Source organism: Vipera berus (genome assembly GCF_964194415.1).
Source record: "Vipera berus genome assembly, chromosome: 2".
In the NCBI taxonomy this organism is placed as follows: domain Eukaryota; kingdom Metazoa; phylum Chordata; class Lepidosauria; order Squamata; family Viperidae; genus Vipera; species Vipera berus.
This window is the reverse complement of record NC_138203.1, coordinates 101,182,787-101,304,163: the sequence shown is the minus strand read 5'-3', so window position 1 is coordinate 101,304,163 and position 121,377 is coordinate 101,182,787. Positions and strand designations below refer to the sequence as shown.

Genomic DNA, 121,377 nt, shown 5'->3' with positions numbered 1-121,377 from the left:
TTTCTCTTTTTTAATTCTAGAAAAAGTCACTTGTAACATGTTGCGAGCGGGGTGGGGGGAGTAAAGGCAGGTTGTCATGACCATCTATACTCCTTCAGACGTGTATTACTTGTTAATAATGCCGCTGTAGACTTGAGAAAAAAAAAATCAGCATTATCATCAATATTCCGTCGTTGACTTAAAATGTTCGCCAAACCCAGACTGAATAATATTGATTTTTTAAAAAACATTTTTACATCTCAAATTGAAAAAATCTTCAGTCGAAACGCCCCCCGCCCCCCCCCCCTGGCTCGGAAACAGAAGAAACTTCTTTTTTGCTATTACTTGACAGATATACTGTTGTGTAATGACATCTGTCGCATGTTTTTCTCCCTGGGTGTTTTTCCCGCTTCTCCTCTAAGCCTAAAGCCTCAAAACACTCCTTTTTCCACCTGGCTGACCTGGACTGACAGGCATTTTAATTATGTTTACAATTTTTAATTTATTTTTAATTTTTAATTTTAATTTATTGCACAGAGGACTTTAATTTTAATTTTATCTTAATTTCTGTACTTATTATATGTTATTGTTGTTAGCCGCCCTGAGTCCTTCGGGAGATAGGGCGGGATATAAGTCCCATTAATAAAATAAATAAAGAAAGAAAGAAGAGAGAGAGAGAGAGAGAGAGAGAGGGAAAAAAAGTGGTCAAAGGAGCCCGGAAGTGAAAAGCCATCGAGGCTTGCTTTTATGTGGTGTATCTATGATACAAAAGGAGGAGTTGACCCGGAAGTGAATGAGCGTCGGGTGGTGCTGGCGTTGTGTTTCGATGTCCGAGGTGGCGGGTCTACTTAGTTCACCATGTCGATAGAAATCGAGTCCTCGGAGTGAGTGCGCTGGTCGGCCAAGGGGCCGGGCGGGTTTTGCGTTTCGGTGCCAGCTTCCTTTGACCTGTCCCAGGCCTGGTTCCTTCTCACCCGCCTCCCTGCTGCTTTTCCCGTTGGCGCGTCCTCGGGACGCTCCGCTTGCCTATAACTGCAAGCCAGCAGCTGTGCGGAGCACCGGGTTGCTCTAAATTCATTCCGGGAATTTCCGAAGGCGGCCGAAGTTTTGCGCTTGTATATTTACTGGTTGTTCGTATGGAAGGCAAAAACATATGGGGTGGAGTGGGTGGGTGGGTGGGCGAATGGGGTGTCGGGGGAGGGGTGAGAGAAAGAAATGCATTTGGCAGCGTCAGTACAGGTAGTCCTCAACGTAAGACCGCAACGAAGCCCAAAACTGATGTCGCTAAGTGGGAAATTTGTTAAGCGAGCTTTGCTGCATTTTACGACATTGTTGCCTTAATCGCTGCGGTTATGAAATGAATAACACCGTTGTCAAGTGAATCTGGTTTCCCCCTTTGACGTTGCTTGGGTCGGAAGGTCGCAAAAGGTGATCACATGAACCTGGGACACTGCAACCGTCATAAATGTGAGTCAGTTGTCAAGCATCCAGATATAAGTCACGTGACCGTGGGGATGCTTGCAACGGTTGTAAGAGGGGGAAAATGGTCAGAAGTTATTTTTTCAGGGCTTGTTGTAACTTTGAATGGTCACTACGCGAACTGTTGTAAGTCGAGGACTACCTGTAGAATCAAAAAGGAGCAAAAGCATCTGTTAGTTCACTACACTACTGTGTAGCTACTAAGCTGTGATTGAATTTCTTTCCTCTTTGAAACAGAAATGAATATCGGAAAATTGCTTCTAATAAGATAGTATGTTATTTGTGTGGGAGAAAGGGACTGACAAAATGGAGTAAATATCAGTAATTTATTGTATTAATTGTTTTGTTCAGTGTCATCCGTTTAATCATGCAATATCTGAAGGAGAACAGCCTTCATCGTGCCCTGGCTACATTGCAAGAGGAAACAACAGTGTCTCTGAACACGGTGGACAGCATTGAGAGCTTTGTGGCGGATATTAACAGTGGCCATTGGGATACAGTACTGCAAGCAATACAGTCCCTAAAGTTGCCAGACAAAACACTCATTGATCTGTATGAACAGGTCAGCAAGCTTTGTGCAATAATATTTTGAGTTGTATTTGTTGGCATATATTTTGAATTGCTAGAAAATAAATTGGCATTTTGTATCTTTGTAGAATATTCATCTTTCATTTTTGAACATAGAGGCAAATGATGATACATGCATGATGTATCATATGTATGATCATGCAGATAACATAACTTAATATTTGTGCCAAATGTCATGGCATCATCACATAACTGCATTATTTATGTCACACTGTCATGCACATGCCATTTGATATATCTTGACATTTATGGTTGCTGCTGTCTCTGAAAATTAAATCATTCCTATTTAGTATAAAATCATATTAGCTCTATATGCAATCTGATTTTCCCCCAGTTTTTACACTCTGTTGATTAATTTTTTAAAGATTTTTTTCCAAGAATATAAGCTTTGTATTGTACCATGCTTCTGTAATATAATATTGGTACCACATAACAGTTTTAAAGTTGTTAGTGCATTTTAAACACAGCCCTGTTCATAAATGAGTTATTTTTTTTCATTAAAAAATAAGAATTTTCAAGACTTATGCTCTACACTCTTTTTCAGTTTTGAAACTTGAATCAAATTTTGCTAACATTTACCATCAACTGTATAATTCCATTTAAATTTACAAGTCACATAAGTGTAATAGTTTGGTGCATTAGCACATGTTTGTATGACTAATAATGCTTTTCTGTTGATGTTTCAGGTTGTTCTGGAACTGATAGAACTTCGTGAATTGGGTGCTGCTAGATCTCTTCTGAGACAAACTGACCCAATGATCATGTTAAAGCAAACCCAACCAGAGCGATATATTCATCTTGAGAACCTTTTGGCTAGGTCCTATTTTGACCCACGTGAGGTAAAAACTGTGTTGGCTCATAGTTGTTTATGTGTATTATGCTAAATAATATATGAAGGACCCACTAGGCCAGGGGTAGGCAACCTTGGCTCTTTTATGACTCGTGGACTTCAACTCCCAGAATTCCTGAGCTAGCATGGCTGGCTCAGGAATTCTGGGAGTTGAAGTCCACGAGTCATAAAAGAGCCAAGGTTGCCTACCCCTGCACTAGGCTAAGCTGGTTCTTAAACAACATTATATTGCTGTTTGTTTGGCCTAACTAGGTTTACTTTATTATTTTTCTCATTTACAGTTTGCAATATACACCTCATGTAATCATTTCTGCATAATGGAAGATTTAGCTTGTTTTCCAATTTCTGCATTTTGCAATGATATAATTAGAATGTAAATTTAATTAATAAATGGTAGACAGATGCTACCTGTCTTCTAAGAGATTTAGGACCGGTAAAAGAAGGAAGTTATTAGATGTATTTCTAATATTTTTGGGATGGGTTCAGATACCTCTGTGGAATTAGTTTTAAGAATTTAAAATTCTCTGTTGGTTTGCGCATACATTCTTTCCGTTTGCCCCACATATTCTTTACATTTGTTTGACTAATTTTACCTAAAGTGACATGCTTTTTCTTTGAAAAATCTGATTAAACCTGGCCTGTCTAAACAAGTCGAGGTATATACAAAGATAAAACATTAAAGAGAAATATGACTATACAGAGGAAAGAGGCTGAGAACCCATGATCTTATGCCTTATCTAAAATTTAAAATTGTTTCCTTTTAGACATTTTGTTTCAATGTGTCATAAATAAGAATGCTTTTTATTTCTTGGTTACATTTCATTTTGAGATCTGACCTAGTTTGGGATAGAATCAACATGGTAGCTCTGTTCTTCTTTATGTGAGAGAGTAGATGGGTGCAATTTTGTTGCTCTTGCTTGTTTTTGAGATAGTATTTGATATAATTAACAATCTTCTCTTCTTGGATTGTCTTTGTGAGTTGGAGGTCCTGTACATGGAAGTTATCTCTCCTATTTGCAGGATGGTTTTACGTAACAGAGTGTGCTTTTAGATCTGGCAGTGGTATTGTTGGGTACCAAAAGGCACTGCTTTGCCCAAAGTTCTATTTAACATTTATATAAAGTCACTGGGACAGTCGTAGAGAAATTTGGGGGGGCGGAGGAGAATGAGGGGGTTTCCAGTATAGTGACAACAGTTTAATTTCTTTATAATTTTTTTAACGTTGGTTGTGCATTTATTTAATTAATTTATAAAACCACCCATCTACTAAAAGGAGCTTTCCTTTTATAAGAATAAAACACAAAAGAAGGCAATGATGAAACGCCAATAATAGGGCATGTATGGTCTGAACGAGTTGTTGGACAGTCATAGTGATGGATTAGAACGGGGCCAATCAGTTAAGATTGAATCTTCACAAAGAGAAATCTTGTGGGTTCATGATTTTTCGATAATAGGAAGTGAGAATCTTTGCTGTCTTTCCTCAAAAAGAACAGGTCTACAGTTACAATTGTCATTAAAGGCTAAGAAATCACCATGACTGGGAGTATCTGGTATCAGCTTTGGTCTATGTATAAACTTTGCCCTTTCCTGGACCAAGTTTAGTGGGATGCTTCATTGTGCACATGTGATAATCTTTGTAGGTCAGGCTAGCTGACAAACTGCTGTGAGTGCCTAAAGTTGTAGAAAATCTCATCTAGTATTTGCTCACAGCTTTCTCAGTTATGGCACCTACTGTTCATTTACCTACTATTATATCTTTGAAGCCGTCTTCATCCAGATCTTGTTTTGATAAATGACAGAAAAATGCTTTTTGTTCCTTCCTGTATATTTGCATTCCCTGTTACTGGACATTGTGTGTATATTTTGTTTTGTTGTGTATTTTTATTTTATAAGCCAGAATAAATTTCTTCTGTTCAGAAAACATATGATACTAACTTTCTTCTCAAAGTTGGAAATTGCCTTTCCAGAACTTAACTCTTTTGATTTCCAGAATTTGTTTTGTTTTCTATTTGCCTTTAGATCAGTGTAATTTATACAAATAAGCAATCAGTGTTGCTTAGCTGGCTGGATTCAATTCTGCCCCACAGTACGCTTTGAGGAACAAAAATTAATATTTCTATATTGGGTATGCTCTTCAAAAAAATATTATTTGTCACATTACATTGCTCAATTTCTCTGTATGTGAGAAAGATTTGTTGATACCAGTTGGAAAGACAGTTAGCATGAAGTCTGGTCATTTGTGAGAATATAGTAATTGTAAGTCTAAGTGATGGTTGGGTTTTATTATGTATTGACATAAAACATTGCCATTTTGAAGGTAAGTAACATTTGAACTGTGAGGACTGTTTTCCTTTCTTTGCTGGCACGTATCTTGATATGTCTTCCACTTTCTCTGGCTGAAGCTACCATGAAGCAGAAGTAATGTGCATTTTAACAATAAGTAGAAGGTTGGATTAAGGTCTTGTTCTGATTCAAACTAAATAGAGTTGGCCTTTCCCAATACAGTTATTTCCACCAAATTTATCCCAACACTCAAAACTGTTGTGGATTTAGAAGTGTGTGTGTGTGTGTGTGTGTGTGTGTGTGTCTGTGTGTGTGAATTTTTAATAAAACATCCAGTTGACAATCCAGACAAGTTGCTCGTTAAAGTGGCAGATTTCTCAAAAGGAAGTTAATGCTCTGTATGTCTGTGGATCTGAATGAATTTGGCAACATGCAAGTCCAATGAAGGGATGTGGTGGGTTAGGATGCTGAGCTTGTTGATCAGAAGGTCGGCAGTTTGGTGGGTCGAATCCCGAGTGCCGCGTAACAGAGTGAGTGCCTGTTACTCGTCCCAGCTTCTGCCAACCTAGCAGTTCGAAAGCACGTAAAAAATGCAAGTAGAAAAATAGGGACCACTACGGTGGGAAGGTAACAGTGTTCCGTGCGCCTTTGGCTTCTAGTCATGCCGGCCACATGACCACGGAGATGTCCTTGGACAAGCGCTGGCTCTTCGGCTTTGAAACGGAGATGAGCACTGGCCCCTAGAGTTGGAAACGACTAGCACGCATGTGCGGGGGAACCTTTACCTTTACCTTAAGTCCAATGACTCCTGTTGCGTTTCAGGCATACCCAGATGGAAGCAGCAAAGAGAAGCGGAGAGCTGCCATTGCCCAGGCCTTGGCTGGTGAAGTTAGTGTGGTACCTCCATCTCGTCTTATGGCATTATTAGGACAGGTATTTTTTCCCCCTTAAGCTTAATGGATGAGTATGAAATGGAAGACTGATCGTTCTTTAAAGCCTAAGATTATGAGTCTTTGATATGGTGCTTAGAAGATTTTTTTAAAAAATGTCTGAGTGCCCTTTTGTATTAAGTTTCAAAAGTGTTACGATCTGTGTCTGTAATCCTCTCTGGTATCTTAGGCCCTGAAATGGCAGCAGCATCAGGGGCTACTTCCCCCTGGTATGACTATTGACTTGTTCAGAGGAAAAGCAGCCGTCAAAGATGTGGAAGAGGAAAAATTCCCCACGCAGCTGAGTAGGCATATCAAGGTGGGTTTATCCTTCACCGTGATTTCAGCAACAGGTCTCAAGTCCTTCTGGGATGTGGGAATTTCAGTTTGGATTAAATGAGGAACACACTTAAGGCTTAGAATATCTCACTGGCTGGGTTCAGTATTGTATCCAATTATCATGTGGCTTATTTGATTTACCTTGTTGTGAGAACCCTACTGTGATTCATTGACCAACCTAATATACTTTAGAATTCTGTTTTTTTAAATAGTGCATGTACAGGTCATTTTATATTCTTGTACTTTTAAAAAGAAAAGAAAAGTTGATTTTAGTAAAGAATTGGGTGAGAGCCAAGTTGGTACAGTGGTTAAGACCCTAGGCTAGAAATCGGGAGTTTCAGCTTAGGCACAAAGCCAGCTGGGTGGACTTGGACCAATCCTCCTCTCTCTGCAGTAGGTACTAGTAATCCTCAGTTAACGATGGTAATTGGGACCAGAATTTCTGACGCTAAGTGACACAGTTGTAAAGCGTGACATCACATGACCACATTGCTTAAGAGTGATAATCCCAGTGGTCCCTCCCTGTTGCTATTTGATAAGTAAGGACTTTCTGGCAACTTCGTCACAACTTCCAACGAAAGCAGAGCGGAAGCCCACAGGAAATGGCAGATCCCAGGTGGCTTGCAAGCAGGCTGGTAGGTAGGTAAGTGACTGCTGCCGGCGGAAGGCACAAGTTGCACAGTGTTTCAGGTACACCATCAAGAAAATGGTTTCTTGGATCCAAGAGTAAAATAAGATCAAGTTCCAACCAGTGAGCGATCACCAGGGTATCATTTCCAGGGTTGTAGAGAGGAAAGGCAATGCAAGCTACTTTTGTACAGATGCCAAGAGAACTCCATCAGTGTATCCATGTATCCAGCACGAATTAAGTTTAATTTGAGGATGTCTTTACCTTTCCAGTCTAGATTAGTATATATTATTTATTATATGCTACTTCTTTATCCCCATAAAATAGTTTGGTCAAAAGTCTCACGTGGAATGTGCTCGATTTTCTCCGGATGGTCAATATCTGGTCACTGGTTCTGTGGATGGATTTATTGAAGTCTGGAACTTTACTACTGGGAAAATCAGGAAGGTAATTCTATGACTCCTCTTAACTGCCGTGTGAATTACTCAACACACGTCATCAATTCTTTGGGCACAATAAATGAAGATGAGTAATATGAACTCTTCTGGAATTCCAGATGAAATTGGAATGGAATTTTAAATTAGAGTATACAGTGCCAAACCAAATGTTCTATTTGCTTTTTGTTTTTTTAAAGCAGTGCAGTGCAGTGCACTCATTACAGTCCTTTTCAAAATGGAAGTCAGTAGAAGATGTTATGAGGTGCAAGATCCATGAGCCATATTGAACATTTTCTTCTTTGCTTTATCTTTGCTGTTGGTGGAATGGGTAGAAAACTTTGGAAGATTAAAAAGAAAAATAGAAATGGGTGCTTAATTCTTGCTGGTTACTTTTATATTTCAAAATTGGAAATAAATATGAGTGGAGAAAAATGGGCTTTGGAGAAGCTTTGCAAAGAGACAGTAATGTTGTTTTTGTATAAATGATAAGTACAATGTTGGCAATCCCAAATTTATGGAGTAACAATTAACATCTGAGGTGCACACTTTGGGTATAGAAGAGCTTAGCTTCAATCCTTGACTTATTCTATTTCAAAGAATCTCATGATTTAGATCTAAAATTGCCCTCTAAATTGGAGAGCCACCACCAGTCTGGGTTTTAATAGTATGATTTGGGATAGTGTGGCTCCTGAAATGAATTTTGTATACATTGTTCCTCCTGATGCTTGTTCTTTTCCTTGTTCATTGCTTTGTTTAGGACCTGAAATACCAGGCACAGGATAATTTTATGATGATGGATGATGCAGTGCTGTGTATGTGCTTCAGCAGAGACACTGAAATGTTAGCAACTGGAGCACAAGATGGAAAAATTAAGGTATGCTGGAGGCCCAATGTGGAACCCAAGAACTGCCTTATAAGCCATGTTTCTTGAACTTCTAAGACCTGACAGACACACCGTATGGAGAGTTTTGTCAGGGCTCAAGAGTATGAATTAATCATCTTCTGAGAATTTGTTCTTTGTCCTTTCTCCATGAATTTCTGTATTGCTTTCTAAGCATTGATTCATGGGTAGAGGTTACAAGTATTTTCCCGAAGGAAAGTAGTTCTACTCTTTCTTAGCATCAGGAACAGTTTGCACAATCCCCAATCATGCTGTATAAAGAAACAGAGACAAGTCAACTGTTCCTCTCTATGTCCAAGACTGCATAGAAGGAAACAGTGTTTATGGCAGTGAATCATGCAGAAATATGGGCAGGCAAGAGCAGTTTTCTCTGGGTGCATATTTGGGGTTCAGATTGTTCTGGTTTTTCTTTTATGGGTTTTTTTTGTAGCACACATCATGGACTGGCAGTTTAGTGCTATTCACTAATTTCAGATACTCAGTTAATAAAAGGGCCCCGTTTGAGTATAAGAACATCTTATACATAGAATGAAGGCTACTGCTAAGCTTGTAAGCCGCCCTGAGTCTTCGGAGAAGGGCGGGATATAAATGGAATTAAAATTAAATTAAATTAAAAATCTTGTTCAACATTCTGTCCCAACAATGGCCAATCAGCTGCCGTGGAGAAATCTATTTTATTCGTAAGAACAGAAGCCCTATACAGTATGTGTTGGGTCTACCTGAGCGAGCAAGGCAATTTGGCAGGAAATGTTACTGTCGGGTGATGGTAACCGTCAGTTCCTTGGTTTCTCTGAAGGTGTGGAAGATTCAGAGTGGGCAGTGTCTGAGGCGATTTGAAAGAGGCCACAGCAAAGGTGTCACCTGCCTGAGTTTCTCGAAGGATAGCAGCCAGATTCTGAGCGCCTCTTTTGATCAGACAATCCGGTAGGTCTCGTTTTGCCACTCATTTGGCTGTTCCGTCTGACTCGGGACACATAACACTAAATGTAGTTTTTATGCCATAACAGGATTCATGGCCTGAAATCAGGAAAGACTCTCAAAGAATTTCGTGGTCATTCCTCATTCGTTAACGAAGCTACATTTACACAAGATGGACATTATGTTATTAGTGCATCCTCTGATGGCACTGTGAAGGTACGCTCCAAGGTCCTGCTCGCTAGGTGTAATTTGTGTGATTAGTTGAAATTTTGGCTCCTTGTTTTTTGAAACACACTCTTAATAGCACAGGTAGTCCTTGACTTACAATTGAGCCCAACATTTCTGTTGCTCAGCGAGACCGTTGTTAAGTAGGTTTTGTCCCATTTTGCCACCTGTCTTGCCCCATTTTTATGAGCTTTCCTGTTAAGTGAATCACTGCAGTCGTTAAGTTAGTAACACGGTTGTTAAGTGAATCTGGTTTTTCCCATTGACTTTGCTCGTCAGAAGGTCACAGAAGCTGATCACATGACTCCAAGGCACTGCAAACCTCGTAAATATGAGTCAGTTGCCAGGCGTCTGAATTTCGATCATGCGGCCATGGGGATACGGCAACAGTTGTAAGTTATGAAAAATAGTGCCGTTGTAACTTTGAACAGTGACTTAAAGGAACTGTTGTAAGTCGAGGACTACCTCTACTGAACACAAGAAATATTTACAAATGCTGTGCAGTGCCTGGTCCAGGTAAAATTGAACTAAACGCAACTTCAGTCTCACAAATGATTTCTGCTAGCTGCAGCTCTTTCAGACATATCGATTTTTTTTTGTTTGAGTTGAACTAGCTTCTGGTCAATCTCTTTTAAGTGACTGATTAGTAGGGTTTTTTTTCCTTCGTTTTTAATATTGGCACAGAGCGGGTTGACTTTTTGATTGCACTTTTTAATGAAATGTTTGTATTAGTGCCCCTCGTAAGAGGCAAGTGTATACAGATGGAGAAAGGGCCTATGTATTATGGCAGACATGTCACACACAAGGCCCGGGGGCCGGATCCGGCCCGCGAAGTGGTTTCATGCGGCCCGCGAAGCCATCCTGGAAACAGTGAGGGAACGGCCCCCACTGCCTTGGCCCTGGCCCAGAGACCCTCCTTCTGCCAGAGACCCTCAGATCTGTCCCACTCCTGCCCAGGCCCCCATAGGCACCCTTGATGCAAACGATGTAGAGCTGGCCACACCCACCCAGTAGGCCACGCCCACTCTAGCCACGCCCACCCAGTAGGCCACGCCCACCCTGGCCATACCCACCCGGCCCCCTGAGGGCAACCACAATGCTGATGCGGCCCTCAATGAAATTGAGTTTGACACCCCTGTATTATGGGAAACAGTGCTATGGTTAGGGCCATTATATACCCTGCATGAAGACACACATGGGGTAGCTTGGGTTTCATTCTAATATGGAATTTGCCTATTTTCCTTTCCTCTTCATTTGTTAGGTTTGGAATATGAAGACTACAGAATGCTGTAACACTTTCAAATCTCTGGGTAGCACAGCTGGAACAGACATTACTGTGAACAGTGTGATTCTCCTGCCTAAAAATCCAGAGCACTTTGTTGTTTGTAACAGATCAAACACAGTTGTCATCATGAACATGCAGGGGCAAGTACGTGATTGGATTGTATTTTAAAGTCCGAGAGGACACAATCGGTGTTCCTTTTGGACTCAATAGCTAGAGTTGACCGTGGGAAGCCATTGTTCCACTCTTTCTGATTTGTAAGACTTTCCATAGTCCTAATTAAGTGTTGCATTGATTGGTTGAGGTTGCTGAATTAATACTTAGGATTCCCAAATAATCTGAAAGACCCTATTTTAGCTTACATTTGTAGCTAGTTTTAGCTATTTTCTTTTATACACAGTTTTAAATTGGTTCGGAAGGTTCTTGGAATTTGCTTCAGTGAACTTAGTCATTTAACAAATGCTAAAGAGATCTCAGGAACTTGTACTGAGAGAAAAATCCTCTTTTCCCCATATATTAGCCCGTAATATTGATACTACTTTTAATTTTTAATTTTTATTATTACATTTTTATGCTGCCCATCTCTCCTATAAGGCGACTCTAGGCAGCTTACAGATTATATTTTTTTATAAAGGTTTATACATGTCTCTAATAACATTGTTATAGCACATCTCATATATACTGTAAGGTTAGCTGATATTTCCCTGCTGTGTATTTAACATATTTCCAAAGGCAAAAGGAAAGGAGCTAGTGAGGTTTGAAATATGCACACCATAATACTTGTACTAAGTACTGAATCAAAACTACAGTGAAGATTTAATACATACATTTCAGCTCACCCACCCCCTTGGAGAGATAAAACTCAAGTCTCTTTCTCCATCAGCGTCCTTTAACCTCTGAGGATCTGCTTGCTACTTGTGCTGTTGCTAATACTTTGCATTAGAGATTGCAATTCCCTAACGTTTTACTCTGTCCTTTGGAAGGGCATTGTCATGAGAAATGAATACTATATCTTGAACTATAATACGGCTGCTGATTTCTTTTTTCTTGATAATATTTCAACTTGGTAGATTGTGAGAAGTTTCAGCTCTGGTAAGAGAGAAGGTGGTGACTTTGTCTGCTGCGCCCTTTCTCCTCGAGGCGAGTGGATCTACTGTGTGGGTGAAGATTTTGTCCTCTACTGTTTCAGCACAGTGACTGGGAAGCTGGAGAGAACACTGACGGTGGGTAGCAGATGGTGTCTTGGTAGCAACCTAGCAGCAGTTCTGTATGCCAAGGGTCCCCAACCTCCGGTCCGTGGATCAGCACCGGTCCGCAGCATGCCAGCAAGTGGGCCACACAAACAAGCAAAGCTCCATCCTCGGGATGCAGGCAGTATTCAAAACCACACCCCCTCTGGTCCGCAGAAAAACCTTTCTCCATGGCACCGGTCCCTGGTGCCCAAAAGGTTGGGGATCTCTGCTGTATGCAGTAGAGGCTAGATTTGGCTCCCGTGTCCTATAGGCTTTTCCACCAAATCTAATATTTCCCCAGTTTACACTTACAGAATTCCTGGCAGAGCAGATTTCCTTCTCAAAAAATCACTAGCGAAGATTACAAAACTCTGCTTCCTGTTTTCTGACCGCCACATCACTTTTTCCCCACCCAAATATCCACCAGATGTGTAGACCAACTTCAGAATCCCTTGTCCGGCTAACATTGCTGAACAGATATGGGGAGTGTCTGGAAGCCTGCTTTGTGGTGTCTTTTCAGGACTTATTTAGGACTTAGGCCTATAGTTTAACTTTAATCTCACGTGCAATAACCTATTGACTGTAAGTAAACCATAACCATGTATTTAACAATCCACTATGTTTCTTTAATCAAATCAGATGTAATCCGCAATCACAAAGTCAAAATTTAATTTTTCTGCTTTTCCTGTAGGAAAACTAATAGGAATATCCAAGCCACAAGAAACAAGTAGTCAGATTGTTTATCATTAAAACAGTAAATTTTGCTGTCTAAGCTAGTTCTATTAGTTCCAGAATCCATTCTTCCAGAAAACACTTTTTTTTCTTGATTATTTTCTAAGTTTTTTTCTTTTATGATATGTATAGAAAATATCTCATGTTATGTTCTGGAGATAATCTTGTTTCTTCTTCCTTTCTGATGTTAAGGTTCATGAAAAGGATGTCATTGGTATTGCTCACCATCCCCACCAAAATTTGATTGCTACCTATAGTGAAGATGGGTTGTTGAAGCTGTGGAAACCATAGAACTGCATCAATTCCTTCAGTGTGTTGCTTTTGAATCCCTTAGAAGTGTGTACCATGTGCAGGGGTTTATGTTTCCTAAAAGATTTTAAAAAGGCTTTGTTTTAACTTATATTGAATTTCATGTGCAGCTGTCCCAAGAGAAATCTTTAGCTATATCTAACGCTAGTTGTATATGCAAATTGCAAAATCAGTTCAATTTCTACAAATGTTCTTTTCATACATTTCATTTCTGCTTCTTATGTGAATGACATTACTTCTACATATTTTGGGTTGTTTTTTTTAAAAAAATGAATTCTTTTGGTTAAGGCAAAAATGAAGAACAAATACACATATGTTAAAAATTCTGGCAGTATTCATGGAAATGTAAAACACATATTTAAACATTGCCAGTTGAAAGTTATGATCTTGCAGACTATGTAATTTGGCTGAGTGATACCCCTTGTTATTAAGGTAAACGTGCTACTTACATGCCAAATTAAATTTATAGCCACACTGGGCGGGGGGGGGGGGAGTTCTGCTTTGGTTAGATGTTAATTTCCCTCTCCTATTTAGAATATATATAGTGTCTTGAATAGTATAGAAACTAATTGCTATTGTTTTGTAGACAATTTGATGTTTTGAAATATACTGAGTTTATGTTACAAGCTTCATCTTATTTTCAGAAAATAAGAAATAAAATATTTTGTTTCCTGAAGAATTATAATTTTGCTGTTCAAAATGGACATTTTATGGTTTCTAAATTTGTGCAGATTTTTTTGTAGCTCCTTTTTCTAAAAAAACACTTCTCTGTTCTACAATAAAATATTACTTAAAGAGGCATCTGGCTTAGAACTTTTCTAACTCTCCCTTTAAAATAAGATCAAACTTGAAATTCATGTTTATGAAGAAAGCATGCTACTTTCTGCACTGGTGAAAAAACAAGTTACTTATTGAGTTGCATCTGCAAATTAGTACTATTAAATGTATCCATCTTTCCTATAAGTATTCATGGGCATCAAGAGGGAATCTCATCTTTTTTAATGTTCTGGAGTAGGCTGCATTGAGAGATTGACTCTGATGTCTAATTCCTTAATTATTACTATACACTAAAAGTCATTCTCTTTGCAAGTTACATTAATTCAACCAGCCAATCAGCAACAATTCTGATGTTTAAGAAACTTGGATAGATTCGTGTGTGTGTGTGTGTGTGTGTGTGTGTGTATGCGCACACGCACGCACAAAGCCAAAAAACTATAGTTTGTATTGTACTTGGTGGCATGATCTAGGACAGCTTTTCAGGTGGCTGGCTGGTTTAAGGAATGGTAACACTAGGTGCCCCAGTCTCTTCTCATTTTCTAATCGCTTTTACAAAAGATCAGTTTGGGGATGTATTTCTGAGTTTTGAGGGGATTAATTATAGGAATGTGTCAGGACCCACCCCAATCCACATCTTAGGAAAGAAAGAACTCTTGAACCAGGAATTGTCAAAAGCAGCTTTTACTAAAACATGATTGGCAATGGAAATACTAGACAGGATCTGAAACTGTGTTACACTTTGGTACTTTTAAAGCAGGGGTGTCAAACTTAATTTCATTGAGGGCCGCATCAGCGTTGTGGTTGCCCTCGGGGCCGGGTGGGTATGGCCAGGGGGGCATGGCCTACTGGGTGGGCGTGGCTAGAGTGCGTATGGCCTACTGGGTGGGCGTGGCCAGCTCTACATTGTTCGCATCAAGGGTGCCTATGGGGGCCTGAGCAGGAGTGGAACAGATCTGAGGGTCTCTGGCAGAAGGAGGATCTCTGGGCCAGGGCCAAGGCAGTGGGGGCCATTCCCTCACTGTTTCCAGGATGGCTTCGTGGGCCACATGAAACCACTTCGTGGGCCAGATCTGGTCCCCGGGCCTTGTGTTTGACATTTATTTATTTTATTTTTATTTTAATTCCATTTATATTCCGCCCTTCTCCGAAGACTCAGGGCGGCTTACAAGCTTAGCAGTAGCCTTCATTCTATGTATATGCCTGCTTATTAGGGCTTTCACACACACACTCCAAGCGGCATTATTACAAAGTCAGCTTAATTGCCCCCAACAATCTGGGTCCTCATTTTACCTACCTCGGAAGGATGGAAGGCTGAGTCAACCTTGAGCCTGGTGGGATGCTGCACTAATTGCAGGCAGCTGGTGTTACTTAAGGAGGCATTAGCCCACTGCTCCACCAAGGCTCTTGTCTGTTTTAAAGAGTCCCCGAGTCAAAACCCCTCCCCTCAAACCATCTGGTCAGCCCTAGATCAATGAAAATTCAGGTGTCAAACCCTTCCACGGGAAAAAGGGATCTTCCCATGCCTTTACGACAATTACCTCCTTCCTTTCAGATTCTAATCGGAGATACAAACCAGATCTCTTCCGACCCACTTCCTTTGTTGTTCTCAGTTCAAAGGTTCTTCCCCTGGTCTTTGAAGACAGCCTCCCGGCAGGCTGAATAAACAATCCTTGCACCTATTAACATCTCTTCTCCTCCTCGGAAAAATGGCAGAATCCAGGGAGACGTATAAGATTTTAGAACGTACATATATAGTTTTATGAATGGGATATAAATATGATAAAAAGTTTGCTCCTGGAGCCTCCTTTTCCCAATTCCATTCTCCTCAAACATTGACCCTCTCTTAACTGGAAACACCCTATATGACCTTCATCACTTAAAATGTCCACCATGTGCCTAAGATGTTAGGCTATTAAACCACAGCTGGTTGAACGTATGCATTCTTATTCTGTAATTGCAGCATTGTGCCCAAATGTGCAAGAAGCCTCCATAGACTTCTCATTAGCAGGTCATTCGCCATTATACATAGAAAATGGTCCATAGTGGTAAAGAAGACACCATACCTTTTACCAAGTATCAGCAATCTTTGCTTTTAAAAAATAGAAATTTGATTTTTAAAACAAATTCTGCTATATGCAGTGGAAACTCTTAGCAAAACTGAATTACAAACATATTGAAGTTGTCTAACATTTCTAAGATTACTTTCTTCATTTCACCTGAAATAGCTTGGTATGTTGAGTTCAGTGTTTATTGGCATTAGACAAGCTTTTGAAACCTAGAGGCAAACAAAGTCATAACCAAAAGCCAAGATGGGTTTGTCAAAAACAGATCATGCCAGACAAATCTTATTGCATTCTTTGGAGCAAAGTGACAAAATTAGTCGACCAGAGGAATGCTGTGGATATAATTTACTTGAACTTCAGTAAGACATTTGATAAAAGTAGATCATAACCTACTACTTGATAAGATAGAAAAATGTGGGTTAAACAGCATCACCACCAGATGGATTCATAACTGGCTGATCAACCGCACTCAATGTGTAGTCCTCAATGGAACTACATTTACACAGAGGGAAGTATGCAGTGGGGTACCCCAGGCTCTGTTTTAGGCCTAGTACTCTTCAACATCATCAACAGTTTGGATGAGGGGATAGATGGGGAATTCATCGAATTTGCAGATGACAAAGCTGGCAGGAATAGCTTAAGAAATCTTGACAGACTCGAACACTGGGCACTATCTAACAAAATGAAATTCAATGGTGAAAAAAGTAAGGTTCTACATTTAGGCAAGAAAAACCAAATGCAAAGATATAGTATAGTAGTAACAGAGGGATCTTGGAGTCCTAGTAGACCAGGCGTGTCAAACTGCCGGCCTGTGGGCTGGTTGCATCATGCGGATGCCGCACCCACCCCAGCTCCAACAGTGCAAAAAAAAAGTCGCAATACGTCACATCATGTGATGTGGTGAGTTTCACATCCGTGTAGTAGACAAGCATTTAATATGAGCCAGCAGCGTGCTGCAGCTGCCCCAAACCTCAACACTTCTAGGCTGAATTAAGAGGGATAGAATCACAATCACATCAAGTGTTAATACCACTTTATAACGCCTTGGTAAGGCCACACTTGGAATACTGCATCCAGTTCTGATCACCACAATCTAAAAGACTCTAGAAAACAGTGCAGAGAAGAGCAACAAAGATGATTAGGGGACATATAAAGAACAGTTGCTGGAATTCAGTTATGTCTAGTTTAGTGAAGAGAAGGGTGAGGGGTGACAGGATAGCAGTGTTCCAATATCTCAGGGGCTGCCACAAAGAAGAGAGAGTCAAGCTATTCTCCAAAGCACCTGAAGGCAGGACAAGAAGCAATGGATGGAAGCTATTAAAAGAGAAGCAACCTAGAACTAAGGAGAAACTTCCTGACAGTGTTGCACTAGAAGACTTCCAAGGTCCCTTCCAACTGTTGTTCTGTTCTATTCTAAACCAGGCTTCAGCTCATGTATTATTTTCCTCATGCAACTCAGGAGTTAGATGTGTGCTTTTCTGCTTCTAAGTAATCAGTTTAACTAGACATCTATGCATATTTGCCAAACTTCTTTCTTGTAACTGGCTTCAATGGGATAAAGATGCCAAAGTGTATGAGCCTCAGGATCATCCCATTTAGCAACATGTCAATCTACACCAAGGGACTTTCCAGGACAATTTCTTGACAAATGTATATTTGGAATGGATGGTTATATAGGCCAAAAAGGAAGAAGAGATGAAACTGTTAGAAGGATAGTTTTATTTCCCCCTACAGGTACAAACTTGAGTGTATAGTACAATAATCAAGCATTTTAAAGACACATAATTCCACTGTAATTCATTCATCCTTATCACAAGGACTAAAATAATTTGCTTGTACAACTGAAATCCCTGCCAAGGATTCAAGCTAGTCAAAAAATTTGCCAATTTAAGATTCCAATGGTGAGAGATTTGTTTTGAAATTACATATGGAACTGAAATGCCATTTTCTGTTACTCTATTTGCCCATGTACAGATATATACATATAGCAGATATGTAAGTTTAGGGCTTATTATAAGTAGCAATGTTAGCAACTCAGTTTTTAGAAATAGCAGTCTTAGGATATTTAAAGGATGTACTTGAATCTTTGCTAACGCTTCCCCCAGTCATGATGCAATGCCTAATTATTATTTTGGATGAATCTATACTAGGTTACTTATACTGATATTTTGAAATAGCCATTAAAAGGTAGTCTTTTTCAGAAACTACACACAAAAACCTTATGGACTGTGAACAGTTCATTAAGGAGTCGTTTAGCATCGATGGTTTTTTTTTGCTAGTATTCATGCAGCATGGTATTTGAATGTTAGCGACATAAAACTCAATGCTCAAGGATGTAGTTTTGTACCATTGTTCTTAAGCATATTATTTTTCAGTTATATGATTACCTCTACAGAAATTAGGTATTTACTATTCAGAATCCTTTTTAAGATTTAAGCTTTTGTCCCATTTCCACTTAGATGTTTGTTGAATTTTTTACTTCTACCCAAGAACCATGGTCAGGATCCTGTCTAACATCAATGAGTTTTATACAGCATTTTAACTAAAGCTCAGAATAGAATGAGGGGTGTTCAACATTCCAGAGTGGAAAATAAGTAGAGTTCCATACAGGTGCTGTGCAAAGTCTCCACCAGACATAGCACACCCAAAACACATCAATTTATCTAGATGAATACAAAACTTTAATTTCACATCTTTTAACATGAATCATAAATACAGATGCATACGTAAGAGAGGGAATATAATTTATAATACTAAACAGAAATCACTGAATACTAAGCCAGTGCATTTGCACACAATACACTTATGATGCACAAAATAAAATAAGCCAGAGTAAAGTGGCTTCAGGTTTCCTTAGGAGGCCTTATAGAAATATGAACATTCCAACTTGATCCAAGTAGTTTTACCAATTTCAATTTGTTAACTTGATTTAAAAACAACTAAATTTAAATATTACAGAGACAATAGCAATTCTGAATATAGCAATTTCAGTCCTTCACTCATCCACAACTGACATACAGGACAAGCAGCACAAGTGTAACTGTGAGACCACTTTAGGAAGTCTGGCACTGGACACCACCTCTAGGGTGGTGCTCATCATCGTCATATGCTTCACCATTGTAATGCTGTCTTCTTTCCTGAGATGGGTCAAAGTCCATCAACTCTACTTGATCCATGTCTTCAGCTTCTTCCACTTCTTGCCTTGGTGGCAACAGTTTTTCCAACAGACATAGCTTATCTGAGCAAAGGAAACCACTTTCTGGAAATATCACCTGAAAATTAGAAAAAAATATGAATGCTTCTCATACATGTACTTGATGTGTGAAATACAGTGTATCTGAATTTTAATGTAGAAGATAAATTTGCTTAATTTGTATAACACCATTTTTTTAAAGAAACTAACATTGTAAGGCAGCATTGCCTAAAATATATTGAAGAAGTTTTCCACGAGATATTAGTAGTTCACCCAACTGTGCCTTACCTTAAATTCAATTATAAGACGGCCCTTTTCATATGGCCTGCGGTAGATTGGCATTCCTTCATTTAGTACACATTTGACGTCACCATGTTTGACAATCTGACCTAGAAATTAAAAAGATATAACTTGTGTTTAATAAACCTTATATAAAATTAAAGTTACAAGTACTTGTAATTGCTGAAGCAGAAACTCATCTACACAGCAAACTAAAGACATGTATGTGAACAAGGCATCCACAGAGGGTAATAACCTGATTCTGGGAAAAGATCCAAGTGCTAGAAATGTTTTGTAATCAAATCCAAACATGGCATATTCCTAAAGTGCAATATCATGATTAAAAAAAGGTTTTCCAAGGCATGTTTAGAAGATTTCTAATTTACCAGTTACAACTGATTGTTCTATTCCTGTCAATTCAAGGCAACAGAAGTTTGATGAATGTTAAATTCTATGGAGATATTTAATTACAGTACTAATTTAAGACAGTTATAGCTCCTTAGGAACTTTATTGGTTTTCACTTGATTCTCCAAAACGATAACATTTATTTTATGGTGGGTTCCAATAGTGACTCCAGGATTAATTGCAAACCTTTAATTTAACAGACTAATAGTAGGCAGCAGATGTCAGTTAAAGTAAAATGTCCATTTAACTGAAGGGGAATTTTACAGGCCATAAAAAGATAAATAAGACTTTATGCACACAAAGTAATATGGAGAGGTTTACATCCAAGGTCGATTAAACCATGGTCCTTTAAATGTATTGTACCCAAGTTCTTTTTTCAGAGCAAAACAGACTTACCAGGATGAGAAGTAATCATTATAGTTCGATTATCAAGCATTGCAATTGGTTTTTGAAAGCCACAGAGTGCTTCCACTAATTGTAAATCCATAGACATGACCAGGTCTTCACCTCGCCTACAGAGAAAAAGTTATTTGCCTTAGAATTGCAGGGCTACAACCATATTGTATAGGATATCAATTTCAAAAAGACAAGGAAAAAAACCAACTGCTTAAAATGATAAATTATACTATTAAATAAATGTACAGGGAGAATATAGAGAGATCTGCACTCTTATAGAATTAAAAGGATTTGTTAGTGAAATAAGACTATTCTGGCACCAGATCTGATCACATGGGAAAACAAAAAATTAAGATTCTATCTTAATATCTAATGTTTAAATATTATAATGGTATAATATAGCAGACCAGTGGTCCCTAGCATGCCACCAAAGAGTGTCACAGAACACACAGGCATCTAGGGTGGTGGTTCCTCACTAATCCTTTATGCTTCTTAAAATTGTAAAAGTGCAAAGTGATACCTTTCAGCATTATCTTTATTTGTAATAATGCACCTAAATCCTAAATTGACTCTATAATTTTTATTGAAAAATAAAATGCTTTGGCTGTAGGCAAATACTTTTAGGAGTGAGGGAATTTCTGTTTGTTTGTTCCTAAAGGAGGCAGTGGTGAGACCCCTCCTCAAGAAGCCTGCCCTGGACCCAGCTGTTTTAAATAACTATCCTCCGGTCTCCAACCTCCGCTTTCTGGCGAAGGTTGTTGAGAGTGTGGTGGCTCATCAGCTCCCTCTGTTCCTGGATGAAACTGATTATCTGGACCCGTACCAATCAGGTTTCAGGCCTGGGCACAGCACGGAGACGGCATTGGTTGCGCTGGTGAATGATCTCTGGCGGGCTCGGGACAGGGGTTGTTCCTCTGTCCTAGTCCTATTAGATCTCTCAGCGGCTTTCGATACCATCGACCATGGTATCCTACTGCGGCGGCTCAGGGGGTTGGGAGTGGGAGGCACTGTTTTGCAGTGGTTCTCCTATCTCCTGGGCCGCTCGCAGCTGGTGTTGACGGGAGGGCAGAGGTCCGCCCCGAGGCCTCTCGTTTGTGGAGTTCCTCAGGGGTCGGTTCTCTCGCCCTTCCTGTTCAACATCTATATGAAGCCGCTGGGCGAGATCATTCGTGGTTTCGGGGTGGGGTATTTATTCGGGGTGTTTATTCCGTCATCCTGACAAAGCAAGTGACCTCGATATATATATATATATATAGCCTTGGTGGAGCAGTGGGCTAATGCCTCCTTAAGTAACACCAGCTGCCTGCAATTAGTGCAGGTTCGCATCCCACCAGGCTCAAGGTTGACTCAGCCTTCCACCCTTCCGAGGTAGGTAAAATGAGGACCCAGATTGTTGGGGGCAATAAGCTGACTTTGTAATAATGCCGCTTGGTGTGTGTGTGTGTGTGTGTGTGTGTGTGTGTGTGAAAGCCCTAATAATAAGCAGGCATATACATAGAATGAAGGCTACTGCTAAGTTTGTAAGCCGCCCTGAGTCTTCGGAGAAGGGCGGGATATAAATGGAATTAAAATAATAAAAAAAAAAATCATCAGTACGCTGATGATACCCAACTTTTTTTCTCCACCACAAACCAACCCAGCGATGCCCTCGCCGTGATGTCCCGTTGCCTGGAAGCGGTCCGGGTCTGGATGGGGAGAAACAGGCTTCGTCTCAATCCTGCCAAGACTGAGTGGCTGTGCATACCGGCATCTCGGGTCAACCAGACTATTCCATCTCTAACAATGGGGGGTGAGGTGTTACCCCCCCGTTGATAGGGCTCGCAACTTGGGCGTCCTCCTGGATTCGCGGCTCAATTTTGAAGATCATATAGGAGCCGTGACCAGGGGGGCTTTTGCCCAGGTTCGCCTGGTGTGCCAGTTGCGACCCTACCTGGACCGAGATGCCCTACGCACAGTCACTCATGCACTTGTGATCTCCCGTTTAGACTACTGCAACGCTCTCTACATGGGGCTGCCCTTGAGGACCACCCGGAGGCTTCAGCTGGTGCAGAATGCGGCCGCGCGAGTCGTGATGGGGTCTCCCGATACTCCCATGTAACACCTCTACTCCGCAAGCTGCATTGGCTTCCGGTTGCCCTTCGGGTGAGATTCAAGGTGCTGGTGATGACCTATAAAGCCCTAAATGGCGAGGGTCCGGGATATTTGCGCTCCCACAGGGAGGGTCTTCTCAGGGTGCTGCCGGTTAAAGATTGCCGGCGGGTAACACCCAGGGGTAGGGTCTTCTCAGTGGGCGCGCCTGCCCTTTGGAACCAGCTGCCCCCAACCTCCGTTCATTCCGCCGGGACCTGAAGACCTGGCTCTTTGAGCTCTCTGGCCCAGGCTGAGAATTTTTTAATTTTTAATTTTAACTGGGTTTTTATTTTTTCTCAGGGTTTCATTTAATCTTTTTAAATTTGTTTTAACTTTTGTATTGATTTTCTTTTAAATACCCTGTAAACCGCCCTGAGTCCTTCGGGAAAGGGCGGTATATAAATCTAAATAAATAAATAAATAAATAAATAAATAAATAAATAAAAATCCCCCAAGATAAGCACGATTGCAGGCAACATCCTACAGGAAGTATTTAAACAGAACAGATAGTATTCTGATAAACCGGCTCTATGTAACTTTCTCATGGCAGCCATTTTGTGAATAGGCAATTTTCCCCAAGCAGCAGCCACAGCGCTCCTATCATGTTTTCAAAAGTTCTCCTGCTCAAAAAGGATGAGGATCTGTATAGATCAAGGAATATCTTGAAACTCAATCACATTCTATGTTTAATTTTTTAAGTTAAAAAAAAAGCCACAATCTCATGGAAAAAACCTAAACTGATTTTCCCTGCTACTTTACAGTAATCAATTACACGCTATTTACATCCATACACAAAAAATAGTTTCAGCAGTTGAGCTGGAGAAAAGATGACTTTCAAGCCTTAAAATCAATGTAACATTTTACTTAACAACTGAAGTTTAACTTCCAGAGAAGGAAAACCAGTTTACTGACTTTGAATCATCATTAGACTGAACAAACTTCTTAAAACTAAGAGAACATTATACACTTTCCTAAACAAAGAATCAGGAATTAGAATTAAACTGTTGTTGTGCCAGGCTTCATACCTTGACATAACTAGTGAAGGGCTAGAGGACTATGACAAAATCAGTTTGTCATCTGTACTATTGCACATTAATATGCATTTATAAATGCAGTAGGTGTCCACGTTACAATGTAGTGATTTATATTAGTTTAGTAGTAGTAGTTTAGTAGGTTAGAACAAATTGGAAGAGGTAAGGTACTGCAGAAATAATTAACCCTTGTAGAGAGAAAGTTAAAGAGAAACTGTGTACACAATTGTTACCCTGACCATTGTTTTGACTATAAACTTTAAAAGCTGCTCCAGTGTCTGCCAAACATAAGGCCTAATGCCTGACAACCTATGTTCCCAAACTGTTATACATACTACCGAAATAAGATTACCACAGTATTATTAAAACTTGCCTTGTAAACAAAGAATGATCTTTTTGATCCAAGACAATGATAATGTCTCCTGGCTCCAACCCTGGTTCTTGATCACCTTCACCATGAAAGGTTATTTTCTGACCATCTTTCATTCCTATTTCAAAAGGAACACATCACACTTAAAATCGACACAATGTATTTTAAATTATAGTACTAATAAATTTAGCATTCATTACTCTGGAAATAATTTGGTGAAGCATAAGTAGAAGCATGAAACAGGAGCAGAAAACATATTCCTTAGCTGCAAGTAAAAGCCAGATAGTCTCAATAAGTTATTCGTTCCTTAGTTTCTTTTGCCAAAATTCCTAGTTCTGCATTATGGAATGTGTAAGTGGTATATATTTTTTTAGATATTGTGAAACTGAGGTGTTGATGTACATTAGTTGTAATAATTTAATTCGAACATATTTTAATAGTTTTCATTTTGTTTACTTTATTTCAGCCCTTAGTGAAAATTATTTTTAACCCAATACTATAGTTTTCCAGAGACATCTGATGTCAAGTGTTCAAGCAGTCATTATGTCACCCATACAGCACCCCTCAATCCTTATTGGGAGCCATTTTAAACACCCACAATTAATATAAAAGTTGTGGAAGTTGTACTATCTTATGAAAGCACCACCTCTTGACAGAGATATAGAGGTTTAATGCCCAGCAAGCGGAAAGTCAGAACTATATTCTTTATCAAACAAGGCAATTCTGATGAAGGAAAATTAGTGAAAGACACAACAGACAACCAAAACAGATTTATTATCCTTTTTAAAATTAATATGTAAAACTTTCCTAGGACTTTTAATATTCTCTAACTCCTAATTATTCCTTTAGTATACCTTTATCAATGTGGACTTCCAGAATTTTCTTTTCTCTAACAATTTTCCTTCCATTGCAGCTTTTACACCTGTCCTTGGGACTGATGCGCTCCCCATGGCCTTGACATTCCATGCACACTGACTGGATTTGCTGAACCATTCCAGGTCCTATCTGATGAATTCTTATTTGCATGCCTGTTCCTCTGCAATTAAGGCAGCATTCTACTGCACCTTTCTTGCCCCCTCGGCCTAGAAAACAAATATAAAAAAATTAAAATTAAGTAGACTACATTTTTTTCACATTAAAATTTCTCTGGAACTCTGTAAAGATTAAAGAAATGTTTTAGCATACCTTCACATTTGTCACAAATCACATTTTTCTGTAGAGCAAGTTTCCGAGTTGCTCCATTGTATAAATCTTCTAGAGTTACCGATAACTGATGTACAACGTTTTTACCTGAAATGAAAAGCGTGTTAATTTATAGCTGAGAACTTTCTGGAAAAAATCACATTACAATGGAAATTAAACTTGATTGAACTCAATGGGGCATTTCTAAGTAAAGAGTTATAAGGGCCATTTCATGTGCAGTTTAAACCGTGTTGAAAATACTTGGGACTAATTGTATAATTTATACAGCTAACAGTAATAACAGCAAATAGACTTTGAGGAACTGTTCAATTAATACTAACAGATGTTTTAATGGATATTAATCCATTATATGACAGCTCCCAAAGCAACCATTACAAAGGAACAAATGAATGGTTTTACATTAAATAAAAATTCTGAAATTAAAACAGATATCTTCACCTGTTTACCTTGAAACCACATCACCTTTATCTTTATAATGTGTGCAGGGAACCACCCCTGTAGTAATAAAGTTAACCACTACAATTTCCATTAGATCAAAGAAAAGTTGTACATTACCTCTCCTCTCTCTTTGCATTCTTCCACCTCCTCCAAAGAACATATCAAATATATCCATTGGTGATCCAAAACCGCTTCCACTACCACCTTCTTTTATTGCTTGTTCACCACCTTTATCGTACAACTCTCTTTTCTTGGAATCAGACAGGACTTCATAGGCTTGGGAAATTTGTTTGAACTACAACATTTTAAAAAAATTAAAAGGCTTATGTAAAGTCTATCTAATTGCCACCGGACAAATGATCATTTATTATTTATACCATGATCACTCTATTACTAGATCATTTATGTATTAGTAACATACAATAATTACTGATGACTGGTCTACCTTATGGATCGAATTTTCTTGTTTATCGAAGAGTAATAATGTTTTATTTCAGCAAAAGAATTCAAATCTAAATTTTAACCTTCCTAATTGTAAACCTTTAAGTCCTGGTCCACAGAATGACTGATAGTTTTTTTTAATATAGTGATAAAAGTGATTTGTTACTCTTTTCTGCTGAATATTTTTCTTCTATATCCACATCTAGTTCATAGGTTCAATTGTGCTTTAGCTTTTTCAAAAACAGCTAACAATGACTAGATGGTGCCTCAAGAGCTAGGCTGCAAGCTTTCCAAAGGGCAGTGATTTGCATGGATATGTCCACATAAGTCACCAGGAGTCAAGCTCATCATGGAAATTTTTATTCAAGGTCACACTTGAAAATGACATGGAGAGAAGTTTTTATGTAGGTTTTTCCAACCTCAAAAAGAAACTTTACTGTAAACCAAATTATATTTTCAATAAGAGACATCTGCAGGACAAGAGTTTCAAGGGCAAGCAATAGTCAAGTAGAACAAACAGAGCATGGAAATATTGAAGACCTAAAGCAGGCATGTCAAACTCGTGCCCCCGCGCGACGTATCGTGACTTTCCCCCCATTGCTGGCAATGGGGTGGGCGCGGTTTCAGGATGACGCGTCCGGCCTGTGGGCCAGCAGTTTGACATGCCTGACCTAAAGAAATAGTATGTTCTGAAGATAAGCATGCATATGGGCTCAACAGCCAGAATCCAACACATTCACACCAAGAAGTAAAATGAAAATGGGTACACAGTACCTTTCCACCTAGTTAATTAGCAGACAATGGGAGAAGGAACATTAAAACAACAAACAAACCATTAACTCACCTTTTCGCCTTCATTGGGATTCTTATCTGGGTGATACTTCAGTGCTAATTTCCGATAAGCCTTTTTCAACTCCTCCTGAGAGGCATTAGGTTTTACCCCAAGCACATCGTAGTATGTGGTCTCCTTCACCATGATGCAACCGTACCTGCGCGAGACCATGGTGTGGGGAAGAAAACAAGAGTAAGAAGACGCCGGTTAAATCAAGCAAGTAAAACAGCTGTTGAGACTCTCCCCCACTTTCCTATTTCCCTCCCCTTATCCCAGGGGTAGGCAACCTCGGCTCTTTTATGACTCATGGACTTCAACTCCCAGAATTCCTGAGCCAGCCAAGCTGGCTCAGGAATTCTGGGAGTTGAAGTCCATGAGTCATAAAAGAGCCGAGGTTGCCTACCCCTGCCTTATCCCCTCCAGAGCTCCCACATTCGACTCTCAAGGGAAACAACCCTCCATCTTTCATCCACTTGCCCGCACTGGCCTCCCACACAGCCTAACGGCTAACACAAGCAGGTACTAAACCTGTCACAAAAGCACCTTTTTCTTGTTCCTCCCGCTCGACTCGGCCACCACCTTCGCTTAAATTGCCTCCTTCAGTCAGTCGCACCTCCCTGTTTCCGAGCAGACGGGAGAAGGTAGGTGGTCACTCACCTGAAAAAAAGGTCTTACTCCTCTCCCTCCCCCCGCCGGGGGGGGCCTCTAGCCCTTCCCCCACCCCCACCCCCACCTCAGCTTCTCCCCTACAGGACACCCCGAAAGGAGGCTTCTTCATGGTCACCCCCTCCTCGTGTCACGGACAACGGGCACCAGCTGCTCCTGCTCCGTTCCCCCAAGGCTCCTTCTTCTTCTTCTCTCCAGTTTCCCTCACCGACCTACCACCCCCCACCCCGCCCCCATCCTCCCCTTCTGCCCTCGTGCCGCCTTTTTCCCCCACCTCGTATCGGTTGCTTCCCCCTCCCCCTCCGCAAGATTTCAGCTCGCGCTCTGTTCCCCACGGCGCCTCCCGACCCCCTCCCCCCCCCCCCACACACACACGCAAACCGCCACCGCGCGCGCGCGCCTCGGCTTCAGGCGCGCGGACGAAGCTGCCCGGGCCGTCGTTGCACGCGGAACGAGGAGAGGAGCCAGGGAGGGAGGGGAGGAAGCTGGGGGGGGGGAGAAAAGAAGGCGCGGCCAACAGCTTTCTCTTTGTCTTCCAGCCTACCTTGCGCTTTCGGCCGAAGCAAAGGCAGCCTGATGTCTTCCCGGTAAGCCTCCCCACTCCTGCCGCCGAGTCCCCGCTTCGTCTGCCTCTTTCTCTCCCGCAGACAAAACGACCGCGACTTTTCTGGAAAGTTCCGAGCCGGTCTCAGGCTAGGCAGCATCCGGGGAGTTTTCTTTTTTCAAGGAAGCCCCACCCAATCCCGGAAACACCGCCTTCTCTGCTGGTCCCTTCGATGGCCGGCATTCGCCGGCTTTCCAGAAGCGATGACGTAAAAACAGCCGTCTTCCAATCGCTTGTCGAAGGATATTACGTTACCGCCGGGAACTACAAGTCCCATCGTGCCAGCGAGGCAACGTGCTCGGCGCGTGCGCCATTTTGCGACGCGGCGGAGCAAGGCCAAACTACAAGGGCCAGAATGCAAAGCGGTGGAGATGGGCGCCTTCGAGCTTTCGGAAGGGCTGTAGAACCGAATAGGGAGCTGGAGGCCAGGTTTTCCTCAAGTGTGAGAAGTGCGTTAAGCAAACGAAAATGTAGTATCCCGCTCTTTTAACACGACGACGAAAAGGGTTATTTTATTTATTTATTAAATTTACATGCCCCACCACCTCACCAATAAAACGATTCTGGGTGGCTTACAAATAGAATAAATTAATAATTAAACCAAAGAAGCGAAGAGAAAAACTGAAATCCTACAGCCACCTATCTCACGCCCGCAGAAACCCACAAACCTACTGTATGGAAGGAAAACAATTCGGAAAACTCTTTAAATCTTGGGACTTTTGCACCCATTTTGGCAGCTCTAGCTCTCCTGAACCTTTTTTTCCAATTAAATTTTGAATTCCGGTATTAATATTCAGCGTAGGATTATTTTTTTGAAAAAATAATACATATTGGCTGCATTTCATTTTTATGTCGCTAAGACGCATCCTAATGGACTGCCCCCCCCCCGACCTTCGTTCAGGGACCTAAAAACCTGGCTCTTTGAGCTATCTGGTCTGGACTGAGGGGTTTAATGTTTTTAAATTGTGATTTAATTTTTGTGGCTAGACTTAATTTAATTTATTTTAATTTATTTTAATTTTATATTGGATTGTTTTTAAATTTTGCTTTGTAAACCGCCCTGAGTCCTTTGGGAATAGGGCGGTATATAAACCGAATAAATAAATAAATAAATAAATAATGGGAATCTCAAAGCAGCTTCTCCCTTTTCTGCTTTAATTAACATCCAGTCCGATCAAAAGTGGAGAATTCAAGAGCTCGCTAAATATCAGGGTGACATTTTGAGTAGCCTTAATAGTATTTATTAATTGGCAAATATTTTGGTTTTAATGGATCAGCATAGCCTTTTTTATTGGTTAAATAAATAAGACAAAATCCGATTAAAGGGGAGTTAAAGCACACTATGAAATTGGTTAATTTTATATTATGGATAATCTTTAGTTGGAATATGATTATTATAACTATAACCCTGTATTTAGCTCTGGGAAGTGGGGGGGAAAGGGGGGTGGTTTGGGGTGGGTGGGTTTTGGGGATGTATTGTAAAATCTTTTTTTGTAAAACTCTTTAATAATTTTTTTAAAAAAGAATCCTTCTTAAACGTACAACTCACGACCAAAGACTTTTTCCCTAATTTTCACTGCGGGAAAGGTCGAGAAACTCGCTGTGTATTTACTTCCTTCCTCTTAGGGGTGGGTGGGAGTAAGGGCTTAGAAACCTGTATTTGATTGGCCTCGAAGCAGTCCAGAAGGATGCTATTGGCTAGGAAATGTAGAAAAGGTTCAGAGATGGCAACGTGGAGGTGAGCGGAAATGCGAGGGAGTATTGATGAAAGGAGGAGGTTCTCGTGAGAAGCTTCTGGTATTTATGGTGTGTTTGGGGGGGGGCAATGAATAACCCACCGAAAATTATTGGGAGGGAAGAAATCGGATGGGGTCCGTGGTCTTTAGATGGTCGTTAAAAAAGCAAGCACAAAATTGTACTGTGAGATGGCGCAAGAGAGATTGTCTGGAAGAAATGTTTCTTTGTTATAACATTTTCCTCAGACGAACTCGTGTATATTCAAACAGTCATTGATTCTAAAATTGTCAGGAGCCAAACTCCAGCTGCCCTAAATGCTCAATGGATTGTGCCAGGTGTTTTGTCTTATTTCAGTCGCAGTCCTTGGCATGCTGAACTCAGTTAATTGGATTTTTGATAATAAATCTGGATGTTAGCGATGTGCATCATAGCCTGTGTAAAATACAGTGCAGAGCCAAACTTTGGATACACGTATCCATGAACAGCTGCTTCCTGTAAGTAAGCAGTTGTCCACTTCAAAATCTCATTTCTCGTGTCATATTTGCAATGTCATGATGAAAGAAGAGAGTGAACCGGTTCCATTTCTCTTGCAAAGTAGTTTCTACATCCTAAGAGTGCCGGACACTCCTCCTGCTGGATACAGAATCCATTCAGAAACCATCTTCTGAAGCAATAAAGAAACGGGGAATTCAAAGTAAAACTTAATTTAACTGCACCCTTTTCTTGGTTTCTCTGTTGCAGTGGTAGTAAGAAGTACAAAGTAAATAGTTCTTTTATGGAGTAAAAAGAAGGGCAGTGAATTTTCTGTTTATAATTGTTCAAAAGCTAAGGCTCTGCAAACTTTCCCCAAACAAATTTAAAATTGTTTTCTGAATTTTTCATGAAACATAATACAGTTAGCTCTATATTTTCAATTTAGAAATTAAATAAACAGTATTCTTGGTGCTAAAAATAGAGCAGACATCCCCAACCCAGATTGTTGGGGGCAATTAAGCTGACTTTGTAATAATGCCGCTTGGGGTGTGTGTGAAAGCCCTAATAAGCAGGCATATACATAGAATGAAGGCTACTGCTAAGCTTGTAAGCCGCCCTGAGTCTTCGGAGAAGGGCGGGATATAAATGGAATTTAAAAAAACAAAAAAAACTTAAATAGGATTGTTTCCCTTGTTTTGCTCTGCAAAAATAATTCAGTTGCTTGGATTCTACCACAGACACACTCAAGAACAACTCCGAATAAAGAAAACGTTCATTTCATAGGCACGATGCTTTCAGCTAACTCACACATCATTACTTAATTTTGCCCTTTGGCCAACACTAAAAGCTTTATCACTGCATTCCATCAACTGAAAAAGTCTGATGTACTGGAATATTTATTCCAAATAAGTACATTCTATTTTTTTCTCCTGGAAGAAGGAAAAAGCTATGCCTAGTATGAATTGGTGATCTTGGTCTATATTAATTTATAAATTGTTAGTAAAAAACTACTGGCAGACTTGAAACATACTTTATAAATGAGTAAATGAAATTATTATGACATAGATTGCATCAGGGTCAGAACAATTTAATTGGAATGCTTTATAATTTAGTTAAATGTACTGTAGGCATTAGAATTATAAATATGCATAAATATAATGGAAGCATAATGTAACTGTCTATAATCAGTTATTTTCTCAAATCTTATCTGTATGAATTTTATAATAAAGTAGATGAAAATCTATTTGGTATCTCAACATTTTAGGTCATAAACTATTTGAAGTCTTGTAAATTTTTGTGCTGTTCCAATTGTAAATGGGGAGAGTACATTTTATAAAGTAGATAAAAACCTCTAGTGAATGTTCTGGAATAAAATACTTTTATAGCACCTGTAGATCATTCTCTCTACAGGAACCTTATTTGATAAAACTGAGTATTTCTTTTTTTTCCCTCCCTTCCCTGAGTACAATGCGTGTATGCTGGCTAGTGAGCAAAGATAGAAGCTGTCAGCGAATTAAACTACCGCATTTAGAAATGGTGGTGATAGGGCGTGGGCCTGACACGGAGATAACAGACAAGAAATGTTCACGAAGACAAGGTAGTACATCTTAGTAAACTGAGTAGTTTTTACTTTAATTCATTTCTGCCTCTTTTTCCCCCTAATGGTATAAGTACCTGGTGTCAGCTAAAGGGTCAAAATGGGTGGCATGGTGAGTAATAATTAGTAGCTAAGAGGTTGAACTAAGGATTAGGAAAACTGGTTTGAATTTAATTTCTACTCTCAATAGTAGATGGCTAGATTCAGTTTCCCAGGTTATTTTTATTAATTAGATTTATTATGGCTATCTACAAAAGACTCCAAAAATAAACTACATAGGAAAGTAATAAAAATAGATATCTGTAATAGGATTACAAGATAATATATATGATATATTTTCAGTAATTTAACATTTTATAACTAAGTAATGTTTTGTTGTACAGATGGTCCTCATTTAGTGACCACAATTGTCACCTTGGTCGTTAAACAAAGTGGTTGCTAAGGGAAACTACAACTGTGCTTATGATCTTACTTCAGCTTTTCTTTGCTTTACAGACCTGGTAAATGTGAGGACTGGTTGCAAAGTTACTTTTTCATCACTGTCGTTAATGCTAACAATAGCTAAATGAGAACTGCCTGTACTTCCCAATATTTTATAGATGAAAGTAAGATTATGCTTTTATTTTTGCAGTTGGCCAGTTGGTGGGTAGAAGTAGCCATAGTAGATGAATAAATATAAGAAAGTTTAATAGAATATTAAAATCCTGTAATGAATCTGCCCTTGTTAAAGAATAATAGTGACTCCAGGAAAACTCAGCCATGTGTACTGCTTAGATAGTTCTGGAATGGACTGAATGAAGAGTATCCAGATATTTTCTGTCCATGTATAGAACCTCATCTACAGTGTGGCGTGTGGGCATATGGAGAACTCTAGTGCAAATGTGTACACAAACTTAATCCGAAAAAGAAAAAAAAGAGGTTTATTTTCCTTGGCTCTAGTCTAGGCACTGAAACTCAGAGATAGGGAGATCGTATGAGACTGAAGTAAAGTATTATTAAACTATTACAGCTTTTAATTGTAGCAATAATTTTAATCTACATGACCATAGCTCATCATTTTCTGGCTGGATTCATTTCCAAAAGGACAAAAGAAATAAGAATAAATTGGGTGTCTCCTAGCACCTCCTTTTTAATTTAAATTGTATCACTGTTAAAGCATTTGCTTTTCTGAATTTCACCCCATTTTTCTCCCTTCCCCAACACTGCCATAAAATTCACAGCCTAATATCTATCATTCTTTGTCAATTTTTTTTCAGTACAACTAAAAGCAGATTACAACAAAGGGTATGTCAAGGTTAAACAGGTATGCTTTTTCTTGTCATACAGCATTGTGGAATAAATTCTTAAAACAAAAATGAAGAAAACATAGGTATGCACATTATTTAAAACATACATAACAAGTGCTGGAAAAATCAGTGAAAAAAATACAACAGAAAAAATACACGGTGTAATATGTCATTACAACAGTAAACTGACAATTTTGTATATAATTATCTAATGCAAACATGCATGTGTGTGTGTATACACACACACATACATACATATACACACTAATACACTTATAAAACTATCATGCTTTTTAACCTATTGTATATTGTATAAATGAATCCCATATTTCATTGTATTTATACAAAGTCTATGGTTTTATGCAATCTGCTCATAAGTGGTAAATATAATCCATTCAATCCATTGAGTAAATGGGGTTATTTATCATTCCAATGCTGCAATATCCATCTTTTAGTTATAGTAAGGGAATGGAGAATCCATTTATATGTCTAGTTGCCAAATTCCATGTATTTGGTAAGTTATAAGAGAATATTCTGAAATTTTTTTACTTTTGTCACACCGTCACATTTATAACACAGTACAGGTTATAGGACATTGTTAAAAATCATATTTACAAGAATTGTTCTTATTATATCTTAAACAAAAGGCTGTCCTCAATCTTCTGCTGTTTAGCAATATCGGAACCTCTAATTCTTTATTCCAATAATCTCTTGGCAGCTGCATATCAAATTGATTTATTGATTACAAAAATCTAGAAAAATTAATAGGGTTTTTTAGTTTTAAAAGATTAACCAGCTGTTCTAGTATCTCAAGTGTCTCAGAAGCTGAAAATCCTGCTAGTCCAAACAATGTTAACAACTGTTTTGCCCGTAAATATTGCCACTGAGTCACATCTGATAAATGATATTTATCTATTAGCATAGCATATGTGAAAAATTCATCTTCATCATCTGTTAATTGATCCAAAGTTAATATCCCTGCTTTCATCCAATTTTTCCACGTCACTAGTTTTTTTCCTGATTTTGAATGTTGACTTTCGCCATGAAAGTCAATTTAGCATGAGAAAAAGGACTGAATCTATTACATTTCATAGCTTTCAAACTGATATAACTGCTTCCAGAGATAGTAGAGTTCTATTGTATTTAGATCTTGATACCGCCCAATGAAAAATAATTGCAAAATTATTTACAGGTAGTCCTCAACTTACAGCCATTTGTTCGGTGACTGCGAAGTTATGGCAGGATTGAACAAAGGGACTTAAGAGCTGTGCCTGAAGTTATAGCCATTGTGCCCCGCAGTCATGTGATCAAAATTGTAAGGGCACTTCAATTCCCTCCACCCACCTATCTCCTCCCATCTATAACCTTTTAGCCTCTGCCACCTCCGCTGACCTTTCCTGCTCCCACTGCTGACCAGACAGGCCCAGAAGCTCTTTGGAAAGGGGTTGTTTTTTGTTTGTTCCTTGGATGAAGTTCAACCCAGCCCAGCTCAGCTTCCAGAGTACGCATGCCTGGTTAGCAGTGAGAGGAAAAAGACACCAAAGGTCAGCTGGGGTGTCAGCAGAGTGCCAGGGCAATCAGAGTGCAGGATGGCAAGGCAATCGGGACTGGGCTGGGATGGTTGGGCTGAGGTGGGTGCTATTCCCCAGGGCCTGGCAAGTAACCCCAGAGCCATGCACTCCTGCATGCTACCGCCAAAAACAGGGTGCAGGAAAGCAAAAGAGCAGAGGAGGGGAAGGTAGATAGGTGGGGGGGGGGTTGGAGACAGTCCCTTATCTTACTGAGGCTCGGGGCTGGGAGCAACGAACCTGGGATGCCTTGGACTGGGCTGGGTACTTGTTTAACGGCCTGTGGTTTTTGGTTAACAATGTCAACCAGGACTGATGGGATTGTGATTGCTAAGTGATATCGTCATGTGACATCTTGCTTTAAGATTGCATTGTTTAGCAGGAAATTTTGGTCTTAACTGTAGTCATACGTTGAGAACTACCTTCTAAGAATTAACTTTTGCTACGCTATGGATCTTTACACCTTATGCTAAGCTATGAGTTAAGAAAGACTTATTGACTCGGTATAGTTCACTCAGTTTATAAAACATGATAAACTATAAAATGCATTTTACAAACCATTAATGGTTAAGTTTACATATTAAATCCAAGGAATTGAAATGGTTGGGTGTTTTATAAGTGTAATAAATAAATGCTTTTAAAAATAACCCACAATGTGCAAACCATAGTGACCGGGTTTATAAACCTTGCTAAGCCCAAACAAAACAATCCTCAGTTTGTCTTATTGCAAAGCAGCCTTATTAGGAAAAGGATTCTATGTACTCTACACCTCTTCAAAATTTATTTGCTTTTGGACTTCAGTGTCATATCAGATTGAAACAAAATACTGAAATCCTTCAAGTTGTTAAAAATGGGAGGGATAAGTGACTTTCAGGGAAAGCAAATATTAGTACGATGAATAATTTTGCCTTTTTCTTTTTTCAAGATAGGAGTCAATCCAACCAGTATTGATCTAGTGGATGTTGGCAAAGATCAAGAAACCAAACTGAAGCCAGGACAGGTTCTCCATATTGTCAATAAATTGTATCCATACACTGTACAATTCTCAGAGGAAATGGGCACATGTGTTGGTCGGGAAAGCAAGAAACTCCAAAGTGAAAAAAGGCCACACGATGATCCTGAGAAAAAAAATGTGGAAAGCTTATCTGGAAAACAAATAAAAACAGACCAAGGGGAGTTGCAAAGCTACAATTTGTACAACAATGTGGCAGACGGTGGCTCTGTTTCTTCACTTGAAAGCTCTTCTGCCAAAATGGTAAGACAAGAAATAAAAGTAGCTGGTATTGCAGCAAGGTAGGCAAGGAGAGCCTTTTAGCCTATGGGACCTCAAACAAGGCCTCTTTCCCCGCAAAAGTCTCGGCTTTTTTTCATAGACAGGGCAAGCTACTGTATAGAGAATCTGTATGCTCTATAGCAGCGGTGTCAAACTCAATTTCACTGAGGGCCGCATCAGCATTGCAGTTGCCCTCAGGGGGCCAGGTGGATATGGCCTGGGTGGGCGTGGCCTACTGGGTGGGCGTGGCTAGAGTGCGTATGGCCTACTGGGTGGGCGTGGCCAGCTCTACATCGTTCGCATCAAGGGTGCCTATGGGGGCCTGGGCAGGAGTGGGACAGATCTGAGGGTCTCTGGCAGAAGGAGGGTCTCTGGGCCAGGGCCAAGGCAGTGGGGGCCGTTCCCTCACTGTTTCCAGGATGGCTTCGCGGGCCACATGAAATCACGGGCCAGATCTGGCCCCCGGGCCTTGTGTTTGACATGTCTGCTCTATAGAGAACAAACCACACTCCCTTCTAGCACTGAAGATATTACCTGGTCTGGTAATGAAATGTGTGCAAGCAAACAAATCTTCCTTCCTCTCTTCAAAGTTATTCCTTCTTCCTGTTACATGAGACTTGGAGTTCCCAATACGCCTGCTAATAAGATTTTTTTTTTTTTTGAGGGGAGCCGTAACATTTGAACGAAAAGAGACTGGAATAGCCCTGACATTGCCTCCCTGACACTGCCCCCTTCCCAATTTATTCTAGGCCCCTTTAAAGGAAATTATGAGAAAATACTAGAACAGACATGTCAAACTCGCGACGTCATGTGACATCACGAGATGTATCGGGACTATTTTGCCATGGCTGGCAACGGGGTGAACATGGCTTCCGGATGACACATCTGGCCCGTGGGCCGGCAGTTTGACACCCCTGTACTAGAACCTTTCCTTCTTGTTCTGCTAATAAAAGCCATTCCATCAAGACTGATAATTATCGAGGGAGCAGGAAAAAAAATACTGAGAATGCTTTTGAAGCTTAGTGTGTGTGAATGACTGGCATTTTGAACTAGGTCACCACCTGGGGGCAGGCACTATCTGAATTGCTCTTACGTAGTTTTGAGTGAGGTACAGTCTCTATATTTGTTTCTCTTAGGAGCAGTTTCAAAACGGTAAGTGTTTCAGCACTAGCTATAATCTAAAAAGTATTTAAGTGTCTCTTAAAGTTATTTTAGCTATTCTGATAGCACAGTTAAGCTGAAGACTGCAATCTGAAGCTTGCTTACCTACGTAGTAGGAAGTCTTTCCTACTGGATTCTTCAAGGTGCATTTTGTAGTTTTAATATATATCTCTCTCCATGTATTTAGATTCTTCTGTCTGTTCTTTAGGAATGTATGCCATACTGGGCTCAAGGACTGAAGGTTTCTATGCAAAACCCAGAGGTGCAGGTAAGGGTTTCATGTTGCTTTCCTTCAAGCCTGATAAGCATGAGGATATTAACATCACTGTAACTCTGATGCATTTTCTTGCCTGTTAGGTCTACAAGGACGAGCAACTTGTAGTTATAAAGGATAAGTATCCAAAAGCTCGCTATCACTGGTTAGTGCTGCCCTGGAAGTCCATTTCCACTTTATTTGCAGTAACTCATGAGCATCTTGAACTGTTGGAACACATGCACAGAGTTGGAGAAATGATAATCCAGCAGTGCCCAGAGAAAGACAGCCTGCGCTTCAGACTAGGCTACCATGCCATTCCCAGCATGAGGTAAGGCAGAACTAAGGTGTGCTAACCTTCTATCAAACATGGAATAGAAGAAACGCTGCCTTCTGGGCTGTATCTTTTGTTAGTGAAAATGCTGTTTTAACACTTTTTTTTGTTGTTGTTCTAGTGATATTAATCCTGGTTATCATTTTTGTTTCATTTTCTTAGCCAGCTGCATCTTCACATCATTAGCCAAGACTTTGATTCTAAGTGGTTTAAAACCAAGAAGCATTGGAATTCTTTCACAACCAATTACTTCTTGGACTCTACAGGTAATAACTTAGGCTATTTTAATTTCTATTCAAACTTGGGTTTCTTCCTGTAATTTAACAGCTACTGCCCTGTTGGTTTAATAAAGTTCCTGCACCGGTCCATAGAAAGCAAGTGGATAGGTAAAGTGCATTTAGTTTAACCCAAAAGAATTGTGACAAGGCAGGAGTTCATCTGCAAAAGATTCTCCCAGTATGAGAGAAAAGGTCCACGGAAAGTAAAAACATGGGAGAAATCAGCTTCCCTCCCTTGTAAGGACAAATTTCTTCCCTATATATATATATATTTGACAAGCCGAGACACAGTTAACAAGTGTGGCCACTGCCTGGTTTGACTGGATTATAAGATTCTTTCAAAGCAAATTTTTGGACAACGCATTCATACCAAACACTGTAGGAATTGCTCCAGAAATACAGCCATTCTGTGGATGCTAATTTTGGCATTAATATAAAGAACCCTGGGACTGTGAGCTTGTTAACGTTGCTGAAAATTATGTCAGGTGCCACGAATTCTCTCCCAGTTTCTAAGGTTTGATCTAAACCTTGGAAAAAGTATTGGTAGCTAAAACCATTCATGTGGGGTTTGGAGAGGGGTGGGTATGGCTGAAGCTCTAATCCTAGATCCATTATGCCTCTCCCTCTTTTCCCTCTTCAGATGTGATAGCAATGGTAACGAAGAAAGGAAAAGTAACTGTCGATAAGAACGCTGTCCAGCTTCTAACACTGCCTCTGAAGTGCCACGTGTGCAAAAAGCAACTACCGACTATTCCTCAGTTAAAAGAACATCTTAAAGAACATTGGCCCAAATGACTCTAGGACTCGTTTCATTTATGCACCAGAGTTTCCCGAGTATTGGGTAAATTCAGTTCCAATATTCATATGCAAATACTAATGCTATTGCCTTATGAAGTGTGCCAAAATCTTGTCTACCTTAATGTGACCATGGCTATTTGTGGAGGGAAGTGGCAGCTATGGATAGAAGGGATGTGGAAATGTAAAAGGGTTATACAATGATGTTGTACTTGTGCTTTTGCAGTGGAACCCTCATCCATGACATCTCTATGCCCTTCTTCACGCTAAAGAATTCATTGCAATTCATGGGCCAACTAAAGTGAGCCCTGCTGTTGAATCTGTTATGTGGAAACTGTTTTTTAACTTTGACATGATGGAAGATAACTTTGCACTCACATTCAGGATACTATTCTACATTTCAAGCTGAACCTTGGCATTCATTTTCAAACCTGGCATGGGTAAGAGGAGAAAAACCAAAAATGTACTGTAGTGAGATTTGACTTGGAGCCTGAGCTATCAGGATAATGTTCCATCCTACGTTGGAGACATTTCTCTGCTTTCCCAATTTGATTTTCAGCTTTTATCACTATACTGTTTCTAAGTGGACTGCTGTGTAATGCTGCAGGCATTACAGTGTGAAATCTGAGATCTTTTTTTTTTAGTAAAAGAATATCACTTGAACTCCTATATTTATTTCATTAAGTGTATGTGTATACAAGCAAAGCAATGCCTATTAAATTCTACTCCTGCCTACATCCTGCATTTTTTCAAATGATTTCAAGGAGACACTATTTCTCTTCCACATACACCTGCCATTATAGCTTTGCAATTAAATAGCTCAGGTTGAAAGGGTCTAAGAAACCACTTCATCCAGCTAAATAAGAGTTTTTTGGTTTTTTTTAAAGATTACTGTCTATTTTAATAATCTGTTTTGTTTGCAATCCTATGTGAAGTGATCTAGCAATCTCCCTAACCTCAGTTATTGAATTTATGTCTGAGTAGGTATAAATGAGATTTTACATTTAGGTATAATTCTGGAATTCATGCTTCTATTCAGTTCTGGGGTACCAGTCCGAGAAAATGTTTGAATTCATGAGCAAAAGAAAAATTCTGTTGAGATGGTTCCATGCGGCAAGCAAAACATATTTAAATATTACAAATAAACAGAATATTGAAGTAGATCCAACAATTCACCCTTTGAACAGGATCTACATATTAACTGAAATAGTTCTTAACCTTAGCAGATTGATATCCAAGCAATTCCATAACCTCATTGCTATTGTAGAAGCCTTTGTGAAACCCAGCTGAAAGTAAATCGAAACTACATTATGTGTAAAGCAGGGTGTCAACCCTTCGAGGTAGGACTCCACAAGCAGGTGAGCTAGAGATGAAGACTGCGAAAACCCTTGCTGTGCCATTTTTTGTGCCTTATCTCTTCCAAATGGCCATCTATTAACACATAATGTTGGGACAGCTCTTCCAAATTCTTTGGTGTGCCTTGCTTCACCAATTCATCTCAGCTCATCAGCAAGTTCTTCTCAAAATTGTTTAATCAGAGCAAAACATTCCACCCAACCTCTCTGGTAATTAACTGAAAATTTGATGTGGATGCAGCTTGTTAACTTGCTCTCTTAGCAGAATCATCAAAAGAAGCTCTAAGTCTTTGTGTGAAATTCTGGTAATTGTCCAATACTGGACCATTACTTTCAATAATGGGCATATCCCATTTGGCTGTCTCTTTCCGCAAACTCAGAACAAAAGTCATCTTGATGAGGAAGTTTTGTCATCCAACTCACTATAAATCATCTCAACATGAACCTATGAAAGTTAGAATTGAGCTTTTTCCAAAACTTTTCTGGTAAGCTCTCATGTCACTGTTGGTTGAAGTGCCAGCCACTATATCCTTGGTTGAGGCGAGCCTTGTTGCGAATGCTGTGTTAGATGCAGCATGGGATTTTGCTTTGTAAATCCACTTGTTGGTATTACAACAATGCTGCAGCACGATTCTTAGCAGATGGTTGGGTGCCCTAAAGATTGGATGACATCTCTTTGATCAAAGACAAGTCTGCTTCTAATAGGAGGTTTTCAAGACTGATGTCAATCCTTCGATGTAGACCAGGGCAGGAAAGAGATTCCTCAAGATACTGGATCTCTAATCTAAAGGTAAAGGTAAAGGTTCCCCCGCACATGCGTGCTAGTCATTTCCAACTCTAGGGGCTGATGCTCATCTCCGTTTCAAAGCTGAAGAGCCAGCGCTTGTCCAAGGACATCTCCGTGGTCATGTGGCCGGCATGACTAGAAGCCAAAGGCGCACGGAACGCTGTTACCTTCCCACCGTACTGGTCCCTATTTTTCTACTTGCATTTTTACGTGCTTTCGAACTGCTAGGTTGGCAGAAGCTAGGACGAGTAACAGGCGCTCACTCTGTTATGCGGCACTCAGGATTCGACCCGCCAAACTGCCGACCTTCTGATCAACAAGCTCAGCGTCCTAACCCACTGAGCCACCGCGTCCCATTGTGGATCTCTAATCTACATTATAGTAATAGAATTTTGGAAAGCTAACAGCATTTTCCCTTCCTCATATTGAAGTGAGCCAGTTTAAATTTCTTTCTAGAATTATCTTCTTTCCTGGGCTTATATTGTATTTGGCTAACTGCTGCATTCCTTCTTCAAGATCATATTTCTGCTTTGGTATGCCGGACTTGTATAATTACTGAACCACAAAATTGAAATCATGTTTAGAATGTTGGGGATGTATGTACGGTTTGGTATATGGTAAAAAGGTAACCTAAATAATCCTCTTTCTGGATCTTAAGAGTAGGTAAAATTGAACGTAGATAACCTATCCATGAGGACAATCTTCTCTAAACTAATGCTCCCAGTTGTGCTGGAAATACTGCTCAAAGAATTCCCATTATGATGTCACAATGCTTGCTGTTGGTATCATCAGCACTCCACATCCTGTCCATTCCTGCCATTTGAAATGGTGGTCAGTACATGGAGAGCAGGCATATATGACCATCAGGAAATAAAATGTCAAGCAGAGGAAGTGCAAGCTCTGGCTCTCTGCCACCAAAGAAAGGACCAGCAGTCAAGCCGAGCACCAAATTTAGAGAAGAGGGAGAGTCAACTCCAAGGAGAATAGTAAAGGAGACAAGAGCTGTTGTCATAGATATTGGTACTGGCTCCTGCAAATGTGGATTTGCTGGAGAACAAAAGCCAAGCCATGTGATTTCATCTACTGTAGGCAAGCATATCCAGGAGACAGCAAAAACTGGAGATAACAGGAAGGAAACTTTTGTTGGAAGAGAACTTCAGGAAGCTACAGTACCCTTAAAACTTGTCAATCCTTTAAGACATGGAATAATAGTGGACTGGGATTCTGTTCAAGATATGTGGGAATATCTTTTCCTTAGGGAGATGAGGATTCGACCTGAAGAGCATGCTGTCCTAGTATCAGATCCTCCTCTAAGCCCTACAACCAACAGAGAAAAATATGCAGAAATGATCTTTGAAACGTTTTCCACTCCTGCTATGCACATTGCTTACCAATCAAGACTGTCAATGTATTCCTATGGAAAGACCTCAAGTCTTGTTGTAGAGAGCGGTCATGGTGTCTCCTATGTAGTTCCCATTTACGAAGGATACACCATGCCAAACATTACTGAGAGAGTAGACTATGCTGGATCCGATGTCACTCAGTATCTAATGAATTTAATAAATGAGAATATAAAATTGTTCACAGAGAAAGACAGGAGTATCTTAGAGGACATCAAAGAGAACTATTGTTTCACTTCACTGGATTATCAACATGATGCAGCCGCAGCTCCCAGGAAACATGAGATTGAATACCAGCTGCCTGACGGGCAAATTATCATTATTGGCAAAGAGAGATTCTTATGTGCTGAAATGCTCTTTAAGCCATCCTTGATAAATTCACAGCAATTGGGACTGCCTCTCCTGACAATGACTTCCCTCAACAAGTGTGATGTCACCCTAAAAAAGAACCTGATGGGCAACATCTTGTTGTGTGGGGGCTGCACCATGCTAAAGGGCTTTGCTGACCGCTTCCAGAGAGAGCTGATTAGAATGTGCCCAAATGATAATCCCATTTCATCAGCTTCTCCAGAAAGAAACACATCTGTCTGGACCGGAGGATCCATTCTTGCATCTCTCAAGGCTTTCCAACAGCTCTGGGTTCATAGAAGAGAATATGAAGAAAAGGGTCCTTTTTACATCTACCGGAAATGTTTCTAAATCCCTGAACGTGAATCTTTTCACCTAGAACAATTGGATGAGGCTTGGTTGAAGAAACGGACACACTTTCCCTGCTACCCCTGTAATGTCAATCTGAATGTTATATAATTCCTTTTGTTCTCTTGTATATTAAAGACTCATTGTTGTAACAGCAAAAGATAGTATTCCTTTTTTTTGGTGCAAGTAAAGCAGAGAAGATTAGTGCATCAAGGAAACCTTCCAATTAGAATTCAGGGGTGTCAAACTCAATTTCATTGAGGGCCGCTCCAGCATTGCGGTTGCCCTCAAGGGGCCAGGTGGGTATGGCCAGGGTGGGCGTGGTCTACTGGGTGGGCGTGGCTAGAGTGTGTATGGCCTGGGTGGGCATGGCCAGCTCTACCTTGTTCGCATCAAGGGTGCCTATGGGGGCCTGGGCAGGAGTGGGACAGATCTGAGGGTCTCTGGCAGAAGGAGGGTCTCTGGGCCAGGGCCAAGGCAGTGGGGGCCGTTCCCTCACTGTTTTCTGGATGGCTTTCGCGGGCCACATGAAACCATTTCGCGGGCCGGATCCGGCCCCCGGGCCTTGTGTTTGACATGTCTGAATTAGATGATCTAGCCCAGGGGTCGGCAACCCGAAAAAGGAAAAGAGCCACTGGGAACCGGTTCCATCACACATAAAAAAAGTGGGAGCCGCGTGTGTGTGTCCATGCACGCGCATGCGCAAAAATGTTTCTTGCGGACGCGCGCGGTTGCCTTTTTTTTTAATGTGTGATGGAACCGGTTCCCGGTTGCGTGACGGCGACGGCCCGTCTGCAAAGCTGCCGAAAGCGGCAGCTTTGCAGACGGGCCGTGGCAGCTTTTGCAACAAGCGGGGCCGCTACCCATTCCGAGAGGTGCGCGCGCACCTCCCCAAACGTCGGCAGGTCTCCGTACCTCCACGCGAACGGGCAGCGGCCCCGCTTGTTGCGAAAGCTGCTGCGGCCCGTCTGCAAAGCTGCCGCGGTCCCGTCCGGAGACCTGCCGCGTTCACGGCAGCTGTGCAAACGGGATGGCGGCGGTTTGGAGAGTGCGCGCGCACCTCTCCCAAGCCGCCGCCATCCGGAGACCTGCCGACATTTGGGGAGGTTTTGGGGGTGCACGTGCACCTCCCCAAACGTCGGCAGGTCTCCGTACCTCCGCGCGAATGGGCAACGGCCCGTCTGCAAAGCTGCCGAAAGCGGCAGCTTTGCAGATGGGCCGCGGCCCGTTCGCGCGGAGGTACGGAGACCTGCCGACGTTTGGGGAGGTTTGGGGAGGTGCGCGCGCACCTCTCGGAATGGGTAGCGGCCCCACTTGTTGCGAAAGCTGCCGCGGCCCATCTACAAAGCTGCCGCTTTCGGCAGCTTTGCAGATGGGCCGCGGCATCTTTCCGAACAAGCGGGGCCGCTGCCCGTTCGCACGGAGGTACGGAGACCTGCCAACGTTTGGGGAGGTTTGAGGAGGTGCGCGCGCACCTCCCCAAACCTCCCCAAACGTCGGCAGGTCTCCGGACGGCGGCGGCTTGGGAGAGGTGCGCGCGCACTCTCCAAACCGCCGCCATCCCGTTTGCACAGCTGCCGTGTTCGTCAATGTTTGACGAACGCGGCAGGTCTCCGGACGGGATGGCGGCGGTTTGGCGAGTGCGCGCGCACTCTCCAAACCGCCGCCATCCCGTTTGCACAGCTGCCGTGAACGCGGCAGGTCTCCGGACGGGACGGCGGCGGCTTGGAGAGGTGCGTGCGCACCTCCGCCCTTCGGAAAGGTGCGCGCGCACCTCTCAGAACGGGCGGTGCCACTCTCCATTTGGAGAGGTGCACGCGCACCACTGCCCGTTCGAAGAGGTGTGTGCGCACCGGGCGGCTAGGAGCCACAGGAGCCGCGGGTTGCCAACCCGTGATCTAGCCGGAGAGCCAGCAACTGCACTTCATCGTTCATTCACCCCAGAGTAAGCTTCACTGAACTCAACTGGACTGTCTTGAATAAATTAGGATTGTATAATTGTATTCCTGAAAATCGGTGTCTATCTTACCAAAGGGAGGGGGGGAAGAGTGGAATAGACAACTGGAGTTTTACTTCCCAGAGGGATTGCTCTAAGTCAGGGGTGTCAAACTCAATTTCATTGAGGTCCGCATCAGCATTGCGGTTGCCCTCAAGGGGCCGGGTGGGTATGGCCAGGGTGGGCGTGGTCTACTGGGTGGGCATGGCTAAAGTGTGTATGGTCTACTGGGTGGGCATGGCCAGCTCTACATCGTTCGCATCAAGGGTGCCTATGGGGGCCTGGGCAGGAGTGGGACAGATCTGAGGGTCTCTGGGCCAAGGCCAAGGCAGTGGGGGCCGTTCCCTCACTGTTTCCAGGATGGCTTCACGGGCCACATGAAACCACTTCGCAGGCCGGATCTGGCCCCCAGGCCTTGTGTTTGGCATGTCTGCTCTAAGTAGTCATAATCATAATCATAATAATAAAATGATGTTGTAGCACCTTAAAATACCAATATATGTCATGAATTTCAGTAGGGTGGTTTCTGCAGCATTGTTAAGCCTCACCTGTTCAGGTAGGCAGTGCTACCCATGTGCTAGCTGTATGCTTTTAAGTATATCCCAGCAACTTTAGCAGCTGTGAGATTTCTTTTAAAAATAAAGTCAGATTTTCAATGGCAAACTTACACGTTGGCCATGCATAAATCATCTTTAGAGGTTGCACAAAGTTATGAAATTGCAATCCACAATATTTGTAATACGCACCCTTTATTAAAAATACAAATAGGCATTGATTATTATTCCCACACAAACATGAATGCTCATATATCTGATTCAGTCACTGGAAACTATTTCCAGAAAAGGACCGTGTACTCAGTAAATGTTCCAATATTTTATGAGAGTCTCACTATGTAGAAAATCAAAGGTGAGAGATTCAAAGAAAAAAGTTACAACAAAACTTTATTAACCCCTGTCTTTCTCCTTTGTTCTCAGAAAAAGAATGTTCCATCAATATTCAATTTGTCACAACAGGGTGTAATATATTAATAAAAATCTTATAGTGAGTTGTATATCTTTAAAAAAAACCCTAAAAAATTAAAGTGCTACTGATAGCCCTGCTTTAAAATTTCCAAAGATCAGATATTAAACTGCAAAAAAGAGTTTGGAGAGTTCAAAGCAACATATTAAAAATAATTTACAATACTAGAAGCTGAGTGGTTGCTATCTGGTTATAAAGACTATGTTGGGAGAAAAAAAGTGGGAGGAAGGCCATGATCAGACATACATAGGGGCAAGGTGAATTTGCGTTGCTTTGTAAGCCAATTCATCCTTCACTTAAAGGATACATGATGAGAAACAGTACTTAAATGCAGGTAGCCCTCACTCAATAACCACTTGTTTAGCGGTGCTGAACGAGGACTTATGACTAGTCCTCATGGTTATGGTCATCACAGCATCCTTGTGGTCACATGATTACAATTTGGGTGCTTAGCAACCAACTCGCAGTTATGACGTTGTAGGGTCCTACAGAATTTGCAACATTCTCTGCCAGCAAAGTCAATGCAGGAGGTTACGAATAGTGATAACATGACCACAGGATGCTGTGACAATGCAGGATTCACCTAATGGATGGCAACTGGGACCGTTGGAACTGCTGTTGTAAGTTGGCATGGTCAACTGACATCACACCCTGTGACTGCATCTCTTAGTGATGGAGTTCCTGGTCCCAATTGTTGGTAAGCGAGGACTACCTGTATAGAGATCTTCATCCCGACAATAGCTGTGGAACTGAGTTTATTGGAGAAGAGTAAGCTTCCACTGAGTGTTTTTGTTGAGTTTGGGAGCAATAAAGATCTCTGGATCTGAGAGAAAGAAAAAGCAAGAGATAATCCTACAAATAAGATAAGCAAACAAACAAGCAAAAGTAACAGGTATTACAGAAAAACGTATGTAAACATTCTGACAAAAATAATTAACAAAACCTCACAAATGAGATAAAAAGAAATGTACCACTGTGAAAATAGTCCTATGCTTTGTCTGCTACTTGAAATCACTGAAGAATAAGCTAAAATTTTATTCATTTGCTACCTAAAACCGCAAGCTCAATTCTGAGCTTTCCTAAATGGCATGCTTCATGGTAACTACACCTAGGGACTGGGTTCAAAACTCCTATGTTAGACCCTGGCCGAGGCGCATAAGTAAGCAAGGAAGGGGTTTGCTCAATTTCTAAATTTCACAATCTCCCTCCACACTGCATGAAGTAATCTTTCTTGCAACTGGGGGAAAAGTTATTTTTTGATCAGCTTTTGACAGTTGAGAATTACAAAAAGCCAGAACGATCAGCCCACAAGTGAGCAGTATTTGAAGAGCTGATGATAATATTTCATTTGTATGCTGCTCAGTCACTGCTGTGAAATAGAAAATTCAATAAATAATTTAAATAAATTTGGTTTGCTATTCCATTTCACATTGTAAATGGGCAAAATCAACTTTTTTTCATGGTACATTAATATACTATTAGGACAGTAACAAGGTTCCGTGCAAAACACACGTGTGCACGTATACACACACACACACACACTCTTAAATTGTAATTAATTTGTAAACTACATGATCTGTCTTACCGTGTACTATAGGAGCCATCACTTTCTGTTGCGTATAGGCAGCACTTATGCTATTAGCAGTTGAATTGGGACCCAGGATCTAAAATTGCAAGGAATTAGTAACATGTTGATTTATTTAGAATAACAATACCAGAAAATCCTTATTTACCCTATGGTACAAACAGGAGAATTATAACCTGATTTTGTTTCCCAACCCACGCTTGCACCTGCTTTGAATTTACAAGTAGTCCTTGATTCATGACGGCAATTGGGACTGTGTTGTTAGTAACAAAAAACCCTGTGTCCCAGGAGCTGTCATTAATTAAATCCCATTGTTGTTAGGTGAGGCAACTTCCTGTTGACTTTCCACAACCAAAGTCAGTGGGGAAGCTGACAGGAAGTTGTAAGTCCCAGGTCGGGGGGGGGGGGAGTGGGGGAAGAAGCGAGAGGGTGTAGGGGAAGATCAATGAGGGTGCACAAGGGTTCAAGGGAAGTGCAAGAGGTGTGGCATACATGGATGAGGGGTGTGCAAAGTACCCAGACTGTGATCATATGACATAGAGATGCTGGGACAGGCAGAACTTCAAGAATCATTTGTTCAGCACCATCATATTTTTGAACGGTTGCTGAACAAATGGTCATAGTTCAAGGACTATCTGCCCTCATATATACATCATCTTCCTGGCAGTAACAGATTTCTTGACACAAACCTGTGAAATGGCATTCTCTTAAAAGAAATTAGCTAAATAAAATTGCTATATACTACGCTGTATGGCACATTATTGACAGCTGGGTCTTATCCTTAATAAATTTAACTCCCACCAACAACCCATTATCGGGTACAGCTGTGATTTTTTAAAAAAATAAAATGCAATGAGAGTGAGAACCTAAACCGCTACCATATATTCCCCAGGCCAAAGTAGCGGCATGCAGTTGCATCCTATGCTCTTCCCATCTTGTACATGCATGCAACATCACAGTGCGTATCAAGAATAAAGCGGGTAACTTGAGGCTGTTTTTTGTCGTTTGCCTCCTCCTGACCTTCCCTCCCCCCCTCATGGATACACTCGTTTGTGAATACCTTCGCTGCAACTGATTTTTCTTCAAATAAAGTGATCTCCTTAAGAATGCTTTTTTCAAAATGAAACAAGTGTAAGACAGCGTGCCAGTTAAGAGTACCAAGGGGGCACACACTGGAATTAATGTCTTACTGGGTTGGCTGGGATATGCTGCAAGTCTGGGCTCCAGATTTCAAGCAGGGAGCTCTCCATCGAGTGAAGGGTATCTTCAAAGGCCTGTTGCAATTCCTGGGCTTGCTCATCATAGCTATACAGGACTAGGTGCCTTAAAATGCTGTGTATCTCACCTTGGGGAGAAAAAAAGATCTCACTCTAGTAAGTTTAAAATGCATTTTAAAAAAGGGCACACAGAGAAGATCAACCTCTTTCTTCCATGCCCTCTAGGTTGAAAATAATGACACCCCCCCCCCTTTTCAGAGATATAGGTGTAAGCTGCATCTATCAGGTCAAACTCACAGATTTCAGAGCAGCAGCCCTGGAGATTGCTGTAGAGCTTCGTTCCTCTAGGGACATTCTGGAAAGCGTATTTAGAAATGTCCTACATTCTAAAAATAACACTATCGGCTGACAGGGCTAATAAGTTAGAAAGTTCCAGCATTCTATCCAATGGTTCCAGAGTTCTTGAGATGAATGGAAAGCAAACTATATATGAGCATGGCGCTCATCTCCAGCATTATCTGAAGACATTGTCCATGGTCATGTGGCCAGCATGTCTATATGCCAAAGGCGCATGGAATGCTGTTACCTTCCAACGCAAGTGGTATCTATTTATCTACTCGCATTTAGTTGCTTTTGAATTGCTAGGTGGGCAGGAGCTGGGACAATGAATGGGAACTCACCCTGTTGTGCAGCGTTCAGGTCTTGAAAAACAGGCTGTCAAGTTTTCCAGCTGACAAGCTCAGTGTCTTTTAAATGCTAAGCCAACACACCCGTGTGCACCATTTCTCTTATGCTATTCTGCTATCAAAGTAGTGATTACAGGCCTGATTATATTTAGGAACGAGGACAAGTAAAAGAGAACCAAAGTGCAATAAAAGACAAGACAGTGAGAACGATCACTGTGTTTTATCTCCTCAGCACTGTTTTTTTGGTTTTGGTTTTTTAAAAAAAACTAGCTCATTTGCAGCCATTTTTAAAAGATTAATCTGATTTATTTAAGACTACTATCATATCAGAAGATTCTAAAAGTGAGAAGAAAATAAGAGCCAATGGTGAAGAATTGATAGCAGACTGTACATTCTAGTCCCACCTTAAGTGTGAAAGCCATCTGGGTTGTTGTGGGGAACATAGGAGGAGGAAGGAATAGTAGGTATGTTCACCACCTTGAGTTACTTATAAAGTAATAAGGTGGTATAAAAGTCTAATAAACAAATAAGTAAATAAATTAGCATGAACAGTTAAGTATTCACAAATTGTTATCCCATCTACAAACTTGGTTTGGATGTGTGGATTTGGTAATTAGGCTCATCCGATAAGGAAGTAAGGCTTTTATGCAACTCCCTATTACTCCAAGACTGGTAAAGATCAACGTTTGGAATCTCTCTAGACATGACCATGAGGCCCTGATTTTGGACATCTCCATCAGTTCTTTGCCTGATCTCCTTTAGGGCTGTTTTTCTGAGCCAGGTCCAAAATCTGAAGAACCAGCCTTTGCAACTAACCTTTCAAATTGTCAATATTTCGAACGATTTCCCCTAAAGCCTCCAAAAGTGCAACATCTTCTAAGGGACTCCCTTCCTTCAGACTGTGTTTCTTGCGTTCTGCCTTGCGACGGTTCTTTGAGGAACGTCTACAAGAGAACAAACAGCATCTGCAAAATGAGCTGGCCAGGTAGTAGTGGAGAAATGTAGAGACAGGCTAAAGGGATTGGTGGGGGGTGGGGGGTGGAGGACAGCTTATAAACATTTGATCTGGTAAGTATTTTTGCACTTGCACACGGGTTACATTGGATGATGGAAGTCTCATCCTAAAATGGTAAGCCTGGTTTGTGTAACTTCAGACTGCAGATGGAATTTATAGGACAAGATGACCGCCTTAAGCTAGCTCTGCTCCCTCCAAATGCAAACCCTTTCCTTTCCTGAAAATGGAAAAGTTGCACATCAAGAGAAGGAGAAAACCTTTTCTCCTAGTATGCTTGTTTTCTATGTGCAGCAAGTTTTCTATGTGCATCTGGATTTTTATAAAGGGGAAAATAAAGGAGTTTCAAACTGAATACATATGTAGTCACAAAGAAGCAGATTTACACTGTGCAGATAAGCAAAACATTCAAAAAAATAGCTACCGTATTTTCCGGCGTATAAGACGGCTTTTTAACTCATGAAAATCATCTCAAAAGTTGGGGGGTCGTCTTATACGCCCAGTCATCTTATACGCCAGAAAATAGTACATAAATCAATCGAGCGCCCCCGTTCTTGCAAAGCAACTTCAAGCCTCCTTAGTCCAGTCCCCCCTCCAACGTGACTCTCCCTTCCCACCCCCAAGAGCCTCTCAGCCCCTTCCCCTCCCCCTTGCAAACGTCAGACCCCGGGAGCTCTTGCGTCTATTCCAAAGGGTGGGTGGAAGGAAAGGCCCCTTTTGGCTCTGGCTTGGCTGCAGGTCAGCGAGCCCGGGAAGGCACGCCCTCCCCTCTCACTGTGGAGGAAGCAGGGCAGGCTGGCGTCTGGCGGGAGCCGGCAGGGCAGTCCTGCACAGGACTGCCCTGCCGGCTCCCGCCCGACGCCGGACGGCTCCGCCGATGCTGCTTCAAGAGGGAAGAGTGTGAGGCGCCTGCCATGGCTCCCCGAGGACTCCTTAGGAGCCGGGGAGCGCGTGCGCAGGACTGGCCTGCTGGCTCCCGCCAGACGCCAGCCTGCCCTGCTGGCTCCCGCCGGACGCCAGCCTGCCCTGCTTCCTCCACAGTGAGAGGGGAGGGCGTGCCTTCCCGGGCTCGCTGATTTTCCGGCGTATAAGACGAAAAATCTTGAAAATCATCTCAAAAGTTGGGGGGTCGTCTTATACGCCCAGTCGTCTTATACGCTGGAAAATACGGTACTTTAATGAACTGAAGGAATGCCTGCTCACATTCTCATCTATATGAATCACCTCGTTCAAAGAGCCTTGTTTACAATGTCAAGAACAATCAGCTCTGAGTGTAAAGTTTGGAATGAAATTTATCCATTTTCCTTCTTTTTTCACTATTAACTGTGATTATTGCCAGAGACTGAAGCATTTTTATGTCCTTGTCTTTTGGGGAAATGTAATCTCTGGTTCCAATTAATACCAACAGAATCAACAAAGGAATTATTTTTATTCCTATGCCTTCGTTATCTCTCTGTACACCCATGATCTGAGAACTGGAATCATGTCATTAGCCATACACTTCAACGCCTCATCATATATGGCCAACCTTTATAATAGATTATACTGAATTCCTAAAGGAGATTACTTTTAAAAGGTGAAATTTTCTCTCTCCAACTCTTACAAACTCAAAATTCTAAAATTATTTTTCTTACAGGCGAAAATGTTTAATGTTAATGATTAATGTTGCAGGCCTCTCAGGAGCCAAGAGAAGTTGCTTTTCAGCCTGTTTGGTTATCAATCTCCCAGTGGAGTCCAGGTAGCAAAGGCAGATCTAAGAAAGGCAGTCTTTATATCTGGGAACCAATGAAATTCCAAAATTTTCCACTTGGGACACGAATGGCAGTGAAACTGTTGTACACCAAAGCTAAGATAAGGCAAAGTAACATACGCAGATATTCTTGAATTACTGTGAGTATATTTGGAACTTGTGTCACTGGCTGTCACCAAACTGCTGGTATCAGAAAAGAGATCCGATTCAGGACAATTTGACGCTTCGTGATCTGCAAAAATTAGTTATTTTGATCAATAAAAGGGGGGGGGGAAACATGCACATCTTATCTGCTAAATAAACTCCCCTCTCACTACTTCATTTCAATAGCACTTTTTTGACTGTTTTAGAAACATTCTGCAATGTTTCAGGTGCATCCAAGGAAGGTAAAACCAAGGAAAAAGGTAAGAGTAGACCTATGGCCCCTGATGTGAAGTGATCCCTGACGTGGAATGTTCAGAAATGCAGTCTGATCTCTTAGTTAATAAGATGAATGAATGAATGAATGAATGAATGAGTTCTATCTAGTCCAGCATCTTATTCCTCTGGATGTATGGCAGATATTCCTGACAACTTTAGTTCAAATACTTTGTTGAGTGATTTAAAACACTTCTTCCTCAATTTGTTTCCATCTAGGCCCGTGGTGGCGAACCTATGGCACGAGTGCCACAGTTGGCATGCAGAGCCCTCTCTGTGGGCACGCGTGCCGTCGCCCCTGTCCTAGGCCTTCAGCTGGGTTTTATAATACCTTTTCCCTTTAGGCCTCTGCCACCGTGTGCAAACAAAAAAAAAAGGATCAATCAATCAATTTTAACTTCTCGCGGGGGAAAAAAAAGATCTCGCAAAGTTGGAATCGATTGATTGAACTTTTTAGTCCCACCCAGTCTGCCGTTACCACTGCAGTCATGCCCACCCGGCACCCGACGATACGTAGGTGGGTTTTGGGTTGCACTTTGGGCACTCGGTCTCTAAAAGGTTCGCCATCACTGATCTAGGCTAAACTGCCATTGTTTGAGATCAGTTGCCAACTGATTCACGGCTATCTCCTGAATGTTTAAATCAGTGGTCTTACCATTGTTTTCCCAGCCTACCCACATTCTCACTTGTGTAGCACTTCATAACTAGTAGAAACTATTATTTTGTTGAAGTAGTCTCTGAAGTTCCTGCTCTTATCTCAAGGCACTAACAAGGAGCTTTGTATGAATTAGTGTCACAAAACACAATTCCATTGAAATACATTACCTAGAAGCTCATTTTGGGCTTGCTGCTTAAGCTCTCGAACTACAGAAAGGCGCTTGCGATGGCGAGAAAATTCTGCTTTCTGTGTTTCCAAGAACACCAAATGATTTTTTTGAGCTAGAGAGGTGATCACAGTAAAAGGAAAATTATACACCTGCAGCTGAAGCAGACACATTTAAAAACTTTGATTTGGCAGTGAACAATGAAAAAAAAAATCAAGATCAAGATTAGATGTTCTTTGTGCCCAGAGACAAAATTGCGCAATATCCCTTTATATGTCCTTATCTCAGACCAACACGCTTTCTCCCACTTCACCTAATTTGAATCTCATTAAACTCATACCTCCAAGCACGTACCAGCTCTCAGGAAGTCAGGGTGCCCTTACCTTCCAACAAAGATGGCCTGAAGTTGGTCTCTAGAATGTCAGTCCTATTATATTTGTAAATCTGAAATGGAAAACAAAACAATAAACCTCTCTTGACAAAACAAAACACAACACTTTCCAATAGATAATGGAAAGAATTCAACAGCTTCAGGAATCTTACTATTCTCAAGGCTTCATCCCAGGCAGTTCCTTCTAAAAGAAGCAGGATGGCCTCTTCATAGTCCTGGAAGAAGGTAAATCAAATATTTATGGCCATTTTGCTAACTAATCAAATATTTCTCTCTCTTGAATGCTGCTAGCAGAAAAGAAACAAAATAGTATTCTGTAGTATTCCTAATACACAGTCAGTACTCTGCTTGACCTCGTAGTATTCATAGGTTTAAGAGCAGGTTCATATATATATATATATACATCAACATTCATGAAATGGGACGTGTTCGAAGTAAGTGCACTTGAGCCTGACGACTTCATGTAAGCCATATGAACTGTGTCGGGATGGTCTAGAGTCAATGCTAATCAAGTGTATGGGATACTCCCTCCGCCCAATACGCTCCCACAGAGAGGGTCTCCTCAGGGTGCCACCGGTCAAAGAATGCCGACTGGTGGCCCCCAGGGGGAGGGCCTTCTCTGTGGGCGTGCCGGATTTATGGAACCGTCTTCCGGTTGAGCTCCAGATGGCGCCCGACCTTCGCTCCTTCCAGCGCGATCTAAAGAGGTATCTCTTTGAACAAGCTGGCCTGGCCTGATGGGATGGGGTTGGGTTTTTATTACTTTTAAATGTGTTTTAATCTATTTAAGAGTTCTGGGCACTTTGTTTAATCTATTTTAATTTTTGTATTCTGTCTTTTTAACATGTATTGCCCTGTTCACCGCCCTGAGTCCTTCGGGAGAAGGGCGGTACACAAATAAAATTAATAATAATAATAATAATAATAATAATAATAATAATAATAATAATAATAATAATAATAATAATACTGAGTTTCCACATTTGAGTATCTATAGGGAGAGGGCTCCTGCACTGTACCCAAGGTGATATTGGTATTATCTTTGATTTCTTTTGCCACAGTCATTCTATTTCTATTTGGTGTTCTTCGTACTTTTGTGATTTTCTCCTGTAGCGTTATCACTACATTGCAGGTAATATTCTGCATCCGTGAAGAACTAGAGCAGATATAACTTCATGTTCCAAATGCGTCTATCTTTCCACGTCCACTCAGCCATAGTGCTATTCAAGAGCATCAGATGAGGTATGTCTCTAATTAAATCTATTTCTAGCCATACATGCCTGAACCAGCTCTTGTTTTTCCCTTATCTGGTATCCTTCACAGGACTTTTGAGATATCGAGCTAATTTTATTAGGTGGGTTAAATCTTTAGGATAGCAACGAGCAATACTTTAGCAGTACTTATACTGTCAGTCGGGAATGGATGAAAGACTGATAGCTTTGTCACATAAACAGATGTGGCATGGACGAAGAGGTTTTCATAATAAATTTGGTGCCATTAAGCAACAGGGTTCAACACAGTGAAGTGTGTACATTTGGCTGTAGATAGATGAGGACATGGGGGTCCTGCAGAATAGGGAACTTGTCCAGAGACATGGTGGGCAAATCATGGTGTTTACAAACAGAAGACAGAGCTGCAGGTGTTTTGATTTTTAGCTAATTGTTGGGGGGGAGAAGCAACCCACTGCTGCTCATTGTTCACTTTCTATTTTCAAATCCAGGCTAAAGATAAAAAGGGAAAATGGGATTCTGGAAATAATGACACAAAAACAGGACTCTAGAAATACTGTCACAGATGCAAATACTATGATTGATATAGCTGTGTCAAATGTTGGGCCACAAGTACAAAATTTATTTTTTATTTTATTTATTTATTTTAATTCCATTTATATCCCGCCCTTCTCCGAAGACTCAGGGCGGCTTACAAGCTTAGCAGTAGCCTTCATTCTATGTATATGCCTGCTTATTAGGGCTTTCACACACACACCCCAAGCGGCATTATTACAAAGTCAGCTTAATTGCCCCCAACAATCTGGGTCCTCATTTTACCTACCTCGGAAGGATGGAAGGCTGAGTCAACCTTGAGCCTGGTGGGATGCGAACCTGCACTAATTGCAGGCACCTGGTGTTACTTAAGGAGGCATTAGCCCACTGCTCCACCAAGGCTCTTGGTGGAGCAGTGGGCTAATGACAACACTTGGGTGGTGATGTCATCATTCTGGCATCATTGTGGAGAGAGAGAGAGAGAGAGAGAGAGAGGGGAGAGAGAGAGAGAGAGATATGCACGGATGGAAAACCCCAGATAAAAAAGTGGATCAGAAACAGAACTAATGATAGAGAGTAAAATAGGAACTATACCTTGGCATATTGTTCCAGAAGAACTGCTGCATCGACGTATTTTCTCTTTTCAGTAAGTCTCCCTAAAAGAAGGAAAGTATTCAGGAGAATGCAAGATTTTTAAAAGGCTGTTTTTCTCCTCTCCTAAAATAGAAGCAAAGATGTGGTGCTTCGACAGTATTTCAAGTTGGTAAAAGTTTCACAAGCCTCCGAACCAAATGTAGCTCCTCAGTCACTCACCCCTATTCTTACACTTTGGCAATAGGTACACAAAAGGGTACCACACTACCTCAGCTATGCAGTCCCAGGGAGAGAGCTGGTTCAAAGAGTTGCTAAGGCTTAGAGATGGTGGCTTACATCAGCTGAAGAGAGCGTGCATCTTCTTTCTCAACACCTGAGCCCCATACCATACTTGGCTAGTGCTAAAAAACATCTTCAGAAGTCGGGCAAGGTTGCTGTTTGGGAAGGACCAAACGAAAGTAGTTTTCTGCTACAATTTCCAAGCTTTCAGTCATAGGTGGAGATTAATGGGCTCCCGTGGACACACTGGGAGGCTTTCCTCGAGGTTACTCATACCCGAGTGATCTCCAGATTGGACTGCAGCCACAAACTCTACCTAGGGCTGCCACGGAAATGCATTCAGAAACTTCAGCAGGTACAGGGTGTTCTCAACGTACGACCACAATTGAGCCCGAAATTTATATTACTAAGTGAGAAATTTGTTAAGTGAGTTTTATCCCAGTGTAGGACTTTTCTTGCCACATTGGTTAAGTGAATCACTGCAGTTGTTAAGTTAGCAACATGGCTGCTAAGTGAACCTGGCTTCCCCATTGACTTGGCACGTCAGAAGGCTGCAAGCATGACTCCGGGATACTGCAACTGTCATAAACACAAACCAGTTGTCAAGCGTCCAAAAGTAAATCACATGATCGTGGGGAGGCTACAATGGTCGTTAAGTGTGAAAAATGGTCCTAAGTCACTTTTTTCAGTGGCATTGTAACTTCAAACGGTCACTGAAAGAACTGCTGTAAGTTGAGAGCTACCTGTATAGTGACACAGGCAGTTAGTGGGTCTTGTATTTTAGCATGTGACACCGTTGTTGTGGTATGCTTCCAGGTGCAACTCAAGGTCCTAGTAAGGTAAAGGTAAAGGTTCCCCCGCACATGCGTGCTAGTCGTTTCCGACTCTAGGGGGCCGGTGCTCATCTCCGTTTCAAAGCCGAAGAGCCAGCGCTTGTCCGAGGACGTCTCCGTGGTCATGTGGCCGGCATGACTAGACGCCAAAGACGCACAGAACGCTGTTACCTTCCCACCGTAGTGGTCCCTATTTTTCTACTTGCATTTTTATGTGCTTTCGAACTGCTAGGTTGGCAGGAGCTGGGACGAGTAACAGGTGCTCACTCTGTTACACGGCACTCGGGATTCGACCCGCCAAACTGCTGACTTTCTGATCGACAAGCTCAGTGTCCTAACCCACTGAGCCACCGCGTCCCTTAAGGTCCTAGTAATCACCTTTAAAGCCCTTAAAGGCTCGAAACCGGGTTACTTATGGGACCAGCTCTCTCTGGCTGTTTCTACCTGTCCTATCTGGTCAGGAGAGAGAGGGCGAAGAATGCCAGTTATCATGCCCAGGAGAATAAGCTTTTCTGCCTTGGCATCTGCTCGCTGGAATACCATCCCTTTGGAGATCAGACTGGGCCACCCCTGTAGGCCTTGCACAAGAAAACCTGGCTCTGTGGTCAAGCCTGGGGCCCTGGGTGTGTAATGAATCCTGTCTCCTGGTTGTTTTCACTGCAATTATGGTTTTTTTGTTTTGTTTTTTGTTAACTCCTTGTCTGCTACGGGTTGTATATTTTTGTTTTTGTTTTATCATTTTTAGCACTGTTAGCTGCCCTGAGTCATATACTGAGTCATATATAAACCTATGGGCAACCATATAAATCTGTGAATAAATAAATAAGACATGACAGGTAAGATGCCTTTGGCTATGTCACAGTTTGAATGAGTTTTTATGTGTTGATCAATGTACAAGCAAAATTAACTTCGTGGAACGAATTTCAAGTTTAGCAGTGGGTTCGTCTGTTTGCAGATGTTTATCTTCGTTTTCCATGCCTCCCCAATTCCCCAGAGTTCCTCACATTCCCCTTTTTTTCTTGCTCTGGTTCTTAAGTGATTCTGCCAAGTGCCGTGCGTGTCAATTGTACTATCTATTAAGCACGAACAGCCTTTTTAAGCACCACCTTTATGCTTTCGGAAAGGAAAATGAATTGTAAAAAGATAATACAAATAAAAACATGGGGACGCCAAATTTGGAAAGGAGACAGAGGTGTAGGATAGCATGGATGCTCACCTGCTATACTCCTTGCCAGGCTGGCCAGCTTGTCTTCAGTGTAACAAAGTTCGGCAGCTGCACAGAGGGCTTGCTGCCAGTTGCCACTGATCAAAAAAGCATCCAGAGCTTTCTCAAAGGCGCCACATCGGAAGAAGATCAGCCCAGCTTGTCCAGAGAGATGCTTCTGGATTAAATATTCTCCATAGGCATAGCTGATGGTCTGCAAAATAATAGTTACAGGGAAATGGTCCCGGGCTTTGCCTCAGATCAAAGAGCTGATTGTTCTCGGCTGTTTTTCTAGTGGAATTGTAAAGTGAGCATTCCGTTACTCATCTGCCAAAGGAGTTGCACAGGCTATCTACCCTATGTGTAGGCGAGATTGGGAAGCATCTGAAACCAGAGCAAATATTTTTGCATTTTACTAGTCCTTCCGTTGCACATTCGGGGAAAGACTGATGCAACACCATGCATGGAAAAACTATCAGAGGATTCATTTTGCTTTACAAAACCTTTTAATGAGGAATCCCTGGCCGATTTCTAAGGGAACCAGGTTCCACACAACCCTTTTGCAGATCAGATGTCTCCTCTAATTCAAAAGACAATAGATCACATTTAAAAGCTTACGTAAACCCGAAGTCAGAAACCAAATTTTATGTAAGAGGAACCTCTAGCTAAAGTACTCTGCGTTTGATAAACGAAGGAAATATTCAGAGAATGATCTCTGCCAGTGTGCAGCGTGTACTTTATGACTCGAGTGCAGCTGCCTGCTCACATCAGTAAAGGACCACAAATAAAGACGGACGGAAAACTATTTGTGTACCTTGTATTCTTGTGTGTCTGGCAAATAGAGCTTGAGGGCTTCATTATACAAATTCTGGTCAACCACCAAATTTAGGAACTCTGGAAAATGTTCTGAGCCTGAGAAAAACAAGAGATATTTTCTTCAGACACTGAAGAGGCGAAGCTTTGCATAGGTCTGTGGGACCCAGTTTGGATTCACTGCGATGACATTTTATTTTAAACTACAGCTTGTTAGGTTGCCCAAATCCAGGAAACAGTTTCAACAGTTTGCACTCCAAATCATGTCCTACTTCAAAACTTTTTTTTTCTTTTTTTCAAATCTGGATGACTGCATAGTACAATTATATCAGATCTGTGATTTCGAAGGCTCAATTTACTTGCTTGCATCTCCCTTGGCAACCACTTATCCATTAAAAAAAAACAACTACCCCAGATCTTTTAAACAAAGAAGCTAGAAGCAACTGGGGGAGCAGACTCATCTTGTAATTCATGGGGTTTTATGTTCTACATCTCCCCGGCAACCATTTTTTAATGCACGAGTCCCCTAGAGGGATCCATCCTCCATATTCCAAGCATACCTATTGGCCTGAAAAGATCTCCTCCCTCTTTACTACTTCTCTCCTCACAGTTTCCAGTGAGCTGATTCAAAACCTTCCCTAAACCACGATGGGCAGCATACGTGCTCTTCCATGGTTTCAGAGGCTTTCCTCGGTGACTTCCCTACCAGCATTTTCAGTCATTTCCAAGCAGTATTATAATGCTTTAAAAAAAGTGTTGCTTATTCATGACTTTCTGTCTGGCGGGGTGTGTGTGTGTGTCACATTTCCAATGTACCTACCACATTTACTAAGGTGGTAGAGAGCCTTCAGATATCGCTTCAAATATTTGTCTATTGAGTATCGCTGATAATTGATTTCCATTTGCTTAAGTTTGTTTAAAAATGGAAGATATTCCTTAGGATCCTGCAAATAAATAAATAAATAAAAGTTACTGATATCAGGCCTGAATTGCCAGAGTAATTTAAAAAAAACAACATTGAAATAGCATGCTTATCTTTGCGTGAAGAGGGGGCCACCAAACTAATTTCTTGCTACTTGTTACAAACACATTTGATATTGTTTTCTGAACCATTTCCCTTGTTCTTCATTTTGCTCATGGACACAGGTAGCTCCCTTACGACCACAAATGAGCACAACATTTCTGTTGTTAAGCGAGACCTTTTAGTGAATTTTGCCCCCATTTTATGATCTTTCCTCCCTCAGTTGATAAGTGAGTCACTGCAGTTAAAAAGTTAGTAAACCTGTTGTTAGGTGAATCTGGCTCCCCCATTTACTTTGCCTGTCAGAAGGTTGCAAAAGGGGATCACATGACCCTGGGATGAACCAGTTGCCAAGCATCTGAATTTTGGTCACGTGATCACGGGGAGGCTGGAAAGGTCCTAACTGAAAAACAATCATGTCACTTTTTTCAGTGCTGTTGTAATGCTGAATGGTCATCAAATGAACCATTGTAAGTCAAGGACTACACGTACTTTATTCTATTACAGGGGTGTCAAACTCAATTTCATTGAGGGCCGCATCAGCATTGTGGTTGACCTCAGGGGGCCGGGTGGGTGTGGCCAGGGTGGGTGTGGCCTACTGGGTGGGCGTGGCTAGAGTGCGTATGGCCTACTGGGTGGGCGTGACCAGCTCTACATCGTTCGCATCAAGGGTGCCTATGGGGCCCTGGGCAGGAGTGGGACAGATCTGAGGGTCTCTGGGCCAGGGCTAAGGGAGTGGGGGCCGTTCCCTCACTGTTTCCAGGATGGCTTCGCGGGCCACATGAAACCACTTCGCGGGCCGGATCTGGCCCCCGGGCCTTGTGTTATGTCTGTTCTATTAGCTATGAAATCACACATGGTTTCTTGATGACACCACACTGGTCCTTTTGATATTATGGAAACCATAAATGTGCTTTCTCTCCCTCTCTCCCTCCCCCCCCCCTCTCTCTCTCCTTTTTCTCTCATACGCACATTCAGCCAGAAGAATGAGCCATTGTTGACAATCTAATTAAACAGCCAAATAGCCAATGAAATGGAATAATGTGGCTGAGCGACAGAACAAACAATACTGAAAAACAGGTAATTTTTAAGACTTGTGCTTAATGTACGAGTTTTTGTTATTTTACAAATGCTGAAGAGACTGAGTGGTGAGGGTGGCAGTTCTTGAACGCCTTTCACAATTTTTCTCATAACGTAGCTAGATCAAGATCTATGGAATCAGAACAAGATCCAATCCTACCTTCTGAGACTTTTCAGCAACCATGATGACTAAATCGAAGTCATATGTCCCCAGTGAATAATCATACAATTCACTGACATCCACCAGATACAGCAGGTATTTCAATGCTTCTTCTACACTGACAGATCCAATTGTTTCTGAAGTCTGTCCTGTTAAGATTAATTTTAATTAAAAGCCAGGCATTGTTTCCACGTACCATATGGGTTCAGTCTTCAAGAATTCAATGCTGAAAAGGCAGAACCTTATCCAGAAAAAACAGAGCAAACCCTAATTTTGGGCAAAAGAGTGTTATTTTTGCTAATAGGCAATGCAGAGGTTACTTCTCCGATAAATATACAGAAGCGCTTTCTCCTTTTGTAGTGATTACATCCTTGAATCAGAACTGCCAGTTATTATTATTGTATTATTATTTATTAAACTTATATACCGCCCTTCTCCCACAGGACCCAGGGCGGTTCACAAGGCAATTAAAACAACATCACAATACAAAAATTAATAACAATTAAAATAGATTAAATTATCCTTAATTAAAATCTAAAACCCCTATAACTCTGCTGGCGGCACCCTGAGAAGGCCCTCCCTGTGGGAGCGCACAGGACGAAGGGAACTTGATGCCGGCAGCAGGTGTTCCCTCAGATATCCCAAAGTTACCAATTCCTGCTGTTTTTTCCTACCCTCTTCCATAGGGTTTGTAGGGAATGCCTTTAACTTGGCAGATATCTTGTGGGGAAGGAAGTGAAAACTTAGTTTCAATTTCTACTCTACAATAAAAACAGCATTCTAGGAGATACTCTGGACTTCATCGGTACCTTGATTTGAGTGACTGGGCATTGAATGAACCAAAGAAAAATAAGGTCATCTCCACTTTAGCATCTTCCAGAATTGCTGAACGCTCTTGTGCCAAAGTCACAGCAAAGGTACTAAATCATTTCAATGATGGCTTGATGATGCTATGAAGACATTCTAACTCAGTAGTGGGAAACTGGTCTAAGCTCTGTTGCTTTAGTTTGATGATGTTGCCTTGTGTCAAAAATCTGAATGGCCACACTGGCCTTTGAAATGATGTTCACCTTTTCAGTGAGCAGATCCACAACAACAATATGTATAAGGAGGTGCATGAGAGGGCAATTTGCTCTTTACTTGGCTGACAGGCAAGTATACATACATACATACATACAGGGGCAACTCAAAAATAAACCTCCGTTTGGTTATCAATGACAGGCACTCGCAGATACAGAACTGAAAACTACAACATTACATTACTTTTCGACATAATCGCCATTCAAATTGAGGAACTTGTCATAATGTTTTATAAAGTTTGAAATTCTTTAGTAGTAGTCGCTCAGTGCCAAATCTGGGCTATAGGGGGAGTGATCAAAAACATCCCAATGGAACTGTTTCAAAAGTACTCGGGTGCGTCTAGCGGTGTGCATTATCGTGAACTAACACCACACCGGACGTCAGCATGCCCCGATGCTTGTTATGGATGGCTCGTCTTGAGTTTTCGTAATGTTTCAGAGACTTCTGAATTGATGGTCGAACCAACGCTCCATGAACTTCACTTGCAGTACTCTTTTGGCATCTTCACATCTGGCAGGATTTTCTATGGTACCACTTCTGGTGTGGTGTTGGTTCACGATAATGCTCGCCCGTAGACTGCTAGATGCACCCAAGAACTTCTGAAGCAGTTCCGTTGGGATGTTTTTGATCACCACCACCCCATAGCCCAGATTTGGTGCTGAGCGACTATTACTAAAGAATTTGAAACCTTGTAAGACATTATGACAAGTGCCTCAATTTGAATGGCGATTATGTCAAAAAGTAATGTAATGTTGTAGTTTTCTAATGTGTATAATAAAAGTTCTGTATCTGCGAGTGTCTGTCATTGATAACCAAACGGTGGTTTATTTCCAAATTGCCTTCGTTCATCTTTATTCTCTGTGCAATATAGATTTATGTCACTCAGTAATTTGATAATGTTGGTAAACGAGAGTTCAAAGAATAAAATAGAAAAGCCATAAAGCTACACACTGTATATTGTGTGTGTGTGTGTGTGTGTGTACACTGGCTTATTAATCTGCCTTGCTTGAGTAGAATAAATTACAATATTAATTTGGCTGTCATTTGAAACTCCATTTCCTGATGTTTACTTACTCACATACAACAAAGTTGAAATTGGGGAGAAGGTATGCTCTAGCTGCACACTGGATTATTTGAATTATGATTTAAGTAGTCATAAGAGTTCTGTTCAACTAAACAATCTAATACTGCACCTTGAAGCTGACGAATTCTATGCAGGGCTGTTTCCAGTTCTGGAGGACTCTTTTTGACATGAGAAGTCAGAATGGCTAAGCAGTACCTAAAGAGTCCAGGAAGAAAAAGGAAGAGTTAAAAATGGGGAACTTGAGGGTTTGGGATTTATTTTTTTAAAAAAATTATCTCATGACAATTCTGACTGACGTAGGATTGCTACTGAATTCTATTGCAAGTCAGTCCAGAAATGTTTAAAAATGGCTATTTGATTAGAGACCAATAAAACAAACTGAATTTTGCAGGAACATCATTGAGCTGTTAACCTGGAAGAAAGGCCTAGTTTTCTTTTTCCAAACCTACTTTCCATTCTGAACAGGCATCGGCTTTGCATCAATGTGTGTGACCCTAGACAGCCAGTAACTTGGGCCCCACAGGATTGTAAACTTTTAAAGCAAGTTTGTTATTTATATTCATTAATTGTATTACATATTTTGTATGCGACCCAAGACAATTCCTCTTCACTCAGCGCGGCCCAGGCAAGCCAAAAGCTTAGACACTTATTTATTTTTATTTTTTTATTTTAATTCCATTTATATCCCGCCCTTCTCCGAAGACTCAGGGCGGCTTACAAGCTTAGCAGTAGCCTTCATTCTATGTATATGCCTGCTTATTAGGGCTTTCACACACACACCCAAGCGGCATTATTACAAAGTCAGCTTAATTGCCCCCAACAATCTGGGTCCTCATTTTACCTACCTTGGAAGGATGGAAGGCTGAGTCAACCTTGAGCCTGGTGGGATGCGAACCTGCACTAATTGCAGGCAGCTGGTGTTATGCTGTCCACATTTAATCACTAAGCTAGGTAACATCATCAATGTATGGAAGAGTGGCGTTTGCTGCCTGTGTATGTAATAGGAGTTTGCCCTGGGGTATCATTTTTTTCCTTAATGGTTCATTGACTAGTACTGTCTTTTCTTTATCTCTCGCTGTTTCCTGCTTATTTGAATGTTGACTGCTAGGGATGAGGTGCTCTGGGCTGTCTTCCTTGAGTTTTGGTTACATCTTTTAAGAGTATGTAGACAGGGTTTATCTCTATATATCTGTTGGTGGCTGACTGTTAGAGTGCCAAATTTCCAGGAGTTTCTTAGCAGTTTTGAATTTGACTCGATTGAAACTGCCCACAATTTCCCAGTTGAAAATGTGGTTGAATTAATTATCTATTATCTATGTGTTGAAAGACTGGAGAACTATTTTAAAAGTCTGGCACAATAGCATATATGAATGCAGCATGTCTTGATAGACAGAAGAGAGACACGGTACGCTTCCTACTTTTGAAGTCAGAAGTACCATTCTCTCTTTTTCAATTGGTGAACCTCACCTGTCAAGAGTGAGGAAAGTGAGGTATGTCTTCCCTTTTCCTAACTCTTGCACTTGAGCTGCTTTCTGAAGGGGGACCATCACTAAGACTTTTCCTAAATATGGGGCTGCATCCTGGGCTTTGTTACCAATGTGACAGTGTACTGATACTGCCTTTGTATCTGTAGATGTTTTGTAAATTTATGTCCCTTACTTAGTTGCATCGATGTTCTCCATTGCTTGTCTCATGGCATCACAGATGAGATTAATCTTTTTATTATTGGAACAGTGCAATTCGTTGACACCAATGGGATCTGGAGGGGGGTACATTGTTTTTGTGAAATCTTCTTCTCTAGGAAAGGGGGAAAAATGATCTTACTATATTTACAAAGCAAACGTATGTAAGCACAGTGTAATGGTGTCGGGCAATAATATTAACTAAAAATATTTCGTAGAGCCAACTATATGCTATGGTTCCTCAAAAATAAGAAACGAAGTGTTTGGTCACAAAACCCAGCTTTTATTAATACAATTCCTATCCCTTAGAACAGGGGTAGGCAACCTTGGCTTTTTTATGACTCGTGGACTTCAACTCCCAGAATTGGCTGACTCAGAAATTTTGGGAGTTGAAGTCCATGAGTCATAAAAGAGCCAAGGTTGCCTTCCGTTGCCTTAGTTTTCTTGAAAATGTGCAACCAAGCCTACAAATATCTCACAAGCCAAGCCGAAAGACAGAGAAAAGAATTTCAGCCTCACTCATATCATCTTTCAGTTCCTTCCTAGACGTTTTACTTCTATTCAAGTAAGAGAATCACAGAAGAAATCACAAAAGTTATGAGAAAAGTAAGTGAATTTGCGGAATTTGGGCAAATTGCAAAATCTTGGTTCAGAAATGAAATATATTTAAATGTTATAGAAACAGAATTCTCTCTTAACATTTACTTTGATAACTTCCCCATCTTTCCCAAACAATATGTGAGATTATCAAGTTTCAACCAAAATAGTCCCATTTCTTCTCTAGCCTTGCATTCAACCCAAGTCCCTCTCGATACACTGGATCATAACTCTTAACGTGATCATTGGCTGGGGAGGCAGCAATGCTAGATTTTTAATCCAGCATAGATGAATGGCATGTCAACAGGGGAATTTTGCCTCAATTCCTATGGATAATCCAGATTATTTTCTTCTTCTTTTGCTTCATATTGTTTTAACTTATGCCAATCTTACTCAGCATATTAAATATTTGCTGGAGTTGGATGGAATCTAATTGTGTCTTGCATATTCGTGCATTTAAAAAAGCCAAGATGTCTCTTTTTAAAGACACAGAGTAGTTTTGATGGTGATGGAAAAATCATTTATAGTACCATTTCTTTTTCTGGCACCAAAGGGAGCAAATTTCAAAAGAGAAAGATGACTAACTGGAAGGAAGTATTCCTAACCCCTTTCAAATCCTCCTCAAGGATTTGAATGATACCATTAACGCTCTGTATTAAAAGCCAATCTTTATTATTAAGCAAACCAATACTCACTTCAGTTCCGTGAGGAACAGATTGATGTAATTTACAGAATCAATTTGTTTTATAAATGTTTCAACATGAGCTAAGAAGACCTGAAAAGAAAGCAAATATCATTAAATATTCATTAAACTGCCATATACTGTACACACATCTATTTAAAATGGAAAAAGTACTCCAAATACCACAATGAAGTGTCTTTCGTTGCTCACCAAGTTCTGATGGGAAAAAAATCATTTTTCCCATGCAACCACTCTACATATTGGAAAATAATTATATTGTGTTGTGATACAGCAAGATTTCCCAATCCACGAACTTTGATTAAAAAAACGGGAATGTCTTAGGATCTAATCAAGTCTACATCTTGCTTCAGAGCTATTCCTGATCATATAAATAGATATATCAACCACCCTCCATGCCATTAACCCCCTTATGAGTTTGGTGAATTTATTGATGACTCTTAAAGAACAAGTGGTGGCAGAAACAGAGGTGCCATCTCCCTGTCCTCATCCTGAAAGACCATCATTTGAGTTCACAGGAATCCCTTCAGAAGATGCCAACTAAGCAAATAGCTTCTACTTGCCTTTGGATTGTGGTCATAGAACAGGTTGAGATTGACTCGTAGCTTCCTCATACATTCAAACGCTTCTTTAAACTGGAGGCTAGCAGGAGAGGCAGAACAGAGTTTATCAGTTCCGACGTGACTGCAGAAACATCAGGTTACACAGCCTCTCTGAGGCCAACACTGAGAGGAGTTAAGTCAGCTCAACTCACCGATCCAGCCATTTGCGAACCTGAGCTAGAACAAGGGCTCGATGATGAATAGTTTCCAGGTTTCCTCTTGGCACCTGTAGAGATACCAGCATAAATTCACTATGAAGCAGGGGAGGACCCCCCCCAAGAGCTCTTGCTGATCTGTAGCCACTTGACATCAAGTCAAGTACAAGGAGCATCAAGGTTCCAGTTCAATAGCGGTTTGGAGTGGAACTCATAAAATCTACTAGTCCTGTTGAACATGCTAATGAAAACGATGATTATATGCCAAATAAATCAATGAAAATACTTTTAGCTGAGCATTTAGTGAACTTCAGGCCATTCTGCATGCCTTGCACGTCTGTTTGCTGATACAACCGTAGTCTTTTTGCTCCCCCTTTAGGAACACATGTATCTTATAAAATAAAGCTGCCCCTAATAGGAGATGAAATAGACCTCCATCTAGGCCAGGGGTGTCAAACTCAATTTCATTGAGGGCCGTATCAGCATTGCGGTTGCCCTCAGGGGGCTGTGTGGGTATGGCCAGGGTGGGCATGGCCTACTGGGTGGGCGTGGCTAGAGTGCGTATGGCCTACTGGGTGGGCGTGGCCAGCTCTACATCGTTTGCATCAAGGGTGCCTATGGGGGCCTGGGCAGGAGTGGGACAGATCTGAGGGTCTCTGGCAGGAGGAGGGTCTCTGGGCCAGGGCCAAGGCAGTGGGGGCCGTTCCCTCACTGTTTCCAGGATGGCTTCGCGGGCCACATGAAACCACTTCGCGGGCCGGATCCAGCCCCCGGGCCTTGTGTTTGACATGTCTGATCTAGGCCAATTCACATGAGCAGGAAAATCACACATTATAAGATTGTAGTACATTGGACTATAAATAGGCTGATGCCCTATGCTTGAATTAATGCTCTTCTTTATTCCGTCCAACCTACTGTTTTTCCTTTTGAGCAGATATTTTATAGTATAGACAAGGCTGCTGCCTAAAAGGTATACTGCAACAACAGCCAGATGGCTGACAGGAGATTTCAATTTAGTTTTAATTGAAAAATAAAGGACTAAATAAATTTAGTCTTTTCCTCTGTACATTCATTTTTGGTGTGTGTACAAAGAACAAGCACTAACCTGTAATATCAGCTTTGTGTGTTGTTGCACAACTGTGACTATCCGGGATCCTCTTTCAATCTTCCGCAGAGTCTCGCTATTCGGGAGGGAAGTGCTGCCCAGACCTGTTTGCAAAGCTGAAGGTGCCACAGTCAGTAACAGAAAAGCCCAATTACAAAGCTCTATTAGCTTTTATGAATAGGATAGAAATGCACTCAAAACTAAAGTATGAAATCATTAAAGACGGCAGTAAAAATCCTATGTAGTAATTTGGAATATGACTAGAAAGTCCCCGTGTCTGATCTTGAGAAGTAAAGTTTCATCATGGAACTGTTAACTAGGAAGATATATTTAAGAATTATTCAGGTTAATCCTTCCGCACCTCCTGAGGATCAATTGCAGTGGTACTCGGTGATGTGAACATCAATATTTCTTTGTTTCCCAAAGAGAGCACTTATAATGTCATGAAGGCACTACTTTCAATTAAATCAGTATGGTCTGAACTCAAACATTATGTCCTTCCTATGGTGAAGTTAGGGGACGCGGTGGCTCAGTGGGTTAGGACGCTGAGCTTGTCGATCGGAAGGTCGGCAGTTTGGCGGGTCGAATCCCGAGCGCCGCGTAACAGAGTGAGCGCCTGTTACTTGTCCCAGCTTCTGCCAACCTAGCAGTTCGAAAGCACGTAAAAATGCAAGTAGAAAAATAGGGACCACTCCGGTGGGAAGGTAACAGCGTTCTGTGCGCCTTTGGCGTCTAGTCATGCCGGCCACATGACCACGGAGACGTCCTTGGACAAGCGCTGGCTCTTCGGCTTTGAAACGGAGATGAGCACCGGCCCCTAGAGTCGGAAACGACTAGCACGAATGTGCGGGGGAACCTTTACCTTTACCTTTTTATGGTGAAGTTGGACACAAACATGACCAAAACCTTAACTGGACTGAGATTTCCCCTTAAGAACTTATATCTTAGTAAGGTCCATTGTCTAATAGGTAAAAAGAATACCCTGATCATCTTTGAAAAAGTGTAGACAAGCTAAAATGTCTGGGTATGCAGGAAATGCAACAAAGGAAGGCAAGGCCAGGATGAAACGCCATAACCTTCATTCTCATCATGACAATATTTTGCAACCTGCATACAGCAGAAAGTTTCGACATTTCAACTGGCATTTTGAAAATGGGATTGTAAAGTTTGGGGCTGGCCAGGTTCATCATTCAGTAGCATTCCTTGCTACTCTCCCATGGAAAAGTGTATGACCATAAAAATGCAGGAGTCCAACGGGATCTTGGACAACTCACAAGCAATGGCTCTTCATAATTGAACAAACACAGTTGGAGAAGGGTCCACATGGTCAAGAGATAAGAAATTGTGATTTTACCTTTCAGGGATGTGTTCCTTATAGGCAGGCACTGACAAGTATGGGAATGTGTGGTCAATAAGAGAAATTCATCACTGATTGAAAAGGACGTAATATTTGAAGAAACCTATAAAAAGCAGAGAATCAAACTGCCAGTTGATTGGGGGGGACATTAAAGGATTACGGACATAGCAGATGACATAAAGCCATGAGAACAAACAGTACCTCAGTATCATTAATAAAAAACCGACATCTGTCAGTCAAGCCAAATATGGTTTCCTAAGAAAGAAAAGCAGAATGGAAACCAGAGTTAGAAAACAGAACAAGCAAAACCAAAACCCAGAATTATATCAATGCTCTATTAATTCTGCTGAGTACCAGTTTGGTGTCATACTTAAGGTGCCGGTCTAGAAACCAGGAGACTGTGAATTCTAGTTTCACACCTTAGGCATGAAAGCCAGCTGGGTGACTTTGGGCCAGTTCCTCTCCTTCAGCCTGACTTACTTCACAGAAGTCTTGTTGTGGGGAAAAAGAAGTGGAGGAAGGAGCATTATGTGTGTTAGGGCCAACTTTATCAAGCCACTTACTGAGGTTTAAGAACACTGCATTTACAGCCTTAGCTTGTGATTTAGTCACTAAATCAAAAACACGGTATTATTACATTGACACAACTTATTTTTAACAAACACGCTGGCTTCAAGTAATCACTTTACTCCTTTCTAAGCGCTTGCACTCTCTGCTCAATTATCTTTTCTAGACTTTTCAAGGTACAGTATTGACATAAAGCACTCTCCTAACTGGTGTAGCTTCTGACAGGCTACAGGATCACTTTTTCCTCTAGCAAAAACAGAAGTAAAATGGAAATTAAGTAGTTCAACCTTCTTCCTATTGCCTGTTACAATTTTCTCGTAGCCAGAAGGCAAACTGCTTCCTTGGCTTTCTCTCTTGTTCCTCACGTAACTTTTTCCGTTATTTCAAAAAAGGACTGCTCTGATTCACATGGAAATTTACGGAGTTCAAACATCTATGTGGATTTTTTGAAACAGAGGTAGTTCCAGTTTGCTACATACATAAGCTTAGTAGATCTCCTGAAGCCCAGAGAACTTGAGCACCAAGTATGCAAATTTCTCTGTCAAGCTCCAAGCAGCCAGGCGAGATCAAGGAAGCAAGAACTATACAGATTTCCATAGGACGGTCTGAAGTAAATGCACAACTTTGGGGAAATTTAAAGAGGAATTTCCGACCCTCATTTGTTACAAGTTAATTAAGCAGGCATATCTTTAAATGATTTGAAATATTTCTTCCCAGGTTTCTTGCCATCAAATCACGTTGCCATTTATGAGAGAAGCTGCCAATTGACTTGCCTGCTACCTCTGTCTAGTCCCTTTCTCATTCTTTTCCTGGTCTTTCCACAATCAATCACAGTTAAAGACTTCAGGAAACAAGATCTTCCTATGATGGCACAACAATGGTTTAGCAAGCCAATTTATCACAATTGATAATTCCTGCATGGCTGAAAGTATATTAACCCTAAGATGTTACGTGCCATGAGCAATTCTGCGCTTTACTATTCATAATATATAAATGGGATTAGGAAAACAGCAACAGACAAAGGTTATTTAAGCAAGAGACGCCCAGGGGAGATGCATGGTGGACTATTGGCACAGCCCAAAAGTTCCATACTTGTTTACTTACTTCCCCATCAATTACAGCTAGTTCCGTCTGCATACAAGGGGATGGAAACCGAACAGCAGAACCATTATTATTCATCCAGGGGATGGCAACTGGCTTTTCAGCTCCTGGAGCATAAGCAAGAGAGGATTGATTATCAATCTTTGGGAAACCCAGGGATATATATATATATTAGTAAGTGCAATTTAATTCATTTAGCTTCATATCCTGGAAATTGTGTTGGTTTCAGCCAAGATGGCATCTTATACAGCAACAGGGGCTGCCCCCAAATCTTTGCAAATAGATTATGAATGGCCATAATTGACATGTTTGGGAAGCTGACCAGAGAAACATTGTAGGATAGTTGGGCTTTAGGAACCCCCTTCACTTCAAATCTGCCCAACATTTTGTCATGCTCTGAAATCTCCAGAGAGATTACTAGAAACCACAAAATGCAGGTTGTGTTTCATATACACAGTGCACCATAGTACAGTATAGTAAAGCAGAGACAGGCAAAGTTTTGGGCCCCAAAGATGCATTACAAGTCAAATCAAGGCTCCTGTATACAAGAACTATCATGCAATTTCTCTTCTTTCTGAGAAGAAGATAACAAAAGGCAGTTCTCTCTAGTCCAGCAGTCTGGGCCTTGGGAATTGGATTGGAGAAAGATTTGGCAAATTGGAACATGAACACTGCAAGAAAATTACAAAATCAGCCCATGAATGTTCAGGTTATTTGAGCATTTGAAATTGCCTTAAACTGAAACAGAGCATATCCATCCAATATCGCTACATGAGGTAGCTATATGAACTAACATAGGGGTCTTCAAACTTGGCCCTTTTATGACTTGTGGACTTCAACTCCCAGAATTCCTCAGCCAGGCATGCTGGCTGAGGAATTCTGGGAGTTGAAGTCCACGAGACATAAAAGGGCCAGGTTTGAAGACCCCTGAACATATAGTTTTGAATATTATGGAAGGACATTAATTTGCTTATATTTTCCAAGTATCGTTTTCACTGCTAGGGAGAAAGGCAGCTGGAGTGTTTTCTGCCTTGGTTAACTTGGCTACTGGGTAATCTGTCTCACAGGTGACAAAGACCTAAGCAGTTCCTTCCCAGGTGGAACAAGGATTTGGATTCTGTTCCAAGCCCAAACCAATGGAGTACATCACACATACCCCACAGATACTTCAGGATTTGCCCATCAGAAAGCTGCAGAGCCACTGTTTTGGTCTTTGGGTTGCAACACAGGCTGATCACATCACCATCAACGCTCACAGGGGACCTATAAGAAGGGGCAGAAAAGGGAGAAAGTCGGTCAATTTATGTCTTGAATGCCGTCTTGCAGTCACACAAGTGTTAGCAGTGACTATAGAGAAAAGAAGTGGAATTATCTGAAGCTCGAACTTCAATATGCAGCACTTGTAAACTAAGCCATACGGAACCTTAATTTAAGATCGCTGCCCCTACTGCTCCAGTAGTTTTTTTGACAATGCATTTTTCTGAAATATTAGTAACTGCTATTATTCTCATTGCTAAGATATATCAGATGTATACAGATACCTGGGTATTTAGGTCTGGTGTAACTGGGCTACATGTAGTACAGAGTATTGAACTATAAGGTTTCTGATTTCTGGTCCTCAGTGTAGCTGCAAATTTCACATTGAGCAAGTTGCTAGTTATCAGTCTAGCTTGTTTTCCAGGATAAAAGGGATGAGCTGCCCTGAGTTTTGGGAAAGAAGGGTAACGCACAAATGTGGGCAATAAAAGCTCTCTACAACAAAATCACAATAGGTACCTCAAAAATATTAATAGAAATTTGGGTTGTACAAACTTAAAATCCAAAGGGAAAAATACGATTCCTGGTGTACATTAGCCAGATGCAACATCTACTAGAAACTCATGCAAGGAGCTGCATCTTTTCCTGGGCTTGCACAGAGGCCCTTTGGGAAAGAAAGTTTAGTTCAAGGTGTTCTTGATGGATACTACATGCAAATCCCATGTTCTAAATCACATTTTGCCCTTCGAATCTAAAGTGAGGCACAATCATATTAGCAATGACAGGAAGACAAAATTGAAGGGCATTTGGAATAAGTACTTAACTGTTCTTATGCTTCCTTGGGAGACTCAACATCAGCACAGCACACCAATAGCTTTTATTACGTTGGAGCAACTTCTGCCGCATTAGAAATGGTTTGTAAAGGTTTCCAAAGTGTACCAAAATTGTGAAAGCTGACTACCAGTTTACAGATACAGGATAGCCCTGATACTTGCTTTCATGGGTGCTCCATTGAGCCCCCTGTGTCCGACTAACATAATTTATAGTATGACTGCACATCAACAAAACAATATTACAAAGTTACCCATAAAAATGCCAATTTACACAGTCCTCAACTTACAACATTCATCTAGTGACCACTTGAACTCACAACAGGACTGGAAAAAGTGACTTTCAACTTGTACTTATAACCATCACAGTTACGATCAAAATTTTGAGTGTTTGGCAATTGGCATGTGTTTATGACAGCTGCAGTACCTGGGTTTCATGACATTGCCATCTGCAATCTTTTCAGGCGGTTTCTGACAGGAAAAGTTAATGGGGAAGCCAGATTTGCTTATTAACTTATTACCCTAACAACTGCAAGTGATTTGCTTGACCACCAGAGCCAAATAAAAAGAGTGGGTGTGACTCATTTAATAACTGCCTTGCTTAGCAATGAAAATTCTGGTCTCAGTTCTGGTTGTAAGTCAAGGGCTACCTATAAACACAAGCTGCCTCACACACTGTGAGCATTTTCTAACACAACCAATCGTGCACCTTAAGGGACTGCTCTACTTACTTTTAATGTAATTTATTTTCTGCATTTGGGCACTAGGGTTTAATTTGTTTTAATTTCTGTATTTTGGGTATTTTGGTATTTATGTCCCTGTTCACCGCCCTGAGTCCTTCGGGAGAAGGGCGGTATTGTAGTTATCCTAGACTCCCAAAAGACCTTTTTGCCTTCTGCATTCCTGTCTCCAGTGATAAACCTTTGTCTCCTGCTTCATTTACAATTGTATATAACAAGACTTGTCTTTTGTAATTGTCCTTGCTTCAAGTTATGCCTTTCAAGTTATGCCTTCTTGTGATACAAGTTATGCCTTCCTGTGATAATGTCTCTTGTAATTGTCCTTGCTTCAAGTTATGCCTTTCAAGTTATGCCTTCCTGTAATAACCCTTGTCTTCTCTGTTAGCATTTGTATACGATAAGCTATGCTTTATTGTTTCCTGTGATGACCTTTGCCCTCTTCATTAGCAGTTGTATGCAATGAGTTATGTTCTCCTATGACCTTACATATGTTAATTCCTCATGTGTACTTCCCCCTCCCTGGTGAAACTGCTCAATAAAAGAGTGCTGTGCAAAGCTGTTCGGGGGCAACACCATCCATCCCGGGCACTCTGTGCTCTCTCACCTTGAACAAACTTGTGTTGGTGCCTCAGTTTGTCCTAGGACTCTGTTCCTGCGCTATCGCAGTTCCCAAGTGTGACCGTTGGAACGTCCGGCACACTGGGTTGGTGGCAAAGGGCAAAATCCTTCCATATTCAAGGTGTTCACCCTTGCGAGGGTCCCTCTAAATTCTCACCCCTGTTACGGGGCTCTAAGAGTTGAGGCCGGAACCCTGACCGGTCGCTCGACGCGACAACTGGGGGCTCGTCCGGATCGCGGCTTCAACTCCACAGTACGACTCCTGTCCAGGGGTGTACTGCCTGCACTCCTGTTACCACGCACCTCGGAGAAGGCTTCTAATCGTGAGTAATGGGCTCCCCACTTTCCAAAGTTTTGTCAGGTCATAGGGACGAACTTTTTAATATAGTGCAGAATGCTAATTTTGTTCAAAAATACAATGGCACCATGGTCCATCCTGTAGGAAAGAGACTTTTTACAAAACTTTTACAATATATTAACAAAAATTGTCCGGCTTATCCGGAATCAGGCACTTTGTCTGTTATAACCTGGGAAAAGCTAGGTAAATATCTTCACAATCATCCCAGGGCGCCTGCTGACATTTTGTCCGCATGGCAAGCAGTGATGGCAGCATTAAAACTTCTGCCATCTCCTTTAGATCTGACATCTTCTACCTCTAAACCTCTTGATCACTCTTCTGATCTTCCGCCTTCATCCGTGCCGCCCCCACCCTATGAGAAATCAGAGAAACTTCCTCCTATTGCTGTGCCTGTCCCCCCCTCTGCTCTGCCTCCGGAGAATCTTCCTTCTGCCTCTTCTCTTTGCCCTGCTGTGCCTGTCCCTCTCTCTGCTCCCGGCAAAGAGGAAAAAGCCTCTGAGCTTGTTGCCATTACTATTTCTAAACCCCCTCCTTCCCCCTTCCCTCCTCCTCCTTCTCCAAATCTCCCTCCTCCGCCTCCCCGCCCCACTCAAGGGGCACCTTTTGTTCACTCTATGCTTGCAGCTCATGCCTCCGGGATATTAGATCCAGAGGATTTAGAAGCTTGTGCTGCTGCCCCCCCCCCACCTCCACCCGAACTACCTGTTTATACTCCTCTGACTCCAAAAACTATTAAGGACATTAAAGCTGCTGTGACTCAATATGGCCTTCATTCTAAATACACTCTCGGCCTGATCACAGGTTTGAATTACCTTGGCACTCATATGACCATCGCTGATTATCGCGTGCTGTTTGGCCACGCCTCTTCTGGCCCCCAGCAGGGAATCTAGAGGGGGGGCAGTCAGCCAGCCCGACAACAAAGGCTGACATTTCTTTTCCTCTTAATGCTTCTAACCCCTCTGAACTTTTCACTGATTCTCTTTTTCATTAAGCCTTTTCAGTTTCTCCGGCTCCCCCTCCTTATGAGGATTCAGCCGGGAGAAACTCAGCAGGGCACCTCAGCTGCGGCTGAGCCCCTCAGGCTCAGCCAGAATCTGTTAAATCACAATTGAACATGGAAGATTTGTCATCTTGTTATCCTGTTAATTTTTTTGCCGGCACCAGCAGCCGGAGGTTAACCAATCCAAGAGTATACACCCTTGCATCATGAATTGATCAACTATGTGCAAGGATTTTTAATAAGTATAGGTAAGCTAACATGGTTTTGACTCTATCACAATATCTTGTTTGGGAAATAAAAAAGAAATAGAGAAAAAATTCTTGCTGGATTACCTCAAGGAGTAAATAGGGATCAATTATTTGGCACGGGACAATTCATTACTAATGACCAACAGGCTCAAAGCCCAAGGGAGGCTTTTAATTTGATACAGGAAGGGGCTTTAGCAGCTTTCCGCAAGATAGATGATCCTCACGGAAAAGCTAAAATGTCTTTTGCAAAGGTTTATCAAGGTCCCAATCAGGCTTATTCAGACTTTGTGGATAGACTGCAGGAAGAAATAACAAGGAAAATAGACAACAAATATGCCCGAAATGAATTCCTGTTAAAATTGGCTTATGTGGGGCTTGAAAGAGCCTCTTGGGTCGAGCTGTTCTCAGTAAAGTCCAAGGGCGCGCCTGTTGATTTCAACTGCCTGGACTTGTCTGGGATCTAGCTTCCCATTGCAGGCTCCGAGCCAAGCTAAATTGACAATTCTGGTCTACCAAATCAAAGAATAGGAAAGTAGTTGTTGTTGTAAACCTAAAGAAAAGAAAAATCAAAGAAATAAAACCAAGTTTTTCTTCTATCTTTTTCTTTTAATCTAGCTTTTTGGACTATTGTTTTGGCCAAAACCCCAAATTGATATGTGTGTTTTGTTTTGTTATATATATATATATATAGATAGATAGATAGATAGATAGATAGATAGATAGATAGATAGATAGATAGATATATATAGATATAGATATAGATATAGATATATAGATATAGATATATAGATATAGATATATAGATATATATAGATATAGATATAGATATAGATATAGATATATGTATATATATGTATCTGTGTATATATGTCTGTCTGTGTTGTTCTGTGTTCTTTCCAAGACTTGGAAGAGGGTCAAAATCCTCTCTGATAACACCAAACAAAAAGGCCTTATTTAACAATGTATGGTTTGTCTGGAGAAAGTATGAAATGAAATTTTTGTATGTGAAATTGTTTATGCAAGCAGTCAGAATGGAAGTGAATGAGTTAATTTGCTGATATGTAAATGTGAGTGTGTTAGCCCTCAAACCCACCTACCACCCCCCACCCCGTCCCAGGCTGTGAAAGGAACAGTAAACTACAGATTTTATTGTTGTAAAAGCCATGGATGATGTGTGAGAGAAAATGCATGTAAAGGAGAGCAAACTATTTTTTTTAGTGGTGAGATTTTTGTAACGTTTCTTTTACTCCCCCCCAACCCCGCTGTGTTACTTTAAGAGTGAGAAAGGGAGAGACAGCCAGAAGAGGGGGGGGTGGCTGGTCCTTTTAACCATTTTTTTTCTCTGCTTAGAATTCCAGTCTGAGAAAGGGGGGTGGATGTGAAACTTGATGCCCACTCTTGCAGTTTCAGCTTGCAATTTTCTTTTTACTCGTAAGAGGAGAGATTAATTGTTGGACAAGTTTTTGGAAATCTTTGAGTTTTAGTTAAACATCACCCAAAAGAAATTACTCTGATCTTTTTGTGGAGTTGTTTTTTGTTTTTGTTTTTTTCTTTTTGATGTTTTTGTGTCTGTGTGCAGGACACATTGATGGAAGGTGATATCTGGGAGAATTTCCCTCCCTTAATCAGCACTAACCTGTGGATTTTATGCCTTACAACAGGCTCTGAGATTGTTAATACAGGAAAGGAGGAACATATACACTGACTCCAAAAAAATGATTATGGAATCTTCAATACTTTTGGAGAAGAGAAATGTAAAGGATTGATTAATAGCTAAGGGAAACAGTTGGCTCATGCAAAAGTTGATAGAAGCTGTGGAAGCAGAAAAGACAGAAGTTAGGCCAGAGTGGCAGAAGGGCAGTGAATGAATGGATAATAGAAGGGAGAAACAGAAAAGTGGTTTTTAAGTTGGTTTGCACAGATTTGTGAATTGCATACATGAATTGTATGCCTTAACACAAGCCTTAGAATGCTGAAGGAACAAGAATGTACTATAGAAATATGGATAGGGAGAAACATGGGAAGTAGAAGAAAGTGAGAGGTGGATGTTGCATGATGGGAGTCGGATGTTGCTATTGTTTAATGTGCTAACCAATTGAAAATTTTGGAGTGGATTCATTTATCCCATATGCCCAAAGTTTCTGTTTTAACCAGAGAAGCACAATTGGCTCAATTGATTTTTAAAATTCGTCACCGAACGAAAGCCTTGATTGGGCTGGAGATAGACACTCTTTTTGTGCCTATGTCTTTGCAAATTTGGGAATCATTTTTTCAAACCTCAAGTGAATTGCAATTTTCCTTAGCTGATTGGCATGGCAAGGTTTCTTGCCACCCACCACCCGATTATCATTTGCAAATTGTTCGCACTGTACCCATTGACTGGTTGTCACCCTTGTCTCCTCACCCCCTACATTCGGCTGTTACAGTTTTTGCAGATGGTAGCAAGGAGTGTGGCGCCTGTGCCTGGTTGGAAAATGGTCAATGGATAACCAAGCAAACAACACCCCAGCGGTCAGCTCAAAAAGCTGAATTGGCTGCTTCAATTTTGGCCTGTCAAATTTTTTCATTTCAACCTTTGAATCTTATTGTGGATAGCTTTTATGTTTATCACACAATTCAAGTGATTTATGGATCTTATTTATCCCCATCCATTCAACCAGATTGGTTACAACTTTTTTTTTAACCTTGCAAAATTTGCTTTTTGAACGCCAACATCCTATTTTTGTTGCTCACATTCGTAGTCATCAGCCTTTTCCAGGTTTTTTGCTAGAGGGAAACAATGTTGCAGATCAGGCTGCCTCCGGACCTTCAGCCTGTTCTTTGCAACCCCTCACCCCCTGGGAAAGTCATTCATATTTTCATCAAAATTCCAAAGCTTTGCAAAAGCAGTTTGGCATCACCGCTGCAGAAGTAATTGCAATTTGCCAGCAGTGCCCAACCTGCAGCAAACAAGCAACTGCAATCCCTATGGGTGTTAATCCAAGGGGATTGGAGCCTTGCCAAATTTGGCAAATGGATGTCACACAACATGCACCATTTGCCCCATGTAAGTATTTGCATGTTTCAATTGACACCTTCTCAGGATTCATCATGGCCACCCCCCAAAGGGGTGAAGCCACCAAACATGTCATTAATCATTGTATTCGGACCTTTGCAGTGCTGGGATGTCCAAAAGAACTCAAAACAGATAATAGCCCTGCCTATAGCAGTCAAGCCATGGCAGAATTTTGTCATCATTGGCAAATCACACACAAATTTGGAATTCCATATAATAGCCAAGGCCAAGCCTTGGTGGAAAGGGCTAACCAAACCTTGAAACATGCTTTAGATCGCTATAAAAATCAGAACAGGGGAAAACGAAACTCCAACCTCCCAGCAGTGCAAGAAACTCTTAATCTTTGCCTCTACACTCTAAACTTTTCCAACTTGACTGGCTATCCCTTAACCACAGCTGCAGAGCAGCATTTTTCATCTCCAGTTGCAGATCAGCCTAAACCCAAAGTGTGGTATCGCCAACTTCCAGACCTAACTTGGAAAGGCCCTGCAAACCTTCTCACTTGGGGAAGAGGCTACGCAGCTGTTCAACTGCCAGACAAAGTGCTGTGGATCCCCGGTCGCCACGTTCGTCCGTATCATGCCTCCACAAACACAACTGCAGAACCCATTAAAGATGACAGCATGGTTTGTGACTTTTTTCAGCTTTAACACCACTGACTGATGCCACTAAAACACAATTCCATCTGAAAGCTTACCCCAGACGTCAAAGTTTTGCCGCCTACTCAGCCTGCAGCATTTCATTGTGCCTCCACTTCACCAGCTATCCCATCCCGTTCTTTACAATGACTCACACCTTTGACATTGGTTCCAGTCAAAAATGACTCTTTTCACACTGTTTTTGCCCATCGCATGGACCCAGAAGGAACAACCTGTTGTTAACAACGAGTCTACCATCATCATCCATGTCGCCACTAATACTCAGACTGAGGGACTATGTGAACTCTGTAGCTCATGTTCCTGTCCAAACTTGAAATGGTTTCAACTTTCAGGAATTACTTGGCTCCTGGTTTCCCAAATTACCTGGTTTACAAGCTATTGTAGCTTTAATTGGTATGATTGTATTAGGATGCATTATTTTACCTTGTGTCTTGCCTATTTTTATCAGAAGTATTACTAACAGTATTTCTTTGATAGCTGAACAGAGAGCTGTTAAACAAATTGATTCCTTATGGCACAGTAAGTATCAATTCAAGGAATGTTTAACTTCTCTCCCTGGCTGACCACCCTTTTCTCAGCCATAGCTGGTCCTTTAATTTTATTATTACTTGCATGTGCAATTGGCCCATGTGTCATGGGTAAACTTTTAGATTTTCTACGACGGCTGAGCAGCATTAGCGATGACATTCTGTTGATGAAACACACTGTTGACAGTGAATACAAACATCCTCTTTTAGAATTCACTTCTGACCCAGAGACTGATGAACCCTCACACCAACACTCTTTGAAAGGAACACTGGCGCCGGCACAGGAGGTATCGAATGATTTCTCTTTTTCCCGCGTAAGTGTCCTAGAAGAGAAAGTTCTGGACTACATTGAGGGGCCTTCTCAGTAATTGGCCTTAAAAAACAGAAAAGGAGGAGTTGTAGTTATCCTAGACTCCCAAAAGACCTTTTTGCCTTCTGCATTCCTGTCTCCAGTGATAAACCTTTGTCTCCTGCTTCATTTACAATTGTATATAACAAGACTTGTCTTTTGTAATTGTCCTTGCTTCAAGTTATGCCTTTCAAGTTATGCCTTCTTGTGATACAAGTTATGCCTTCCTGTGATAATGTCTCTTGTAATTGTCCTTGCTTCAAGTTATGCCTTTCAAGTTATGCCTTCCTGTAATAACCCTTGTCTTCTCTGTTAGCATTTGTATACGATAAGCTATGCTTTATTGTTTCCTGTGATGACCTTTGCCCTCTTCATTAGCAGTTGTATGCAATGAGTTATGTTCTCCTATGACCTTACATATGTTAATTCCTCATGTGTACTTCCCCCTCCCTGGTGAAACTGCTCAATAAAAGAGTGCTGTGCAAAGCTGTTCGGGGGCAACACCATCCACCCCGGGCACTCTGTGCTCTCTCACCTTGAACAAACTGGTGTTGGTGCCTCAGTTTGTCCTAGGACTCTGTTCCTGCGCTATCGCAGTTCCCAAGTGTGACCGTTGGAACATCCGGCACACTGGGTCGGTGGCAAAGGGCAAAATCCTTCCATATTCAAGGTGTTCACCCTTGCGAGGGTCCCTCTAAATTCTCACCCCTGTTACGGGGCTCTAAGAGTTGAGGCCGGAACCCTGACTGGTCGCTCGACGCGACACGGTATACAAATCAAATCAAATCAAATCAAATCAATCAATCAATAAATAAATAAATACTACAACACTGTTTAATGCTGTAGAAACACATCAGCAAGCTAGAAGAGGGAAAAATAAATATGGAAGAATGACCTTGTCTCCATCACCAGCATTCATCCTGTCAAAGCTTCTACGCTAGTTCGACTAACCAGTTCAAAAAAACGAAAAGGAGAGGAAAAAAGCATTCAGGAGGAAAGTTGCCTTTAAATCCAGAACCACACAAAAAATAGCTTGATTTTCATTAATGCGATAAACATAAACAGTACCCGATATCGACATGTCCTTCTTGTCCTGAGGAGCCCATCTTCAGATGATGAATAATCGTGTGCGTTGGGAAACAGCCCTGGCTGGCAGCTAAGAGTAAGTCATCTTGCAGCCAGGTAAGAAAACGAAGCCACAGTGGATTCCTTCCTCTTTTGTCATCACGCAGGTCAATTCTGTGATAATTGTCCCCCCCCAAAGTCAAAGACATTTAGGTGAGTAATTAATGCTAAATTATACAAGTTTTTAAAATGTGTCTAGGCAAATAGGCAGAAAAGATGGACTCGCCCAAATATCAGTGACTCTACAATAGTTTCCATGACGTTTACGTATTCTATGGTAGTTATTACAGTTATTACAGTTTTGTCAGGGGTAAATTTACATTTGGATATTTGGATAGGAAATTTATGCTATCTGTTTCTCATGTCAGTTCAACTGCAGTGCTTTTAAACCAGTTCACTTATTTTATATGTTGACAGGGAGGAAGTGTACAGCAAGTCTTCTCCAAACTTGGCAAATTCAAATACATGGCTTAGGACCGGGATACTTGCAGGATCATCTGCTGCCAGGAACGAATTCCCATCGCCCAGTACGCTCACACAGAGAAGGCCTCCTCAGGGTACCGTTGGCTAAACAATGTCGGCTGGTGACCCCCAGGGGGAGGGCCTTCTCTGTGGGAGCGCCAGCCCTGTGGAACCTGCTCCCCCCGGAGCTTCGAATGGCCCAAGATCTCCGGTCCTTTCGCCGCGGCCTCAAAACACTCCTTTTCCACCTGGCTGACCTGGACTGACAGGGATTTTAATTATGTTTTTAATTTTTAACTCTAACTTTTAATTTATTTTAATTTTAATTTTAATTTATTGTACAGAGGCCTTTAATTTTAATTTTTATCTTAACTTCTGTATTTATTATATGTTACTGTTGTTAGCCGCCCTGAGTCCTTCGGGAGATAGGGCGGCATATAAGTCCCAATAATAAATAAATAAATAAATAAATAAATAAATAAATAAATTCTCCAGATGTGTGATCTAATTCTTGGCAATTCTCTGAAGTGAAGCCACGCTTCTGGAGAGTGGAGCAACTGGAGGAAGCCGTGTTACAAAATCTAGGAAGAACTGCCTCTGAGAAACAAACCTGAAAGCTACTTCATACTCTTAAGGCAGGGGTCTTCAAATTTGGCCCTTTTATGACTTGTGGACTTCAACTCCCAGAATTCCTCAGCCAGTGTGCCTGACTGAGGAATTCTGGGAGTTGAAGTCCACAAGTCATAAAAGGGCCAAGTTTGAAGACCTCTACCTTAAGGCAGCTACAGGCTTCAAGATGTGATGAATAAGAGTCCTGATAACCCCGGCCAGTATGGATCAGGTAGCCAGAAGCTATGGGAGTCATACCTAACATAGCTGAATGGCTCCTTAGTTCATATAACAGCATTAACAGTATCTATGCAAACACAAACTCTTATTTAACTTACGCCCTACCTTTGTGACCAGAGACAGAAAGAGTGAACTCTACTAATTATATCTTACTATGGATTATAACAATAGCAATAGCACTTAGACTTATATATCCCTTCACAGTACTTTACAGCCCTCTCTAAGCGGTTTACAGAGTCAGCATATTGCCCCCCCAACAATCTGGGTCCTCATTTTACCGACCTCGGAAGGATGGACGGCTGAGTCAACCTTGAGTCGGTGAGAATCGAACTGCTAAACTGCAGACAGCCAGCAGTTAGCAGAAGTAGCCTGCAGTACTGCATTCTAACCACTGCACCACCAGGGCTCATTATGTTTTGTGAACTGTTATGTATATCTCCCAAATGACAATTCCAATTTAGAAAAGGAAAAGAAAGAACCATCCTAAAACTTGTGGGGGGGAGGGGTGTCTGTAAAATCATTCCCTATCTCTAACCAATGACTCCAATCAGTGTTTTCCAGAGTCAAATGTGACATCCAGTACCTGTATGACGTTTCCAGCCAAGGAACAGCAGCTGTAAATCTTTTTCCATCAACTGCATCCATTTTAACCGTAGAGTCCATTTCTGGATGATTATCTGTCAAAAGGCAATTAGGGATATTATTGAGCTAAACCACACACACACACACACACACACACACACACACACACACACACACACAGAGAGAGAGAGAGAGAGAGAGAGAGAGAGAGAGAGCGCTTTTTATCTTTATTGCCGCAATATTATTCTTTAAAGTACCGTAATGGCTTAGCAAATAAAACACCAGGTGGCCATTCCACATGGACAGGATCAAAAATAAGCTCTAACTATTTTCCAATGGAAGTGTTCTATAATTTCCAGACAAATATGAGCTATGATTCTTCTATATCAAACATTTCCTGAACAATGGAAGTTGTGATGAGAACAGAGACTTGCTGTACAAGCTACCATAGGTCTTTTCTCTTACAGGAATCTTCCAGTCCCTTCCTTCTTCCATGATTGCTCTAAGACACGGGTGCCAAAGTCACCACGTCACGTGACGTGGCGCGACGTATTGTGACTTCTTTTGCATTGCCAGAGCTGGGGTGGGTGCGGCATCTGGAGGATCCGTACTGGTCCACGGACTGGAGGGTGGGGACCCCTACCCTATACGGCTGACTTGCTTTTTCTCTGAGGATGGACATGACTTCCACCCTTACATCTTGGAGGGAATTTCTGTATTTTTACACAGAATACCCTGTGCTGAATTTTTCAGGTACATTGATTGAGGAGGGCTTAAGGCAACTATCAATTCCCATACTTTTTACAGTTCAAATTGACTACTATGCCTCATCTGAAAAAGGTTTTGTTAGAAAAACTGGAGTTCTCTCCAAGACTTTCCCCAAATACAGATATATCATAGTTCAGTTTTTAAAAGGTAGCAGGATCTGAGGCAATCCACTGTTCCAGCCAATACACAGAACTGAAACCATATCCCCATGAACAAAAATCAAAGACAAAGAGTCCTACAAATTATCTAGTGGACATGTGAATATATTCATGTCATTTTCTGGAAAGTATCAAAGTGGCATCCCTTTTGCCTTTTCCTGAAGTTTCTCTCATTTCCCAGTCTAGCTTACAAGCTTGGAATTCTCTGGTGATCTCCCATCCAAACATTAACCAGTGGTGTCACTACTTAGCTCCCAAGCCCAGACAAAGTTGGTCAAAGATTCAGATTACCTACCCAGTCTATAAATGGACAACTTGTTCTCTGCATCCAGAACAGCAAGATCCCCACTCTGAGACTCTGTAGAGAAAGCAACTTGATTGGCAGCAGAGGAGAGCTGGAGCTGATATGTACAAAGAGGTGGAGGGACCACAGCGTGAAGAAAGGCTGTCCACAGAACCTTATCTTTCAAAAATGAAAAGGAAAAAAGTTCATTTAAGAATCAGAAAAGTGTATGTGTGTGTATGTATGTGTGTACGTATAGTATATATGTGTGCATATAAGTATGTGTATATATACGTATATTTATGTATAGGTGTGTGGATCTATATTCAGATGATACGGTTTTGGGCAGTCCTTGAATGATAGAAAGCAAAGTGTTTAGCAAATCATTGCCTCCTCTTCTCATCAGACCTGTCATAACACATGACTTCATAACAAAAGTTGCCTAGATCACACAACCCAAATATTTTGGCTATATCTTTTGAAAGCTATGTAAAATTCACCATGATATATATTTGCCATTCAAAAGATACAATCAAAGCCTAAGAAGGAAACAAATGTAAACTAAAACACAACCACTTCAGAAATTAACACCCATGTAAGCAGGAATCAGCATCAGGGGAAAAATAATGCCCCAATCAAGAAGACATCAAGAAGGAAGGCCACACTCTCTCTCTCTCTCTCTCTCTCTCAGATTGGCAGGGCTCAAGTTAATGTATACAACAGCAAATCTTGATTCTTCTCCCCACTGATAACGTAAACAAGCCTGATAATGAAATATCTGCAAGAAAACAACCAAGCTCAGAGGATACCAAGGACTTAACAGCCCAACCCTAAGCTACATACATTTTCTCCTATTAGTTATTTGTGAGTATCACATTATCCCCACTAGTCTACTACTTAACAAGGCTTTATAAACTGGCCAGTGAGATGCTTCCAACCCTTCCCTAAAGTGATATACATATCATTCTTGTGAAATTCTTGTAGTTGCAGTAAAGGGAAATTTGAAACGTACCTCCATCAATGACTGCTACACTAGCCGAGTCATTGGCCCCTCCACCAATGCTGTGATCAGTACTCCACTGCCAATCATAGCAAAGATAAAGCCACTGTTTACAGAGGACATGAAGTCGATAGGGAATCTCCTGATCCCACACCAGGGATACAAGAGGTGGGCTGCCGTCAAGGCTGCCAAAATGCAGGCTTTGTTTCAAATACCAGTGATGGTTTCCTGTTGTCCACAACTGAACTGTAATTAGAAGACAAAATGTTTATAGAACATAGGAAAGGTAAGAGTACACTGTACTTTGTGTAAGCTCTGAATCTTACTGATGATGTGCTACCGAAACTCACTATAAAATTGACTCTTCCCAACTGATGGTTTCTACAAAAACTTGTTCCACCTACTCAACATTGTACGTTTGCTTGCCTCTTTCTCCATCTCTGTGATGTCCATAGTTCAGGGAAGAGATAGGGGAAGAGGTAGGGCAATAACACCAAGAAGATCCAGATTTGATTTCGGGGTTGCCAATTGCTGATTGCTAGATGGACTCAGTTACAGCATTGTTAGAAAACCTGAAGGACTAGAATGGCGACAGATCCTCCTAGAGAAAACTATCAATCTATCACCAAGATTCAATATCAACTTGATAGCATATATTCATCATCAATCAGTTACTGACTCCCTTTAATTCTCCTTTTTCTTGTTGAGAAGAGTTAAAACCACATGTCCCTCCAGTGTAATGCTTAGACACATAATATATTTGGAGTTTTGATACTGTAGCCTCCAGATAAAAAAATGGCTGAGAATAGCTATGCACAAAACCAAAATAAAGTAGGCCAAGACTATAGGGCTGTGACAAACCCAATAGGTTCTGTAAAATTAAGAAATGATTACTGAATGTTCTTACCATACATCTTTATTTGAGAACTACTGTCACTTTCCAGTTCTTCCACCCAGGCAGCCAATATCATAGAGTCAGAATTCCAGAGCAGCTCATTTACCTATAGAAATACAACTAGGGTCATCACCTATCTAAAGCACCTTTTAATAAAAAAAATGTCATGCCGTACATAACTACGTAATTAAAATCTTCTCTGAGTCAAGGTCTGCTCTTGGTAATCTGCAAACATGTTCATGTAGACAACTTACAGTTTAAAACAGTCCTCCCACTGAGGGAAATAATGTCAGATACGCTAGTGAGAAAAAAGTCTGCAGATCCAATGACTGTTAACTGAACTGTGCCTCAAGAAAAAAGTACATCCTACCTTTACTTGGCCTTTTTGGAAAGGAAGAGTAAATTCTCCATGAAGGAGCCCATTTTGTTCTACGAACACAACATCATGTTTGTTGGCTTTATCCTGTGTAGAAGCAATCAAGCTTCCTGAGGGCCTGAAATAGAAGCAGAAAAGAAAGAAGTGGAGAAATGACTTAGAACCAGTTTTCAAGCAAAAATTCTCCAAAGATTCACAGATTTTTCTAAAAAGTATCCATTATTATTTGTGGTTGGGTCCCAATTTTGGTAACATTGACAATGTTGGTAGATTTTATCTCGGCCCCTATATTTGTTATTCATTGCTTTTTATGGTATCTTTCTCTTGTTGTTTTTTATTCTGTTAGCCACCCAGAACCATATATGGGTGACCACATAAATTGAATAAAGAAATGCATTAAAAATGGATTAGGAGTGATTGAGTGGGATCATAATCCTGCACCCTAGATTCAGAATTAATGGTGATTTTCAGTAAAATATTAGCTTGATGAATAGAAAAAACTATAATCAGAAAGCCAATAATACACACATCATGAAACACCCTGTATTTCCTTACTCACTTCCAGGCCAGTGCTTGTCCTAGGCCTGGGACAGGCTCACTGGTACTTTGTAGAATAAGTTCCCGGCTCCACACTCTCACTTTTCGAGCCCCTGAATGTTTGCGGAATACCCATAATTCCCAAGGTAGAGGACAAAGTCAAGGAACCCATGAACGGATGAAAGAAAAGGCGATAGAGAAAAAGAGAGAGAGAGAGAATCATTACAACTCAGTAGAATTCCCGTAATTCTTTATCACTGTGGTGCGGTATCATGGTATCAACCATACCAAGTTGGGGAAAGCTGCATCAAAATGTGGGACAACCTTGAGACTTTGGAAGATTTTTTTTAAAAAACAAAAAAACAAAACTTTCCTTCCTTCACCTGCTCAGTCAAAAGCTAACAGAAACTATCATGCTATTATTTTAAAATGGTACCAACCTGTTCCTGGGCAAATGTCACTCACAGCTACATACTGTCCATCTCCTCTCCAACTGATGCGAGGTTTATGGTCATCCCATAGTAAAGCAGGCAATATTTCCTGAAAAAGATCATATGAAATGATGCAAAATTTGGGTATAGATATTTTTAAACACCTTGACTGAAATCTTACAAACATCACAAGATTTCGTGAGATTTAAGGTGCTTTAAAATTTTAAATTGTTACAACTTGCAATGGTGCCCATCACCTGTAAAGGGTGATCCCTGATATATGTAACTTGCTCCTAAAGGACCATTACCACCTAATTATTCTCCTTTAATATAATTGTATTTCTATGAAGTGCTACCATGCAGGCTCAGCTACTAGAGAGTCCAAGCCAAATATTGTCTCAAGACATTATCAGTCTTCCCTCAATTCTCCTTACATTCAGGAGGCCCGCTAAGATAACAGTGATCATGGAATTCAAATCTAGCAAAATTTCACCCTAGGGGAAGTTGCAGAATAGCCATACCATTTTGACATCCCCTATAGCTAGGCACACAAATTAATCACAAGGATCTTAGATGCTCTTAAAGGCAACAATATTAATTAAATGCTGATTCATAAAACTCTTTTAATCCCCACAAAAGTTAGTGAAGCAGCAATGCAAGATCAAATATGTAGACCCATTCACATATAAACTTACATACCGTATTAGCACATACTAACCATATAAATACTTTGCACCATATGCACAATCATTAATGTGTCACCCGAGGCATCTATGTGTTTGTTTTATTCTCCCACAAGCTGGGAGAACTCTCATTGCCTTTAATTTTACTTTCTTGAATTCTTGGCTTGACATTAGGTGTGAACCAGGAATCACAATTTAAACATGCTCATTAAAAATGACTTGCTGTTGACTTATTGAGCAACTATTATATTCCTGACTTGAACAAAAGAGGCAGGAATCAAGGAAAATGAAACTACATCATAGTTGATATTTCCATCTGGTTGTATTCAAATACATGGGATAAAAGACAGGCACATGAACTCAGGACTTAGCTTTGACTTGCAAAAATTCATGTATTAACATTATATCCTGGCCCATCATTAAATGCAAATTCAGCTGTGCCACTGAGTCAAGATCAGGCAGTGAACTTCATGGTTGCTAGGAATCTGGACGTTTTCTACCCAAATTCCAAGCTCTCGTCATTATTCCAGTTCTATGACTTATTGCATATATTTTAATATTCACGTCTGCGGTAAAAGTGCATATTCCTTGCATCATTGTAATTAAATATTTGCATATAGAATCAGTATTTGTAATTAAAAACATAATACCATTGACTTGGTATGAGCAGCTTGCTTGCCTTCCGATCCATGAAACTGTGTTTCTTTTTTACCCCATCCAACAGTAATAAATTTGCCTAAGAATCAATCAAGTAAAGAATATTTGAAGATTAATATTTTATAGATCTGTCAAAAACGTACATCCAACTTTTCTAGTGTTTACTTCTAATTTTCCACAGGCAATAGTATTTATGGGCCACTTCATGACAAATATAAAATATTCTTTAGACAACTTCCAAGTTTAAAAAATCCACTCCACATTCAGTTAATGCTTTTATACATGATAGATTGCCAGCCAGACTGATGGCAATGTCACATGTACGTAACAAGTGACTACAAAACATTGCTCTCTTTCAATTTACTGCCCTGATACCAATGGACACACAGTCCATGACTTCAGTACATAACAATTGATAGAGCAGCTGCAGCTATTTTCAGTTAATTCAATTTCTCTGTGTAGCCTAGCCCTTCACAGAACTGCAATAATATATTTTGTAAAATTCTAGCATCTGCACTACCATCTCACCTTCTCCAAAGTCATCCTGGTGGATCTGTCTTTCCGCAATTGGTTCAAAGTCTCTTGTCATCAAAATCAGAGTCTGCTCACCTGTCACAAGAATATATAAAGAAGTTTGAAATTAAAATGTTTAAGTGCAGTTGAATCATCTTGCAGAATCACAGGAGGAGGAGGCATCTTCTAATTCTGAAGTGCTCAAGCCCAATCCCTGTTTAGTTCAGATTAACTCTTCCTTGAAAAATTATCTCTTTTCTTGACAGACATCTAGAAAAAGTGAAACCTCCTCCAGTGCTGTCCACAACAAAGAGGAGGGAAAAGTGGGTGCCACTATGGTTTCAAGCCCCACCCCTTTCTATCTGTGTCAATGTCATACAAAGGGGAAGAGCTTTAATTGTGGATTGTGTCCACCCTTGGCCCTGCCTATTGCTTTGTTGTCTGTTGTGGTTAAAAGTGATATTAATGCACGTCATATGAACCCACCATGTGTTTGGCAAACAAGGAATAGTTAATGCAAATCAATGGCTAGTTACTATTTTGTAAACCATCAGATGCAATGAACCATTCTCTGCCAGAATCCAAAAGACAGAGAATAAAGTTGAGAATGTTTTGCAATTTTGATTTGTACCTGTAGCAAGAAGAACAAGTTCTTGATCAGGACTCCAGCTCATTGTGGTCAGGCCACTGTCCACACTCCCAACACATTCCAGCTGCAAAAGTGTTTAATACTGTTTATATCTTTTTAACAGCAATCAACATCAATAAATCAAGCAAACTACATATTTTCCATCAATCATCTTCAAGTAAGAAAAGAGAGACCTACTCAAATACAGATGGATAGTGATCATGTTCTAGTCCTGCAATACTACTATTTCTGTAGTCTTGTATAAGCAGTTCTCACCATAATATTTAACTAGAAGTGAGACTGGAACATAATATCAACATAGGTGATGCGATCACAATTGAGCCCAAAATTTATGTTACTAAGCAAGAGGTTTATTGAGTTTTGCCCCATTTTATGACCTTTCTTGCCACAGTTGTTAAGTGAATCCCTGCAGTTGTTAAATTAGTAACACAGTTTTTAAGTGAATCTGGCTTCCCCATTTCTTGTCAGAAGGTTGCAAAAGGTGGTCACATGACCCCAGGACACTGCAACCGTCATAAATATGAGTCAGTTGCATCTTGAGTTTGATCATGTGATCATGGGGATGCTGCTATGGTCATAAGTGCAACTTCGAACAGTCATTAAACAAATTATTGTAAGTTGAGGACTACCTGTATATCTTCATTACTATGGCTGTAGTGATACTGTACAAAAAAATCTTAGCTCTTTGCTCCCATATAGTGGTCACCAGCCCATATGTTTCAATGTAGTATAAATTTGCTCTTTTTTTTAAGAAAATGCTAATTGTTTAAAAACAATCTCAATGGAAATTAAACATTTTGAAGTTAAATTCTTTATTACACTCAAGCATATTAACTGTTTACAAAGATCATAAAAATTATCATCAATTAAATACACTCTTAAGGATTTTAAGAAATACACTATTAACAGGAGATGTCAGTGGAGGTCTTAGCTCTTCCTGAATGTTGCAAGTTATGACACATAATTTTGCCACATTATGGGTAAGCTCAACATCTTAATGTGATGTGTTTATGTATTAGCCCTGTGAAGCAGCATAGACAAGATGCACAACCAGGAGTACCAGCTCTATCTTTATAGATAGTCCTTGCTTTATGACTGCCCTGTTTAGCAACTGAATCAAATCAAATCTTTATTATGGTCAAAAGCCAGCATGAAGAGGACGGGGTACAAAAAAAAATTAAAAGGCATAAAAGATACACCACGGTAAAAAACTTACATCAAAGTCTAAAGATATTAATTATAAAAACCTGAAAATTATTTTTAAAAAAACCTAAAAAGAATGGCACAGGTCATCTTCTGATGGATTTTAAGTGCTGCTACACAGAATCTGGCAACATAATGATACAGAATCAGAGAAATTACATCCATAACCAACATAACAGACAACATATTGCAAAGGTCAAGTAAACATACGTTCTATTTCCCAGAAAATGAGCTCATCTAATGCCCTGGTCCAACCTATGGGAAAAACCAGGTTTTCCCAGCTTTCCAAAAGGGTTAGAGAGGGTTGGTTCATCTGAATTTCAGGAGCAAGATCATTTCAAAGGGTAAGCACTTCCACAGAAAATATATACATACGATGATTTGTATCTTTCATAGTTATTTTTATTCTTATGTGCAAGAAGCTAATATATTTATTTAAAGGGGCAACAACTATATTGAGACCAGCAATATCAAAGCAACTACTTTTGTTATTATGTGTTGTGTTCCTGCATTCTATTTCATATCTTACTTGGGTGCAATACCCAAGAATTGCCATTCTGCCATACCTGGTGAGTGTTAAGATTGCACAGTATAACATCACCAATTGTTGTAGCCACACAGACTGATTCTATATCTGGCAAATCCTCCAGGCCCACAATACATCCACTTCCATCTTCTGGCAGAAAACCCTCAGTTGTCAAAGTAATTTCGTTGATGACCTTTAAAACAAAGACAAGATAAAGGGTCATGAGATATCTTTCATTCTTGTTCTATATATTGTTTGGATCATTATTGCTAGTTTTTTGAAAGATTAACAAAAAATTGCAAACATCTTCGATTTTTATCTGTATCTTGGCTCTGCTCCAAATTAAGGTGCTGGCGTTGACTTTCTTTATTATATCATGAAGTATCCCACCAAGAAGCTACGTAGCCTGAGCATTTAACCTGAATGCAAAATTCAGTTTCTTCTTGCACAAATTAACAATAAAATAAATAGATTTAGAAAAGGAACATTCATTTAAACAATCTTATTGGAAATGTACAGATTGTAACATCTAAGAACAGAACATGTTTACAGTTTAGAAAATTTTACAGAATGGATTTTTTTTATATTCTTGGATATTCCTAAGTTCTTTGAAAGTCTGATAGGGCTCGCTGCTTAGCAAAATTTTAAAAAAAGTATTTTAATCAACTATTTGAAGAAAGAGATTTTCATTAAATCTGTTTCAAAGCAGCAATATTATCCAGTTTTCCTTCCACAGCACTGCTAGTGAGACAATTCTTCAAACCCAAAGGCCATATCTGGGATAACATGTGAACCCTCACCTCCTGCGTGACAGGATCCAGTTCCACAATTCCATACTCAGTGCTGACCAACACTGTTCCTCTATCTGCACGGATAGTGAAACCTTGAGGAGTACCAAGAGCTCGGACTGGCTGGCATTCTTGCGCTCTCAATAATTTTAGGTTTCTCATCTTTTTCTCCACACACGCCACTGAAAAAAGAGATATATTTTCCACATCGAATGATGACATACAGACCCCATAAATAGGGGAGCAAGTTTGGCTCTTGATGATTGACCAAACAGGGGTGTCAAACTGCCGGCCCATGGGCCGGTTTCATCATACCGAAGCCGCACCCACCCTATTGCTGGCAATGCAAAAAGAGTCGCGATACGTCACGACACGTGACGTGGCAAGTTTGACACCCATGCTCTAAGCCCTGCTGGAGCTTAACCAAACTCACAGCTATAAATCACTTGATTAGATTCACAGAATATGCTAAGCCAAAAGTGAAATCATGATCTAGCACCATTATGAATGAGTCCAGTGAATGATTAAGAAATGCGGAGCTAGAATGATTGTGCTGACTGGTTTGTTTAATTTGCGTCAAAATCATGAAGCATATGGCAAGGACTTCCATGTACAGCAGCAGTGTATCTGCAAACAACAGATCTTAGAAACTAAGGCTACTGCCCTGCTTGGGGGCTTCCTGAAAAAAATCACTGTCACCAGAATACACAACTGGAAACAGAACAGCTTAGCCTTAGAGGCACTGAACTAAAGAAACCTTTGAAGAAGTTGATTCTTACACTTTGCTCACCCAACTTTGCCTGTCTTAACAGTGTTTCTCAACCAGTTTGATTTAGTGGGTGAAGGCACCACACTAGAAACCAGGAGACTGTGAATTCTAGTCCTGCCTTAGGCATGAAAGCCAGCTAGGTGACTTTGGGCCAGTCACTCTCTCTCAGCCCAATTCACCCCACAGGGTTGTTCTTGGGGGGGAAAATAGGAGGAAAAAGCAGTATTATATATGCTCGTCGCCTTGAGTTGTTTATAAAAATAATAAAAGGTGGGATATAAGTTAAATAAGTAAATAAAAACAAATGAACCTTGGCAACTTTAAGATGCTGCCTATGGAATTCTGGGAGTTGAAGTCCGCACATCTTAAAGATGCCAGGGTTGAGAAACACGGATCTTCCATGACTGCTCTGAAATTTGACCATACTAGTTTTTTTAAAAAAAGTAGAAATCTAAAACATTTTATCTTCCCTTTCTCCTTGATAATAGTGGATTACCTCAAAAGCCGCAAATGAAAAGAGGAAAAAGCGTCCAGAGCCTTAACAGCGCCGCTTACTTTCCTTGCAACAGCCCGCGTGCAACCTTAACTACGGTAGGGACGCAGCGGGCCTGCCATCTTTAAACACACTGTCTGGGCAGATGTCTTCCGGAGCATGCTCTGTGAGCCGATGAAGCTAAAAAGAATGAGGGCAGCTCGGCTGCTGGGTCGCGCGTGCTCAGTGACGCTGTGAAGTCTGCGTGAACTAACTGAGCGTGCTTGCGAAGGGTGAGGTACTTTTAATACGGGATTTGCGTTTTTCCTTTATTAAAACATGCAAAATGTAATTATCGATATATTCAATAGTTAAAAAAATATCCAAAACTTTGTTTAAATGTCAGCTGGGTAAATGAAAGGGAATAACATATTTGAAACGGACTCTATAATATTCAAAGTATATGAAATATTGGTGACTTAATAATTGGGAAATTACGGATTAGTTCTCTTTTAAATGTAGTTTCATCTCTGAAAACCAGGGATTTATAGATTATGCATTGGGCACATTCTTGTGGCAAGTGCCCCAATTAAGCTGACTTTGTAATAATGCCGCTTGGGGTGTGTGTGAAAGCGCTAATAAGCAGGCATATACATAGAATGAAGGCTACTGCTAAGCTTGTAAGCCGCCCTGAGTCTTCGGAGAAGGGCGGGATATAAATGGAATTAAAATAAAATAAATAAATAAAATAAATAAATTTGTGCAGCATAGATCCACACTCCTGAGATTGCAGCAGAAGCGTATTACTCTGTAATACTCCAAATCAGGAGTTTGATTAAAGGGTAAAGGTACAAACTTTTAAATTATCCGCTTTCTAATGAAATTTGCCAGTCTGAAAAGTTACTACCAATCTTCTTCTAATGATAAGTGGTCGTCCTTCCAAGAAGAATTAAGCATTCATCTGATTCACTTTTTCCTACAGCCAGCAAAAGGAGGAAATCTCAGATCCTTCTCAGAATGTAAAGAAGAGAAAAGATTGCATTGACACATTAAACTAAACCATCATATGATTTATTTAGTTAAATATGTGTGAATCCAAACATTGTAATTTGCAATGTTCAGTGTTGTGCAAACCAAGTTTTTATGGAATAAATTATTAAACAAACCATAATAGTATGATCCCCTTTATGGATTACTGCCTTGTTGCGGCGAAGGGGCTTGCATAACTCAATGAAACTATGAGCTATGCTGTGCAGGGCCACCCAAGACGTACAGGGTCACAGCAGAGAGTTCTGACAAAATGTGATCCACTGGAGAAGGAAATGGCAACCCATTCCAGTATCTTTGCCATGAAAACCACATGGACAGTACCAAAAGGCAAAAAGATATGACGCTGGAAGATGAGCCCCTCAGGTCGGAAGGTATTCAATATGCTACTGGGGAAGAGCAGAGGGCTAGTACTAGTAGCACCAGAAAGAATGAAGCAACTGGGCTAAAGCCGAAAGGACGCTCAGCTGTGGATGTATCTGGTGGTGAAAGGAAAGTCCGATTCTGTAAAAATTTATTCTCCATAGGAAACTGGAATGTAAGCTCAAATACTTTGGCCACCTAATGAGAAGGAAGAACTCACTGGAGAAGAGCTTAATGCTGGGAAAGATTGAGGGCAAGAGAAGAAGGGGACGACAGAGAATGAGGTGGCTGGATGGAGTCACTGCAGCAGTAGGCATGAGCTTAAATGGACTCCAGAAGATGGTAGAGGACAGGAAGGCCTGGAGGAACGTCGTCCATGAGGTTGCGATGGGTTGGACACGACTTCGCAACTAACAACAACAATAGTATGATGTGAGCAAAGTGGCCTGGGGTGAAATGATTTCAAAGTGGACTAGCACTTGAGAGCTGGATTCCCACTCTTATTTCTGAGGGCTCATAAAATGCTTTAATGAAGATACGCTAGTAATATAAAACAAATAATCTTTTTTATTATTAATATTTTCCATGCTGCTTTGGAGAAAGGCATCTTAGAACTTTTAAAAGTCAAACAGTAAATATTTGCAGAATTGGAACTGAGAGTGTAGTGGAGTTAGGGCAGGGGTAGGCGACCTTGGCTCTTTTATGACTCGTGGACTTCAACTCCAAGAATTCCTGAGCCAGCTATGCTGGCTCAGGAATTATGGGAATTGAAGTCCACGAGTCATAAAAGCCCTGAGTTAGGGGGACAGGATAAGGCAGTCTGAACTTCAAGTCCACCCAGAAACTTACTAGGGACTTAGTTGTGCTTTTTCAGTCATCCTACCTCACAGTATTGTTGTTGAGATAAAAGGAAAGGAAGTCGCAATGAAAGCTACCTTGAACATTTGGAAGAAAGGCAACATATCAATCTCTTCCGTAACAGAAAAACAGTGAAGAAGAAAGTAGGGAAGTCAACACCAAGCAAAAGCAACAAATAAAATAAGACAAATTGCAACGCTCATGTCAAAGCAAGAACATCTGATGTTAGCAGCGTTGAGGTTCTTTAAAGAATTGCATCTGTCGGAACCGTGACAGCTCACCTTTCTGTTTTGGGGGCAGCTCCTCCAGAGAAAAGGTTTAGGGGAGCTTCTTGAGGGCTGCAGCTCAGGGGACTCACACACCCTGTAGGGTTGCCTTGGCAAGGGCCAAGATGGCAGTTGACTGTTGGTGGGATTTGGCCTTCTCTCAAATTGCAGAACAGTGCATCAGGAAGGATGCTTGCAGGGCAGGAGATGGACCATGAGGCCTTCATTACCATTATATTCTGAACTCATGCTTGAGTTTACATAGTACATTAAGTTAAACTGGGCTTGCCTGGCATGGATACAGCCAGTTATCTACAGTGAGGGGGGAAAGTATTTGATCCCCTGCTGATTTTGTATTTTTGCCCACTGATAAGGAAATGATCGGTCTATAATTTTAATGGTAGGTTTATTTTAACAGTGAGAGACAGAATAACAATTAAAAAATCCAGAAAAACCCATTTCAAAAAAGTTTGGAGGGTTTTTATAGATAATATTTTGAATTGGACTTATAATGAAATGAGAAGTCATTAGAATTACAAGTACTGATGGATTATGTCAGCGATTCTCAAACTTGTCCACTTTAGGGCATGTGTGGATTGCAGCTCCTAGAATTCCCCAGCCAGCCTGCTGAGTTCTGCACATGCCTTAAAGCAGACATGTCAAACACAAGGCCTGGGGGCCGGATCTGGCCCACGAAGTGGTTTCATGTGGCCCGCGAAGCCATCCTGGAAACAGTGAGGGAACGGCCCCCACTGCCATCCTTGATGCGAACGATGTAGAGCTGGCCACGCCCACCCTGGCCGTACCCACCCGGCCCCTTGAGGGCAACCGCAATGCTGATGCGGCCCTCAATGAAATTAAGTTTGACACCCCTGCCTTAAAGCTTGAAAAGTCCTGGTATAAACTACTAGGATGCATCCTCTGAAGAACCATCCTTTCCACATAAAAGGACCACTTTAGTTGCTACAATCAGACTCATGTATTGGATGAGTATGAGCACAGATATAGCCAAGAGTGTGTAACGGGCAAAAAAGTCAACATAGATTTTCTCCATGGAGATGTGTTCCCAAGCTGGTCCTTCAGGTCTCCCAAGCTGCACCCATCACCACTGTATTTGCAACCGTCCTCTTCTCTTTTCTTCTCTTTCCTTCCACCTTTCCAAGCATTGCAGACTTCTTCAGGGAGTTTCATCTGCACTGACTGATTATGTACCATTAAATCAGTGTGGACTCTTATGATTATGTACCATTAAATCAGTGTGGACTCTTAGTGACTACATAGATTGATTTTCTCCTGGATGAACTGTCCCCAATCTGCTCTTCCAACAGGACACCCATCACCATGATAATCCAGTCTATCCATCTTGCTGCAGATAGTCCTCTTTTCTTTATTCCCAGCTTTCCCAGTTTTATAGACTTCTCCAGAGAGCCGGGTTTTTGCATAACGTGCCTCAAAATATAGTCATTTGAGCCTGGACCTTTGTCGCATGAGAGATTATCTAGTCTGAGTAAAATCAGACTACTTGGTGAATCAACCAATCATACTTCTGGCTCCTTTCAGTAAAGGAGCCCTCAATTTACAACCAATTGTTGAATGACGATTCCAAATTATGATGGCACTGGAAAAAGTGGCTTATGACCATTTTTATGACCATTGCAACATTCCCATGGTCACATGATGAAAATTCTGTCGTTTGGCAACTGGCATGTAATTATGATGGTTGCACTGTTCCGAGGTCATCTTTGTGACTTCTGACAGCTATGTCAATGGCAAAGCCCAATTCGCTTAACAACCATGTTACTAACTTAACAACTGCAGCAATTCACTTAGCAACTGTGGCAAGAAAGGTCATAAAATGGGAGAAAATGTATTTAACAACTGTCTTGCTTAACAACAGAAATTTTGACTCAATTATGGTTGTAAGTCAAGGATGACCTGTATGTATGCAATACATAAACATATCAGTGCAGATTATATCTAAAAACCCATTCTGCAAGAGACCACTCAGCAAATGTTGGTTTGTTCTTAAGTCCCACCTCCATTTCATGCTAATAGAAATTGATGGACTCCAAAACATTAGGCAAAAGCCAAATTGGAGAAGACAGGTAGCAAAATTTATTCCTCAGCCGAGCAGAAAATATGATTATGTCTCTCCTTCTTTCAAGCAGGACAGCATCTTGGAAGAAAATATAAAGCAGAAGATCTCTCTGGATAATCTCTAAGTGAGCAACAAGAGTCTCCACCTCCAGGTTGAGTAACTGAGAGAAACTTCAGCCTGCTTTGACTTTGAAAACCAGGACTTACTCAAAGGGCAGCCAAAATTTTGATTATGTTGCCATTTGGCTGCTATCTCTTTGACCTGTTCTTTGCATACGCTCATTTTTGCAATCCAGAATTCATCTCTGAAATATTTTGGGCATTCTGAAGTGACCAGAGCATTGACTACCTTATGTACAGCTTCCCCCATCCTCACATCTCTCATGACTGACCTGCAGGTTAACCATCCACTACTGCCCACCATCTTAGTCCATCTCTTTTTAGGGAGAAGGATCCAAGGCAAGAAGGAGAACCCCCTTGCTACAGGAGGCCACAATCCAAGCCCAGCTGTTGAGCAGACAAGCCTCATTCTGCAGGAAAGCATGAGCATTATGACTGCTAGAGGGGCAACCCCTACCTACAATCAGAGTATACCCTCTATGGGGCTTCAGGTTTGCCTCAGCACTAAGTCTCCTGGGCCAGGGCATGAAGAGAAAGAAAGGAAAGGGATAGTTCCCTCCCCCCATTAAATCCATGTAGGATAACAGTTAACTACAAACGACCCTTCCCTGTTGCTTTGCACCAAATGATCTGGTCACACCAGAGCATTGGTACAAATATTAAGTCCCAAGTACCAGGTATCTCCTCAATCCATGAAATGAGAGCATTCCAATCAGTACTTTCAGGTTAGAAGAACAGAATTTAGGGCCTCCATCTCTTCCCAACAGAAAACAGTTTGTTTTTCTTTACTCAGGAACTGGAAGAGATACCAGACTCTGATGACTCTACAGCCTGTTGCTCACTCTTCTGCATCTCATCTGACAGATCTGTTGAATCGGCCATGGAGTCCACATTAGAAACATCAGTAATGGACTCTACATCCATAACATCATCTTCCTGGAGGCCCCTTGGACAAATGACATTTATTCGTATGAAGGCATAAATCCAAAGCTTTCTGCATCCCATCGTGGACTCCAGTGCCACTGTAAACTATTTCTTGCTCTTCGGGGTCTGATCTGGCATATCAAGAATGGACTCCACATCTGTTGAATCACACATGGAGTCCACCTCCAAAAAATTACTAATGGACCTCACATCAGCAACATAATAATCAGCCATGGAGTCCACATTAGAAAAATGTTCACAGCATAATCCGTGAACTCTGGATCTTCCAGACTGTAGATCCCAGAGTCAGCCTGGACACCCATCAAATCCTGAAAATGACAGTTGTTCCCATCAAGACATAAATCCAAAGGTCTCTGGATCCCAGTTACATGGCTAAAGCATAGGGTGCATTCAATCCTGTCCCAACAGCAAGAGTACATCTGGAAGCTTTAAAGTTGGGAGGATATATAATCATCTACGATTTAATAGAGATTACAGAATAATAGAGTTGGAAGGGACATTGGAGGTCTTCTACTCCAACCCCCTGCTCAAGCAAGAGACCCTGTACCATTGGAAACAAGTGGCTGTCCAGTCTCTTCTTAAAAGCCTCCAGTGATGAAGCACACAGAACGTCTGAAGGCAAGCTGATCCACTGGTTAATTGTTTTCACCGTTAGGAAGTTCCTCCTTAATTCTAGGTTGCTTCTCTCCTTGATTAGTTTCCATCTATTGTTTCTTATCTTGCTTCTGGTGCTTTGTAAAATTCATTTTTAAGGGTCCTAAAGCCCTTATAAAGAATACCACTCAACACAGGAGTGAGTACCTCCTACCAGGACTTGAGCTATGATCTCCACTGGAGACATTGCCAAACCTTTGTTAACCTCTCAGCAAGCAGATGTATCTGCCATCAGCAGATCTCTCCTGCTCCTCAACCAGTTCCTGCTCCACTTCAGTCCTAGTGGAGGAAGAAACTGAGATGCGAAAGAATCCCAGCCTTCCCTTTCCAAGACCAGCCTGTCAGCCCATCAAACCTTTTGCATTACAAAATCATGTGGACAGGAAAGATTTGCAGGAGAGGCTTCTGCAGCTCACAATACTTCCAAGCCATCCCCAGAAGATAGCGGTAGTCCCAAGCATCCTGTTCCAGGCTGCTGACATCATCTAGGCCAGGGTATCTTCCCATTTTTTGGGAGAATCTGGTGAATGACAGTGATTCCCCTTTAGTCCCAAGATGGACTATGACCTGTCTGTCTTGGGTGACCCTGCATGGCATAACTCATAGCTTCCTTCAGTTGCGTAAGCCTTTTCGCCATGACAAGACAGTGATCCATGAAAAGGCTCAAATAGGTACCTCTTTGAATTAAACTTTGGGGCTCCAGGAGTCCTCTTCCAGGCTGCTGATATCATCTTGGGTGTCTTTCCTATGAAACAGAATGATTCCACTTTAGCCATCAGGGGGATTTCTAAAAGAGGGTCTGTTGAATGGGGATGCCTGGCCTGTACAGTGTTTCTGTTGCTGGATGCATTTCCGGAATTGGAGGAATCCCCAACTCCCACTCACCTGCCCCCCCCCTGGAAAGTAGGCTATCTGCATGTTAAAGCACTGCATGGAAGCAGCAGGATGCTGGAGAAGGTGAAGCAGAAAAAGGAAAGGGATCAGCAGTGGGAGGTCACAGTCCCTTAAGACAGAGCTTTTCACTGATTGTATTTTTAGGATATGGCAATATTAAAGTACCACCTAGCAAGGTGTCAAAAACTTGACCAAAAAACCAAACAAAAACCCTGTTCAAAGTTGCAATTGCACTGAAATGACATGAAAATTTTTCACACTTATGACCATTGCAGCATGTCCAGGGTCATGTGATTTATATTTGGACGTTTGGCAACTGATTCATATTTATGATGGTCACAGTGTCCCAGGGTCATGTGATCCCCTTCTGCAACCTTTTGACAAGCAAAGTCAATGGCAGGGCTGCTGGTGGCCAAGTGCTAAGGTGGGACTTCCTTCCCTCCCTCCCTCTTTCTCATTCCCATCTCCTTCTGAAGGAAGAATTTGAAGCCCCAAATACCTATGTAGGAGAGGCTACATAGGTATTTGTAACCAATCCCTAAGAAAGTCTTGAATCCAATCGCAGATGGCTGGGGAGAATTTCAAGTCAGTCAGCTTCTCGATGAGAATGCTCGGCAAAATGGTGTTGAAAGCCGAGCTGTAGTGAACAAAAAGCATCCTGACGTAACTTCCAGGCTTCTCGAGATGACTTGCTACAGAGTGTAAAGCAGTAGCTATGGCATCGTCTGTCGACCTATTTCCCCTGTAGGCAAATTGATGTTTATCAAAGTCCAGTGGGAGGCATGTCCTAAGATGTTGGAGAACCAATCTTTCGAAGCATTTCATGACTACAGACGTTAATGCACTCAACTGCAGTTTTCTTGGGGACTGGGACAATGGTAGCTGCTTTCAAGCACGATGATACACATGCCATTTGCCAGGAGATGTTAAAAATCCTTGTCAGTACCCCTGCTAATTGATCGGCACAATTCCTGACCACTATCCCCAGCACCCCATCTGGGCCTGCAGCTTTGCTGGGATTCACAGCCTTCAATACAGCTCTCACTTGGTGTTCACACAGGGTGAGTGGCTGAGAGTCAGAAGGCCGGCCAGCAAATGCTACGGGGTCTGGTCTTTTAACCTCGTAGCGGGCGAAGAAGATATTCAGTTCTTCAGCCAACAAGGCATCGGTGTTTGCCATGCTCCTCGTGCTGCCCTTATAGTTGGTTAAGTGCTGCAGTCCCTGCCATACTTGCCTCGGATCGTTGTTCGCTAAATGGTTTTCCACCTTTTGTTTGTATTGTTGTTTTGCCATCCTAATGCCTCTTCTGAGATTTGCCCTGGCCTCTCTGTATCTGTCCCTGTCTCCCACCTTAAAGGTAGAATCCCAGGCTCTCAGGAGTGTTCGTATCTCTGCAGTCATCCAGGGTTTACAGTTCTCGTAAACTCTAATGCACTTATCCGTTGTTACGCTATCAGTGCATGTTCTAATATAAGAGAGTACGGCATCTGTATATGAATTTAGATCTTGTTCTTCAAATATACTCCAGTCAGTGGTTTCAAAGCAGTCCTGCAACTGACTGAGAGCACCCACTGGCCAGGTTCTGACCCTTTTTGTGACTGCCTGAGTCCTTTTCCTGAGAGGAACATACTTTGGGCACAAGAGAAGTGAAAGATGGTCAGATGTACCCAGGTGGGGAAGAGGGAAAGCTCTGTATGCCTGTTTCAGATTGGAATACACATGGTCCAAAGTGTTCTTCCCTCTGGTGGAAACTTGCACATACTGTACAAACTTAGGGAGAACTGTCTTCAGACAAGCTTGATTGAAGTCCCCAGCCACAAGAGCGCCCTCTGAGTGAGTTTGCTGCTGCCTGGTGATGACGTCATACAGCTTAGAAAGTGCCATGTTGACATTGGCATCAGGTGGAACATAAACAGCTATAATAATTACCACCGTAATTTCTCTAGACAGATAGAAAGGCCTACATATAACAGTCATCAGTTCCACATCTGGGGAGCAATACGTGTATACCAATCTGCTGTTAACACACCATTCACAGTGTATGTACACACACAGTCCTCCTCCTTTACCCTTCCCGGAGCATTTATCTCTGTCAGAGCGGTGAAAAATGCGGCTTATCAACTCCACAGCTTCATTCGGTATCTCTGAATGTAGCCAGGTCTCCGTGACAACTATCACACAACATTCCTGGAGAAGCCTGCTTTCTGCTAACTGCAGCTGTAATTCGTCAATTTTATGGACAAGGGATCTGGCATTGCTCAGAAAAAGGCTCGGCAATGTTGGTCTAAAAGGCTGCCTTCGAAGTCGAGTCAGAATCCCAGCCCTGCAGCCACGTTTTTGCTTTTGCTCCTTTCTCTTTCGCTTACGTCGTCTCCTCCCCAGCCCGAAGACAATCCATGGAGATCCTGGAGGCCTCGCTAAGCAGTTCAGTATGTTTTGTGACTGCTGAAAATCACTAGTAATTTCAGATTGCCTTGCAAGCCCGATGTTTAACAGCGCTATACGTAAGTAGGCTATTTTAGTCCCTTGCACTACACTGTGCACATTCATCCATACGCATATTAATCCAATCACCACACACCAGTACCAGGAGCTCAGAGCCGCTGCATGTGAACGCGCCGCCATCTTGTTGGGAAAAAAAAAGCTAGCTCAGCCTCCCCTTTCTGAGATGAGCCAGTCAACCTGTCAATTTTTTCTACTCTGCAAGCCCCTTGTGAACAGGCAGGGGTCTTCACCCTATGGGGTGCTGCAACCTTGATGGACACATTTCCTGCTTCAAAGCTCTTGGGCTGCTTGTTTTCTCCAAGCATAGGGCTGCTTCTGATGAATCCTAAAATAGTATAGAGACACGGCCTCCTCTTCTCAACCCTTGGGAGAGATTGAAGGGGCCAAAGATCAAAACTAACCATGGACCCTCTATCAAGAGTGGCTACGTTGAGGCTCTAAGAAGCCTGCCAGCTGGTCTGCCAATGGGTTTGCCATGAGTTATTCTTCCTTTATCAAAAGCAGATGTAGAAGGTAGAGATCCCTCCCCTCTGCAAAGGCTATCCTAGCATTTTTTTTTCCGTTAGGGTGGTAGTGGAGCCACTTTCTCGGGGGCTTCAGAATCCTTCAGCTGAGGGCACATACCTTGTCAAATTGTCCCCTGAATCTGTCAAAACCGGAAAATAACAATTGTTCATTTTAAGGTATATATCAAAGTTCTCTGCATGTGGTGGAATGTTGTCTAGATTCCCAGGAGGAAGGGCCTATATTCAGAGGGCAAAGAGTTACAGAATGTGGAAAATTTGCCGACAGGAAGCAGATTAAAACTCCTCCTCCCTCATATTTCCCAGTATTTTGCCCTCCAAGCCATCAAGGTGTTTCCAGAAATCCAAAGGGGTCTTCTTGAGTTTGCTAGGCTGGAGACCGTAAGAAGTACTGATTTTGCCACTCTTATTGACTGTGAAGGCTATTCAATTTCTTCTAAGGATTCATCTGCATTAAAGTTGCCCGTTACCAGGCACTTTAGTTCGCTGATTCCCAAGATGTCGATGTTCAATCTTGCCATCTAATGTTTCATCACAGGAACCTTGATTAATAGATCTTACATTTCAGGCAAGTATGCAATATTGTTCTTTACAGCATCAGACTTTCCTTTCACCTCTACAGCTGAGTATCCTTTTGGCTTTGGCCCATCCATTTCACTCTTTCTAGAGTTACTTATAATTGCCCTGGGCTTTTACCCAGTAGCATATTGGACACCTGAGATGTTCATCTTCTGGCATCATATCATTTAGCCATTGGACATGGGTCACAGGATTTTCTTGGCAAGGATACTGGAGAGGTTGCTATTTCCTGCTCCAGTAGAATGGGTTTTGTCAGAAATCTCCACTATGATTTGTCCATCTTGGATGGCCCTGCACAGCCCAGCTCATAGCTTCATTGAGCTGCACAAGCCCCTTTTCTAGAATGAGGCTGTGATTCATGAACACATGCTCAAATGAATATGTTTTTGAATTAAAGATTGGAGTTCCAGAACAATTCTTCTAGGCTGCTGATACTATCTACGGTGTCTTCCCCTTCTTCATGAGAATCCTGTGAATGACAGTGATTCCTCTTTAGCCATCAGTGGGAAAGAGGGAATTTCTAAAAGAGGGCCTATTGAATGGGTATGCTTGACCAGAACAGTGCTTCTATTGCTGGATGCATCTCTGCAGTTGGAGGAATCCCCAATTCCCATCCAACCTGTCTCTCAGGAAAATAGCTTTCTACTCTGCATGTGATGGAAAGTTGTCTGGATTCCCAGGAGGGAGGGACTGCATTGCAGAAAGTAATGAGACTGCAGAACTTGGAAAATTTGTCCAACAGGAAGAGTCAAAACAGCTCTCCCCAAGTATTTTTCAGTATTGTGCTCTTCAAGCCATCACATCTTTCCAGGAAACCAAGTGGCTCTTCTTGAGTTTGCTAGGTTTATTGGGTTCTCCCCAAGTAAGAATGCCTCCTCTCCCTCACCCAGTCTTGATGCATAAATCCCCGCTAGTCATATTGCAAAAGGATCTGTATTCCTAGAGATGAAGATGTGTCTCTAACTTCTCAATCCTCAACCCCATTCCTCGGCCTCTTCAGTGCCTGAGCAAAGGAAGAAGGTGAAATGTCAAAGAACATCCATCTAAATCAGTCTTCTTTTTCTAAGACCAGCCAGTCTGGCTGTTAATCATTTTTCCCTTCAAGTCCCTTGTGGACAGGAAGCAGTCTTGGGGAGAGGCTGTTACCAATTCTACAGCCTATCGCTGATGACCCACCATGCACAGGGTTTAGGAGAAGGTTGTGGTACTGATGAGGAGGCATGGGAAAGTTCTACAGTGGTGTCCATGCAACATAAACCAATGAACATCTTTTCCAGAGTTTATCTGAAGAGAAGAGAGAAAAGAAATAGATGTGAGCCAGGCAGAAGAGTTGAGAACATGATTTTCACCCATACCCCCAGTTTCTTGGCATCTAATATGGCCACCCTTACACTGTAAAGCCTTTGTGCTGCCATGGAAATGTTGGCATTTCATTCCATGAAGCAAATATGGGCAGTTGTGGCTGACTCGCTTGGTGGTGTTTGTCCTCTGCCTTTCATGTGTGAAGCTGTCTGTTCATGAGCAACTTGGAACCACAATCGTGTGGTACAAGGCACAGCAAAAAAGCATTTGGAAGCCTTAAGGTTAGGGGGAAATGGGGCGCTGTCTTACCTGAACGACTTTTCTCAGCATGATGATGGAGAATCCATGAATGGGTTAACTCTGTCTTCCTGCCCAATTAAACTAAGTCAGTCAAACTTGCCATGCCTCTCCTGGGCCAGGACACCTCCCAGTCATGATGAAGGCGAAGCAAATGATGACAGTCTGATGTGTTGGCTCCCATACCCCTGACACAGGACCTGATGGACACAAAGGGGTAGGTGTGGATTCTCCATCATCATGCTGAGAAAAGGCGTTCAGATAAGATAATGCCCCTTCTCCAGCATGATATCCGGCAAAATGACTTCCTGCGCTCTATGAAACAAGGTATTGACCTTAGGAATAAAGGAGGGATCCAAACAAAGGACCACCCTGTCAGCATGAAAAACGCATAAGTCCTGTCTGAGAGAGCTACCAATTCAGAAATGCATCTAGCCGACGTGACGGCTATGAAGGAGGCCACCTTAATTGTCAAGAACCATAGAGTACAGGTCCTGATGGGTTCAAATGGAGGAGAGGTAAGGGCCTGCAAGACCTGTGACAAATCCCAAGAGGGATACCGGTGAATCACTGGAGGTTTGGTGTTGTTCGCTCCTTTGAGAAATGAGCATACTATAGGATGTTGAGCCAATGCCTCTGAATTGCCCCATGTAAATACGGTGGAGAGAGCTGCTACTTGTTGGCGGATGGTATTGGGTGCCAAGCCCTTGTTAAGCCCCTCCAATAAATAGTCGCAAGATCCTCAGGATAGTAATAGCTGAAAGATCTAACTGGTTCTTTGCACACCAACTACAGAAACTCTTCCAAATGGAGTCATAGATCCTATTTGTTGTAGGCTGTCTGGAGGCCTGAATCATCGTAATTACCTCTGATGAATAAGACTCGTGTCAGGAGCCGTCGTTCAAGTGCCAGGTGGTCAACTGGAGCCACTGGGGTTCTGGATGATGCAGAGCTCCCTGGCTGAGTGAAACATGATCTGGAGGAATCGTCCATGGGGGAGAGATTGACAGACTCACGAGGTCGGCAAACCATGTCCGTCTTGGCCAGTGTGGTGCAACAAGTATCACCTCTGCCCGCTCTTGCGGATGACTGCCGGGATCAGAGGCAGGCGGAAAGGCATACAGCAAGCCTCTGGGCCAAAGGCTGTGGAGGGCATCCGTCCTCTCTGCCCCCGGAGAGGGGAACCAGGAGGAAAACCTCGGAAGCTGGAAATTCACCGGAGAAGTGGACAGATCCAGTACTGGCTGACCTAACCTCTCCGATATCTCCTTGAAGAGACCGGGATGCAGGCGCCATTCGGAGTGATCCACTGTCGACCTGCTGAGAAAGTCCGCCTGCTGATTTGCCTCCCCCGAGATGTGGTCGGCCCTGAGAGATGAGAGGTTGGTCTCTGCCCAAGAGCCCAACAGTTGGGCCTCGGCCATAAGGGACCTGGAACGGGTACCCCCTTGCTGGTTCACATGGGCTTTTGCCGCTACATTATCCGTGAGGACCAGGAAATGTTGTCTCGCCACCCTGTTGCGGAAGTGGCGTAGGGCCAGATGTATGGCTCTGAGCTCCAACCAATTTATGTTGTGCTTCAGGTCAGACTGGGACCACCGGCCCTGAGCCAACTGAGACCCTAGATGCACCCCCCAGCCAAACAGGCTAGCATCCGTAGTCAGGGTGATCTGAACGGGTTCCTGGAACAAAGAGCCCCTGGCTACTGCTGGCAAGGTCCACCACTGGAGGGAGTTTAGGGTCTGAGACAGAACCCTTACCCTTTGGTTGGAGGAGCTGGTGCCCAGGGAGCAAAAACCATTGCAGGTCCATGGAATGTAGTCTGGCGCATGGGACTATTCCCATGCAGGAAACCAACTTCCCTAACAGTTGGGAAAGAATGGCCAGGGTGACTACACGCTCCCTCTGGACCTGAAGGACCAGGGCTCTGATGTTGTCCTGACGGTCCTAAGATAAATAGACCCTGCACAGTTTGGTGTCTATGACCACACCCAAATGAAGAAGGCAGGTTGAGGGAACTGTCTGGCTCTTTTGAAAATTCAACAAGAACCCATGGTCCTGGAGTCTTGATAGACAAAGCCAAGTCCGATTGAGCCGCCTACACTGATACGGACTGGATAAGAATGTCATCCAGATAGCAATGGATGCGTATGGGGACAGACCTCAAATGCGCGGTCAGCGCCAAGATCTTGGTAAACACTCTTGGGGCCTACGAAAGGCTCTGTACTGGTAATGGTGAGTCTTGTAGCAAAACCTGAGGAACCTCCGGTGGGCGGGAAGGATGGGAATGTGAAGGTATGCTTCCATGAGGTCGATGGACGTCAGAAAGTCTCCCCTCCTGATGCTGGCCAAGATGGACTGTAGTGTTTGCATCTTGAACTTCTTGTATGCGAGATGAGCGTTCAGCTCCTTTAGATCGAGTATTGCCCTACATCCTCCAGACATTTTTGGAACGACAGAGAATGGAATAGAACCCCCTTACTAGCTGCCCATCCGAGACTGGTTCTATGGCCCTTATTTCTAAGAGGTGCTAGCGGACAAGGAATGAAGCGCTATGAGGGGACGGACATGAATTCTAGAGACAGACCACTCCTGGTAGTGTTGAGGACCCAAGCATCTGTGGTGGTGGTCTCCCATTTTTGAACAAACAACGTCAGTCTGCCACCAATTGGGGAGACCGCCCTGAAGTCATTTACACATTTTGAAGGGACGGCCCCGTGCCTTGAAAGGGCCGCTTTGCTTGGAGTTGTGACCTAGGTCTGTCTCTGGTCCCCGGTCAGTCGAATTGACGGTCAGACCTGGGAGGGAAGGAATGGGAGGGCTAAGCAAACTCCGACCCTGACCAGAAAAATTGTCTGCGGATGTACGAGGTAGGCCGTCTATCTGCCCGTCTAAGAAGATGAGACATCACCTTACGCTTGTTCTTGTTTTCCACCAAATAAGGTATCAAGGCCTCCCCCAAAAGCTGACCACCATGGTAAGGGGCAGCCGCCAAGCACCACTTGGATTTAACATCCGCTTGCCAATGTTTGAGCCACAGGAGTCTGCGAGTGGTAACATTGGAGGCTACGGCCCTAGAAGAGAACCTGGCGGCATGTAGTGATGCATCTGCCATGTACTCCGAGGCAGCCACTAACTTGGATAAGTCCTGGTGCATTTGGACTTCCTCTGGGGATACTCTGGCCTGAAGTTGGCGGAGCCAGAGAAGGGAGGTTCTGGCAAAGAAAGAGGTGGATGTGGCTTCCCTCACCACCCATGCTGTGGCCTGGTGGGTCCTGTGGAAGGAAAGTTCAGATTTCCTGTCCTCTGCCTTCAAGGTCTCATATCACCAGACACTGTGGAGGAGGAGAAGAGTGGAGTCAGAAATTCATCCACAGAAGGAACCTCTAGCACTTCCGACAAGGCCGGGTCAACATTAAAGAGCTTCTTGTCCGTCCCCCTGAACTCAGAACCCTCTGCAATGATTGGGAGAGGAGAAGCCTGAAAAAGGACACCTGCGACTGACCAGAGGTTCAGGGACCAACTTCCCTGAGCTGGAAGGCAAGGTAAGCCCCTTTGAAGTCTGTAGGGTTTTGGGGGGGCCTGAAATCTATCCCCCCTTCTAAGAAGCTAGCAAAGAGGGCTGCACAAGCCTTTTCAGAGTAAAAGCAATGCGATTGTGACGCCCAAAATGGCGGCCGCTACTGCTGGTAGTGAAAAAAGAAGCAACCTGTCCTTCCCTCTTAATTCAGGAGAGAAGGCAGGCAGTTCTGAGAGTCTTCGCGTGCCTCTGATGCTATGGTATGCTTTAAAAGGCCAGCTGCTGGTAAGCTGGAATTCAAAATGGTGGCCGCAACTAGCGTGCTGTGAAAGAACAGCCTGGGGCTTCTGAGAGAAAGAGAAGGAACTCCGATCCTGAGAACTACAACAAATGCTATCTAATTGAGAAACCTTCCCCACAGACTTGCAACAGTGAAATAGTTGAAACCTCTGGAAGGCTGAAGCTCAGACCTACAGCTCAATCAGAGCTACAGCTGGAAGTAGAAAAGCAAACTCCGATCCTGAGAAGGACTACAACGAATGCTACCTAACGGAAGAATCCATGAATATATATACATATATTACTCAGAAGAGATGACTCAGCAAGATTCTGGGAGCCAAAATTACCACGTCTATTCTGGGCACAGACTAAGTCGTGACTGGGAGGTGTCCTGGCCCAGGAGAGGCGTGGCAAGTTTGACTGACTTAGTCTAATTGGGCAGGAAGATAGAGTTAACCCATTCGTGGATTCTCCATCTATCATGCTGGAGAAATAACACAATTTCTCCCTTCCTCCCACTAGGACTTGTGACTTCCGAGAATTTTCTTCTTCTTCGGCTTCTTCTGCAGTCCTACCACACAAAGAAGGGGAAACATGTAAGGACCTCAAATTAGCTCAGCCTCCCTATTCCAAGATGAGCCAGTCAGGCGGTTGATCTTTTTCTATCCTGCAATCCCTTCTGAACAGGCAGCGGTCTTCATTCTCTGACGTGTTGCCTATCTTGACAGAGACTCATTTCTTGGTTCATGTTCCTCGAACTGCTTGTCTTCTCCATGGGTAGGGCCTCTTCTGATGAATCCTAAAATGACAACACAAAGTTTCCATCTCTTGGCATATCATCAAACCCACAGAGACAGAGCTTCTGCCATTCTAAGGATGGGGAGTGGTCAGTCCTCACAGACTTGATGAAGATCTCCCAAATTGTATAGAGCCCTGTTCTCTTCTCTAGTTTCTCATCTCTGGGGAGAGATTGAAGAGGTCACCCTGAGTTATTCTTCCTTTATCAGAAGTAGAAGTAGAAGGTAGAGATCCCTCTCCTCTGCAAATGTTTCTTCTAGCTTTTTTTCTTTTTGCGTCGTAGTGCAGCTTGCCTTCTTGGGAGCTTGAGAGAATTCCTCAACTGAGAACACATACCTTGTCAAATTGGGCAGGGACTTCACGTTTTCCAGCCTGGGGCTCCTGGTGGTCCACTGAAGATCCATCAAAACCTGAAAGTTACAATTATTCATTTTAAGGAACCTCTGCATTCTAGAGGGCAAAGATACTGCAGAATTTGGGAAATTTGGTTGACAGGTAGAAGGTCAAAACAGTTCCTCCCCAATATTTCCCACTATTGTGCTAAGCCATCAAGGTCTTTCCAGGAATCCAAGGGCTCTTTAGTTTTCTAGGTTGGTTGGATTCCCCAGGTGAGAATTCCTCCCTTCCACTACCCAGTCTTGAGGCATGAACCCCACTGGCCATGTTGTAAAACTGTCCTTGCCCCTGGGAATGAAGATGTGTTTCCATCATGATTTTCTCCCCTATTACCAGTTTCTTGGTATCTGAAATGGCCACACCTACTCTGAAAAGCCTTCATGCTGCCTTAACCAAGGTAGGTGTTGGTATTTCACTGCATGAAGCAAGAATGGGCAGCTGTGCACTGGCTGGTGGCTTTTCAGGCAAACTCACAACCTCGTTCAACCTTGGCAACCAGGAAAACAACGGCCATATTTTTAATCTACACAAGGATGGCAGAGCATTCTGCTATTGCCATGGTAAGAAGCTGGTCAGATCTTACTGACTCATTGGAGGTCTCCAAAATTGTGGTAAGCCGCATCCTCTACTTTACTCTCTTCTCATTTCTGGGGAGAGAACAGAGAGCCAAAGATCAAAACTAGCCATGGGCCCTTTTTCAAGAGTGGACATGTGGCTTGGCAGCCCCGTGGCTGACTCTTGGTGGCCATTGGTTTCTGCCTTTCATGTGGGAAGCTGCCCGTTCACAAGAAGCACAATCATTATGACACAAAGCACAGAGGGAATCAGAATTCTCAGATGGAAGGGACTCCTAGTCCAATCCCCAAGGCAGGGCGCCTCATACCATCTCAGACAGATGATTCCCCAATCTTTTCTTGAAAATTTCCACAATGGAGCACACACAACTCCAGAAGCCAAACTGTTCCACTGCTTTACAGTTCTCACTTTTAGGAAATTCCTTATTTCCAGGGTTGGATATCTCTGATGAGCTTCCACTCACTGTTCTTTGTTTTATTTTGTGTTTTGATGCAGTTGTAAGTCGCCCATAGTCCCTTGACAGTGATATGGAAGAATACAAATTTGATAAATTAAAAAAAATGTATATCACAATATTGTAAGTCAGCCCCAATTTTTAATTCATTCCGCCCCCATACAATGGCATATTGTTCATTTTTATCAAGTTCTTAATTTTAATGTGATTGTTCAAAAGCATTCTCAAAAGCTCATTTGAAAAAATGAATTGTTGAACGAAGGAGCTGCTTCTACGTTACAACAGAAGCTAGAAATGTACTAAGTGTATTGTATGTGGCACACTTTTAAATTCAACTTTAATTCTCAACTTTTTATCTGGCATTTTAGGCTTCATTATTAGCATTTTAAATAAATGTGATATTAACATTTGAGCATGGCATCTGTTCCTCTTTTTGATGTTTTGAAAACCATGTTTTTCCTTTAGCCAAAACCATTTCTTTTTATGTGCAAAACATAGCCCATTCAAAGATAAAACAACAGGGTTGGACTCTGAATTCTTGAGTGTTGGAAATATGGAAGTTTGCCAAGCAATGATAATGAGAGATATTGCCAGAATTTAGAACGACAGGTCATCTTTTATTGTTTACTTCTAAACCTGTTACTGCATTAAATATATTTATTTCATTTGGATTCCTAAAAAAAATCAGCATATTTTTGGCAAACAGACTCACTATATGAACTTTCATTTTTATTTCTTGAGAACCTTCTATATTCTTAATACATGTATGTATATACATATATTAAGATAGCCCTTGATTTATGACCATTCACTTAGTGATTCTTTGAAGTTAACAACAGATTCCCCCAAAGCGACTTAAAAGTCAGTTTCAAAGTTCCAAACCTTCCCCACCCTGGTCATATGACTGCATTTTGGACCCTCAGCAACCAGCCTACATTCAGCCTTTTGCTGCACCCCTCAGTCATATGATTATGATTTACAATGGTTTTTTTCAAGAAACCAGCATTTCCTTTTGGTTTCTGACAAAAAACCCCTATAACGAACAATGGGTTCACTTAATAAGTGCAGTGTTTGCTTTACAACCATTGTGTTTGCTTAGCAGCTGTTGTGAAAAAGATCATAAAATATTATAAAGTTGTGGGAAGTCAGCCCCTCCAGAGAAGGAAATATTAAAAGGGCAGAATATTATATTTCCTCAAAGGATCTTAAAGAGGCAGAAAAGCATGCCCAGTTTTTCTTAATAGCCCCAAGTCTCCCTCCCCTAAGCAGAAACCAGCTCTGTAGAAATGCAGATGTAATACCGTATTTTCTGGCGTATAAGATGACTTTTTAACCCATGAAAATCTTCTCAAAAGTCAGGGGTCATCTTATACGCCAGGTGCTGAAACTTTAGGGACAGGGCTGGCTGGAAAACCTGGAGCGGATCTCCCATTTGGTCTGCGCAGGGAAAGCGGGACCAATTGGAGAAGAAGCTGCACTCTGTGATTTTTTACAGGCTGGGGTCTGGGTGTCTTTCCTTTTAAAGTTGAAGAGCAGCTGCAGTCTATCCCAACTTGAAAGGCAGGTGGGGAATGCAGCAGTCAGAGCAGCTGCTTAGCTCTAAGGACACATTTGACTCAGGAACTGGGCGGGCGGGCTGGCTGGAAAACCTGGAGTGGATCTCCCATTTGGTCTGCGCAGGGAAAGATTTAGAGTGAATTAGGAAAAGTTTAATCCACTTGCACTGTTTTATGTTTATGTGTTTGATGACAAACAGCCTTATGTTTATAAGTGACAGTTTTCCTACTAAGTACCTGCATGTCATAAGCATTTGAATTAAAATTACCATATTAAAATCAAATCTGATGTTTTTTAATTTTTATTTGGTGTGCATTGGAAGAGGGGTAGTCTTATATGGCGAGTATAGCCCAAACCCTATAATTTAACAGGAAATGTAGGGGGTCGTCTTATACGCCCAGTCGTCTTATATGCCAGAAAATACGGTAATCCATTCAGGAAGGTTGGAGCCCTCCAGTTAGAAGCTTAGGAAGACAAAGAACCTTAAAATCTACATACCCCACCCAAATTCTAAGGACAGGAAACATAATAGGATTAACCCACCACCACCAGAATGCCAGAAAGGCACACTCAGACACATGTCAAAGTACATGACACAGGAAATAGAAATCCTCAGACAGGAACAGGAAACAACCTCAAGAGCCCCAGAGGGTATAAAAACCCATTCCCTACTACATGTGCTCACTCTTTTCTTCCAGAGCCATCTTTCGGTCTGGCTCTCCTCTTCAATAAACAATAAACATCTTTCTAAAGCAGTCACCATGTTGTTTATCCCCGGCTTGGACTGGACCCTGATGAAGGCTTTTCTGTCAACAAAGTCAATCTTCATCTACAATGAGATGAAACAAAATAAATGATGTTGGCAATGAGCATGCTTGAATAATGTAACTATTTCTTTAAAAAGATTGATATATATTGAATGCTGCTAATTAATGGCAAACACAAATCTTTCTTTCTTAGGGGTGTCAAACTGCGGGCCAGATGGGTCATGCAAAAACTGCACCTACCCCATTGCCGACAATGGGAAAAAAGTCACGATATGTTGCAACATCTCACATGACATTGCAAGTTTTACACCCCTGTTCTATCTTATTCAGTGTGTTCAAGAATAAAAAAAAACTAAAGCAGAAAAGTGCTTACTTTCAAAACAACACATTCTCTTTTTCATGTAAGCTAGTCATTTTGAAAACAAAATCCTTTGTATTTAAGAGTGGACAATTTCTTGTAGTAGGGATATATAGATTTGCACAGACAAAAATACTGTGATCTAAAACCATTTCTGTTATGGTCAGCTAAACCAGGGAAGCCGCACCCACCCCATTGCCTGCAATGGCAAAACAGTCCTGATACATTGTGCGAAGTCACATGACATTGTGAGTTTGACATGTCTGAGCTAAACCATCACTGCATTGGGAATAAGTATCTAGCAGGCAGCCTGTCAAGATCATGATTATTAAAACCATTTCTGTTATGGTCAGCTAAACCATCACTGTATTGGGAGTAAGTATCTACAGGCAGCCTGTCAAGATCATAATTATTAAAGTTTGAGTGGCTGTGAAGTAAGTGATCATAGCCAGTTACAGTACATGAATAGGATAATTACTGCTAAGCCAAAGAGGATAGATGAAATAGGCTGGAGTCTATGCAGAATACTACAAAACATTTGGATAGAACAATGCTTATATAAAATATAAATATAATTCTATATTTTTTTCTGAAAAAAATATATAATAAATTAACAGTGTATGGCAGTGGAGCAGGCAGGTAGGTGTTAAAGTAGGGTGGTGTGGACAGGAATAATATTCTCTAAATTCATAACTTCATAGCATTTATATTCCTAGCAATTTTGGCTTTATTACGGAGCATCCATTGCCTCTTCATTCCATCCTATAGGTTTCTAGACTATATTCACCTTTTCCTCATCAATCTGCTTTTCTTTGTGTGTGTAATTATAGTTATGTATGGAATGTGTACCCCTTCATGGATTACTGCCTTGTCGTGGCGAAGGGGCTTGCGTAATTCAATGAAGCTATGAGCTATGCCGTGCAGGGCCACCCAAGACGGACAGGTCATAGCAGAGAGTTCTGACAAAACGTGATCCACTGGAGAAGGAAATGGCAACCCACTCCAGTATCTTTGCCATGAAAACCCTATGGACAGTACCAAAAAGCAAAACGATATGACGCTGGAAGATGAGCCCCTCAGGTCGGAAGGCGTCCAATATGCTACTGGGGAAGAGCAGAGGGCTAGTACTAGTAGCGCCAGAAAGAATGAAGCGACTGGGCCAAAGCCGAAAGGACGCTCAGCTGTGGATATGTCTGGTGGTGAAAAGAAAGTCCGATGCTGTAAAGATTTTTTCTCCATAGGAACCTGGAATGTAAGATCCATGAATCAAGGAAAGCTGGACGTGGTCAAACAAGAGATGACAAGACTAAACATTGACATCTTAGGTATCAGCGAACTAAAATGGACAGGAATGGGTGAATTTAATTCAGATGACCATCAGGTATACTACTGCGGGCAAGAATCCCTCAGAAGAAATGGAGTAGCCTTCATAGTCAATAAAAAAAAATAGGAAAAGCAATACTGGGATACAATCCTCAAAATGACAGAATGATCTCAGTTCGAATCCAAGGCAAACCATTCAATATCACAGTAGTCCAAGTCTATGCCCCAACCACCGGTGCTGAAGAGGATGAAATTGACCGGTTCTATGAAGCCCTACAGCACCTTATAGAACTAACACCCAGAAATGATGTCCTTATCATCATGGGGGATTGGAATGCTAAAGTAGGAAGCCAAAAGATAACTGGAATAACAGGCAAGTTTGGCCTTGGAGTACAAAATGAAGCAGGGCACAGGCTGATAGAATTTTGTCAAGAGAATACGATGGTCATAGCAAACACTCTTTTCCAACAACCCAAGAGACGGCTTTACACATGGACATCACCAGACGATCAACACAGAAATCAGATTGACTATATGCTCTGCAGCCAAAGATGGAGAAGCTCTATACAGTCAGTAAAAACAAGACCAGGAGCTGACTGTGGCTCAGACCATGAGCTTCTTGTTGCAAAGTTTAGGCTTAAATTAAAGAAAGTAGGGAAAAGCGCTAGGCCAGTCAGGTATGAATTAAATCATATCCCTGTTGAATATACAGTAGAGGTGACAAATAGATTTAAGGAATTAGATCTGATAGACAGAGTACCTGAAGAACTATGGACAGAGGTTCGCAACATTGTACAACAGGTAGCAACCAAAACCATCCCAAAGAAAAAGAAATGCAAGAAAGCAAAATGGCTGTCTGAGGAAGCTTTGCAAATAGCTGAGGAAAGGAGGGAAGCGAAAGGCAAGGGAGAAAAAGAAAGATACGCCCAATTAAATGCAGAATTCCAAAGAATAGCTAGAAGAGATAAGAATGCCTTCTTAAATGAACAATGCAAAGAAATAGAAGAAAACAATAGAATAGGGAGGACCAGAGATCTTTTCAAGAAAATTGGAGAGATGAAAGGAACGTTTCATGCAAAAATGGGCATGATAAAGGACCAAAATGGCAGGGACCTAACAGAGGCAGAAGAGATTAAGAAGAGATGGCAAAATTACACAGAAGAACTATACAAGAATGAGCTTAACGTCCCTGATAATCACAATGAGGTGGTCACTGACCTCGAGCCAGACATCCTAGAATGTGAAGTGAAGTGGGCCTTAGAAAAGCTGAGCAACAACAAAGCTAGTGGAGGTGACAGTATTCCAGCTGAGCTATTCAAAATCTTAAAAGACGATGCAGTAAAAGTGCTACACTCAATTTGCCAGCAAATTTGGAAAACTCAACAGTGGCCACAGGATTGGAAAAGATCAGTTTACATTCCAATTCCAAAGAAAGGCAGTGCCAAAGAATGTTCAAACTATCGCACCATTGCACTCATTTCTCATGCTAGTAAAGTTATGCTTAAAATTCTACAAGCTAGACTCCAGCAGTATGTGGATCGAGAACTACCAGAAGTACAGGCAGGATTTCGAAGAGGCAGAGGAACTAGAGATCAAATTGCTAACATACGCTGGATCATGGAGAAAGCTAGAGTTCCAGAAAAACATCTACTTCTGCTTCATTGACTATGCTAAAGCCTTTGATTGTGTGGATCATAACAAACTCTGGCAAGTCCTTAAAGAGATGGGCATACCAGACCATCTTATTTGTCTCTTGAGAAATCTATATGCGGGCCAAGAAGCAACAGTGAGAACTGGACACGGAACCACTGATTGGTTCAAAATTGGGAAAGGAGTCCGGCAAGGCTGTATACTGTCGCCTTGCCTATTTAACTTATATGCAGAGCACATCATGAGAAAGGCAGGGCTAGATGAATCAAAAGTTGGAATTAAGATTGCCGGAAGAAACATCAACAACCTAAGATATGCAGATGATACCACTCTAATGGCAGAAAGTGAAGAAGAACTAAAGAGCCTCGTGTTGCGGGTGAAGAAGGAGAGTGCAAAACCTGGGTTGAAACTAAACATTAAGAAAACCAAGATCATGGCATCTGGCCCTCTCAATTCCTGGCATATAGATGGGGAAGAAATGGAGGTAGTGACAGATTTTATTTTCCTGGGCTCGAAGATCACTGCAGATGGGGACTGTAGCCAAGAAATTAAAAGACGCTTGCTCCTTGGGAGGAAAGCCATGGCAAATCTAGACAGCACACTAAAAAGCAGAGACATCACCCTGTCAACAAAAGTGCGTATAGTCAAGGCTATGGTCTTCCCAGTTGCAATGTATGGCAGTGAAAACTGGACCATAAGAAAGGCTGAGCGCCAAAGAATTGAAGCCTTTGAACTATGGTGCTGGAGAAGACTCCTGCGAGTTCCTTGGACTGCAAGGCGATCAAACCGGTCAGTCCTAGAGGAGATCAACCCTGACTGCTCTTTAGAAGGCCAGATCCTGAAGCTAAAACTCAAATACTTTGGCCACCTAATGAGAAGGAAGGACTCACTGGAGAAGAGCCTAATGCTGGGAAAGATTGAGGGCAATAGAAGAAGGGGACGACAGAGAATGAGGTGGCTGGATGGAGTCACTGAAGCAGTAGGCGTGAGCTTAGATGGACTCCAGAAGATGGTAGAGGACAGGAAGGCCTGGAGGAACATTGTCCATAGGGTCGCGATGGGTCAGACACGACTTCGCAACTAACAACAACAACAATGGAATGTGTAACTATGAGATTATTAACTCTCCATTTGCTGTGGTATATTTCCTCAATACTTTTCAGATAGGAAGCTAAAACAAAAAGGACATAAAACAACAAAAATGAAGAGCAACCCAGCATGAGATAAATTAGTCATCAGGTTTAGCAAAATTCTTTGTAAAAGACTGGTAAAATACAGGCATTCTGGTTCTTCTGAATACTGTATTGGATCTTATAAGCATACAGCACAGCGTTATTGTAAAAAAAATATTCCCTTTGTTGACTAAGACAAATCCCTAAATCAGAACCACCATGGAAATGATACTGCTGATAAAACACAAAGAATTTTTTTTATTTAGGCATAGACATTTAATAAATAAGGTTTGATGCTCTGTCAGCTTTTATTCCAATTTCTTTAAACAGGCGAACAATCAACCAGTGGAATGCCTTGCCTTCAGAAGTTGTGAGTGCTCCATCTCGTGGATTCAGTTCATTGTTGGACATGCATTACTATCCAATGTAGGATAGTTGGCAGCCAAACAGGAAACACTTGAGCAGCAGGTAGCTCAGAAATGTTGCCATGATGCCAACACTGTAAGGAATTCCAGCACCTCATTAACACTATATAGCAGGTGTCTTCAAACTTGGCCTTTTTATGACTTGTGGACTTCAACTCCCAGGCAACAACAAAGGAGGGGACCCTCATCATAAATAACCCTGTTCTAGCTGAATTGTTAAATGTTTTGGGGAAAATGATAAAATGATAGCCGAAAACTCAATTAAAGATCTTCCAGTAGTGCCATTGTGGCAGCAAAGGACTGAGGAATTACAACAATCATACTACCATGCTCAAAATCATACCATCCGAAATGAAGTTTTGATTCAGAAGTTCACGCGATTGTGGCTCTACTACCTCGGCCCCGATATTCCGTTCCTTGGATAAATAATCACGAGTCAGAAAAAAAGAGATGCCTGATCTGGGAATCAGAATCAGAACCGGAACCCCAAAATAGGCTGAATCCCTTCTTTGAATGTCCCGCCCAGAGAAATAATTGGACTAATTCCCGACGTTAGGCCCTAGCTGCTTTTAGAATCCTTTAAAAATATTTTAATCGTTGCCCTGCGGTGAAACATTGTTAAGAACCTCCCTTTGGACGACCCTTTTCTGTCAACTGCCGATTGCTCGCAGCCT

General features: G+C 41.7%; 5 protein-coding genes across 11 annotated transcripts; 3 read left to right on the top strand and 2 right to left on the bottom strand.

Moving 5' to 3' along the window:
- Window positions 1-697: 697 nt before the first annotated feature.
- SMU1 (SMU1 DNA replication regulator and spliceosomal factor) lies at window positions 698-13,912 on the top strand. Of its 2 annotated transcripts, XM_081319391.1 has the most exons (12): window positions 698-863; window positions 1,810-2,020; window positions 2,733-2,885; window positions 6,002-6,112; window positions 6,299-6,427; window positions 7,403-7,522; window positions 8,270-8,386; window positions 9,210-9,337; window positions 9,421-9,547; window positions 10,818-10,985; window positions 11,909-12,061; window positions 12,995-13,912. In XM_081319391.1, the coding sequence occupies exons 1-12, from the start codon at window positions 838-840 to the stop codon at window positions 13,091-13,093; spliced, it is 1,542 nt and encodes a 513-aa protein (XP_081175517.1). In that variant the 5' UTR covers window positions 698-837; the 3' UTR covers window positions 13,094-13,912. The 2 variants fall into 2 exon arrangements, with proteins under 2 accessions (XP_081175517.1, XP_081175518.1); XM_081319392.1 differs by lacking the exon at window positions 6,002-6,112.
- A 3,746-nt stretch (window positions 13,913-17,658) lies between these two features.
- Window positions 17,659-28,313, bottom strand: DNAJA1 (DnaJ heat shock protein family (Hsp40) member A1). 2 transcript variants are annotated; one of them, XM_081317540.1, is made up of 10 exons: window positions 27,881-28,313; window positions 27,214-27,327; window positions 26,683-26,827; window positions 25,515-25,692; window positions 24,942-25,046; window positions 24,611-24,838; window positions 23,760-23,874; window positions 20,226-20,341; window positions 19,433-19,533; window positions 17,659-19,223 (listed from the first exon to the last, which is right to left on the bottom strand). In XM_081317540.1, the coding sequence occupies exons 3-10, from the start codon at window positions 26,812-26,814 to the stop codon at window positions 19,005-19,007; spliced, it is 1,194 nt and encodes a 397-aa protein (XP_081173666.1). In that variant the 5' UTR covers window positions 26,815-26,827; window positions 27,214-27,327; window positions 27,881-28,313; the 3' UTR covers window positions 17,659-19,004. The 2 variants fall into 2 exon arrangements, with proteins under 2 accessions (XP_081173666.1, XP_081173665.1); XM_081317539.1 differs by lacking the exon at window positions 27,214-27,327 and having other exon boundaries at window positions 27,881-28,312.
- A 1,397-nt stretch (window positions 28,314-29,710) lies between these two features.
- On the top strand, window positions 29,711-39,431 carry APTX (aprataxin). Of its 5 annotated transcripts, XM_081321341.1 has the most exons (9): window positions 29,716-29,746; window positions 31,615-31,748; window positions 32,244-32,353; window positions 33,005-33,051; window positions 35,528-35,857; window positions 37,245-37,304; window positions 37,394-37,620; window positions 37,786-37,889; window positions 38,542-39,431. In XM_081321341.1, the coding sequence occupies exons 3-9, from the start codon at window positions 32,314-32,316 to the stop codon at window positions 38,694-38,696; spliced, it is 963 nt and encodes a 320-aa protein (XP_081177467.1). In that variant the 5' UTR covers window positions 29,716-29,746; window positions 31,615-31,748; window positions 32,244-32,313; the 3' UTR covers window positions 38,697-39,431. The 5 variants fall into 5 exon arrangements, with proteins under 5 accessions (XP_081177465.1, XP_081177467.1, XP_081177466.1 ...); XM_081321339.1 differs by lacking the exon at window positions 32,244-32,353 and having other exon boundaries at window positions 29,711-29,746; XM_081321340.1 differs by lacking the exon at window positions 32,244-32,353 and having other exon boundaries at window positions 29,721-29,737.
- A 1,623-nt stretch (window positions 39,432-41,054) lies between these two features.
- On the top strand, window positions 41,055-43,075 carry ACTL7A (actin like 7A). The gene has a single exon (XM_081316190.1). The coding sequence runs from the start codon at window positions 41,714-41,716 to the stop codon at window positions 42,935-42,937; it is 1,224 nt and encodes a 407-aa protein (XP_081172316.1). The 5' UTR covers window positions 41,055-41,713; the 3' UTR covers window positions 42,938-43,075.
- A 2,587-nt stretch (window positions 43,076-45,662) lies between these two features.
- Window positions 45,663-95,137, bottom strand: ELP1 (elongator acetyltransferase complex subunit 1). Its single transcript, XM_081317543.1, has 37 exons — window positions 95,001-95,137; window positions 93,748-93,917; window positions 92,988-93,140; window positions 91,201-91,282; window positions 90,585-90,665; window positions 90,050-90,135; window positions 88,726-88,825; window positions 88,308-88,398; window positions 87,743-87,866; window positions 87,385-87,478; window positions 86,490-86,723; window positions 85,490-85,657; window positions 84,270-84,363; window positions 82,319-82,489; window positions 72,766-72,872; window positions 71,613-71,716; window positions 70,143-70,196; window positions 69,939-70,044; window positions 68,585-68,700; window positions 67,477-67,550; window positions 67,286-67,364; window positions 66,718-66,797; window positions 65,403-65,540; window positions 63,853-63,938; window positions 61,580-61,728; window positions 60,139-60,262; window positions 59,320-59,417; window positions 58,518-58,719; window positions 56,190-56,251; window positions 53,985-54,047; window positions 53,825-53,885; window positions 53,443-53,556; window positions 52,321-52,432; window positions 50,255-50,382; window positions 48,726-48,880; window positions 47,536-47,614; window positions 45,663-46,773 (listed from the first exon to the last, which is right to left on the bottom strand). Exons 2-37 carry the CDS (start codon window positions 93,895-93,897, stop codon window positions 46,706-46,708), a joined length of 3,987 nt encoding a protein of 1,328 aa, XP_081173669.1. The 5' UTR covers window positions 93,898-93,917; window positions 95,001-95,137; the 3' UTR covers window positions 45,663-46,705.
- Window positions 95,138-121,377: the final 26,240 nt, after the last annotated feature.

Bases quoted from the DNA above. Each gene is read 5' to 3' on its own strand.
- ACTL7A (XM_081316190.1), top strand. From the start codon at position 41,714: ATGTCAAGCAGAGGAAGTGCAAGCTCTGGCTCTCTGCCACCAAAGAAA.
- ELP1 (XM_081317543.1), bottom strand. From the start codon at position 93,897: ATGAGAAACCTAAAATTATTGAGAGCGCAAGAATGCCAGCCAGTCCGA. The intron at 58,720-59,319 runs GTACACAAATAG...ATTATTTTGCAG, and splicing joins CAGACACACAAGAATACAAG to ACCATCAGCTATGCCTATGG. The intron at 48,881-50,254 runs GTTAGTTGCAAA...TTTCTCCCCAAG, and splicing joins AAATATTGACAATTTGAAAG to GTGAGATACACAGCATTTTA.
- DNAJA1 (XM_081317540.1), bottom strand. From the start codon at position 26,814: ATGGTGAAGGAGACCACATACTACGATGTGCTTGGGGTAAAACCTAAT. The intron at 25,693-26,682 runs GTGAGTTAATGG...AAAATGTTGTAG, and splicing joins ATCCCAATGAAGGCGAAAAG to TTCAAACAAATTTCCCAAGC. The intron at 19,224-19,432 runs GTAAGGCACAGT...TCTAATTTTCAG, and splicing joins GTCTTATAATTGAATTTAAG to GTGATATTTCCAGAAAGTGG.
- APTX (XM_081321339.1), top strand. From the start codon at position 31,619: ATGCGTGTATGCTGGCTAGTGAGCAAAGATAGAAGCTGTCAGCGAATT. The intron at 33,052-35,527 runs GTATGCTTTTTC...TCTTTTTTCAAG, and splicing joins GGTATGTCAAGGTTAAACAG to ATAGGAGTCAATCCAACCAG. The intron at 35,858-37,244 runs GTAAGACAAGAA...TCTGTTCTTTAG, and splicing joins AAAGCTCTTCTGCCAAAATG to GAATGTATGCCATACTGGGC.
- SMU1 (XM_081319391.1), top strand. From the start codon at position 838: ATGTCGATAGAAATCGAGTCCTCGGA. The intron at 2,886-6,001 runs GTAAAAACTGTG...GTTGCGTTTCAG, and splicing joins CCTATTTTGACCCACGTGAG to GCATACCCAGATGGAAGCAG. The intron at 6,428-7,402 runs GTGGGTTTATCC...CCCATAAAATAG, and splicing joins AGCTGAGTAGGCATATCAAG to TTTGGTCAAAAGTCTCACGT.